Here is a 144,179-nt window from a genome sequence, read left to right as displayed (position 1 = left end):
AATTAAATTAAATGAAACATAGAGTCAATTCGTCATTTTATCCTTTGTAAGTAGTAAGTGGTCACATCTGATCCATAACTATTGATAAATAACAATTTCATAAACAAAAAATACAAAAATTATATTTTCAGAGGTTTAGCTAATTTATCTGAATATTCCTGATTGAAGAGTTTTTGTTGCATAACAAAGAAACGTAAGCAGTAATGTGATAGGTAAATGTGATAGCGTGAACAAGAGGTTGGAATTGAATTTGAATTCCTTCTGTAATTTGCAAAGGAACAAACAAAAAACAATCTTGTGTAAGTGGTCACATTTTAACCACAGCTATTGATAAATAATAAATCCTAAACAAAATATAAATTACATTTTCAGAGGTCTAACTAATAGACTATTTGGTTGAAGAGTTTTTGTTTGCATAACAAAGAAACGTAAGCAGTAATGTGATGGATAAAATGTGAAATCATGAAGTGGAGGATGGAATTGGATTTGAATTCCTTCCAAAATTTGCAAAAAAAAAAAACAAAAAAAAGGAAAACAAAGAACAAAAATGAATTATAATCATACATTAATGATTTTAATTTGAACCCATTATTGATATTACTTTTTTACCCGCAATTAAAAACCAAAAACAATTTTTCACCTAAAATTTATTGTAAAAATGTTGTGAATATGTAAAAGTATGAAGTAGAAGTTTGAATTGAATTTAAATTCCTTCCGTAATTTGCAAAAAAAAAAAAAAAAATCAGAAGAACAAAAATGAATTGTAATCATACATTAATATTTTAATTTGAATCTATTAACCGTCAAAAATAATTTATTATTTAAAATTTGTTCTAAAAATATTATGGAGAATATAATATTTATCGAAAGATAAATGTGAAAGCATGAAGTTGGGGTTGGAATTGAGTTTGAATTCCTTCCAAAAATGAATCGTATATTAATTAATAGAAGTTATGTTACATGGCTGCTTGGCTGGTAATGAAAACGTGGAGTGTGACAAAACCAATCCTAGCAGCCACACACAAAAGGGAAACCGGACCATACCCAGAATATTCTCAATGCTGGTGTTAAGTGGGTTTCATAGGTGGCTGTAAAGTGAATTCAATTCCCTTCGAATATTCGCTTATTCCCGCTTGTTTCCCTCATCGATGCACCTAATTTTTTGCAAACAAATTCACACCCCTCTTCGCCATTTGATTCCCCAAAACCTGTTAAAGTCATCTAGGTCGACGTGTAAAACATTATGTGCCACTGTTTTAATAGTGGGGTCTTGGAAATAGACATATTCTTAGAAGAAAAAAAAAAAAGAAACCATATGGACCTCTATGCCTATAGCCTCTCCAACTTACCAGAATCTCTAATAATATTCACGTAATATTCCTTTGGAATCCAAATCTACATGGTTTCACATTCGCACCGTTCTTTTTCACTATAAATACCCTCTTCCATAGGTTTCAGTTCTCACACAAACATTTGCATTTGGTACTAGGAAGAACCCAAACAGTTCTACAAGAGTGTTCCTGTTCTGGGTCATTGAGTTTTTTCTGCATTCCGTTTTAGCAAAACAATGGCAGGAATAGTTGTGGTTTTCGACTTTGACAAGACTATCATCGATTGTGATAGTGACAATTGGGTTGTGGACGAGTTGGGTGCCACAGACTTGTTCAATCAGCTTCTTCCTACCATGCCATGGAACTCTCTTATGGTATGTCCTTCATTTCTTTTTTATTTTTACATGTTTTCTTTTAAGAATAATGATTAAATTCACAATTCTTATTTATGTTTGATTTGTATGTCATCGTGCTTACGTAAATTAACGTTTTTTATTTTTGGTCAAGAGCCTTGTAGTCAGTGCTTTTCCTGATTTTTTTGAGGATTCGGGTTCAAATTTCTTTTCTAAAAAATGTTGATTTTGATGGACATGGATGTGACTTTGTTTTGAGGATTTTCTTTTTTTTTTTTTGGATGAGAAAAGAAAATTGATTTCTTGTTTTGGTAAAAAAAAAAAATACAGGATAGGATGATGAAGGAGCTCCATGCACAAGGAAAAACCATTGAGGATGTTGTAGAGATTCTTAAAAGGACACCTATACATCCCAGAATTGTCCCTGCCATTAAAGCAGCTCATGCTTTAGGGTACATATAAATATCTCCCTCTTTCTTTGCTCTTTTCCATATATTGTAAAGTTTTTCTTTTTAGCAGAGTGAAATAACATGGTGGCATGGAATTCATTTTCAGGTGTGAATTGAGGGTTGTAAGCGATGCAAACCTGTTTTTCATTGAGACCATTTTGAATCATCTTGGTTTGAGAGACTACTTTTCAGAGATCAACACAAACCCAGGCTTTGTGGATGAAGAAGGAAAGCTAAGGATCTTCCCCTACCATGATTTCCACACATCTCCCCATGGTTGCAGTAACTGCCCTCCAAACATGTGCAAGGTATATTAACTTATTATTCCCTTTCATTCTTGATTGTTGCAAAAGTAAGTAGGATAATATATTTTTTTTATAGAGAATATGTAACTTTGGGGAAGTACAATTTTAATCTTTTGATTTAGGATTAAATAAGATTGTATTATATAATTTGTGACTAAAAGACCAATTTTTTGACCAAGATGAGAAAGTTGTTGAAATTAAACCATGTCACGCCGTCACGATTCTAAACTTCTCTAGAATAATCTAATATTATAATACATAATGGTATAGGGAGCCTCTAATTTTCTGAAAGTGTTATCATTGTTGATATCCACGTGGTTTGTGCTAGGGAAAAAGCTACTGCATAAATTCCTATAGTATTGGAACTGGTTTTAGTTTTTTTTTGTGACCCCACTAATAGTATTATGATGTAAAAATTTCTCTAGCCATTGACTGTGGTTGTCTATGTTTGTGAGTTATAAATTTATATTTTTCTGAATTTTGGCTAATTGGGTTTTATGTGACACTAGGGGCTAGTAATTGAAAGAATCCAAGCTGAGCCTGTGGAGGGTAAGAGAAAGTTCATCTATCTTGGGGATGGTAAAGGAGATTACTGCCCGAGCTTGAAACTTGGAGATGGAGACTATGTGATGCCAAGGAAGAATTACCCATTGTGGGATCTAATTTGTGAAAGCAGGTTGTTTGTTAAGGCAGAAATCCATGAGTGGATAGATGGGAAAGACCTTGAGGAAATTCTGCTAGGCCTTATCAACAAAATCTCCATTGAAGAAAATGCTCAATTTATTTCCCCTGATTGCAAATTGCAGACCATTGCTGTTTCTGCTCATGAGGCCATGCCTCAAGCTCTCCGAGTTCAGCAATAGTAGCTATAGCTAGAAGTAGTTTGAATGTTGGCAAATGCCAAATCTTAAAAGTATCTGACAAAAACTTTGACAGGAATGTTTTGTCTGTCTTGCATTAAAAAAAAAAAAAAAAAAAGCTTGTAACTTTGTGATGTTCTCTTTTATGTAGATTGGACAAGTACTGTTAAATATACATAAATTCCAATTTGCATCAACTTGTGCACACATACATGTATGAGACATGTAGTAGCATCATGTTAATATGCATACAACTTGATGTTCCAAAAACATTGTATGAGACATATTGCAGCATCATGGCATCTTGGTACATTAAGAAAAGAAAGAAAAAAAAAAAAACGACAAGTTGGGTAGAGCATATTTTGGGAAGGATCGCTAAAGATGGCACAAGGAATGTTGGAATCTGATGCCATTGCCCAGCAAGAACTTTCCAATTTGGGGTTTCATCTACAAAAGCCTTAAGCTTATAGAGGTCATGGACCTAATTGAAACTTTACTTTTAGACCCTTAGAACAGCTTGCTATCAATTTGAATCCAAATTAACTTGAGCCCAAATGATTGATTAATCCAAATTAAATAGCAAACTCAAAGAGCAACACTAAGAGATAAAAACTCTTAAATGGAATCCATATTGACTTACTAGACCTCCAGTTAAGCAATGTACATATACTTGAGCCTCCAGATCTTGTTAGCAACAGAATGCACAAATCGTCTCTTTCAGAGTCTCCAAACACCAGTCAAGTACGCAGACCACAAGTCCGATCTCTCGAACACTCCAAGGCCATTCGAAGATTTTTGAAGTCTTTTTGGTTTTCCAGCAATCCAAATCACTCAAGGCTACGCTCAATGCTCTGGTGAAGTTCTCCTCGCAAAGATGGTCAGGGAGAGGGTGAAGGTATGGGTCTGCAAGGAATTCTTTCAAATGGTACAACAGCCTCCTACCTTCATTCTCTATAAATTTGGGTTCTATTTTCGTTCAAAAATGGTATAAAACCAACAGTTGGATGGTTGCACTCAAAATTGAAAATATGATATAGAAATTTTCTTTGGGCAAGTTCCGTCAACCCAAGTACCCAACCCAACTGTCAGACGAGGGTCAAGCGAACTACACAATTCGGTTGACCAAACCCTTCAGATCAACAATTTCGACTTTCATCTTTTTTCTTCTTCTTGTAAACCCAACTACACTCAAATGAGTCAAATACACGAAAAACTTTTTGCAATTACAACAAAATCATTGACACGGAATTTGCCAACACTTAAAATATATGATCCTAGTACTAATGGTTGTTAAGCTATATATCAAGACTTTACACCACTTAATTTTCAGTAGATTGCAAGTTACAGATGGTTCTAGGTGTGCTACTCATTATATCTTAAGACAACCTCAATCTATCAGATATTTGGTTAAAGTATTCGCTCTGCTGACAAAATTGCAATTTTCTTGTACCCTTGTTGCTGTGCATATATAGCTTGTACAAGCTAGTACCAAGGTTCTAGGTGTTAACCAAAGGTATCAAAAATAAAACATAGATATTGTCTTGCTTTAATTCGCATAATATTTCTTGATTCTCGCTGGTGTTTGCGGAAATAAATTGACTGTTTCAGACGCACTAAGGAAATACATAATTGGAGGGATCAGCATCAATCTTATCTTAGAATCTATAAGTCACCTTCAACTGTCTATCAAAAAAAAAAAGCCACCTTCAAGAATAAATGGGGGAAAAGGTTGATGGGAATAATAGCAAGGGGAAAAAGACAAAAAACAAAGGGGAAAAATGAAAAATTTAGAGTGATGGAAACCTTTATTTTAAGATTTTTTTTTAAAATTTTTTTTATAGAGTTTCAAACTATACCGTTTGCTCTTAATGATAAATCTTTATCATCAAACTAAGACACCAATCTGTTTCTGGTGTAAACAGGGATTGAACATCAAATCTCTTATTTAACCATTAAAAACTTTACCAGTTAAGCAAACTGGAACCCACGAGTGATGGTAACTAGGGTGGCAAATTTTACCCAAATCCATTAACTCACTCATTAGCCACTTAATTTGGATAAGTTTTGACCCAACCCAATTAAACATTTGGGTTAAATGGGTAAAGACCCATTAAGTAATATAACTTTGTTTTTGAGAAACATTTAGGTAATATAATTAAATGAGTCATAAATGGATAATGGGTGTTTATGTTTCCAACTCATTTATGTTCAAACTCAAAAGGTATCTAACCCGCCCAATTGCCATCCCCTAATAGTAACTACTCCCTGTATTAGAGCACCCACAGTAGATGTGGGATATGTGCCAAATGCTAAATATTTGGCACATATCCCACACCAAACCAAAAAAACAGCACCCCATCAGATATGGTAAACGTGGTAAAATTATACCACTTATGTCCGTACCGTTGCAAATTTGCAACGGTACGGACAAATGTTGTAAACCAAAAATTAATATTTTATTCGAATTTTCTCTCTCCTCTCTTTTTTTTTATTTGATTTTATCTCTTCCTTTCTCAGAATCTGTCTCTCTCTCTCTCTCCCAAGTTCCCAAGAATCCCAACCCATTCTTCCTCTTCTCACAATCGGACGCGAGCAAGAAGAAGGCGACGCAGAAGGCGGCGGCGGCGGCGGCCAAGAGAGGAGGAAAGGCAGCCGCGACTTCGTCAAAATCGGCAGCGGTGGCGGCGGCGGCGTCGGATTCGCAGAACGGAGCGGATTTGATTTTTGATTTCTGATCTCTCTCTTTAGCTTGATTTGTTGGGTTGTGGGTTCACAGTTGTATGATAATGGTGACTAATTAGCTTGATTTGTTGGGTTTGCCATGGTGGTGAACGGCTAAGATTGTGGTGGTGCCGTGGTGGCAGTTGGTGAGCTTATGGTGGCTGTTGAAATCAGAAGCGTGAAGGCTAATTAGTTTGATTTCTGATCTCACTCTTTCTTATTGTGTTTGGTTATTGGTTGATTTGGGTTTCGGTTTGTCCGATGGGTGGGTTTCGGTTTGTCCGATGGGTGGGTTTCGGTTTGTGTCGTTTGTGGTGGCTTGGGTTTCGGTTTATGCAGTAGGTGCGTTTCGGTTTGTGTCGTGTGTGGTGGCTTGCGTTTCAGTTTGTGTGGCTTTTGTGGTTTTCAATTTGTGTCGTGTGTGGGTTTTGGTTTGTGTAGTGGGTGGGCTTCAGTTTTTCTGGGATGTGCAGTGGGTGGTGGCTCTGGCTAATTCGGCGGAGCTGTGGCCGTGGCTAGTTCGGTGAGGCTGTGACTGGGTTGGATAGGTGGTTGTGCCGTCGCTGATGATGATATATATTATTTTAATGGGTAATAAATATTATTTTAATGTATAGAATTGGATTATAAAACATCTGATAAATGAGGAATTGTAAAATGATGTGGTAAAATAATAAAGTAGGTGTTTAATGTGGTAAAATGACATTTTTTTTGCCACATCTGCTGTGGATGCTCTTACAAAAAGAAAAATGTAATTTGTATGCTTTCAATTCCATCCTCCAGTCACCTATCCATCACTTTGAAAGGAAAATTTTCAATTCTTTTTTATATTTAGTACTTTCCTTCAATAAAGCATATGGTTTCAGTTTCACCTCATTCTTCATAAGAGTTGAGCCTTCAAAGTTCAAACCTCTAGGACTCCACTGTTAATTTGTCATCTTCTTTTCTTTTCCTTTAACATTATTGAACCTTTTTTTCCCCCGTTGATTAGACTTGTTTATTGTTCCATTTTGTTGTATCTTTTGTACAAGAAAATGGGGATAAGGTACTTTATTAGACCGCATATATACATGTCAGAGGAAAGTAACTCCTCTATAGCTAACACCATTTTCTAATCCATTCCATGAATAGGCTTGGTTAGTGGTTCTGCTTGATCTGCAACTCACATTCCTTCATTGTGAGTGGTGAGTGGTGAGTGCTGACTATGATCCCTCCTTCAAGTAATGCAAGGCAAAAAAATTATGACAAATGCAATTCTTCACCTAATCTTCATCTTGAATGAAACATAAATTGAATGTGTGTAGCATTGCTTAAACATTTATTACCATAACTTTTTGGACTGCTCTTGTACAAAACACCTAACGTTACCATGACCTTACCCAAAAAGGATTTTAAGTCACAGATTTATATGTAAAAAAATACTCATATGAATGGGTCTCACACTTGGCATAGAAAAAATCTTACCTTATGAAAGCTGCACTCTTTGAAAACACATTGAATTTAGAAATCAATCTATAGATTTTATATATACACCATTGCTATTTTAGCATAATATGATTAGTGCTAATAATAACGACATTAATAATAGATTCACGTAAAAGTGATATTATAAATCTTTAATAATAACGGTGTTAGGCCAAAATTTGTGAAGTGAAATGTAGTGGAGTCAGCCATTTTCATTAATCTTTGATTTCTTTTGTTGCATCTCGTCGACCTTGTTACATGATAGTCACGTGATCTCTCACTCATGAAAGTGCTTTACAAATGTGATATGACAACAACAGTGTACAGCTATTATTAGGACCCAGCATCTTTGATTAAAAATGCTATATAATATCTATTGCCGTTGGAAGATTTTTTCACCTTTTGCTTTTGTTGCATCCTGTCTTAAAGGACTGTGGGCGTTGTTGGAGATGTACGCACGTGACAATTAACCTTTTAGTGCTAATAATCGAAACTTTTTGCACTTATATGGCCCAGAAATAACTCGCATGCGACATTTGTTGAATAACAGCAATATCTTCAGCCAAAAGACAAAAAATAATAATAATAGCAATATCAAAATTCAAAAGCAGAATCCACCAATATTTTGGTTTCTACTCTCTAGTATGTTTCGATTGACTAAATGGCATATTGGTAAGGGTGAGAGATAGGTTCAGTGCATGTAGTACTGCACTGGACCTATTAAAATAGTAATATGTGTTTAAAAGTAAACACTTGTTATAATCTCAACGGGTCTAATGCAACTAGACACTAGACCCAAACTTCATCCTATTGGTAATCAGAATGCCTTGAAGGGAGAAAAGCCTGGGTTTCTAGTTGAAAACATCATCATACATGCACATTGCCATTATTCAATGTGTAATTGAATACTATCCAATTTTGATGTACCAATATAAGAAGCCTAGTTCCAATTACATGCGCAATGGATCCTTGGAGAAAATGGGCTTTTGCCCTTTCTTTTTAAAATATCCAACAAAATGCCCTATGTCTAAAACTAATTAGGAAAATGCTCCTGTTTTGAAATTCAATTTTCTAAAAATCAAGTTTCAAATATATAACTCAATTTTTGGAACATTGAGTTATAGCGAACGTGGACTTAGGAAATTTTTTTTTCTTGGAACTCGAGTTCCATGTAAAGTACTCGAGTTCATGGAACTCGAGTTCCACTTGAATTTTTTCAAGGAACTCTAGTTCCATGAGCTCAAGTACTTCACATGGAACTCGAGTCGTGAACTCGAGTTCCAGAAAAAAAAAATTTTTATTTTTTATTTTTTAGTTCACTATAACTCGATTGTTCAAAAATAGAGTTTTAAATTGAAATTTGATTTTTAGAAAATCGAGTTTCAAAACAATGGCATCTCCCTAAATAGTTTCAGATATAGGGCATTTTGCTGGATATTTTTTTTAAAAATGGCAAAAGCCCATTTTCACCTGGATCCTTTTATCTATACCTTGGGAATCTAATAATGATAGACTATATATAGAGACACGATATTTTTCATAATTTTGTCAGCTAATTTTCTAAGGTTGTAGGTTGTATTTTGAAGCAACCTTGCTTTCATATAAACTTACACTTGATATCACTTTTATTTTCACATCAATAACTTTGGAAAAATAGTGTCACTAGACTTATTTGAAAAACGATGGCTTAATGAATATGGTATTTTTTGTATCTAATATATGCAATCACTCTTTAACACTAGGATGAGTGCCAACTGTCCTATATGATAGATTGTGATTAGCTATATGTCACTATCATATAAATCCACCATTTTTTCTCTACCACTCATAGAATCATAAAAAAATTTGCATCAGTTTGTCTAAAACTTTCCGTCTATTTTAGCATAAGAAGTTACTTTTCTATTTTACACAATCATTTTTCAAAAACACCCATATCAATCTATCTATTATACACATCATTTTAGTTAAATAATCAACTTTATTCATTTATTATTTTTATTATTACCACAGTTGCTTTGAGTTTGATGATTCATAGGGATTTGTATATGGGTTTCTGAGTTTGAGATCTATATTTGAGGATTTGTAAATGGGTGTGATGATTTTGAGATCTATATTTGATGAATTTTATGATTTGTATGGATTTGATGAATTTGTTGATAAATTTGCAAAATTTTGCTAGGATTAAAGTTGAGATAGAGACGGAAGAGAATAAGAGGGAAGAGAGAATTTGATGGGTGATGGGAGAAGTGAGAGAAAAATAATAATAATAATAAATCCTTTTTTAGGAGACTTTTTGTTAAAAATAATTTTAAAAAAAATCTATTCTATTAGCTTTAAGTCTAACATTGATCATAGTGTAGTTTCTTATTTATTTATTTATGTATGCTAAAAAGCCCTAGAAATATCCCTAAACTCTAAAATCCAGGAAATTTTCAAACTCTTACATAACCATAGTATTTTTAATAGCACAAAATGTCCAATTAAAAATGTACTACTTTTTTTTTTTAATAGAGTATTAACCTATGGTGTTCACTTCTAATGATTGTGCTCTTTATTATTAGACCAAGATACCAATCAATTTTTGGATCTTAAAATGTACTACTTAAAAATAGTAAATATGATTGTATAGTTCTTAAAATGTTATTTAAAATTGAAAAGAAAATACCTTAAATGGAACCTTCAAATGTTGGATCCATTTATTTATATTTTTGTCACGTAAGTTTATGTGAGGTCCCTTCTCTTTCTTAGGTTATGCCCTAGACACATGTTATAGTTGGTTTGGACAACCATTGGTTTGGGCCTTTCAAAAGGGGGACTCAAATTTAGTACTCCTACAAAATGGGCCATTGATCTTATTCTGCCACCACTAGCCTGCACATAAACTGATAAACATCAAAGCTCAAAATACAAGTAACAACATATTATAATAAATGACACGATGGAGTTAATCAATAGTTAGCAAGAAAGCAAGTATGAAAGAACCATTTCGTATTTAGCTATCAACAACTTTGACCCTAACTCTTACATACTTGCAACCTATTTTTAAGTCATTCAAATCTATAAGGTTTGGGATCCCTTCCTGTTAGCACCCAAGAAATCCTAAAAAGAAGAGAAAGCCCAAATTCAGGAAGCCAATAGACACAGGCCTTCTTACAGTTATGGGGTACTCACAACGAGGCCCCTACCAAAAGGAAAAAGGGAATGAAATAGAAAAAGAAGCCCAAATTGGAGAAGGGGGGAAATGTGGCCCGACCCAATGAATAGACAAGCCCAAAAGGGATCTTGCCCCTTGGGAAAAAAGAAGAGGCCGGAAAGAAAGGGAAAATGAAGAAATTAAAAAGCCTAAGGTCCCTGGGTATAAGGAAAGGACAGGGATCCACGTTAGCATTGAGGACCTAAGGTTGGATGCTGAACTGTCTGAGAAAGGAGTGAGACTGAGGGGCCTCGAAAAAGGAAGGAAGACTAAAAGCATGACAAGATCAGAGAACCTTTACAAGAAGCATTCATTCTGACGAAAGATCAACACCATTTCAAAAAAAGACATGCCGCAACTGGTCACCATCGAAATGGAGGAACGTTCGAAATGTCCACCCCTCCAGGTTTGGAAAAAGACCCATCCTCGTTGACCTTGAAAGGGATCTAAAACAGTTGGGAAGAAAGCATCTTCTATAAAGGGAAGTTTATAAGAAGGGCTTTCAAGGGTTACTCCAAGGAAAAGAGAAAGAGAAGGGAAGGAAATCTTGAGATACTCATTCCAAAATAAGATTGGAAGAGCCAAGGACCTGGGGAGAAAATGGTAAATTCATGCCCTTCAAGTTTCACTATAAAAGGAAGCCACCTTGAACGTGTGGAAGGCAAAGAAACAAGAAAGAGCAAAAGTGTGGATAGAAAAAAAATTGAGAATTTTTCCTGCGCTAAACCTAGGGTTCAAATTTTACAAGTCTTAGGTTTGCTTGGCACCTTTCTCTCAAGACTGTAAACTTAGAGGTCCGGGGAGCTTTGCAGCCTTGAGATCATTCTTGCTTATTGAAAAGCTTGTTTTCTTTTGTATAATAAGAACACTAACTTCATTAATAAAAAGTTTATTGATGATTTGCACTTATTGATATCTTCGACCTTCTTTATTATAAAACTCTAACAGTTCCCTCTTTTCTTCACTAAAGTATAGGCCTTCCTAGTGCTTTTTTTTGTTTCCTGTCTTATTTGCAGCTTGCGTACAGCTCGGTTCAATAGCCCAATTTTATAGATTCTTATCTTGGTGAACCGATTCCAGCTCGCCCAAAGATCCCTATCCTCTCAACAAGCCCATGACACCCTGTTAGGCTTGGGTTTAAGGACCTGTCACAAAGAGGGACCTCACACTTCCAAAAATAGCCCTCTTGTTGTACTTGTATCCCACTAAATGGTGGTAGGTTTCAAGTGAGAACCCATGGGTGAGTGAGGTTAGAGTGAGAGAGGAAATGTTGAATGGTGCATGTCAAAGGGCTCTAAGGAATTCGAGATGTTGCTAAGCTTTTTGTTTGAGGGAGTGATTTTGATAAATTTGCAAAGGGATCATCTTTGATCTAAGTCAAGCTCTTTTTGGTGGGTTCTTATTGTGTTCTAGAGAGGTAGCTAGAATCCCAAGGTCATTAGGCTATGAACTTTTGATTAGTCCTGGTAGATAAATGGTTGAGTGTAATAAATGGTGATGGGGCCAATTTAGTGAGCAATCAGTCCAAGGGTGTGGGAATGGACATGGCATGCACCTTGTGGTAGATTTGCTTTCATTCTTTTGGAGTGTATGTATGTCCCTACAAACGCAACACCTAAAAGTTGCAGTAGAAAATTCAACATTTGTTAATTTCCCTCCCTTTTTTTCCCTGAAGCTTACCACCCTAGAATTTTGAAGAGAAACTCTACAAACTCTTCCTATATATTTTTATTAGATGTGAATTTTGAAAATTTTAGAGGCTGTTTGGATGCAAAATTTTCGTCACTCAATTTCCATCACTCATCACTTAATTTTTCACATCCGTTTGGCACCATCACTCACTTTCTATCACTCAATATTTTTCACACTATTTGTGGGCCTCATACCTGTCACTCGGTGCAGCTTTTTTTTTTTTTTTTAGTACCCAAACTCACCGAACCTAGTAAAAAAAAAAAGAAAAAAAAAAGAAAGAAAGAACTAAACCTAGAAAAACCCAACCAAAAAAAGAACCCAAAAAAAAAAAACCCTAGAAATCGCACGCAGTGAAGGAAGAAGAAGAAGCCACCTAGTGTGAAAGGAAAAAGAAAAAAAAAGAAACATGAAGAAACACACGCACCAAAGCTAGTGAAAAAATAAAAAATAAAAAATATGGTCAAAAGTTGCAACTGTGACTGACAATAGGTCCCTCCATGTAGTGTTAGTTACTGAAATGCCATTGAGTTATGAGTTATGGAAACTGAAAACAGCTAAAATGTGTTTTCAGTTTCCATAACTCATAACTCAAAAATCAGATAATTGAGTGATGGAAACAAAGTTATGGAAACAGAGTTATCGTGCAGCCAAACGGATATTGAGCTATGGGTTCCACCATTTTTGAGTTATGAGTTATGGAAACAAAGAATTGAGTTATAGAAACAAGTCATCCAAATAGCCTCTTAATCGTTGGAGTGCATGTTTTTATGTTATTAACAAGCATGTCGAATTTAGTTCAAATCAAATATTATTTACTTTTTTATTAATAAATTTATTTTTTATGCATAACTCTATATTACAAAAAACTTGAAATTTAAATATTTAATTGACGACATAATTATCGATCTTTGATCTTAATTTTGCAAGTATATAAACAATATAATAAGAATATATAATCTTACAGTTAAAATTTTAAAATCCACGTACAATAAAAAGTTAAAAAGATATAAAAGTAGTTTGAAAGGCTCTCTTAATCTTTTCCAAACTAGGCTCCTTTGCAGGTTGGGCTACTGATCGGGTCACTTAACACTCTCTTTGAGGCTGACTTGAAGCCATTGGGTACTTTGTTGGGCTTCTTTTTGTTTTGTCCAATTAAGTTCTTTCCCAGGCTTTAATCATTTTTTGCGAAAGCCCTCATGGTTTTCCCTCTTGGTACTGTGGCTGTGTTGGCTCGTGTCTTGGTTCAGGTTTTTCTCCCTTCAAGGCCCATGTAGTTTGGGCTTTTCTTGGGTTTGGATTCATTGTAGCCCGTAAAAAGAAATGGTCAAAAGACACAAATCAATTTCTTATAGATTTGCTTTCTTATTTTCTACTCTCTTTTTTTCTTGTGGATCTCAAAATTTTACAAAAATTTAATAATTATCTCAAAAGATTGACTAAGCACAATTTTATGCCTTTCATAATTTTGTTTTAAAAAGTCAGATCTTTTTTTTTTTTTTTTTTTTTTTTGCTTTAAAAAAATTTGATATATTTCTACACATGTGACTTTGTTTTTTATTTTCATTTTTATTTAGCTAAAATAGAAGTCCCTAAAAATGAATAAAACTTAAAATAACAAGTGCTAAATCCCTAATTAACTCTAATATAGTCAAGAGTCCTGAAAGTAGTGACATAATCTACTCTCCTTTATAACAAAGATAAAAGAGAACTATGATTCAAATTCTTTCTCCCTACTATTTTACCTATCAGATTATTCAAAAATAAAAAATAAAAATTAACCGGTCATAATTAATTAGATAGCACCAAATATTTTCATGTACTATTCTAAAAGGTATAATTGGAACTCAACCCGCCCCACCGCTCAATGGTAGAGCCAAAATCTCAACAAAAAGAAAAATAAACAGGGATTGAAAAGTAACTAACAAAATACTATGATTTGGCATATATTTTTCTTTTATTTGGATTTGGCAAACATCAACTCAGGGGGGAAAATGTGAGTAAATAAAGATGTGGGGAAGTCGGACAATCAATCATGTAGATATATAAAAATGTAGCAAAGCAGCTAAGTCTTGAGCTGCCGGTAATGTGTGATCCCCCAAAGAAAAAGTCGAAAAATAATAATAAGAAACAGTCAGTCATGTCTGTATAAGTTAAAAATTAAATATATGGACTTGATCGTACTTTGAACCTATCATAATGTTTGTAATTTATGAATGCTATACAGTATAGAATAAAATGCCAAAATGGGCATTTGTCCATTTTGCCAAAAAGATGTAGCAAAATGCTCTTATTTTAAAACTATCTAGTAAAATGCCCCTATTATGAAACTCGATTTGATAAAAATCGAGTTATTTGGAAAAATTCACATGGAACTTGAGTTCCATATTTATTTTATTTTATTTATTTTATTTTTAAAGTTTGATTGTTTATAACTTGATTTTCTAAAAATTGAGTTTCAAAATAGGGGTATTTTGCTAAATAATTTCAGAGCAGGGACATTTTGCTACATCTTTTGGGCGAAAGGGGCACAAGCCCATTTTTGCCTAGAATAAAATGAGAGTAATCATGCATATCGATTTCTCTTTTCTCCGATTTGATGTGAGTTTAAATTAGTTTTTTGTTGAAATGTCTATTTACTTATTTATTGAAAGCTAGTACAAGTACAATTATACTTTTTTTTTTTTTTTTAAAAAAATTCCAAAAATTATACATAAATAAAGAAGTTAGTACTTAATGTCTATTTGGCTAGCTTATTTTTTGCCAACTTATTTTATTATTAAATTTATTTTTGCTACTATTCATGGGTCTCACTGTACTTTTTGGTATTATTCATGGGCTCTACTGTACTATTTCAACTAACATTTACATTTATCTATATTATTTTCAGCAAAAAGTTTTCAGTTTCAGCAAAATAAACGGATTCCAAACAGACCCTTAGTATTATAATAACAGGAAAAAAAAATCCAAATGTTGGCCTAATCTTTTTTATTTATAGAAAACGAACACTTAGGGTTTGTTTGGATATTGCTTATTTTACTGAAATTGAAAACTTATTGCTGAAAGTATCGTAGATAAAGGTAAAAGTTAGCTGAAATAGTACAGTGAGACCTATAAATAATACCAAAAAGTACAATAAAACTTATAAATAATAACAAAAATAATCTGAATAATGAAATAATTTTCATTTTTCATTTATATTCAAACGGAGGCTTAATTTGTCTTCAGTACTTTATACCGATAGCCAATCGAATGAAATGCAATAGACTATAAGGATATGGTCAGATAATGAAATAATATAATAGAAATCAAGATAGTACGGCTCGAGTAATTTAAATAAGATAAATTATCCTGGAAAGGCTGACTTTCATGCATTACGATTCTAGAAACTAGAAAGATATTAATATAATTGCACTTAGCAAAAGAAAAGATATCAATAATTAATATACTTGCTATTTGTGTTTGGTCGAATCCCATAAATTAGAGCATCTTTTTATTTTTTGAAAATAGAAAAAAAAAAACATTTAAGGATTTCTTTAAATTCATATATATATATATATATATATATTCAAATGCATTAATTTCATCCCCCTCTAAATCAAAATGTATATACAAGCCAGTCCAACTTGAAAATTTGAAATATATATATGACCCAACAACAAAAAAAGAAAAAAAAAATTATGTATTCCAACTTGCAAAATAAAATAAACAAGTATTAGCAACGTAACCACGCTACGCTACAAGAATAAGTCCATCATAATGAACCTACTCGAGAGTTGAGCCATGTGCACCACATTGCCATCACTGTTGATCATCATATCTTTGCTGATGAGGAGGGTCTTTCATGATGTTCCAAGAAACCATAGCTAAATCCTTAAGCTTTTGAAGGTTCAATTTCACAACTGTGTCAGCAAACAGCTTAGTATCCTCAGCAGTGTTCCCCGCAGGTATTTCCACAGTATAAGACTCCAAAACTATTGTATAAACCTTGCCTTCCTTGTTAATAATCTCATTCACCGATGTAACAGACCGATAATTATGTAACCTATGTTCACCCCCAACAACACTAAAGCTCAAAATAAGCTTCTCATCATCTAGAACTTCTAATCTCTCTGTGCTTGTTGAAGCTGGTAGACCTGAAATAACCCTAACATCTCTTATACTTCCTACTTCTCCATCACCAACCATAGTACAACTTTTGATGAAGTGCTTGTACTTTTGGGGGTTCCCAAAATCACGTACAAAAGGCCATGTTATGCTAGCTGGGGCTTCTATGTGTTGTGTTAAGAGAGAAGTACATGTGTTAGGGCAAGGTTCAAATGTGTGATGGGTCTTGATGATGGGTTGGAGCTTTGAGAATTCTTCATCTGTGAGGCTATGTGGGGAAGTTTGATTAAGATTCATGGGTGTAATTGCTGTTGTATGCTTAGCTAGGAGAGAAGTGAAGTGCAAGTGGAAAGGTTTATAATTGGTTTTGGGAAAAGGAGGAAAGAATGGAAAAGAATGGAGGAGGTGATAAGGGAATTATTCTCTTATTTTGAGTGTTGGAAACTTGGAAATTCACATTTTATACTTGGTGGGGGCTTAAGCTTATTATTATTATTATTATTAATTTCTAATTTTTTAATAACAAATTAATAAAAAAATTAATGTATATTCAACTATTATATATAAGGATTAAGGAGTGTATAGTCCTCTATTCTCCAAAACCTTTGCTTTTCAAGCATAAATTTTCGACCTCTCTCATCCTTTGAAGGGACGGAATGAAATATTACTTGGTGAGAATAATATTAATTATTACTTAGAGGAATGATTTGTATTTTCAAAAATTTCTCAGACCTTCCTTATGTTCGAGATGTAGCAAATATTTCATTCTAAGCAATCTCAAAAAGATATGAAAGCTTTAAATATGGATTAAAGTAAGCCTGAAATTGTTATTTTAAATCCTGTAGTCCCATTTTGGCATTTTCTAATGCAAAACTCTCAAACTCATATCCTCTTTGTCCCCTTGACATGTTATATTTTAATTATTTTCCTCAAAACAAATCATATAACTAGCTATATCATCTTAACAATTATGAAAGAAGGCCCTAGGTCCGTATATTTTTTACTCAATTATACACTTAACAATTAAATTGTTATAATTAATGCCATTTGGTAACCCAAATTTTCCTTTTGCTTTATCTTCCAAGAATCTCATACGCACAATTGGGACAGCAATTATGCATTTAATTCATTCAAGTTGTATTGGTGAGCGATAGTGTTTTGCTGATGCAACAAACTTGTATTTTCCTGAAATCAGTAAAACTTATTTATGGATTGGTGAGAAAAAGTGACACTTTAGTGCTAAATTGTCCATTATGCTTTACTGCCTCTAAAAGCATTTGGGAAATTTTAGGCAACACATTTAAAGATTTACTATTTAGTAATAATGAACTCTCAAGTAAAGAGGATATGGTATTTAGGTGAACTCTCAAGTAATTTCCGTAGCTCATATACAACTAACTCTACCAAATCATTTTCATCATTTTCTTGGAAAGGAAGTTTATAATTTAACAACGATGTAGACATGAAGCAAAATTGAGGTTTGAATTCACTCAACAAGAAAAATCATATGCTTAATTATTTTATAAAAACCAAACTTATAAATTATTTTTCTTCTTGCAAGATGAAGATTCTCTAGTGAAAGGCATTGAAAGAAATGCGTAAACGCTAGAACATGCAAGTTGACATATTAAAAAAAAAAAAAAAAAAAAAGCTTCCATTATATATGCTAGTGGTTTATAAGAGATTAAAGTTTAAACGTAATCAAGACGTACAAACCTTTAATTAATTTATTTTAATCAACCTCTATGTTGACTTTTTGCATTTTACATTATTTTTTCTTCACAGTCCATTACGTACAATTCTATGAACAACTTGTGTTATTTAACACTAATTGGTAGACTGCTAGTGCCTTCACCCCCACCCCCTTTTTTTCTCAGTTTAGTGGAATGCAAATTTGTATATCATTTCTATTAACAAATTAATATGAACATAACCAATATTAATCTAATTTTTTTTTCTTTCGCTAAGTCCAATAATCTTCATTTTAATTTAATGGTTACCTTATTCTATCATTTATTGTTTTTGGCATTAAAAAAATCATACAAAATATGTCAAAAATTTTGTAACTCAGCAACAACACTCAATCTCTTTTACAAAGAGAACTAGGGTTCAAATTCTTTCCCAACATATTTTAACAATTGAATTATAAGAAGAAAAAAAAAAATCATACAAAATGTTTATAAAAGTGAATGTGGCAGCCACCACCAGTTGCAATTGCAAGAGGATAGTTTCTTCCTATGATCGGTTTATGTAAAAATATATACACATATATATATATTTCACCAATCTTTTTCGTTCTGTTTAGTCAAGTGTTTTATGCTCCCAAAAGTCTGGGATTTGTAGTTTCTCACAGCCATTAGCCTCCCACCTAAGAGGGTCTCTTGCTTTTTAACAATTTTTTCAATTAATATTTTAATTACTTTGAGCACACCAGCGTTTTAAATTGTGAACTTGTTAGAATTAATGTTAAACATATCCCCGATTCGACCTAGAATATATATATATATATATATATATATATATATTTATATATATATTCTATCTGCAAGATTGTTGTTTGGTCTTTGGCTTTTTGCTGAAGTGAGTAAATCATACCCAGTGAACATATATTCCATTATTGTAACTCTTTTATATTATTGTGGAGCTCCTTAATTTATTGGCGACTTCTAAAAGTTGCACCAATATATTATCTTTCACCTGTCTGACTAGTTCCCAGTCTACACAACAGTGCTTATTTGTTAAACTATAATGGATCAATGTGTAGATTCTGATATGGAAGTTGAAGGAAGTGGGTTTTTTAAAACCAAAAAAAAAAGTCAGGTACGTCCATGTAAAAAGTTTACAAAGATATCAACAGGTACATAAAATAATACGCACATTTTAAAAAAACTCTATGAATATGTGGCACTAGAACATGGGCGAATGCGGCACTTGGACACATGGCACATACACGACTGATGCAAGATTGTGATTTTTGAAAGCTCAATATTACAAACTACTAGAGCTTGTTTACACTCTCAATTTTAATTATGGCTTGATTAATTTTATGCTTAACACACTTAATGTGGAATATATGTGATTAACAAATTAATCAATCAAAACATTCAACAATTACATGGATGAACAAATAAGTGCAATGCTAAAATGGAAAGAGCAGTGGGTAAAAGAGTAGCAAACCCAAGATAACACAGTGATGTGTTATCGAAGAGGAAATCGAAAAACTCGGCGAAAAACCTCTTCGCGGCTCTCTAAGCCGAAATGATCCACTAGTGAATAAGTTAGAGTACAAGGATATCTAAAAGACTCTTCAAGCCTAATTTACCCAAAGTACTTGAACTCTCGAAGCTCTAGCTACCAACGGACTTCTCGGAGTCTTGTTTTCACTAGCTTCCCGAATCCCGCAATACTGTCCAATCGCACTGCCAAGCCTCACCGGCTTATTTTGGTAAGTACCCAATACTTCCCAAGTTCCAAAACACTCTTTACACTCTGAATAAGTGTGGATTGTGTTTGGGTACAAATCTCCTCTTAAAGTATAAGAATGGGAGAGGGGAGAAGAAGAGACTATAAGGATTTCTCTTTTGAGGATGAGTAGCTCTCTCTAAAATGGTAGGTACTATAGAAACCTATCTAGGATTTTCTTCTAAACAATTTTGTGGGTAATGAGGGTGCATATAGTATGGGTGAAGAGTATAAAAGTCACACTTAAATCTCAGCTGTCAGTGCATCTCACAGTCATCTCACGAGTTGGCCAAGTCGCAAGTTACTTGCGAGATATGTTGACTCTTGAACTTCCATATGTGTTCCTCACATGGCCTTTTGCAGGTGTTGAGTCCCTAGCCAAGTCGCGAGATCAATTGTCTTGAACAATTTTTACTAACTTAATACTAAACATATTACAATTAAATCCCACAAAATTAAAAAAAAAAAATGAAATTAAAAAATTTTTTGTCATGAAATAAAGCCAACATAAATGTTATGTGAAAAACCATAACTTATATATTTATTTTATTTAAATAAGTTAAGATTATAAGATTAATTGGATCATAATCCAGGTGCATTAAAGTTATTTTTTTAATTGTTGTTTTTAACTAGTGACTTCTTTTTTTTCTTCTTTCTTTTTGACAAAATTGGTGACTTTAATTATTGTATTCTGAAAAAAAAAAAAAAAAAAAAAAAAAAAAAAAAAAAAAACAAGTTTTTGGCCCAACAATAAATTCTTTTGAGTAAGATCAATTATCACCTTAAATATATATAGGATTTAGTACTCATCATTTCCCTCAACATCTATACCATCTTTAAGAGTAAGTATTGCTTTACCATCCCTACTAACCCTTGTGGAAAGGTGCTAAAATTGGATCATGGACCATTGTAAGAGCAATCGCATCAGTAGGTGTAAAAGTTTCCTTCTATTTTACAAGAAAAGCATACATTTTTTCTATTTTACACAATCAATTTGCAAAAACACTCGCATTAGATTATCTATAATACACTCTCTTTTATTAAAATTATACTTTTTCACATTTTTTTAACATTTCCCTTACCCATACACGGCCCCACTACCTTACCACACATCACTTCTCTGAACACTTTCTCTCTTTCTTTTTCTCCTTCTTCTTTCTACTTTCTTCTTTCTTCTTGTCCTTCTTTCTTCTTCAGCATCTTCTTTCTTTCTTCTTCTTCTTTTTCTTTTGCTATTCTTTCTTTCTTCTTCTTCTTTTTCATTTCTTAAAAAAAAAAAAATCTTTCTCTTTCTCCCCCTCTCTTTCTCTATCAAATCAGTGCTCTCTTCAAATCTAAAAAAAATCTCTCTACCAAGCCTCCATGGCTCAATACACTCACTCTCTATCTCTCATGGTGGTGGCAAGCTTGGGTTTTGGGTTGATTTGTATTTTGCCAAATGGGTTTTCTATTGTGTTTTATTTTGAGTTGATTTTGCTTTGAGTTGATTTTAAGTTGGGTTTGTGATGATTTTCATTAATTTTGGGTTGATTGTGTTTGGATTAAATTGATGTTGTAATGGGTTGGTTGTGGTGGTGGTTGGTTAGTTGTGGTGGTGGATGGATGTTGGTGGCCAGCTTCTTCTTCTTATCATTGAAGAGTGGGTGAGAGAGAGTCTGACAAGACAATGGAGAGGAGAGAAAAAAAAAATCATACAGAAAGCCGGTGAGGCTTGGCAATTTTGCATATAAACAGTGTTTTAGACACACTGATGTGGATAGTTTTTGAGCAAAAATGTGTAAAATTTGCAACTTTTTCTATTTTGCATTGACTGGTGAGATTGCTCTTAGAACATGGCAATGTCTTAGAGACCCTTGTCAAAAAAAAAATACGTTAATATGACTATAAGAATATAAAAAAGGATGATTATATCATATATATTATATTAAAAGGAAACATAATCAAAATTCAAATTTGTAAAGTTGTAATTTATAACTATGTTTTATGTTGGCTTTATTCTATGACAAAAAGTGTTGTAATTGCATTAATTTTGTTCCTTATATTATGTGGGATTTTTTAATTTTTTTAATTTTTTTTTGTATTGGGTTTAGTATTAAGTTAGTGAAGAATCGGGCATGAATTGAAGATTAGTGCAATTTCGCAACTAGCTCGCAAGAAGTTTACGAGAAGGGTTCCGTGAAAAGGGCATGTGAGAAGTACATATTGGAAGCTGAAGAGTCAAGTGTCAAGCTGCATTTTGTGAGTACTTCGTGAGACATACCATCTTACAAGATACCCACGAAACATTCTTCCTTCACTCATACTATATTCTTCGCTAGGATTTTAAGTGTGACTTTCTTACCCTTCACTCATATTATATTGTAAGGACTCAATTTATATCGATCCCAAATTGGTGTTGGGTTTGAAAATTAAAGGCCCAAACAATAAATTTGTAGAGAGTGGGCTAAAAGGCTAGGCCTTAGTGAACGGACAGTTGTTAGTTATGGTGTTTATTATGATCGCACAGGAGTGAATTGAGCGTATCCAAGAAGACGCTCTCCTCGGCACGGCCTGAGTGACTCCGGTCCTTGGACCTCATCCGAGGAGTTTAATGTTCTTATTACCCCTTTTGTGCCAGCCTCCCTTGGCGATACATCATCCTTCTTTTATACTAGCTTTTCCCCACCCTCGAACGTCCACGTGTAGGTTCAGTTTTATAGGGCTGATACTTGTCTTATCAGCCTATACCCAAAGTGGTTGGAGGTGGTTGTAAAAGCTGAAGAGCATGGCTCTGTCTAGCGCAGAGTACTTAATTGCAATAAGGGCAGCCTTTCCCTGGCTCTTTTGTCACCACACTGTTCAAGGGTCCTTTCCCCATTAATGCGGTCAGGACGTTTGTTGGCGCATTCAATGCAGATGTGACAACTTTTCCTTAAACTGCTCCTACACTATACTTGCCATTTCTTCTGGGAGCGCTCTGGGGGCTGCCTTTGATGGCGTGCCGTTCCTTCCTTCTAGATTTTGGGTTGCCGAGGACAGGATCGTCCTTGGCTATATTTCTAGGCCATTTGAACTTTCCTTGCATGTCCTCGGCAACACCTCTCCTTGGCGCGGGCCTTGGGCCTTAATGAAAAGTGGGCCGGGATCACAAATTCTCTGGCCCCACATATATATACCCTTATTACCCACAAAAATAAAAAAGGCTAGTATTCAAAGAAAGACCCTAAATAGGTTTCTACAACACAACACACCTATCTTTTAGAGAGAGAGCTACTCATCCTTTTGTGAGAAATCATTGTATTCTCTTCTCCTTCCCTCTCCCATTGTCATACCTTGAGAGAAGATTTGTATTCAAACACAACCCACGCCTATTTAGAGTGTAGAGAGTGTTTTGGAACTTGGGAAGTTTTGGGGATTTGCCAAAAAAGGTTGGTGAGGCTTGGCAGATGCAATCGGGCGCATTGCAGGATCCAGAAAGCTAGTGAAGACAAAACTCTGAGAAGTCCGTTGGTAGTAGGAGTTTGGAGGGCTCAAGTACATTGGGTAAACTAGACTTGGAGGGCTTTTTGTTATTTGTATACTCCAACTTATTAACTAGTGGATCAATTTCGACTTGGAGGGTTGCAAAGAGGTTTTTCGTTGAGTTCTTCGGTTTCTTCTTCGATAACATGTCTTGGTGTTATCTTATGTTTGCATCTCTCTTCCCCTACTTTTGTGCTTTACTTTTATTGTTTATTGTTCATGTGTATGCACTAGAGTAGATCTGATGATTACACTTCATTTACTCTTGTTCCACACTTAGATAAGTTAGAGTAAAAGCAATTAAATCGTAATTTAAAATTGAGGGTCTAAACAAGCTCGTGTGTTTTAGCATAAATCCGAGCTTTTTCAAATTTGAATCCAAATTTCACTACTATTGAATGTTTCCATGCATAGGCATGGGTTATAATGTAGTTTTATTATTATTGTTAACTTACGCTAGCTCTATTTATTTAGATTAAAAAAAAAAAAAAACCTTATGTAAAGATTGTTTTCTAATGTTTGGTAGCACTAAAAAAATGGGTTAATGAAAAACTATCTTTGGTAAACAGAAAAATTTATATAAAATAAGACATTTTTTAAAGGTCATTTTCCACTAATTTTTTTTTGGGAAAACAACTCTATCTCATTGCAATATGAAATAAATGAATAAAATAATATCTTTTTGCTGCTTGAAACACGCTCAGTTTTTGTTTGTTCTCATTCTTGCCTCATTTTTTTTTTTTTTTTTTAATACCAATGTTATTATAAGTTTAATACACATGGCTAGAACTTTCTCTCTCTCACTTACTTAGGCTACTAAAATAAAAAATTTATAATTGATAGATGTTTATTCTTCATTATTAATAGAATACCAAATGTATTGTGTGTTTAATTTGTTTTGAAATATCTCAATATTTTCTTTTGTGCCATATGAAGATGTGATTTTGTTTTTTTTTTTTTTTTTTGGGGGAGAAAAAAGTATGAAGATGTGATCCAAATATTCAAGCCAGCGGTTTACATTAGATTTGTAGTAACAAAAGAAAATTAATATGATTTAGCCTTGGGAAACGTAATTATAGTGTCTTTTTTTTAACCAGAACGTAATTATGGTGCCTAAATCCTAATAGAAGTTTTTGATATGTCAAATAAATGCTTAATATGAGAAATCTAAAGCAAACCCAACATAGCTTTAATCCCAACAAAATTTATATATGGTTTTTAAATTTATTTTGATTATATTAGCTGATTTATAAAATATATAAAAAAAAATTTATGACATATATGTAACCTTATTGAGGTAGGGCTCTTTGAACTCACCCTTGAAAAGTAAACCACGGATTCATATTTTGAAATTTTCAAAAATATTAATAATTTTTTTGTGTATACCAAACACTAGAAAATATTTTTTTAGTTTATTTTCAAGTTCACTACCAAACATAGAAAAATGAAATAGTATTCTAAAAAATACTCTTTAAAAAATGACACATTTTTAGAAAATTTTAACCTTGAGACAGGTAGAGCATTACTAATTCATTTTACCATTTGAATCTAGGATCATCTAAATTACAAGGTGAAGTACCATTAGTTAAAGAGTCATTAATATTATAATATTGGTAAATACAATGTCTCCATTGGATACGGCAAGGGGTGATGCTTAAGTTACAACTTACAAAGTTCTTAGCATCCATTATTCCTCTTTTTTTCTTTTCTTTTTAAAAATTTTTTTTTTTTAACAATCCATTATTCCATTTTGTTTCCTTTTAACATCGCTTTGATAGATTGGATAAGCAATTTTAATTTTATAAGGCCCACATTTTCCTCCCAAAATGGACCTGGAATGTGACAGTTGCGTGTTCTAGTTGTCTATATACGTGTATATTGACAAACATGTCCTGTTGTATATTAAATTGTACATACACAGGACGTTTTTTATTTTTTATTATTTTTTTTAAAGCTTATTTATATAGACACACAATATGTGTGCAATATAAGAAATAGAAGTGTTGGGTAAATAAAATAAAGTCTAAACCTAAGAACTTATGGTCCATTTGGATTGAGAGGGAGTAGAGTAAAGTAAAATTGGCCCGAAATTAGTCTATTTTTAGCCAACTCTACTCTATTTCCCTTCACTTTTTCTCCTTCCCCTTTCAATCCAAACAGGCCATTAAAGTTGCCGAGCCCTGACATTGACCTATGATCAGAGTTTAACTTAGAGTAAATATATTTATTATTTGACATTCTAGATAACAAGATGACTAGAAATTCTTTAATTGTTCAACCCATTGCTCTTTAGATTTTAGAATATATATATATATACTACTTTTCTATACATTCTCTCCAGTCTCCACACAACAATGAACAGGAACAACAAAACAACAGGTCAACAAACAAGTGAACCTCAACCATCAAGTCCAAAGCTTAGTCCATTTAGAAACCCACAAACAACACCCAAGACTAAAGCTCACATGCAATTTAGCCCAAATCTTTCTTTAAAGCCCAGCTAAAAAAATTAACACTAACGGTATGTTTGTTTGGAGGGATTTTAGTGGGGATGAAAAATTGAGGAGAGAAAAGTTGAGAGAAAACTTTTTTAGTTAGTATTTGGTTGGAAGGGGAGAGTAAAAAATGTGGTAGGGCCCGGGTGTTTTCTCCCCAGGTCCACCAAAATGTTTTCTCCTACACATGAGTTTTGTCTAGTTGCTTTTTTTTTTTTTTTCCATCTAGTTGCATTTCCGTTTTTTCTTTTTGTTTTCTTTTTTCCTTTATTTTTTTTTCTACTTCTTTGTTAATTTTTTTTTCCTGTCTTCTCTTGTAATTCTCAATAGAGTTTTTTTTTTGCTCATCTTTCTTTGGCTTGTACTATTTAACCAGAAAAAAAAAAAAATTTAAAGTGTCCATACATAATTGTTTTAATAAAAAAATGTATTACCTTTTTGTTTTATTTAATAGGGACATAATTGTAATTTTATATCAATTTCATTTTCAACCTATCATTTTTCTTCTGAATTAAAAAAATAATTTTTCTATCTTTCCACTTTTCCATCCTCCCAACCAAATACAAATGGGAGAAAAATAAATTTCTTCTATCATCTCACTTTTCTATCCCTTCCCCATTTTCTATCCTCTCACTTTTCCACTTCCCCATCCAAACGAGCCCTAAGAAAGTGAGGCTTCAAAGCCCGAAGTCATTATCATTGTCCAAGCTACCCAATAACCATCCCAAGCCTAAATTACCCACTAGTCATTATCTTGTTAGCTAAACAAGAAAAGAAACCATGTCAAGCCTATTTATAAAAGCCACATTTTCTTAAGTGCTCTTTTGAGTTTGAGCAGATTCCTTGCAAATGACCAGTATTTTTTTTTCTTTTTTATGATCCAATAGTCGAGAGTGAGAGAATTTAAACCTTAGATATCTTTGATACAAATACATGTATTTATTAATTAATTTTTGAAAATACATTTTTATAAATAAAAATTTTCAAATAACCTTGTTTTCAATTAAAAAAAAAAAAGTGAATAAGTTTTACCAAATAACTTTAGAGATTGTATTAAAATATTTGATTATAATTGAAAACTCATAAGAATATAAAAGTAAATTTGTATAAAAAGTATTATATTCCTTATTCTTTCCACCCAAATATCAAGTTAGCCCAACTGCTAAAGTCTCTGAGGGTTGAATAAGAGATCTAGGGTTCAATCTCTGCCTACACCAAAAAACCGTTTTGGTGTCTTGGTTTGATGATAAAGAGCTATCATCTGGAACAGACGTTATAAGTTGAAACTCTCTAAAAAAAAAAAAAAAAAAATCAAGCATAGCATTAACATAACATAATTTTTTTCTTTCATTTTTTGTTGTTGTCCATTAGAGGTCAATGACAAGATTGTACGCAGTGGTAACATTCTCTCCTTATCTAAAGAACAAATTATAAACTAGATTCATCAATAACCTTGTATATTTTCTAGTATTTTCAATGAAGGCTGTGTTTGGTTCATGTAAAATATTTTCCGAAAATGTTATTTTTAGGAAAGGAAAATATTTTCAAGTGTTTGGCTGCATTATGAAAATTGTTCTAGAAAATGTTTTTATGTGTTTGGTTGCATTTTGAAAATGTTATTTTCCTACTGTTTCTCACATTTTCTCAGTTACCAAACAATTTTTATAATAGAAAATTTCAATATATAAACTTAAAACAAACAAAAATCCAAACAAAACCAAAAAAAAATCAAAACAAAACATTTCCACAATTCAAAAACTTGGTCAAACGGAGAGAAGGAGGAAGAGAGAGTGATCGAAAAGTGAGGGAAAGGGAGAGGTAGATTGAGAAAGAGAGAGATCGGGCATGGGTGGGTCATGGGTGCGATCTCGCCGATGCTGGGGTGCGTTCTCGGTTGTGCTTTAGGCAGCGCGAGATCGGGTGGGTGTGGATTGGGCAAGGTGGGTGTGGGTTTGCCAAAATGGGGATTGGGTTATGTTACTCTGGGTAGCTTGGATGTGGATCGGAGCTCATGGTGGTGTGCAATCTCGCCGGTGCTGGGGTGCGACGAGCCAGTGTTGGTGTGCGATCTCGCCGATGCTGGGGTGTGACGAGTTTGTGCTAGTGTGCGATCTTACTGGTGCTAGGGTGTGACGAGCCGGTGCTGGTGTGTGATCTCCGTGGTGCTTCAGGTGGCGCGAGCTCGCCGGTGCTGGTGTGCGATCTCTCTTCCTTGCTGTTTCTCTTTCTCTTCTGTTTTCCTGTGGCGGAATTGATTTGAAGGTAAAATACAAACGGAAATGGTTTTACAGGGTCAGAGGGCATATTTTACGGTCAACGGAAATGATTTTCTGTTTGACCCAATTTTCCTTGCACACCCAAACACCCGCAATTACGGAAAAGCATTTCCGGAAGTGATTTGAAGCCAAAACAAACACAGCCGAAATCATTTTGAATTTTCTCCTTCTTAACTATTGAATTATATATATATATATATATATATATATATAAAGTATGAACAAGACTATATTATGTTTTTTATTTACTTTATCAATTATGAGTTAATTGACATTTGATAGGCCAAAAATGAATTGACCCATTGTGATAAATTAACCAATTAATTTAGCCAAGTGAATTAATTAAGTTAATTAACATGTAAATGCGTGGTAGCACAAACAAATCACCAATAAACTAATTATATAGTGGACAATAAATAACATGGTGATTTGTTTATGAATGGGGAAAACCTAACAGCAAAAACCCCACCGAGTGACTTTCAGGTCACCACTCCCGAAATTCCACTATTATCAAAACAAGTGGTTACAAGTAAAGGAATCCCAGTACCTTATACCAACCTATAGTTGAACCCTTACCCCAATACCCAATTGGCAAGGGAGTCAATCTCGTACCGGAGGCCGTATCGGTTTGGTTAGTGGTACGATATATTTCGGTATCGATCAATACCGGTGTACCATTTCGAGTTAACCGCTATTTTATATAATATATATATATATATATATATATATAAACTAAATATTTTTTAGAAAATAATAACATCCTGAAATTTAAAATTTATTGTGAAAATGTTGTAAAAATATCATGAATATAACATTTTTATTTTTGTTTTGGTACACATGTCTCAATTTTCAACTACATTGTTAATAACTCACCTTTTTTTCACCTCCACTCATCCTCTTTTACTTTTGCAATTTATCTTTCTTTATTTTTATCTTGATTTTATCCCCTCCACATGTTAACCTTCACTGAGTCTTATCTCATTTCAAATTTCAAAAAGTAAGTCATCTCCTTACTTTGGTCAGTCATCACGTGGGCACCCAAAGGAAAACTCAAAATCTTTGAGAAATAGTAGAGATAAAAAAAAACGAAGAGGAAGAAGAACATCAGAGGAACACAGACGTTGTAGAGACCACGAAGAAAAATGGAAAGCTAAGCAGAAAAGAGACTGAGATACGTGAAAGATGCATCAGATCATGAAATTTGTTGAGAAATTATCTTAGGTGAGTGAAAAATTACAAAGAAAACTGCATTTCTGTTTCGGGCTGGTATCCATTTTCCGGTCGAAATCCAGTATTTCGGCCGGTACAGCCGGAACGCTCCCGATACTGCCGGTATTTAAACCGGTACGGAATAAGGTCGTTTCTGTACCGTTCCAAGCACCGGTAAGAAAAATATTGGTCGTACCGGCCGATACAGTACGAAACTGACTACATTGCCAATTGGACTTATTCTGTAGTGACAATTTCCCCTTTCGATGCACGACTTCCAAGTACGTGACTAACCAATGCACGAATCCCAGTACGCGACTTCAATCACCAACTGGAGAAGGTTGTTGGTTGTAAAGTTCTTCAGTTCATCCCAACGATGAAGATCAAGAAGATGCTTGGTCACAAAACCCTACGGTGCACATACACAGCAACTTCTTCACAAGAATGATGAACTAGGGCAAAACTTTGTCTCCGGTTACAAATTGCTTGAACAAACTTTGCTCAATACTTGTGCAACTTGTATATCCTTCGACGGCCCTTAAAATAATCTTTTTATATGTCTAGGGTTAAAAGAAAAGAAAGCCCAAACACATAATCCCATATTAGAGTCAAAACAGATCTAGAATCCTATTTTTCATAAAGTTTGACAGATACTTGTCTGTCGAGATGTTGTCGAGCAGCTGTCGAGCCATGGGGTTGGAACAGTTTTTTAAGCTCGATGGATAGCTAGCTGTCGAGCTTTAATGAATAGTACTTCTTCAGCTTGAATCTTGGACAGACTTGTATGTCTTCAACACTTGATCTTGAAACACAGTTTCTTGAAGTATTAAACACATCCTAGATCTACCAAATATAAGTAAAGTGCGTTTTGTTAAAAAATAAGTCAATTACATAAAATAGTAACATATATTTTTAACAAGTGAATCACATATGTCTTAACAACATTCATAATAAAGAGGAAATTACATCTTTATGTTATCTTTTGGCTATCCAACTAACATTATCAAAAAATTCAATAGTCTTAAAGAAACTTACAGTGGTGTATATCCCAAAGGGTCTAATTCTTGAATATATAACACAGACTTTAAACCTTTGTAAGTTACACTCATTTTCCAATGTGGGATTAACCTACTAATTTTTCTTTTGAGAATACTAAATATTTTTAACATACTCTCCCTTCTTCCCGTGTGTATGTTAAAAATATTTAGTATTTTTAAATAAATAAATAAAAAATTCAATAGTCTGTACAGAGTAATTTAAAAAAAAAAAAAAACCATGACCTAGATAATTAGTAAAATATCAAGCATAGTGTTAACATAACATAATCTTTTTCTTTCATTTTGTTGTTGTTGTCCATTAGAGGTCAATAACAAGATTGTACGCATTGGTAACTTTTTCTCCTTATCTAAAGACCAAATTATAATTTTTTTTTTTTTTTGAGATAACGACCAAATTATAAACTAGTTCATCAATAACCTTGTATATTTTCTAGTATTTTCAATGAAATCAGTTAGAATTTTCTCCTTCCAAACTATTGAATTATATATATATATATATATATATATATAAAGTATGAACAAGACTATATTATGTTTTTTATTTACTTTATCAATTGTGAGTTAATTGACATTCATAATGAAGAGGAAATTACATATTTATGTTATCTTTTGACTATCCAACTAATGTTATAAAAATAAATTCAATAGTCTGTAGAGTAAAATTATTAAAAAAAAACCATGACCTAAATAATTAGTAAAATAAGGTACATGTAATGTATGATATTCGGTATCTTTAAGAAAAGTTCGTTTAAAAAATTCGGCACAGAAATGCGGAAACAAACAAACAAAAAAAAATCGTATATGTATGATATGTGTATAGGACGTTTGTTTTTTAAAACTTCGCGTTTCAGGGAATGTGGTTACTGTTTATGCACTATTTCATGAACAGTAACTGCAAATGTTTACTTTTCCACGGTGAACAGTGCATCCGTGCACTGTTCACGAACCCACAGATTCCACTTTTCAGCAACTTTTTCATTAAAAATGGGTCTCACGACATTATTCACACATTTAAAAATTATTTTGCTACAATGTTTTCAGTTTTCAGTTTTCAGTTTTAGCAAAATAAGTTCTATCCAAACAGACCCTATAACTCAAAGGAATCTAATTAACAACTCCCCTCTAATAATCCCGTTAGTGTCATGTGCAACAAACAAGATTCCATCTTCCTCACTTTCCATCATCACAACATCATTATTTCAAATGAATATTCTCACTTATTACTTTACAACTCATAGACAGTTCATTGAAGCATTTCATTAAGTGCGATTGAGCGGCAGTGGTGTGTTCGCCAAAGTGCAACAAGAAGGATGACTCAAAGTGGGAGGGAAGATGTATAGTTCATATGTTTCACAAATGTATTAGTATCTTTGTGTAATTATGTTTATGAACTAAAATTAAATTATTGATAATGTGTCAAACGAGTTAAACATTGTGTAAGATAAATGAGGACGTAAAGATAAGAGATTGGTTGACCCAATATATTTCACATATAAACCAAAACCGTTACCAATTTGGATTTGATATGAGACCGGATGTTCTTTACTTGTGTGTTTAAATTTGCTATATTAAGTGGTGAGTGGTGCTATGGTTGGTGGGAGATGTGTTTGGGGAAGATGAATTGGTGGTGGTGGTAGAGGCAAATGAAAAAAATAAACATATTGTAAAAAAGAAATAGGTCAATTATTAGCTATGATACTATGAGCAAAATGAAAAATATTGAAAAAAAAATAAATATTTGAGATATTGTTATGCCTTGCCAGAATCAAGGTCAAGTCGTCGAGGCTTCTTAATTTATATCCACAATATTTTTGACATAAAATAACAAATGTATAAACACGATATAGATTAACTAGATAAATGAAAGTGATTTCTCTCCAGAAAATTTTATTGAGGAAGATAGATACAGCTTCCATTAGTATATTGGAATTTAAAGCATACTTACAACTCGAACAATGGTAGTGATAGCCCAAGACTCTAGGCTAATCACTTTATAACTTAGATACTGAAGAAATAATTGCCCCAAAATAGAAAAATACAAAACCTCGCGAAACTACATCTTTCCCATGTGATAAATACCTGCTCTGGTTTATCCACTGGTAGCCTTGTACTGGCATTATACTCATAGATTTTACTTTTTTAAGGTACAATTTTTCGGTCATACTATAAACTCTATGATAAAATGTTGGATTTTTTTTTTTTTTTTTTTTTGTGGAGAGAATAAAATGTCAGATCGTAGTTAACCTAATTTTGGATTTACTAACTTCTTAATATGATTTTTAATGAGAGATAAAAAGAATATAGGGCTTGAAATAGTATTTGATATATCAAAATAGGAATTAGGAATTTAACCATTTCATTTAAATATATTAAAAAAAATACTTAATCCACTGTCAATTTTAATACCAAAATACTTACAAAGAAAGCAGTCGCGGCTCCACTAAATTTTTACAGAATGGTCATTAAGAAACTTAAATTAAAAAAATTAATAAAAAGAAAACTTGAATGTAACAAGTTATCGACAAAAAATAAAAAATAAAAAATTACACAAATACATGAAATTTTACAATTTTCTTCTACTAGTTTTCATATTTTAAGATCATTACATGATAGTTCATTATTAGTTGTCATTATCTATTATCAATGTGACTAGGTGTGACTATTTTATTTTGTTAAATTTTTATAAAATTTTTATTTTTATGCAATTGTCATTATCTATTTGTCATTATTTTTATAAAAATATTTATAAAAAAATGACAAAATGTAACTCACACTATACAATATTATTTATTGACTCACACAACCACACTCATCCATACATAAAAATTATATTAAATGTCTACTTAGTGCCTGTTTGTTTCCACGTTTTGAGCTCAAAAAGGGCTTTTTGAAAAAAGCCAGGCCTAAAATTGCGTTTGGTTAAGCCCAAAAACGCGGACTAAACGCGGAAAATTTATGGTCCTCTGAGGGTCCATAAATGAAAACGCGCATTGCGTGTTTGATGGGTTACCGTTGTTGATGATGGAATTACGGAAATACCCATGAAATTAATCAGTTCTCTCAACGCCTAACCTCACGCCTCCCATCTCTTCTCTTTGCTCTGCCCTCTCCGTGAGAAATCAACCCAAAAAACAGAGAAATCATAACCAACTCATACCCATGAGAAATCAACCCAAAGAACACATAGAAAAATCATTACCCAAAACATAAACCACAATCCAAAACTACAGAAATCAAATAGCACAAACCTACGGCCAAACAACCATAAACACGTAGAAAGACAGAAAGAAAGAAGAAGAAGAGGAAGAAGAAGAGGAAGACGAAGAAAGACAGAGCAGAGAGACTTACCACGAGTTTTCTCATGGGTATGGTTTGTTTTGATTTCTCTGTTCTTTGGTTGATTCAAGTAATTGAGAGAGCTGGAGAGCTTCTGGAAAGCTTCTGGAATCAAGTAAAAAAAAAAAAAAAAAGGAAGAAATTGAGAGAGCCGGAGAGCTTCTGGAATCATCAAGTGGAAGTAAAGGAAAAATAAAAGAGGAAAGAATGAAAGAATGAGGAGCTTCTGGAAAGTGGAGCTGTGGAAGTAAAGAAAAAGAAAAAGGAGAGGATGTGGACAAAATAATGTATACGTGTGTGGTGGACAAAATACAAGAGAAAAAAAAAAAAAAAAAAGAGGAAAAGGAAACGTATAGAGGAAAAAAAGGCAAAGAATTAGAAATCACAATTTAAAAATATTACCACAATATTTTCACAATAAATTTTAAGTAATTAGCTAATATTAATGAGTAAAAATATAATTTTAGTAATGAGTTCAAATTAGAACTAGTAACAACTTTTCATATAAGATTTTGTTATGATTCTTGTGAAAGTATTGCAAAAAATATTGTGAATGTAACACTTTTTGTTGAAAAATATAATTGTTGAGAATGAATAGAAAAAGAAAAAATAAATATTAAAAAAGAATAAATTTGATTACAAAATAAAAATTAAAAAAGTAGATAGGCAAAAGATAAATGTCACTGTTGATTGTCCAAACAGCATAAAAATTTGTCTAACCTGCTGAAGATGCTATTATATATACATTGTCCTTTTTGGTAATTTATCCCTCAAATTGCCATTTTTATAAGTGCTAGCCAAACACTCAGCTTTTTCAAAAAGTACTTTTTAACAGCTTTTACTAAATACTCAGCTTTTTAAAAATGCACTTTTTCAATTATGCACTTTTTGAAAACTCCACTTTTTCATTATGCACTTTTACAAAAAGCTGAACCAAACTCACCTTAATCAATCAAATACTTTAACATTACCAACTTTACTATTTATTTTGAATCACTAACATAAATAATATACTAGGCATCTAGTTATTGCTTGGTTTTGGGCAAGATGGTATCAAGGTGTGCAAAAATAATTTTAAGGATAAAATAAACTAAGAAAAAAAAATTATATATATACATACATACATATATATATATATATATATTTTTTTTTTTTTTTTTTAATTCAGGGGTTCATTTTAACCCCCTAAACAACAAGTGCCACCGCCCCTAGTTGGAAAAGGAAATTAAGAGAGAGAGAGAGAGAGAGAGAGAGAGATAAAAAAATAAAAAAAAAAAAAGAAGGAAAATGGGTGAATTAATTAATCGTAGTTTGCAGATGCTTCTATATTATATATCGTATAGATAATTTCAATTTATTTATGATTGTAAAAAATTTTATCAATTTTTTTGTGACCCTGTAGGCTTATTCTTAAAAAAAAAAAAAAAAAAAAAAAAAAAAAAAAAAAAAAAAAAAAAAAAAAAAAAAAAAATTTGAACTTACATGTGTGAAGAGCCCAACCCAAATTTGTTATTCATAAATTTTATATGCTTCGTTTGAGCATGAAACTTGTTCTTTGGTTCAAAATTTTCAACGTTTTTGTGTGTGAAAAGCTCTTTGAATTCACACAATCAGAGTGAAATTAAAATCAAATCTACACAAGCTCAAACATTAAAAAATAAAAATAAAATAAGGCGCATACACTGTTTACTGCATCCAATTTTTTTCTTAATATAATATAAAATAAAATAAAATAATTTGGGTTGGGGCGGATCCAAGTTTTGTTATCCATGGGTAAAAAATCCAATAGGAATCAAGGACTAGCATTTATTGGGTTTTGGAGTTGGATATATCCACGGAAAAAAATTTTAGGTCGAGTTTAAATATACCCTACCCAAACTCAAATCCGGTCCATCGCCATCCGTGTCCAATAATACCCGAAAATTTATAAATTTAAAAAAATAAATAAATAAAAAAGAAGAAGAAGGCATTACTAGATATTCGACAGTTCAAAGTTGAAACAACAAGATTAAAGTCAACCTGCCACTGAAGAATTCAATCTTAGTCGAGATTTTGCCAGGTAATTAAGCCCATTTTAATTTTTCTTTGGTCGTAATTCTTTTCTGAATCTACTTAGTATTTCTGAATCAGCTTAGGAAAGTTTGGTTTTAAAAGTGTGTGATATCTTTCTAAACCTTTAGAATACAATCTCTCAGCCTTGACTCTCTAGCTACAAACCTGAACCTCCTGAGTCTCACAGAAATTTTTTACAAGGAATGGATTCTAAGAGAAAAAAGTTCACAGTTGATGATGATGATGATGTAGTAGTAGTTGATCGTATATCTGAGTTGCCAGAAGACGTTTTGCAACACATTCTATCCTTCCTTCCTACCAAACAAGTATTTCAATCTACTCTTTTGTCTACACGATGGAAACATGTGTGGACTACATTCCCCATTCTAAACTTCGATAAAACCTCCATGTTGTGGAGTTCAGAAAAGAAGAATGATCCGGAAGTCAAGATAAAGAGACGTAACTTTTACAAGTTCTTGAATAAATGTTTACGATTACGAAGCCGCCAAAGTCAGAGACCACATATAAAGAATTTTACATTAGAGGTTAGCGTGCAGAATCACAAATCCAAGTCTCGTGTTGACCGCTGGATAAGGTTTGTGGTTAAGAGTAATGTTGAAGAGCTGATTCTTTTCTTTGGTGGGTCTCGTATACGTTATCCCTTGCCTCATTGTGTTTTGGTTGCAAAATCTTTAACTGTGTTGACACTACATTATCTTAAGTTGGATTCATTCGTAGTGATATAAACTTACCATCTTTGAAAAGATTGTCTTTATTAGGCGTTTATGCAGATAATCAAATTATTCAGAATCTGATTTTTGGGTGTCCTATGATAAAAGACATGGGAATTTCGTGCTGTCGGGGCATTAAGTGTTAAAAGATTTTTGGTCTCCCTAAAGTCATGAAAATTCTGGTACAGAACAATCACCTTGACAGGCTTGAGTTGGAAGCATCAAATCTTCATGATCTATGTATAAACGAGGGTCGGCTATCTGAGCTCAACTTGCTTCCTTTAAGAAATCTAAAATAGTTATTTATAAACACACCAATTGTAACAGAAAAGTGGCTTGATCATAATCTTTCTGGACTTCCACTCCTTGAGAACTTAGAGCTAGTTTTTTGTTATATGCTGGAAAGAATAAAGCTTTCAAGTCATCATCATCTTAAATCATTGGGATTGATGAGATGCAAAAATCTGGTTGAAGTCATGATTCATATTCTGGTAATACTGCAATATCTTTTTCGTTGAATGCTTCGGGTCTGTTAGATGCTGAGTACACAATGTGGAGTTCCTATGGTCCTTGGGACGCTGCAAAGATTGAATTCCTCTCAAAGATGGGAAAATCAAAAGTATTCAAATTGAGTATTATTGTAATTCAGGTACTTCTGGTTTTATCTTTATTTCTTTCTTTGATTATCTTGTTCATAAATTTATTTCATTTCACTTTTTATCTTGGATTTGCTTTTTTGTATATAAAATCTAATCAGATTTTTTTGTTTAATTTCTTTGTAAAGGATGTGATTATACCAAAAGAATTGAGTGAAACCTTACCATCACCATTATATAATGTCAAACATTTAAAGTTATCAATACCTCCGCCACTTACAAGATACAAAATCAAGGAACTACTAGATGGTTTGCTTTGGATTTCTCCTCTTCCAGACATGTTAGTAATTGAATCACGCAGGGAGTCAGATCCTGATTTTAACAAAGTAGCCTTTGAGGTAATACACTTATTTATTTTTTAGTATCCTCAAACTTGCTCATCATGTTTTCATTAATGCTAAGGAGTGTGCTAAATAGCGCTTTTGTTTTTCAAACAAACTTATTATCTTAGAAATCATTCTTGTTACATTTTATGTTTCATTGTCGTGCTACTTGAGGGTTGCTTTTGATGTGATTGATATTTTTGTTATTACTTGTTAGTAATTTAGTAATAAGACTGGGAATTCCTTATCTTTTTACTTTTTAGTATCTGGTGCCCATTGTGTTTACTACATGCCCTCTTTATTTTATTTTTTTTAAAGAAGAATCAATTACTTGAACATTTTGGTTTTTATTGGCTTTTCAATCTATTGATTAAATCGAAATGTTGCCACTATGTACAATGATTCGGAGTAATAAATAACTATGTTCATAGTATTATGCAAGAAGCTGATAAATTTGAATTATGTTTTAGCTAGCTATAGACAAACAAATGATATTGGTATGTATAATCTTTCAAACTCTCTTCTTTTGATTTTAGACATATTATTAGATATATGTTTTTTGTTTTTTATGGTTTATTTATATTGGCCTTTTCTTATTTTGTACTAAATTAACTTGACACAAAAATTAAATGTTTAGATGAGACACATGACATAAAATTAGACTCCAATAGAAATTCAATTTTGATTCTAATTAGAGCATCTCCAACAGCTTCTCCAAATTTTTGTACTGTTTGGAGAATAAATAGTGACATTTAGCTTTTACCTACCCACTTTTTCAAATACACTTTCCAACAGATTTTTTATCACATTCTCTATCTCATTTAAATATTATTTCTTCATTCATTGTTTTTTTTTTTTTAATCAGCATTTATTCTTTTTTTAACAACTATATTTTTCAATGAGAAGTGTTATATTCACAACATTTTACGCAATAATTTCACAACAAACTTTATATGGAAAGTTGTTACTAATTATAATTTGAACTCACTACTGAAATTATTTTTTTACTCGCCAATATTATCTAATAACAATCTGTTACTTAAAATTTATTGTGAAAATATTGTGATAGCATTTCTTAATTGCAATTTCTTATTTTTTATATTATTTTTCCCTTCACACCATCTGGACACGTTTCTTCTTCTTCTTCTTCTTCTTTTTTTTTTTTTTTTTTTTCTTGGTTTTTTCTCCACTACCCACGTATCCCACTCCTTTCCTCTATCTACCTTCTTTTTCTTTTTCTTCTAGTTCATTCCGGATCATTTCTTCAGCTCTCTCTCTCTCTCTCTCTCTCTTTCTCTAGCTCTCTCTTTTTTTACTTTTTCTATTTCTACCTTCTATTTTCTTTCCTCTTCAGCTCACTTAACACACACACACACACACACACACACACTCCTTTTTTTTCCTCTTGGTTTTTTCTCCACTACCCACGTATCCCACTCCTTTCCTCTATCTACCTTCTTTTTCTTTTTCTTCTAGTTCATTCCGGATCATTTCTTCAGCTCTCTCTCTCTCTCTCTCTTTCTCTAGCTCTCTCTTTTTTTACTTTTTCTATTTCTACCTTCTATTTTCTTTCCTCTTCAGCTCACTTCACACACACACACACACACACAGCTGACATGGCCTTCGTCTATCTTTTTTTTTTTTTTTTTTTAATTTTTTTTGTATCTTGTTCTGATTCAATTGTTGTTACAATGGAGCTTAGATAGGCTTTCATGCTCTTGATCTGTTGTTTTTGTTTTGATTTTAGATTTTTTGTTCTAATTAAATTTGTATTTTTCCCTATTCTTGATCTGTTATTGTGTTTGTGTTTTGATTGTGTTACCGTTTGAGTGAGAGACCGATGAACAAGGAAGAGAGGAGGAAAGAGAGAGAATATTTTTTTATTCAACCGGGTATTTTTTTAAGATAAAATAATGGTTTGGAGTTGCTACAGTGTTCTCTAAATTAAGAGAATTACTGTAGCAACTCCAAAAAAAAATTTGGAGAATTTGTGTGTTTAGAGAAGCCGTTGGAGCGTGAACGGTAGTTGTTGGTGGTCCAAAAATAGCTTTACAGTGACTGTTGGAGATGCTCTTAGATTTTCTCTTTTATATATATATATATATATATATATATATGAATATTGCTGATGCGAATTTTCTTGCTCTTTCTTTATTTACACTGTTCAAAATGATATATGAATATTGCTGATGCGAATTTTCTTGCTCTTTCTTTATTTACACTGTTCAAAATGAAAGGAGTCCTATATAGATCATAAATTCTATAGCAAATCCATTCTTTTAGTGATCTGCCTTCTGGGTAGGATAGAATTAAATGCAATTGCAGCCATGTCATGGACAATTGCACTAAGGAAAAGGTTCCTGTACTGAATTCTCCATGATCCTAAAGCCAATCAGGAATGCTTTGTGAGAGTTATTGCCTCCCTCTATTGCCTTGTCTCTAGCATTTTTCTTTATTCCATTAAGCACTTAGAATTACCCCCGAAAGTCATAGGTCTCGGATTATCAAACTTTTTTATCACCACCTAAGTTGGTGAAAACTGGAAAGGTCTAACCAGTGGACTCCTAATATTTTGATGAGATCCTCAACTGAATTTTTCAGAGTCATAGGTTTCTGTAGAAGGAAAGAATTGCTTAATTTAATTTCCAAAAAACTTTGGTACTAGGATACTTACCAATGGAGTCATCATAATCTTCTCGTTGTTCCATAGGAGTAAATCCATCTCTTCATCAGCTTAGGGATGTCCTTAAGAGATTTTTTTCCCTTGCAAAATCCCATATTGGAGGATTGTTCAGAAAGCAAGAAAGATGGATATTGATAGCAAATACTAGAAATCTAAGTGCACCGTAAATGGAAAGTAATAATAGTTTCATGTTTCATATTATAGGAAGTATGAAGTGTTGGTTTTTAGACCCCTTCAAACAATTGATTAAACCTAGTTAATTAGCTAAGTTGTTACTTAGTCAGATTAACAAGTCTAGGTTATCACAATAATGAAGATCAAATCATGCAAAGCAACGGAAAATAAATAAGACAATGAAATGATCACCTAGGAAACCAAACCGGTAAAAACCTGGGGAGGATTTAACCTAGCTATCCTCAAGGTAAAAAGCAAATCCACTAGAAAGAATCGAAGTCCATACAAAAGGACTTACAAGCACCCCCGCTCGACTTCCTAATGCTACCAACCAGTAGAACTTACTGACACGACCACGTGCAAGCTCCGAATCCACGGACTCCTTCTTTCTTTGGCCTTTGCAAAACACAAACACCCCCGTTTGTGACTTTGAGATCCCACTCAAAGGTTTAGCAACACAAACACTCTTGTTTGTGACTCCAAGACCACCCTTGAAGGTTTAGATCATCAACACCTTTGATGACAAGAGAAGGTAGCAACTTCTACAATACCGGATCTTGAGATTCTTCAAGGAATAGCACCAGTAGAAAACATAAGAGAGATTTTTAGGAACAAAACCCTAAATACAAAAGAGGCACACTATTTTCTCTCTGAAAAGACACACAAAAACGTGCTTAGGGTTTCCTTTATATACTGGGAGAAGTAGATTAGAAACCCTAATCCTAAATGGGCTTGGACTACTATTTGGGTTTAATTAAAATTCTGCAGATACGACTTTCGATCGGTCGAGCCTGTCTTTCGATCGATCGAGCCAGACAGATTATGAAATCTTCTTCCTGCAACTTGTATGTTCTTGAATCTTGACTTGAATCACATTGAGCATTGTCTAATAAAACCTATAGACTCTAAGATCTATATCTAGACAAGTTTGTGTTCACGATTTGCCAATTGTTCTAAACATTTAGAACCTAACATGAAGTTCTTGGTTTTTTCTTTTTTTGGTCCACCAATTGTCATTTTGCAGTGGAGAAAACTTGTTAATATGAGTTATTTAATAAACTTTATGCGTCTGGTTCTTTGTTTAGTCAAAGGATCGACTATATCAATTAAGAAGTTTCTGCATTTTATTATTGTAAAGAAAAAAAAAAAAATGTAATTTGGTTTACAAACTTTATGCTCGTTTATATCTGAAGCAAATATGATTGTAGGAATGAAAAATTCCTTCTACTTTCTTTGGTCTTTGTTGAAAATTCTCACATTTTAATAATATCTAATTTATAGTTATTGTTATTTGATCATTGGTGGTTCCATGTCAAGTGTGTACACTAAGGTGTGTTCAACAATATTTATTCTACTATAATTTTAGTACATTAATTAGTGAAATAAATCACATTTGATTTTGATTAAAAACCTTTTTTTTTTTTTTTTTTTTTTGGAATTCAAGTAATAGCTTAGTGGTAGTGGCATCTTTTGTGGTGTATGATGTAGTTTGAACTCTACCACCCCCTTCCCCTACTATCTACCTACTAAAAACATTATTGTTGTGGGTCTATATTAGACTTATTCAAAACCATTGAAACCTTTATGGTGCATTTGGATTTGGATTTGGGTGATTAAAATCAAAAAATTTTGTTTGGACAATCTAAAATAGGTTAAGGATTTGGATTTGACAAATCCACCAAAAATTTTAAAGATTTAAAATTTTTAGATTTGAAATAACACCTAAAATCAATAGATTTGAAATCAAGGTATTTCAAATCTGTTCATTTAAAATCCATATCCAAATTGAAATCCAAGTTTCCAAATGCAATCTTAAGTTTTGATTCTTACTTTCTAGTTGGATGATAGGAACTAGGGAGGCTAAGATGCATGCTTACTGGAGTTTTTATGTTGTTAAATGCTCATAAACAAACAAAATTTTCTATGTCGCTAATGGATTGCTTGTATTTCAGTTCTCATATCGAAAGCCTATTTATAAAGAGGAGAATCCTAGTTGTGGCAAGTTCCTACCTTTTCCATGTTGGCGACATTGCTTGAAGACTGTCAAGATTGAAAGCCTTAAAGGACATGTAGATAGAGAGATTTTGTACAAGTATTTTTCTGGAAATGCAAAAACTTTGGAGAACTTCCAGTTTCATGTTGGTGGCATTGCTTGAAGAGTATTTAAATTGTGACCTTGAGAGGATATGCATGCATACACAATGATCTCTCTTAGCTATGTTTTAGAGAAGTAGAACTCTTGGAAATAGCCCCTTAGATGTGACTGTTAACTTGTGGAATCTTTAGTCAAAATGAATTTCGTAAAAGTGAATAATTTATATGATTACTTTAGACATCTTAAATTATTTTTAAGGAACGGATTGTCTCGTATTTGGCACTAAAGCTAGTATGATAGAGATAAATTATTTGATATTCTTAATGTAACAGTCTACTGCTTGCATGTGAGAATGAAGTATGCCCTTCTACCAAACGAGCATGAAAGAAAAAATAATAATATTTTCTTTATTTATACTTTTATCCCCCCTACGTTCTCATTCTCACATTTTTCCTTCCAGTGAAAGAGCACTCAAAAGTCTCAAACTACAAGTGTGCTCTACATTCCAGAGACTTTTTTTGTAGAATACACAATTTGAATGATGAACTATGTAACCCAATGCAACATTCTTTCTAAATTGCCTAATTTGTTCCTCATTACTAGCCAACACAAGAATGAATTTCTTGAGAGAGTTTGAGAGACCTAAATGATTTTCCACCATCCTACTATTGTGAGCCTTGCTTTGATGTACTAGCCAACACAAGAATGAATTTCTTGAGACAGTTTGAGAGAACTAAATGGTTTTTCCACCATCTTACTGTTGAGAGCCTAGCTTTGATGTACTCCCATGTTTCTGCATTTGAATTGGTACCAGCCTTGTAAGGAATCCATAATTAATGCTCTATTTGTTATGGGAATTTTCTGAAATAAGGATCTTATATCACGTACTATTCAATCAATTTTGATAAATAGCTGGTCATTTTCAGATACTTAAAACTCCCGTAACAAGCTCTTTAAATCTACTGCTTCTTCTTTCATTCTTTATTTTGTGTTTTCGTCATCTGAAACAATGTGCATCTTAGTTTTATGTGATATTAAAATAATGACATTATTACACTAGAACAAGCCACTTCATGCTAGTGTTGTACGTGTCCTTTAGGTGTTAACTGATTGACCATTAGCCACCATCAAGCCATACAGATAGAGTGCAGGTTCAATACCCGAGTTCTGATATAAGTAATACCCTTTCCATTGTGTAGAATAGTGGAGCTGCTTTTCCTCCTCTCTCTCTCTCTCTCTTTTTTTTTTTTTTTTTTTTCTTCCTTCGAATGTGTTTTTCAATGTTGATCAGAAGTGTCAAATCATTTTACCTTCCTTTGTATAGTTCATAGGCATAATGAACCTTTAATGGACAAGAAGAAAAATATTTATGTAAAAGAGTATGTTGGTAATAAGGTGAAACACACTTCAGTACTCGCACACTTGTAAACAATAATGATGGTACCCAAATGGTAAAATATGGCATTGCATCTTTTCCCATAGCCCATAGGCAAATCCGCTTAGAAAATACAAGACGGCCCAGGATTCTACATGCTAATAAGATATTCCAATAATTTCATAGAGTCCTATTTTGTGATGGCACCATAGGATAACATGTATTACATGTAATCACCTTAGTGTGTTATAAAGTCACATAAAAATCTCTCATTTTCATGCTAAATGTGTGCTTTATTTATCATTATCTACATTATTATTGATATTTGTTGAAATCCTAGTAGGAGTTCCTCCTACAGCTGGACCAGTATTCAGCTACAAGCTTAGCAAAGGAGGAGTTAGTCTCAAGAAGCTTCGAAGGCTTATCTTATTCTATAAGTTTCCCTGCAAGACCAAACCAACTCAGATTAGCATAAGCTGCCTCAAGATCAATACAACTTTGTGAACCAGTTTGGATGGAGACTCTTGGGCATTTTGGACTCAAAACTAGCTTTCACATATATCCCAAGGTACTTACAATTGATCTTATTGTAATTTCTTTTTCATTCACTATATTTCCACTTATGATAAGCTTATTTTTCAATTTATTGACTTATCTACAGTTCTTTAAAACCTCACTCTTTCAAGATACAACTTAATTCACCTATCTTATTCTTTAAGTAAAACAAACCATTGAAAATTTGTGTGATCCGTTACTGAATCACACAAAAACCCATAAATTGCCAAGGAAGCCCTTAAGCTAAGCAATTCTTTTAGCATTTTATAAGATAGTACTCAGATACAATTGCCATCATGTTTATAAATAATTTAAAATTATACTTCCCCTTGCATTTATTTAACCATTTTAACTGTTTCTCAAGAATCTTGTTTATATACATATTTATCTACATGGCTAAAAGAAAAAGGAAAGGGGAAAAAATTGAATTGGATTCCATCTGTATGTATAAAAAGAAAGTTGGAAAGTAAAAGTACATACCATAAGAGAGCACCATGACCATATCACTATCAATAACAGTAGGAACTCTATGAGCTACTGTTATCACCGTGCATTCTGAGAATTCCTGCCTGATAATTCTTTGTAGAATGGCATCTGTTGCAGAATCAATGGAAGCAGTAGCTTCATCAAGAACTAGAATTTTATTCCTTTTAAGGACTCTACCAAGGCAGAAGAGTTGGCGTTGCCCGGCACTCCAATTTTCTCCTTCATCACTCACTGTTGAATATACCAGAGTTAATGAATATTATTATCCATATTGCTTTAAAATCACTTGAGAGAAATTGGCATGTTTAATTCTTATAGTTAGTTATAAAAAGAATCCTAAACTGACCTGAAGAGTCTAGCAGATTGGGTAGGCTATTGATTGTTGCCTTAAGCTGACACTTCTCAAGAGCCTATAAATGAAAATGTTAGTTGGGTTGCTCCAAACTTGCAAAGAAAAGAAGACAAAACAATACAGAAGAATTTGTTCAAGATGAGAATCAGTAGGCTTACCTTCCATATTTCATCATCAGAGTAAAGACCTAGAGGATCCAAGTTTGTTCGCAAACTACCCTTGAAAAGAGTTGGCTCTTGAGGGATGATGCTGAGTTTCATCCTTAAATCCTTCAAACCAATGGAGCATATGTCAAGCCCATCTACAAGAATTTTACCACTTGCAGGCTCTACCAAACGAAATAAAGCACTAATTAGTGTAGTTTTTCCACTTCCTGTTCTTCCCACAACTCCTACTTTAGTCCCTTCTTCGAAAGCGCAAGTGATTTCCTTGAGAACTAATGGAGCATTTGGACGATATCTTATCTGAAAACCGACCAAAAGAATGAATAGTTGCAGTCAATTTCATCAGTTACAAGTCAAAATGATGGAGGTAGCCGTGTGAAGAACATTAAGAAACTTATGTCTGACATGCTTCCTTACCTTCAAAGCTTGCAACTCTATCCTACCCATTGAAGGCCATGAAGATGGTGGCCTGTTGTCCTCCACAATAGCAGGAGGCTCTGATGGTATGTGCATGAATTGTTTGATCCGTTCAACTGAGATGAGGTAGTTTGATAAGTAGCAATACCATCGAGTAAAAAAAATTTGGGTGCCTGTTAGTGATAGAGCATAAGAAAGAGAGAGTCCCACAAGTCCTGCAAACCACCCAAGAATGGAGGAACTATTGAGTAATGTTTTTTAAAGGTCTGAAAATTCCTAGCTACAGAAATGGACAGTTCTAATGAAGTAATGAACCTGGAGCTATAAAACTCTTGGGAAGCAACACAAGAAGAAAAGCTGCAGTGAAGAGGGTCAAATTCTGAAGTACTTCAATCCTTAAAACTAACCACTCCATGGCTGCATTTGAATAGAAGAAAAGCCGAGCATCAGTATCAATGAGCTTTAGATAGTCCTCAAAAAACTTGTCCACCATGTTAAAAGCTCTAATTGTGACCACTCCAAGTGAAGTCTCAGCTGCATAATTCATAACCGGTGCTTTTGTAGTTCCATTTATCCTTATTAGTTCCCTCGCAGAGGGTTGATAATACCCCTTTGATCAAAAGCAAAAGAGAGAGCTTTGTCATTCTGTTATTGATGAAATAGATTAAAGAAATCAAGACTAAACATGAATCATTAGATCTACCTGAACATATTTTGCAGCTACCATAGCAAGAATGGCTACAATAAGAACTTCCCATGTGACAGAAGCCATAATCCCTATTGTAGTCAGAAGTTCAATAGTTGCTGCCACTACAAATATAGTGGAGAAAGGTATGTTGAAATCCAGAATACTCAAATCTGATGAAGCCTGCACGAGAAACAAAAAGATGAAAGTGCAAAATGAGAAGTGGCTCTGAATATAAAATACCCTTTCAAGGATACAAAATACAGTATAGTTTTTTTTTTTTTAGTTTTAATTTATTTATTTATGGTCGAGAAATAAATAATCTTACTCAGGTCAAAATCTGCCCAGCAGGGGTTGAGTCGAAGAATAACATGGGAGCTTTAAAGACAGCATTGGTAAATCCAGTAAAAAAAGCTTTGGAAGCTTTTAATCCAAGATGGGCTGCAAAGAAAGACCTTAGGTATACAAAGACAGCGCTGAGTGTTGAAATTGCAGTGTAGACTCCAATCAAAATGCCGCTAGTGATTTTAGGAATTTGAATCCCCAGAGCTAGCCAGTAAGTTGCAGCAGCCTGAAGAGCAACAAAACCAGACTGAGTTACTATGCCTAAGAAAAGAAGAGGCAATCCTTTTGAGACAATGATATAATCCCAGAATGGCTTCCATCCAACATCATTAATCTCTGTTTCTTCTTCTTCTGTTAGCTGTACTCCTGGTAGACCATTCACAGCAATCTCCCCCTCACTGTTTTCCTTAGTGAAGCTAGACCCTTGAGACATCTCTAGCTGAACCGTATCTGACTTCTGAGTTTCTTCTTGAGTTTCATCAGTTGAAGGACCCAGTCCTGTTATTACATCTCTATGAGCATTCACAAGCTGTTCAAATGCTGTTCCAGCTGTCAAGAGCTCCTCATAGCTTCCTGGTTGAGTAATTTGTCCATCCTTTATAACCTATAAAGTTAAGAAACAGAATAATTTGACTTGCAATAAAAAGTACATAGATATGGGTAACAAATTTATGCATACAAAATTTAAAATTAAGCTGACTTATTAGAACTTAGTTTTTGGTAAATACTTACCAGAATTTTATCGACTTCTGAGAGAAACTCCACTTGATGAGTCACTAGAATGACAGTTTTCTTTTCAAGAGCAGCCCTGACACAATCCTGCAAATTCCAATTTTAACTTGGCTAAGTGAACTACATCAAAGCTGAGAATTCTTGCTTGATCCTAGGTTTCACACGCATGAAGAAACTTAAAGCAAGTTTATTATACATTAAATAAAATTGCAGCTGTATGAGCATCTACTGCACTAAATGGATCATCAAGGAGATAGATATTGGCATCATTATATACAGCTCGAGCTAGTTGAATCCTTTGTTTCTGTCCTCCACTCATGTTAAGCCCTCTCTGACCTATTTCTGTGAGATCACCATGGTTGAAATTATTGATGTCCTTGTCCAAAGCACATGCTTTTATGGCCTTCTCATATTTAGTCTTGTCCATAGGCTTTCCATATAATATGTTATTGCGAATAGGCAATGGATCCAAATGCATTAACCTGTTAGTGAGCAATAAAGACCAAAATCAGTGAAAAAAAATTCAGTTGCAAAATTATAAGCAATCAGTCAGTTTTTTACTCACTGTCCCAGAAATTTTTGGTATCTCCCCTAGTACAGCATAGAGAAGTGATGATTTCCCAGCCCCAACTGGACCACAAATAGCAAATTTCTGCCCACATCTCATTTCCAAGTTCACATCTCTCAGAGTTGGAATCATTATTTCAGGATCCCAACTGAAATTGCCTGATTGTATCTTTACACTCTTATCCGACTTCTGAAAGGGGATTCTAAATAATTCATCATTTTTCAGCTCATCATCAAGCAAAAAAGCATTGAGACGATTGAAAGATACCTTCACTTGGACCAAAGAAGAAAGAGCTTCTGGTATCATTCTCACAGGATCTCCCATACTCTTCAATGATGCAAGAACTGTGAAGATGGTGCTAGCATTTAGAGGGGCACTTCCAAAAATAATACATCCCAAGAAGACCACTGAAGAAATGATGGTTGGAGACATCCAATACAACAATGTGCCATAAGCCTTTGCAAACTGAGTTTCAGCCAACCATTTGAACTCATTTTCGCGGAGGGATTCAATCAAATTCTTAAATTTGTCTTCCAATGATTGCAACTTTATGATCTTCATACTGTTTAGGATCTCGGAAGTGGATCTCAATCGTTTGTCTTGGGCAATCATAAACTGAGTTTGACACTTCTGTAGCATATTTGCAAAAGGCACGTTAAGGAGTCCACATATGAGAAGAGGAACTAGACCTATAAGTGCACCAAGACCCACAACCCATAAAAGAATGCCAATGGCTGGGAATTGATTTTTTTTTTCTCCTTTATCTACTCTTTATTACTTTGTATTGGTGTTTTTCTATATCATCTCTCTCTCTCTCTCTCTCTCTCTCTCTCTCTCTCTCTCTCTCCATTGGCATCCTATCATTTTCCAAAATTTGATTATGATTCTATGACATTAAATATGAATTATTATTATTATTATTATTTTAATTCAGTGTTTCTAACTTGATTTTTTTTGTATTTCATTCTTCCTTTGATGCATTGGGTGTGAGAATGAGTGTTTCCCTAGCATTACTCCACTTAATGTGAACAATTTTATTTATTTAATTTAGGCAAAATATTATATTTTAAATTTTTTAAAATGAAAAAGGAGTGGAAATATAAATAATTTAATGATATATATGGGGGATGTGGCTAAATTTAAATGTTAAATAAAATTATATGAGAAAAAAATAAAAATAAAATACACAACAATAAACACTAACTTATCCAAATAATTCTATGTAATATAATAATAGTACATTCTTATTTACTATTTTTAATTATTTATAATGCAATATGATAATATTTAACAATCAAAATAAAAATAAAAATAAAACTAAGTCCCATCAACCAAAATAGAGTTCTAAAGAATAAAAAACTTTATCAAGCTAAAATAGAGATGCAAGAAAAATAAAAATAAAAATCCACCAAAAAATTGTGGGAGAAAGAGTGGGTAATAACCACTTTTTTTGTGAGAGAAAATTATGTAAAGAATGGAAGAGTGAATGAGAAATTTATACTAAGAGGATGATAACAAAAAGAAACAAAATAAAGGAAGATAAAAGGAAAAAGGAAGAGTGATATCAAGGTTGAATGTTTGGGGAGATGAAAAGGTAAAGAGAAGGAGAAAGGTTGGAGAAAATGTAAATTTAAAAAAAAAATTAGTACAATTTGATGAGCACAATTTTCTTTTATTTGAATTTAAGTAAAATATTACATTTTTTATTTTTTAAAACAAAAAAGAGAGAGAAAATATAAATAATTTAATGATAAGGAGGATGTGGTTGAATTTCAATATTGAGTAAATAGAAGAGAAGAAAAAAAAAATTAAAAGATATAACAATAAACACTAAATTGTCCAAATTATGCTATATAATGGAATACTATTTTATTTTTATCTACTATCTTTAATTTTTTATAATGTAATCGGATAAAATTTAACAATCAAATAGCAAAATAATAATAATAATAATAATAACTTAAAACACAAAACTAAATCATATCAACCTAAATTAGAGTTCTTAAAAACACAAAAATTTATCAACCTAAAGTGAAGATGCAATAAAAAATAAAAATCCACCAAAACATTGAGAGAGAGAGAGAGAGAGAGAGAGAGAGAGAGAGAGAGAGAGAGAGAGAGAAAACCTTTTTGTAAGAGAAAACTATGCAAAGAATGGAAAATAGTGACAAATTTATAATAAGATGGAAGGGATAAGAAGAGACAAATAAAGGAAGATGAAGAGAAAGATGAATAGTAATATTAAAGTAGAGGGTAGTGAGGAGATGAAAATGTAAAGGAAGAAGAAATGTTGAAAAAAATGTAAATATTTAAAAAATAAGTGAATGTAAAAAAATTATAGGAAAATTGTAAATAAAAAAGAAATACATATAGATGTTAAAACCGACAAAGATGAATATATAAAGTCAATAATATATATATATATATATATATATATATATTTGTAAAAAAATAGGAATAAATAATAAATAATAATTATGTGGCGAATGACGTGGCAATAAGGTGGCACAACAGGAACTCAGCAGCAATAAATGTCATGTTTCAACTTTTAATAATATATAGATTAGTTTAAAATATTATTGATTGATGATTGGGAAAGGGGGTTTTTATTTTTACTTTGTTTTATGCTTTGTCAATGGGTATCATGACAACAATCTATAATCGACTTACCTTTGCAAGTAGAAAATTTGAATGGAAAAACATTTGCTTTCCAAATATAATTAAATGAATATAATCTCAAGTTTGGATGGGAATTCTACATAGTTAAGAAAGTTTTTGACTCTGTTATAGAAACTGACAAAAAAATTTAGCTTGAGAAGTGCATTTTTTTTTAATATAGCAAAATTATAAATTTGATATCTTACTCCTGCGTGTCATAATACATTTCTCAACGTGCTTTATTAACAAGCTTATATTAGTGATACTTCAAATGAATGTAAGAACAACAAAGGAAGAAGATACAAAAAGTATTTAAAGTTGTCTTTCAATTTATTGGAAATTGATATTTTAGCATTTATTGGATATTTGAGGATATAAAGGATTGAAATCCTATTTTTAATTTTAATTTAAGTTTGATTTATATTTTCCATTTTGTAATTTAATGTTTCATATCAAGGAAAGGAATCCTAATGTGAAATCAAAGATGAAGAAATAAAGAATTGTTTAAATCTTTGTACACAATAGTTGTCCCGTGCATCGCACGGGTTAGCAACTAATATTCTATAAGTTTCCTGCAAGACTAAACCAACTCAGATTAGCGTAAGCTGCCTCAACATCATTACAATTTAGTGAAATAGTTTGGATGGGGACTCTTTCGGGCCTTTTGGACACAAAACTAGCTTTCACATATATCCCTAGGTACTCACAATTGTTCTAACTGTAAATTCTCTTTTCTTCAGGATATTTCCACTTATGATGAGCTTATTTTTCAGTTTATTGATTTATCTGAAGTTTTAAAACCTCTCTGTGTCTATATACAGCTTATTTTCCAAGTAAAATTGGCCATTGAATTTGCTCGTCCAAGCACATAATTAATTACCTTTGATCCATTACCGATTCACACAAACCCATAAAGCCAAGGGAGCCCATAAGCAAAGCAATTCTTTTAGCATTATAAGATAATTGTCAGGTATAATTGCCATCATGTTTAGACATATTCCAAAACGATACTTTCCCTTGCATTTATTTTGTTGAAGGAGATGATGATCTAGGTGCTATGTCCACGGACCTGGTGCTAAGTCCAAGACTTGAGTCTTGCTTCACAGATATGAAGAGAAGAGAGATTGGTTCTTCAACACATCATTTCATTAAAGCAATGCGCACCGTTTCACTCAATGTTATTAAGCAATGCGCACCGTTTCTTTTAAGCGTTGTTACCACAGACAACCAAACGATGTCGTCTAGCAGAGAGAAATTCAAATGACAGCTATGCATTACTGGTGTTCTTCCTAATCTTACGGAGCTAGATACGCATAATTTGGATCTTAATCTATTCTGTTAGAGTAGAGATTTGTACTATATATATATATAGAGGACAATCACATAGATTTCCTTTCAATCTCTCTTTCTCTTCCTTCCCTTGCTCCTACATTTTCTCCTTCTGATTCTTATTTTCTCATCGTGTCTCATTGATTTTCTTGGTTCACAATCTTGTTTCATTACAAAGATTACAAAGATATAATTTCTTCATATTTAACCATTATAACTGTTTCTCAAGAATCTTGTTTACGTACATATTTATCTATATGGCGAAAAAGAAAAGGGAAAGAGGAAAATCTTTTGAACTGGATTCCATCTGTATGTATAAAAGAAAGTTGGAAAGTGAATAAACACACCATAAGAGAGGACCATGACCATATCACTATCAATAACAGTAGGAACTCTATGTGCTACTGTTATCACCGTGCATTTTGAGAATTCCTGCCAGATAATTCTTTGTAGAATGGCATCTGTTGCAGAATCAATGGAAGCAGTAGCTTCATCAAGAACTAGAATTTTATTCCTTTTAAGGAGGACTCTGCCGAGGCAGAAGAGTTTGCGTTGCCCAGCACTCCAATTTTCACCTTCATCACTCACTGTTGAATACATCAAAGTTAATGAGCAATATTATCCATATTGCTTTAATACCACTCTATAGAAAATGACATGCTTCATTCTTCTAGTTAGTTCTAAAACAGAATCATAAACTGACCTGAAGAGTCAAGCAGACTAGGTAGGCTGCTGATTGTTGCCTTAAGCTGACACTTCTCAAGAGCCTATAAATGAAAAATGTGAGTTGGGTTGCTCCAAACTTGTAAAGAAAAGAAGACAAAATATTACAAAAGAATTTGTTCAAGATGAGAATCAGCAGGCTTACCTTCCATATATCATCATCAGAGTAAAGACCTAGAGGATCCAAGTTAGTCCGCACGCTACCCTTGAAAAGAGTTGGCTCTTGAGGGATGATGCTGAATTTCATCCTTAAATCCTTCAAACCAATGGAGCATATGTCAAGCCCATGCCCATCTACAAGAACTTTCCCGCTTGCAGGCTCTACTAAACGAAATAAAGCACTAATAAGTGTAGTTTTCCCACATCCTGTTCTTCCCACAACTCTGACTCTAGCCCCTTCTTTGAAAGTGCAGGTGATATCCTTGAGAAATAATGGAGAACTTGGACAATATCTTATCTGAAACCCAACAAAAATGATAATTGGAGTCAATTTGATCAATTAGAAGTTGAAATGATTGAGCTAGCGATGTGAAGAACACTATGAAACTTAAGTAGATAAAGCTAAATGGGGGTATGTATGACATGCTTCCTTACCTTAAAGCTTGCAACTCTATCCTACCCTTTGAAGGCCATGAAGACGGTGGCCTCATGTCCTCCACAATAGCAGGAGGCTCTGATGGTATGTGCATGAATTGTTTGATCCGTTCAACTGAGATGATGTAGTTTGATAAGCTGCTATACCATCGAGTCAGAAAAATTTGGGTTCCTGTTAGTAATAGAGCATAAGAAAGAGAGAGTCCCACAAGTCCTGCAGACCACCCAAGAAAGGAGGATTTATGAGTAATATTTTTTGACTGTCTGAAAACTCCTCGCTACAACAAATGGACAGTTATGTTACCTGGAGCTATAAAACCCTTGGGAAGCAACACAAGAAGGAAAGCTGCAGTGAAGAGGGTCAAATTCTGAAGTACTTCTATTCTTAAAACTAACCACTCCATGGCTGCATTTGAATAGAAGAAAAGCCGAGCATCAGAATCAATGAGCTTTAGATAGTTCTCAAAAAACTTGTCCGCCATGTTAAAAGCTCTAATTGTGACCACTCCAAGTGAAGTCTCAGCTGCATAATTCATAACCGGTGCTTTTGCAGTTCCATTTATCCTTATTAGTTCCCTTGCAGAGGGTTGATAATACCCCTTTGAGCAAAAGCAAAAGAGAGCACTTTGTCAGTCCGTTATTGATGAAAGAGGTTAAAAAAATCAAGACTAAATATGAATCATTAGATCTACCAGAACATATTTTGCAGCTACCATAGCGAGAATGGCTACAATAAGAACTTCCCATGTGACAGAAGCCATAATTCCTATTGTAGTCAGAAGTTCAATACTTGCCGCCACTACAAATATTGTGGAGAAAGGTACGTCGTAATCCAAAATACTCAAATCTGATGAAGCCTGCAAGAGAAACAATAAGATGAATGTACAAATTGAGTACAGGCTCTGATTATAAAATACTCTTTCAAGATACATAATACAGTATAGATTTTTTATTTTTTATTCGTGGTCGAGAAATACTTAATCTTACTCGAGTCAAAATCTGGCCAACTGGGGTTGAGTCAAAGAATAACATGGGAGCTTTAAAGCCAGCAATGGTAAACCCGGAGAAAAAGGCTCTGGAAGCTTTTAATCCAAGATAGGCTGCAAGGAAAGACCTTACATATACAAAGAGAGCACTGAGTGTTGAAATTGCAGTGTAGACTCCATTCAAAATGACACTAGTGATTTTTCGGAATTTGAATGCCCAGAGCTAGCCAATATGTCGCAGCAGCCTGAAGACCAACAAAACCAACCTGAGTTACTATGCCTAAGAAAAAAGGAAGCAATCCCTTTGAGTCAATGATATAATCCCAGAATGGCTTCCATCCAACATCATTAATCTCTGTTTCTTCTTCTTCTGTTAGTTGTACTCCTGGTAGATCCTTCACAGCAATCTCACCCTCACTGTTTTCCTTAGTGAGGTTAGACCCTTGAGACACCTCTGGCTGAACCGTATCTAACTTCTGAGATTCTTCTTTAGTTTCGTTATTTGAAGGACCCAGTCCTGTCATTGCATCTCTATGAGCATTCACAAGCTGTGCTGTAACAGCTGTCAAGAGCTCCTCATAGCTTCCAGATTTAGTAATTTGACCACCATTCATAACCTGGAAAGTTAAGAAACAGAATACTATTAGATATGAGTAACAAAAATTTATGCATACAAAATTTAAAACTAAGCTTAACTTTTAGAACTTCTTAAAAATTTGCCAAAAATTTATCAACTTCTGAGAGGAACTCCACTTGGTGAGTCACTAGAATGACCGTTTTGTTTTCAAGAGCAGCCATGACACAATCCTGCAATTTCATATTTTTTTACTTGGTTAAAAAACTACATCAAAGATGAGGATTCTTTCTTGATCCTAGATTTCACATTCATGAAAAAACTTGAAGCAAGTTTCTCTTACATTAAATAAAATTGCAGCTGTATGAGCATCTACTGCACTGAATGGATCCCCAAGGAGATAGATATCCGCATCGTTATAGACAGCTCGAGCTCGTTGAATCCTTTGTTTCTGTCCTCCACTCATGTTAAGCCCTCTCTGACCTATTTCTGTGAGATCACCATTGTTGAAATTATTGATGTCCTTGTCCAAAGCACATGCTTTTATGGCCTTCTCATATTTGGTCTTGTCCATAGGCTTTCCATATAATATGTTATCGCAAATGGTCCCACCTTGGATCCAAGATGTTTGAGAAACATAGGCAATGGATCCAAATGCATTAACCTGTTAGTGAGCAATAAGGACCAAAATCAGTGACAAAAAATTCAGTTGCAAAATTATAAGCAATCAGTCAGTTTTTAACTCACTGTTCCAGAAATTTTTGGCATCTCCATTAGTACAGCATAGGGAAGTGATGATTTCCCAGCCCCAACTGGACCACAAACAGCAACTTTCTGCCCACATCTTATTTCCAAGTTCACATCTCTTAGAGTGGGAATCATTATTTCAGGATCCCAACTGAAATTGCCTGATTGTATCTTTACACTCTTATCCGACTTCTGAAAGGGGATTCTCCTTAATTCTTCATTTTTCAGCTCATCATCAAGCAGAAAAGCATTGAGACGATCGAAAGATACCTTCACTTGGACCAAAGAAGAAAGAGCTTCTGGTATCATTCTCACAGGATCTCCCATACTCCTCAATGATGCAAGGACTGTGAAGATGGTGCTAGCATTTAGAGGGGCACTTCCAAAAATAATACATCCCAAGAAGACCACTGAAGAAATGATGGTTGGAGACATCCAATACAACAATGTGCCATAAGTCTTTGCAAACTGAGTTTCAGCCAACCATTTGAACTCATTTTTGCAGACAGATTCAATCAAATTCTTAAATTTATCTTCCCATGATTGCAACTTTATGATCTTCATACTGTTTAGGATCTCGGAAGTGGATCTCAATCTTTCATCTTGGGCAATCATAAACTGAGTTTGACACTTCTGTAGCATAATTGCGAAAGGCACGTTAAGGAGTCCACATACGAGAAGAGGAACTAGACCTATAAGTGCACCAAGACCCACAACCCATAAAAGAATGCCAATGGCTAGGAAAAGTTGCAGTACAAAGCTCCATGATGAATGGAACCACCATGGAAATTCACCCATTCTATAAGCATCAACTGCAATATAATTCACTATCTCCACAGTTGAGTGCCTTCTCCTTCCTAAGCTAGAAAGCTTTAACTGCTTTTGGCAGACTGCCACTAAATTTCAATGCTATATGTTCTTAGTAGAATTTGAACATTCAGAATTGAAATCAATACAAAAGAGAATGCCCACCAAAAAGAGTTTAGAAGACTGATCAATTTGGACCATTGAGAGAGCAAGGAAAGTGTAAAACAGATTTAAAACAGTCCTCTAACAAAGTAAACCAACCAGCTCATATGATTGAATTCATCATTTTTGGCCATTAGATTCCATAAACCCATAAATAAATAACCAATGCTACGAAGAGCACAACACAGTGAAACTACCACCAAGACGCAATCTTTTCTACTACTTCTTGTAGAACATTTTCCTATGATAGCTATGGTCAAAAATAGGTAGAAAGCACATAGGAAGAATAGGTTTACACCATCTACAATTGTTCTTTAAAGGCAGTAAGAACCCAAATAAAGTTCTTAACAAATCCATGAGATGCCCCCTGCATATACATCAAAAGAGAAACCGTAAGAACAGCAAAGACTCATGCTAGAAACACAAAAAAGTTGGAAAAGTCAAAACAAATAAAATAGTGATGCAAAAGTAAAAGCCAATGAGTTTGCCAAGAACACATTAACTGCAATTCATTGATAACAAAGCAAGAGACCAAACAATTGAAGAAAAAAAAAAAAAATTTAAGCAAGAGAACAAACTACTGAAGAAAAAAATTGAAAAGAATATTCAAAATGGTAATTCATTTATTGCTTGAAAAATTATTGTACATGCCATAATAGGCAACCGTTTTTTTTTTTTTTAAACAAATGAGAGTGTCCAAACCTCTTCGTATTTCTAACTATTCCCTCGAGTGTATTCAATCCCCTCATCCCACATGCACCAGGTTATTGCAAGGAGGAATCCTATGAAGGTGACCACAAGATGCAAGTATGAGATTTCGAACCCAAGATCTCATGGATATCATGAGATCTTAGGAACTACTAGCGGTTATCATCAATTTGAAATGAACAATATAAATTCTTTACTTAATTGTAGAAGAACAAAATCTATAACCCAACTTTTCCATCTTTTATAAAGAAGAAAAAAAAAAAACTTCTATAACCCAACTCACTGCAACACATGCTTACTTAATGGTTATTAAGGGGGAAGGAAACAAGAAAACCATTCACACAGAGAAGGAAGACTGCATGTACCAAGTGAGCTCCCCAAGGAAATCATTGCCGGAAGAACTTCTATGGTTCACTTGGCACCTCTAGTAGCGCACCAGCCTACTTAGCTTCCTTGTAGCATATTCCCATCAAATAAATGCTGTCAGAATCATCAAAGCTCAACCAGTCACTCCCTTGTCATCATTTTTTTTTCATGTTTGGCACATTATTTCTTTGTCTGATTGTGTGTCATTTCCTTGCATTAATTTGCTTTAATTAATTTGACCATAACATCAAACTCCATATAGTTACTACTTCAAACATAAGCATGTATATCAAAATAATTGGGTAAAAAACTCATTCAAGAGGCTAATAAAAACCAATCAAATGGTCTACACTACTGATATGGTCCCTATCTTTGCACATTAATACAAACAACATCCTTAGTGAAATTGGCTAGTACCAATAGGCAATAGCCACATATAGTTCGTATGCAGAGGTAACAAACAAGATAATTCAGACGACAAAGTTATAGTTACACTGACCTGTCATATAGAAACAATATATTTATGTCTGCTTCAACTTGTAAATGTCTTGGATTGCAATAGTTTTCACAGCCTGTGAATATCGTTTGCGAAAGAGCAAAAGGGTCATACAAAAGCACCAAAAAAAAAAATAAAGAAGAAGAAGATAAGAAAACATTGCATAAATGAAAGGAAGTTTTAAACTTTATGATTAATATTGTTATCAAAAACCCAATTCAATTCAGTAACGGTCATAGATTTGGCTCAATTGAGGGCCTCTTGGAGTTTGTGGAATTGAAAAGTCATTGCGAAATAAATCAATGAGTCCAGGAAGCACAATTTTTTGTTTAGTGACCAGAACTTTGAATTAATGCTGATGGAGAAATAATTCTTCCTTAAATGAATTGCAATTTTCAATAATAGTGATGTGAGTATAATAATTCTTCTTTAACCTCAATTCAAAATACATCATGTTGAAATTCTAAGAATTCATGTTAAGTCCACCTCTTTGATATTCTACTAGTAAATCCTCCAATTGAATTGAAGCTTACAGCATATGAGGTTATAACTCATGCTTTGCATCCTATTTATAATAATAATTATAAATAAATAAATAAAATTCTACACTACATATTTGATGTATTATGTATATGAGTCTGTCATAGTACCACTTTGTTCCTATTTTGGGTATTTCAATGAGTTCCCTCTTTATCCGCTTCAAATGTCTCTAAACAAAGTTTAGTGGTAGCCCAACAGTAATGGTATCTATTGCAGTACTCTATGTCTACAGCTCAAGCCACACCTCCCCCTCCCCTACTATCTACCTCTTAAAAGAAAAATGTCTTTAAACGAAATATAAACCAAGGCTAAAGTTATGTCATATTAGTGAAATAAAATCCAAATGACCATCACATTTAGCTATGAATTAAATTGTATATTCAAAGTAGTTGACTACAACATCAACATGAAAAAAACAATATTAAGGACATATAACTTGAAGCAATACCTTTTGGCTAGATAACGATGCCTCACTTACTAAGGTGGACTCTTAGCTTTTCCAATAAATTCATCTTTCTCATTGCAGTCACATAAATCCAATCTTTTATTTCATCGGCAAATCTAAAATAAGCATGCCTCCAAGTCCTATTAAAGAAGAGAGCTCCGCAAATTGCCCAAAAGCCAGTTGCAAATCCAACTCCCATACCAATGTAGAAGCTGGAGTTTTTAGAATCATCTTCAACATTGCCAATTGGTGATCTATTCAAAGATTGTTCCTCAATTGTGCAGCTTTTTGGAAGAGGATCACCACATAACTGAGGATTTCCAATGTAACTCTGGGCATCAAATGATTGAAGCTGAGTACTTGAAGGAATTCTACCCGAGAGGTTGTTGAATGACAAATCCAAGAGACTAAGAAATGTCATATCAGACATGCTTGGAGGAATTTCACCAGATAAATGATTTCGTGAGAGATCAATTGACTCTAACTCTTTCATACTCCCAATTTTTTCTGGTATCTTTCCCATCAAATGATTTCGAGACAAATTCAAAAAACGTAATTTGGAAAGATCAGAAATTTCAGCAAGGATTGATCCAGACAAGTTGTTACTTGAAAGGTCTATGAGCCTAACTAATTTAAGGTTCTCTTTGTATTCCATTTCTTTCCCTTTGGGAGCCAACTGAACATGCTCAATATAGCATAAATGTATATATGAGCATGTATAAGGCATATAATAAAATGAAATAACATCGGAAGAAATAACATCGGGATCTGGTAATGCCATGGCACTAATATTTTTCAAGCAGTTTGGTATAGATCCTGATAGGCTATTATTGGCAAGATCCAATACTCTAAGAGAAGAAAGTTGGCATATTTGTTGAGGTATATAACCCTTGAATTCACTTGATCTTAGACGGAGAACTGCAAGATTTGTCATTTCGCCAATCCATAGTGGTATGATGGACAAATGATTTTCACCCATATCAATGAGACTCAGAGTTGAGCACTTTTTCAATGATGAAGGAATATCTCCATAGATGCTATTGTTTTGTAAACGCAATGATTGGAGGTTAACTAAAGCCCCCATGGAGTAGGGAATTCTACCTACTAGATTATTGCTCCCTAAGTTTAAATGGATCAAAGACTGCCAATACTTCCAGCAGTGAGAAAGTTCTCCTGATAAGAGATTGTTTGATGCGTCTAAAATCTCTAATTTATTCTTTCTAATTTTCTTTTGGCATAAGAAAGTAGAAATGGGTCCATAAAATGAGTTGTTAGCTATATTGAGCACTTTGACAGTAGAACTCAAAAAAATGTCTGATACATCACATTCTATGTGGTTGTTAGAGAGATTGATAACTGTAATGTTTGAAGTCCAATTCCAGAACCAACCCGGAGCTTTGCCTGAAATTCCTGACATGGACATATCTAAAAAACTGAGGGATCTTTGTGATTGTAGCCATGAAGGAAATTTAGGACCTATCTTGATTGAGCTGATGGAGGCATAGTCAAGTTGGAAGGGGGGGTCCCAATTGGAATTGAAATTAAAGAACAAACGTGTTTTAGACATATAGAGATGCTTTAATTTTGAGAGTCTTTGGAAATGCCCTTCATCTACGGTACCTATTAAAGAATTTTTTCCGACATACAACATCTCTAACTCAGAGAGAAGCCAAAGACTGTTTGGAATGGTGCCATTCAACTGATTTTGGTTGAGGCATAATATTCTCATACGAGATAAATTCCCAAAGGAAGAAGGTATAGGACCATTTAAAGAATTAATTCCGAGATCAAGATACGTTAGATGCTTAAGTTGGCCTAACGGCTCTGGAATTTGTTCAGTTAGCTTATTGAGACACAAGGATAGATATTCTAATTTCTCTAAATTGAAAATGCTAGGCGGTATATTGCCTTTGAAAGAATTGTTGAACAGAGCAAGCCCTAAGAGGCTTGTACTGAGATTAGAGAACCAATTAGGTATCTCATGATTGAAATGATTTCCAGAAAGATGAAGGAATCGAAGAGACGTGAAATTGACAAATCCAAGAGATGGATTCAGGCTATCAAGCTGACAATTTTCCAAGTATAGCTGTGAAAGAGATGGGAACTTACTCATTATTTGAAGCCAATCAACTTCTTTGTGAAGGTCAGCATCACTTAGTTCAAGGTATTGAATGGCAGAGAGACCAGACATCCAACGAAGGTTATCTACATGAAGGTCAGAATTATTTCCAAGAGACAGATAGCGAAGGCTTGAAAGGTTCCCAAGTTGATGAGGAATGATTCCACAGAAGTTAGCGCCTGAGAGATCAAGATGTGTGAGAGTGTACATTGAACCAAGGAAAGATGGGATCGGAGTACAATTAAAGTCATTGTAACTCAAATTCAAGTAATTCAAATGTTCTAATTGGAGCAACGAACCACTAATCTCACCGCCTAACCTCATTGGATAATTGAGGTGGAGCTTAGAGACTCGGCCAGTTTTATTGTCACAGAAAACTCTGTCCCACATACAGTAATCTTTATGGTCAGACCAGGATGACAGGACGCGTCCATGATCAGTGAGACCACGTTTGAGCGTTAGAAGGGCTTGCTTGTCTTTTTCATTGCAAGAGACACTTGAGATTGACTCTGCTTTGAAGAAGAAGAAGCTTAAACTGAAGGTAACGGAAAGGAACCATACTAAGAAAAGCACATGATGAGTTGCAAAAGAGGCAGCCATTGTAACAAAGGAAGAGAAGTTTGAAGGAAGAAAATCTGAAGTGTGAGTATATTGTAACTAACTCATCATAATATATATAGTGATTCTCGGCTTCTGTCCAATGCTACTAGACATATTGGATTACATACATGTGTTTTGGACACATGTTCGTATCCTGACGGTCCAGTGACAGCCACTGGATAGAAGTAGGATCCATTCTTGAAACCCATTCTCAGTTTTCTTATTATTATATTATAATCAAGATACTAGTGCTTTTATATTATTTTAAGCCAAGACCCACAAGCATCAACGCTAACCACTCAAGGTTATGAGATGTAGAGTCCATTTGGGAAGATATTTATTTAACTTTGTAGATTCTTTTTGGTATTATTTATAAGTCTCATTGTACTATTAGTATTATTCATGTGTCCTATTGTACTATTCAATTACCTTTTAACTCTTATTTTTCTACACTTTCAACAAATTTTTTTTAATTTTAACTAAATAAATTATTCCCAAATGGACTCGTAGTGTTAGGTTTATTTCAGAACCGTCTTTCACATAACAATGTAGAGATTTCCCATCAATATCATAATCATCATGAATTTGAACTATTGAAATTTTTTTTTATTGGGTGACTTGTTAACCATTAATCTATTATGCAATATTTTCCACCGTCTGACATAATTTTCATGTAGGCCCAAAAATTCAAGTTGACGAAATTGTTTTGGAACTTAAGGCTCATTATTGAGTACAATCTCAAGTCATGTGTATATGCTCTTAATGACATGATTAAATTAGTGATAATATATACTTTTTGCCAAACCCCTAGAGATCAATGCTCAGCACACATAAGTGAAGAGATGTAGTGTTAGGTTCATTTGACGATCATCTTTCATGTAACCGCGTAGAGATTTTTCATCAATATCAAAATCATTAAGAATTTGTCTTATTGACATCTTTTTTTCTTTTTCTTTTTTTTAGTTGGGTGACTTGTTGACCATTAATCCATTATGCAATATTTTCCACCTTGTGACATAATTTCATGTAAGGCTAGAAATTCATGAACTTAAGCCTCATAATTGAGTAGAATATCATGTGAATGTGCTCTTAATGACATGAATAAATTAGTGATAATATTGGCTTTAAGCCAAACCCCCAAAGATCAATGCTCACCACACACAATTGATGAGAGTGGTGTTAGGTTCATTTGACGACTGCATAGAGATTTTTCATCAATATCTAAATCATCAAAATTTTGATTTATTGACATCTTTTGTTTTTTGGTTGTGTGACTTATTGACCATTAATTTTCATCTAAGACCATAAATTCATGTTGAGTACATTTGTTTGGAACCTAAGGCTCATGATGGAGTAAAATATCTTGTGTATGTGCTCTTAATGACATGATTAAATTAGTGATAATATAAGCTTTAAGCAAAATCCCCAGAGATCAATGCTCACCACACATAAGTGATGAGATGTTGCATTAGGTTCATTTGACATCCATCTTTCAAGTAACCACGTAAAGATTATTCATCAATGTCAAAATCATCTAGAATCTGGCTCTCTTTTTTTGACTTGTCGACCATTGATCCATTATGCAATATTTTCCATTGTTAGGAGCGGCTCTACTTGTTAATCAGGGTGGTGACTGCCTTGAGTTGATTTTTTTTTTTTTATATATAATACCTTAAAAAATTAAATTTTAAATTAATATGTGTTGCTGACCACCCTAGAAATAATTCTTGACCACTCTAAAAAAATCTTGAACACCCTAAATAAAAATTTGAGCCATAAAATAAAATTTTGATGCAATGAAGATTGAAACAAAAAATTGTGAGAAGTGCTATGTTCAAAACATTTTCACAAATAAATCCTACGTGGCATATTGTTACTAGCTAATACTAGTGAACAAAAAGATTCTTTCATTGGTAAGTTCAAATTAGAACCAATAACAACTTACCAATTAGGGATTGTTATGAAAGTATTATAAAAATGTTGTGGATATAGCACTTTTCAAAAATTGCCCAAACACATACAAATTAGCCCAAAAGCCCAAATCAAATGTTTAATTGTGATTTTTTAAATTTTGATTTTAAAAGGTATATTTTAAAATCATTATATTTTTTTTCCTAAAAAACACACATTTTCAAATAATCAGTCACTTAGTCTATTAGTGTTTGCTTTAGCCTTTAGCTAAATTTGTTGAATTTATTTGATACATTTTCTACACACACATATGCACTAAAGTAATACTTGAATACTTTGTAGAACATGATTGATGTAACAGTTGAATGCCTAAGTTGAATATATTGAATGAACTTATAGTTTACTCTTTACTCTTTTGCTAGCACTATGAACAAAATTCTTATAAGGAATTCACTTGTATTGCAAGATTCATTTTCTAAGAAAATTCGTATTGACTTGAATAATTTTCTTTTAGATCCTAGGATATGGGAAAATGTTTCATCTTAATCCTAATTAGTTTAAAGAATACAAAAATTAGTTGGAACATATCATAAAAAAGGATGATGCATTTTGTTTATATTTTTACTTATTTTGGTTGTGTACATTGACAAAGATAATGTAGCTAATAGCATCGATAATGAAGCTATCATACAACGATTTCAAAATATGAAAACTCATAGAAGAAAATTTTAAAACTTTATATTTTTTTTCTTTTTTTGTGATGTTTATATATTTAAGTTTCATTTTTATTAAATTTTGTGTAATTTACGTTTTTTAACAACTATTCTAAAAAAAAATTTCTAAAGCCGCCACTATCCAATGTGCGGCATAATTTTCATGTAAGGTTAGAAATTTATGTTGAGGACATTTGTCTAACACTCAAGGCTCATGGTTGAGTGAAATTTCATGTGTATGTGCAGCATAATTTTCATGTAAGGTCAGAAATTCATGTTGAAGACATTTGTCTGGCACTCAAGGCTCATGATTGAGTGAAATTTCATGTGTATGTGCTCTTAATGATATAATTCCATTAGTGATAATATAGGCTTTGAGCCAAACTCCCAAAGCTCAATAGATCACCACTTCATTTGATGAAATAGAAATCCCAAGTTCCACTTCATTCTTTACTAATTTCAACTTCCAATGTGTCATTTCTTTTTTTCTTTTTTCTTTTTTTGATGAGTCCAATGTGTCATTTCTTCCTAATAAAGTAATCAAAATTTAAATTTATACCAGAAAGATGATAAGAGTTTAGTTGATTCACTTAAATCAATGTAGCTACTGTTGTGTTGTTGTTCAAGTCATTGTTGTGCTGTCAATTAATGACTTGCACGTTCATTTCTTCCTCAAATTGGATTAATTTATCTTTTGAATGAGGCATAATGAGCTCCTGGGCCTATGCTCCTACAATGTCAATTCTGAAATTAAAGAAAAGCTATTTTGAATGACATAAAAATTATAAGTGTTGAAATAGTGGAGATAGAGACTTTAGTGGCATAAGAAATGTAGAAATTAACACCATAGAATCTATATATAAAGCATAAATCATACAAGAAAAACACCTAGGAATCAACAAGTTTGTAGGTGACAAGGTTAACTTTGAGTTTATGACTAACCTTAATGGTATTCATGAAATCAATAGGTCATAAATAATTTTTTATAAAATTTATTAAAATGCACCGCGCATTGCGCGGGATATTGACTAGTTTGATTAAAATAAAATGGTTGATTTGTTTTTTTTATGGAACTTCGTAGAATTTAACAAATCTATCTTCTTTTCCACTTATTTCAAACCACGCACTGCTCAATTTCAATAGGAAAGAACCAACTCATTCCACACGTAATTTCCAATAACCACAAAAATTCAAGAACGGAGGCTAGCATGAATCCAAAATGTATAGTAACTAGACTGATGGCCATATTGACTATAGTCATCAGTCTATGCAAATGAACCCATACAATGGAAAATTAGCTTGCTTTGATCGGTACGTAGATGATAACACAATGAAAAATCCAAAAAGTATAGTAACTAGACTGATGGCCATATTGACTATAGTCATCAGTCTATGCAAATGAACCCATACAATGGAAAATTAGCTTGCTTTGATCGGTACGTAGATGATAACACAATGAAAAATCCAAAAATCTTCCAGAGAAGCAATATTTGTTTGATAGTAATAATAGGATCTTGACTTGAAGTTTATACGAGCTAATTAGCTAGCCCATGATTGGGGCTAGGTGAGTTTGGTCCACATTGCATTTGCATGGGTGGTTCCCCTTCCTTGACAGGTCACCGACGGTAATCAATTTGTCTTCACAGAAAAATCGAAGGATCACGACTTTTACAAGTAGCAACTAAAGCTTTCTCGGCCGCTATCAAATTTTTAATACTCAACCGAATTTTAATTTTCAGCTATATCTTCTCTAATATATAAGGATAATACTAAATCTAAAAGTTTAAACCTATGAATTTTAACCCAATTATATTTTCTAATTGACTCAATTTTGTGGTAATTATCCAATGTGGGTTTTTTAAAATTTAACTAACCATATTACTCCCACATGAATTTTCCAACAAAATGTGCTAGATGTTGCTGCATTGGGAGGAAAAGCCAATTAAAAAAAAAAAAAAAAAATCCAAGATGCTTATATACTGTACTAATCTTCTTCAGCTTTTTAATAAAATTCTTTACGTTGTTCATCAAAAAAAATGAGGGTCTTCTTCTACTTACACATGACATCAATCATGGACCCAAAAATCCGACATGCATGCGTTCCAAGCTCATTTGCGAGATTCTTGAGCAAGTCCAAGTGGATGAAGAATGACCCTTTTGCCCTCCATTTTGCTGCTCCAAGTTTTCTCCTACCCTTTGCTAGTTGCTTCCCTCCTCCTCAATCAGCTTGGTCCGAATGTGATGGAAGCAAAAAAAGTACTTCAATTTGAGTTTGGACTTGTTCTAGCCATGCCCATGAGCCTTAATTAATTAGCTCATATCAATTTTGTGGGCTTTAATTGGCCAATTTCCCCAAATGGCCTTGAGGTTCTCTTGTGTATACGGATGGGCCTTGGTGTTGCTTTCATGGGGCTTATTTGGTTATCTACACTTGCTGTTTTTAGCAAGCACGTGGGCACATTAATGGCCTTTTGAGTTAAATTTTCGAACCCAATTTAAATTTGTTCCTAGTGCTTATTTAGTTAGTAACATGGGCTGGATTTATGAGCTAAACTAATGGATTTCGGATTTGTCTATTTTTGAGAAAGGCAATTTCATAGAGTAAGTAATAATGTCACATAATAACTATATCACATTCATTGCCATGCCCCAAATCTTTTTTTTTTTTTTTTGAGAATTGTCATGCCCCAAATATTGATTGGTCCAAAGTAAGAGAAAATAAACCATTAAGAGAAACTGTTAGAATTTTTTTTTTCCCCACTCCCATAAATGAAGCAAAATATTCACATGATAAAATACTAATGTGCTAAAATCTCCACAATATAAGTCAAAGTTTTATAACACATTTACAAAACTATAAAATCATATGCCTCCAAAATATACAAAAATAATATATATTCCAAAACACCAAAAGGTTCAACACAAGGTCATGATTCTCCCTAGAATATGCAACCTCAACAGCAATATCTAGGTCTAAATCCAATACACCTAGGGCTTACAAACTCCAAGAAACCAACGACCAAAAATAATTTTTAATTTTCTTTCCTTCTTTTATTTTGATGATAGGATGGAATCCATCCTACAAGGAAATGGAATCCATCCAACATGCCCTGCTCCTTTGCTCCCACGCCAAAGAAACCTGGGTTTATTGGTCTAACTGCCCAGTGAACTTATCAACTACAAATGTTGACTTTTATGGACCATGCTTCCAAGTTCATTGGCTTTGGCATGCTAAGGGAGTTGGACTTATTCTTCATGGTCTTATGGTCAATCTGGGGGAATAGAAATCAAGCCATGGTCAATCTGGGGGAACAGAAATCAAGCCATTCACAATGACTCTGCAATCGTGCCAGCCCAGGTTTGGTATTCTGCCAAAAGAGCTTTCTTGGATTTTAATGATGCTCAGCTCACCTCTCTCCCATCCCACCCCCCCTGCCCGTAACTATTGGACTGCACCACCAACTGGCTTCTTTAAGGTCAATGTGGACGGCGCAACTGAAGCAGGGGGTGATAAGTCCTGCATCGAAGTCGTTATTAGGGACTCCTCGGGTTTTCCCATTGGTGCTCTTAGTTTGGTCCTCCCCTCTTGTTTCCCTGCTGAAACTACAGAAGCATATGCGCTACTTCATGGAGTCCTTTTTGCCTCGGAGATGCAGATTGACCAGGTCTTTTTTGAGTCCGATGCACTATCCATCATCCTTGGCTTATCTGTTGGGGTTGCTGGCAACGATTTCGGCCATATCCTTGAGGACATTAGGGTAGTGTCTAGCACTTTCAGCCACTATTCCTTCCATCACCTGAAAAGAGACGGCAACAAAGCAACTCACACTCTGGCAAAAGAAGCTAAATCTTCAGGCCAATCCAAAATTTGGAAAGGAATCCCTCCCCCTTGTATTTTGAATATTCTTAGAGATGATTTGATGTAATCTCTTCCTTCTTGGCTCTGTTGTATTTCAATTTCAGTGTGGAATGATATTTCTTCCAAGATTCCCATAAAAAAAGAAAAAAAAAAGATAGGATGGGCTAGTGTTGGGATGATATCAGTGTGGAATGATATTTCTTCCAAGATTCCACTCACTATTCTCATTCTTTTTAGTTTACTACTATACTTGGTCCAAAAATGTAGTTACTCCGACTTAAACTTCTTGGACCTCAAATCCACTCAAGTAAATGGGACAGGGACTACTTAAAATACTAATCCTCTTTTAATCTATAATTATTCAATAAAATTTTGAATATCTCTTTATGATTTGCATAAGAATTATTATTATCACATTAAGATTAAAGGGTGTCACATTTGTGGCAACCTTTTTATTATTATTATTATTTTTATATAATTACATTGTTTGTTTTGAATTTTTGCATGCTTGGAAGCATAATAATAATAATAATAATGTATAATTCAATAGTAGGCTTTCCAAAATGCACATCCTAGCAATATAAGGTTATTGACTAATTGGTTTATTAGTCACATTCCTACTTAGATTTCAAGAATGTAACATTCTATCTTAGCAATAATTACAATTTCAGTACTAAATTAACCTAAAATAGTCCCAAAGGCGGGACCTTAATGTCGCAAAAGGCCTTAAATGCCTTGCTTCAAATATAAAAGGACATCATTTTGTATTTTTGTTTTTTAAAAGAAAGACAGAACACTCTAGGAAATTAATCAAATATTTAGCCAAGCAAGATTATTACCTTCCTTCCAAGTATAACAGTAAAGTAATTGAGTGAAAAATCTAAAGAATAGATCGGCATCTTGAATGAGAGTAGCAAAAGAGGTCGGAAACTGCCAACCCTCCTCCAAGGTCTGAATCTCCTTCCAACACAGCTTGGGCAATACCTATATCAAAACCAAGCTCAAGTGTTGGAACAACAACTACAACTTCAGTCTCCTCAACCTGGAAAGCTTGGGGGAATTGCTTGCGTCAATATCAGGAATCTCCTTTGGGATGTCATCATAGCCCTATAAATAGTAATACACAACAAAAACCCCAAAAATCCAAATCTTTTTAGCAACAAAAACTGTAATGAAGCTCAAGTAAACCAATTCCAAAAAGAGAGAAAACAGAGCTGGAGAGAAAGAGAATAGCAGCTCACTGTCAGTGTGGCCGTCGCATTGGACTTGATTTGAAGCCGTCGACGATGGAGCTGGTTTCGGTTCACAATTGGTTTGTACGTGTTTAGGGAGCTTGGTTCGTAGGTTTTGATTTGGGAATTGAGTTGATGTTTTGTGAAACGGTGTCGTAAATTCGTAATGACAGTTTCACTAAGTTAAGTTTTGTGTTTTTATTTTGTGTTAAACGGGGTTGTTTGGAGAAGCCAGCTCTTGAATTTTATTTTATTTTTTTAGTGGTTTAAGGACTGATTTGGCCCAAAAAAAAAAAAAAAAGAGACATGTCAGCAATCCTTTTGTTACTTGAAAGCAAAAACTAACTAAAGGGAGGGAAATGCTAACAAAACCAAATTTTAGAGTGTAAAATTAAATTTCTGAAATTTTGGGATATAAAATCCAAACAATCCCAAACTTGTAGAGTGTATTTTGTAATTTACCCTATTGTTATTAATGGAAGGATTAATGTGTGATTATCTTTAAATCTCAAGAAAGGGATGTGTCTTTTCTCTTAAATTTTAGGGTAAAGTGACATTCCCTAAAACCTCAAGAGAAACTTTTGTAATTTAACATGTTTTTATTAATTATCCAATTTGAGAGAAATTTATCTCAATATTAGTGTTTATTTAGAAGCAATTTTTTGTTGATTGCTTATTAAATTATTTGTTAAAAATTAGATAAGCTAAAAAGTTTGAGGCAAACAACATTTTACATATATAAAAAAAATAGCTTTTCATTTCTTCTCTAAATTAATTTCGTATATAAAGAAGTAAAGATGATACTATCATCCGTGATGAATAATGAGATGAAAAATGTGATGATGATGATAACGATGATATATATGTGTGTAAAAAAAAATAAAAATAAAAATAAAAAAAAGAGTGTGTATATGTATATATGTATATTATCCGTAATAAAGATAAATAACAAATTTTTGCCAAAATTAAAAAATAATAATAAAGGAGAGGACTGGATCATGTTGCTATTCTTCCATGTAAGAATATATATTTCTTTTATGGGCACAATATTTTCATAATTGAGATGTAAATTCATTATAGGGCCCCTTTTGTGGGGGTCAATGGCCACGATTCAGAAGATACTTTCAGAAATTGTGGGGGTCAATGGCCATGATTTAGGAGATACTTTCAAAAATTGAAGCTTCTGTTAGGTTCTTTTTTAGTGGAAAAAAAAAATTAAAGAATGTAAAATTTAATTTCTTGTATTCAGGAAAGGGTTGGTGGAAGTGGGATCAGAAGGAGAGGGTATAGCAAAGAGAGAGCTTCTGAATTATGATCCATGATATGGTGTTGAAATTTCATTGGGTATATATTTCATATCCAAATCAAGACATTGGTATATGATGGAATTTTAAATAGTGGGATGCAAAATCCCATCATTTGTGAATTTATGTGAAATTATCAATTCCTTCACACAAACACAAGACATCAAATTGGTCAAAACATGGGATCCACGTACAACCAAAAAAGGATTGTGACCAAGAAAATATGTAGGCTTCGAGTAGGTCATGTAGGTTACTTCAACTATTTTTATTTTGGTTAAACGGTATGTGTCAAAATGAGTGAACTTGTCTTGATACAATTAATAATTTGAGCCATTTTTAAGTTGATAGCAGGTCTAAAGGTCAACAGAAAATTGAGTTATTTATTAATCGTGTCAAAGTGAGATCCGCTTTAACATGAATCTATTTGTGCTAAATAGTAACCTGAAAAAAAAAAAAAAAAAAAAAAAAAAAAAAAAAAAAAAAAAAAAAAAAAGAGTATTTCATTTATATCCTGCTGTCTTGATTATATCATGTTCAAGGCTTATATCAAACATCAACGTGCTTACTAAATACTTTGAGTATGAAAGATGAAGTACTTTGATTCTCTACATTGTAAATACATTGTATTAATATCTTAATTATATATATTCCTATTTTCCTATATTTGTTTATTTGTTTATTTACTTTTACAATATTTTATATTTGAAAATTGAAAAAATAAGTCTTGATCATAAGCCAGCTCAAATTGGTGAGTGCCCTTGAAAAAAAAAACAAAATTAATTTAACACATCACCACTCATTCCATTTAGTTTACCATACATAGTCGTTTTAATTTCCTTATTTTAGAGCACACAAAACCAAACACAAGTGAATTTCGAGTACAACACAGAGATGTTTTAAACCTAAAAAAATTCAGAAGAAAATAAAATACACTAGGTCTTGAGGTATCATCAAAGGAACAAATTACAAACTAAACATTAGTACCAATGAAGAATAGCCATGAAAGCAGGCCCTAACGAGTCACGCCTGGTGAAGGAACTGGAGGTACTATGGTTCTGCCCTTCAATTTCTTAGCATTGGCTGCTGCCCAACCTTTATCACATCCATCACCAAGAAAAAAAAGGAGCAAATTAAAATAATTAAAATAATGAATAATAGATCATGTTTATTCTTAGTGGATCATTGTAATAACTATAGTCGATATCCAGCGTATATACCCTATAAGTTAATTTTACAAATTTAATAAAAAAACTATATTTAAGAATCTTGTATAATACTCCTTACATGTTATAATATTTAAGAAAATAGTTCTAATTATATTACAAGTCATTGTAAAGAAGGAAATATAAATAAATATGATTATTATAATAAAAAATATAAAGCTATTTCTCAAGTGACTAAACCAAGGGAGTCAATACTGATGATGCTAGAAAACGTACTCCAGATTTGTCCATAAGGGTCCTCCTGATTGAGATTAGCGAGCGACATGAGAAGCTCGTCCTGGTCAAGCTCATCCGACCTTTAACACATAGGACGAGTGATATGTACACCCAATTCTATGTAGTTTTGGAATGGATACTATACCTCTATTCCAGAGTTGAAGTAAAAGATCGAAGTTCATTACTACGAACCGTTGCCAAATGACGGTTAGGGAAAATAAGGCCAAACAACCATGGCAATTATGTTAGTTACTTTCAAGCTTTCTGGACTCCTCAACAATAGGAGAAGTTACTAAAATAAAATAACTGCTTCATGTGCACTATATAAGCATTTATCTACAAAAAGGTGATCCATTCAGACATTTTTCGGAGAATACTCCCTTTTTACTTGGAATCACAAATCCACTGACTTTACCATCGGAGGACTTTTGGCCGGTAGGCAATGTCCAAGTTCATTGCTGCGTCCAGGTAGGCAACTGATTTAGACAAGACAAGGATCAAGATTTGGTTAAAACCAAACAAATACATATTTCTGCATCGTTGACAAAGACGAGACATTTTTCAAAGAATACTTCCTTTTTACTTGGAATCACAAATCCACTGACTTTACCATCGAAGGACTTTTGGCCGATCTCCACCGGTCTCCTCTGACTTAGTATTTGTTTTTTCAGGATCAAGCCCTAAGATCATCAGCGCCTGAGACTTTCAGCCTACTGATTTCCAAGGAATTATCAGTTGGCGTCGTCTGTGGGGAAGAGATTGTTTTGCAGTTTTCTTTTTCGTGACAAAAGGTTGAATGGTTCGGACCAAATTGAGGGCTACTAGCCCAGGCCATCAGGGAAGCAGAGACGCTTCAAGCAACCCCCATCACGATCGCCAATCTGCACCGGTCATGCAGACATCATCTGTCCAACATGTGCAATCTATGGTGGCTGCAATGGCGGAGTTAACTCGCCAAAACCAAGAATTAAGAAGGGAGATTAATCTGAGAAGGCAGACATATGAAGAGCGTGAAGGAGGAGGACAAACACAGAGTCAAGATGATAGAGAAAATGCTGAAATTGGAAGTCAGTTAAGAGGTACCACTTCATGAACAGTGCCACACTTGAAAGAGGAGATAGACCAAATGAAGAAAGTCATGGAAGAAATGAAAGAGAACATGAGAAGGGCGAATTCTGTAGAAGATTTGGTCCACAGAAATGATTCCCCCTTTACGGCTTCCATCAACGGTCACCCTCTACCATCAAAGTTCAAGTTGCCCTCTCTGGATTCATATGATGGAACGCGTGATCCATTTGATCACATTGCTACTTTTAAGACTACAATGCACCTTCAAGGGGTCCCTGATGAAATTATGTGTAGAGCCTTCCCTACCACCCTTAAAGGTCCGGCACAAGTCTGGTTCAGCAAAATAACTCCGAATTCGGTAAGTTCTTTCGAAGAGTTAAGCAAGTTGTTTGTCAATAACTTCATTGGGGGACAAAGATACAAGCGTTCCTCGTCCAGCTTGTTAACCATAGAACAAGGAGAGAATGAGAACCTGCGGTCATTCATCACTCGTTTCAACAGAGAAGCCCTGAGCGTGGACGAGGTAGATGACAAGCTTTTATTGGCGGCCTTCCATAACGGGGTTAATTCTGACTTAGTCATACATAAGCTCTATGAAAAAGAGCCTCAGTCCATGGCCGAACTTGTCCATTCGGCCCAAAATTTTATGAATGTAGAAGACGCAATCATAGCTAAGAAGAGGAAGCGATCTTAGAGAATAGAAGCAAACCCCAATCATCATTCCGAGCAAGGCTCTCATCCAAAGAAGGGACGGATGGAAGAAAAGAAAAACCAAGATAATAAGAAGCCTGGCTCTTCAGCACGGAGTCAACAATATACCCCTTTGAATATGCCGCTTGAGCAGGTTCTTATGCAGATCAAGGATGATCCTTCCTTGAAATGGCCAGAGAAAATGAAGGGAGATCCCAATAAGCGCAATAGGAATAAGTATTGTCGCTTCCATAGAGATCATGGGCATGATACAGACGAGTGTTTTAATTTAAAGCAGCAAATTGAGAATCTCATAAGGCAAGGGAAATTGAGGAATTTCCTTAGACGAGACCACAAGGACAAGAAATTGAAAGGGAAGATAGAAGAATCATCACGACCACCGCTCGAAGAAATAAGGATTATCATAGGGGGAAGTTCAACAGGTTAGTCGTCCAAGTCAAAGAAAGCTACCTGAAGGTGGTGCAGAGCATCCAACTTTCTGGACAATCACCAAGGGAAAGGTCCACAGACGAGCAAGCGATCACTTTCACGGACGAGGACGCCGAGAGAATTCACCACCCTCACAATGATGCAATCATCATCACCTTACTTATTGCTAACTACACAACCAGAAGAGTGCTAGTGGACAACGGAAGCTAGGCGAACATTTTATATTATCCAGCTTTTCAGCAAATGAGGTTAGGATGAGACCAGCTCTGTTTAGTAAACTCCCCCCGGTAGGTTTTGGTGGAATAAAGGTACAGCCTGTGGGCACTATTTCATTATCAGTGGTAGTGGGGGCATACCCGCAACAAATCACCAAAGATGTGAACTTCCTTGTGGTAGATTGTTCATCCTCCTACAACGCCATAATTGGAAGGTCAACTTTAAATAGTTGGAAGGCTGTTACATCTACCTACCACCTGTTAGTCAAGTTTCTAACAGAGTACTGAGTAGGACAAGTACAAGGAGACCAACTAGCAGCAAGAAAATGTTATCTGGCCATGTTGGCCATGGACGAACAAGTTCAGGCCATGAATATTGAAGAAAAGAGAGTTATAGTAGAGCCCACTGAAGCATTGGAAGAAATTTCCTTAGATGAAAATAACCCTGAGAGGTGTATTAGGGTTGAAGCAGATCTAAAAGAGAAGATTAAGAAGGACCTCATCCAGTTTTTGAAGAAAAATATTGATGTGTTTGCCTGGAGTCATGAGGACATGCCGGGTATAGATCCTAGTGTCATTACCCATCGTCTGAATGTCTGTCCTTCCTCCAAGCCAGTGCGACAAAAGAAGAGGGTGTTTTCCCCTGAGAGAGATAATGTTATCAAAGACGAAGTTCGAAAGTTAATTGTGGCGAAGTTTATTCGAGAAGTGTATTATCCAAATTGGTTGGCCAATGTAGTAATGGTCAAGAAGGCAAACGGCAAGTGGAAAATGTGTGTAGATTTCACTGACTTAAACAAGGCTTGCCCCAAGGATAGCTACTCGTTGCCAAACATTGACCAGTTGGTAGATTCCACTATGGGCCACAAGTTGCTTAGCTTCATGGATGCTTTCTCTAGATACAATCAGATAAGGATAGACAAGGTAGACCAAGAGAAGACATCCTTTGTTACCAGTCAAGGCTTGTTCTGTTATAAGGTGATGTCCTTCGGTTTAAAGAACGCGTGGGCAACATATCAAAGATTGGTTAACCACATGTTTCGTCTGCAAATCGAGCGGAATATGGAAGTCTATGTAGATGACATGCTGGTGAAGAGTCAGGATAAGGGAAGGCATCTAGACGACCTGCAGGAAACATTTGACACACTTAGGCAGTACCACATAAGTTGAACCCTAGCAAATGTGCTTTTGAAGTATCATCAGGAAAATTCCTTGGATTTATGGTCTCCCATAGGCAAATTGAAGCGAATCCTAACAAAATTCAAGTAATACTGGACATGAAGCCTCCGTAAAATACTAAAGAAATCCAGTCCCTCACCGGACGAGTTGCTGCACTTAACAGGTTTGTCTCTAAAGCTACTGATAAATGTTTGCCATTTTTTAAGGTTCTTAAAAAAGCATTTGAATGGAATAATGAGTGTCAGATTGCTTTCGAAGATTTGAAGGCGTGTCTCACCATGGCTCCTTTGCTAAGTCTGTCCGTGTTGGGAGAAGAGTTGTATTTGTACTTGGCAGTCACCCCGCATGCCGTAAGTTCAACATTGATAAGAAAAGAAGACAAAGTGCAAAGACCTGTGTACTATACAAGTAAGGCATTGAGGGGAGCGAAAGGACGATATCCACAAATGGAGAAATTGGCTTTCGCATTGATAACAACTTCCAGGAAGCTAAGGCATTATTTCTAAGCTCATGTCATTAATGTCATGACAGATCATCCGCTCAAGAAGGCAATGAACAGACTGGAAGCTGCAAGATGATTGATCCAATAGGCTGTCGAGCTCAGTGAGTTTGACATTAGATATCAACCAAGGCATGCCATAAAAGCTCAAGCCCTGGCAGATTTCATTGCGGAGTTTACCCCAAATTATGATGATTTAGATGAGACGGAAAACAGTAAGAGATGGGTCGTCCATGTGGATGGTTCGTCTACACGACACGCAAGAGGAATTGGTGTGGTTCTACAATCCCCGGAAGGAGATAAACTGAAACACAAGGTTCATTTGCAGTACCAAACAACTAATAATGAAGTCGAATATGAAGCCCTCCTCAAATGGCTAGAATTGGCTAAGTCTGTGGAAGCCAAGTCCATACTCGTCTTGGGAGATTCTCAGTTGATTATGGGCCAAGTGAATGGGATATATGAGGCTAAGGAAGAATGGATGAGGAAGTACCTTAATATGGTGATGCGCCTTATAAAAAGATTTGAGGAAGCTAACTTCATTCAAATCCCAAGGGAGGAGAACGTGGAAGCTAATACCATAGCGAAAGAAGCCTTAGCAAATGAATCCATGGAAAAATTTGATGAGATTCAGTATATGCCAAGTATAGATATCCCAAAAGTACAATAGGTAGAGAGCAGAAGAAATTGGATGACCCCGATTGTATCATACCTGAAAGATAGACGACTTCCAGAAGAGAAAGACGAGGCCAAGAAGCTGAGGGTAAGATCGACTAGGTACGTTCTTATGGATGAGATACTATACAAAAGAGGTTTTTCTCAGCCTTATCTTAGATGCTTGGCTCCGGACGAGGTGAACTACGTATTGAGAGAAGTTCATGAAGGAGCGTGTGGCAATCACTCGGGAGCCAGGTCACTCGTCCACAAGGTCGTCCGTACGGGGTACTATTGGCCAAATATGCAAGCTGATGCTAAGGCATATGTCAAGGTCTAGGACCAATGCCAACGGTTTAGCAACATCCCCAGGCAACCATCAGAGTACCTCACCCCGATGATGGCCCCGTGGCACTTTGGACAATGGGGACTAGACATTTTAGGTCCCTTTCCATTGGGCACAAGGCAGATGAAGTTTCTAGTGGTGGGCATTGATTATTTCACCAAATGGGTGGAAGCGGAACCATTAGCAAATATCACACAACAAAATGTTAAAAATTTCGTGTGGAAAAACATTGTGTGCAGGTTTGGAGTGCCCAGAGTACTAATATCTGACAACAGATGATAGTTTGATAATACACTTTTTAAAGACTTCTGTGAGCACTTTGGAATTCAAAATCACTACTCTTTACCCGCCCACCCACAAGCAAACGGTCAAGCTGAAGTTGCTAACCGATCCTTGTTGAAGATCATCAAGACTCGGCTTGAGGGGGCAAAGGGAGTATGGCCTGACAAGCTACCAGGTGTTTTGTGGGCATACCGGACGATGGTAAGAACCCCTACAGGGGAAACCCCTTTCAGGCTAGCGTACGAAAGTGAAGCAGTCATATCTGTAGAAGTGCATATGGCCAATCACAGGGTGATGATGTATCAAGATAAGGATAATGAAGAGCAACTCCGCCTGAACCTTGATCTAATAGACGAGGTAAGGACAGATGCAGAGCACAGGACAGCAAAGTACAAAAACCTCATGGCTAGGTAATATGATGCAATGGTAAAACCAAGGCAGTTCAACATAGGAGATCTCGTCTTAAAGAGGGTTTCCTTAGCAACCAAGAACTCGGCTCATGGGAAACTAGGACCTAATTGGGAAGACCCCTACAAAGTTATCAACTGTAAGAGACAAGGATCCTACTACTTTAAGGCCCTAGACAGGAGGAAATTGGAGCATCCTTGGAATGTTGAGCACCTGAAAAGGTACTACCAGTAAAATGCCAACCTGGACGAACATAATTCTGAAAAAGCTTGGAGACCATTTATTTACTTGTCTATCTACATAAAGAGCTTGTTTATATACATATTTTTAGTATTGCTTTGTTATTATTATGTTGAAGTTATGGACGAAGTTATGGTTTGGCTTGTATTTATTTCCCTATAAGGCATTAGCTTCTAAAGCGCATGCCTTGTCTATGAACAATATTTATGTTATGTACATAATGTTGTGTGAATTCCTGATTTCCATACTACTTTTGTTCAATTTAACCCATAAAAAGGTTGAAAAGCCCAAGACGAGAAAATTCTCTGGATGCGGAGATGCAATCTCAATAAGCTTTCCTAAGGGTAAAGCAAAGGCATGTTCTTCCAAGTAAAGGACGAGGTAAAACCTTAGCTTCCTTGAGCAAAACAACAAGTTCAAAGGATTTTCGTCTGTATAACGGATGAGGTAAAGCATAATGCATGTCCAACCCATAGACGAGGAAATGCATAAGCAGGTGTTTAACTTATTGATTAAGACGCCTACTAGAACAATCCAATCTATGGACGAGTGAAAAGTTGCGTCTTATCTTAATTAAAGGTGAAAATCAGCTAAGTTTAAGGACAAGTAATGCTGATAACCGCCATTTCACAAAGACGAGTTATACTTGTGAAATTCAAAGTATGACAAGAAAATGTATGTACAACAAGAAGGAATTACTTCTATGGATGAGTAAAAATTTGAAGCTAAAATCAAAAAGAGCTCTCGTCCATGCAATAGTAAAAAAGAAAATCAAGTAATTGTTTAAGGGCGGACAACCAACGTCCAAACACCCTAACAAAAATAATTGTTCAGTAGCTCATCCTAAAACCATGGACAAGCTTAATGTACTTGAATTACATTTAAAAAAAAAAAAAAAAAAAAAGGAAAGTTGTAAAGTACAAGAAACTTCAACACTTAAATTTCGTCTCTAGGCAGGAGGGGCATTATCCTTAGGTTTGTCCTGAGGAGGAAGAGTACTAGCATCATCTTCAATATTAATGTCCTCTGAGCTTGTCTAGATGAGGGAACTTGTAGCTGCACCAAGGTTAACCTTTATAGAGCTGAAGTCAAGGTTAAGGAAGTTCTCAATGGCGTCTAGCCTAAAGTCCTCAAACCCAACTGCATAGTTCTTGTCCAGCAGATCAGTGAATTGCTTGGACGCTTGAAACTCTGCAATTGCGTCTCCGTTGGCCTTTTCAAGAAGGGCGCTCATCTCGTCGTTCCTCTTTTGGAGATGGTCAAGACCAGTGTCCTTCTTGAGGGCGTCGGTCCTTAGCTCTTCATTAAGGTTTCGTAGCTCTTTTACCTCGTCCTTAGCCTTAGCAGCCACTTCAGCCCACTTCTTGCTCTCGTCCTTCACCTCCTTGATCCTCTTCTCCAGCAGGATCCTTGTTTTGTCTAAATCAGTTGTCTGCCTGGACGCAGCAATGAACTTGGACATTGCCTACAAGGATCAAGATTTGGTTAAAACCAAACAAATACATATTTCTGCATCGTTGACAAAGACGAGACATATATATTAAAAAAAAAAATTAACTTACCTTGAAGAGATCATGAACACCAGAGTGCTCAAAATCCTTCAAGGACATGTTGTAGCAAGCTGTCACATCCGCGTCTGTCACCGCCGTTGTGAACCTCTCCCAAGCCAAGTCCTCATTCCCAAGAAGGTGTTGAGGAACTTCTTTAGAAGGCTGAGACGAGGTGGGTGCATAGACTGTGGACGGGATCTTCTTAGATGAAGGGTCCTTAGGCTCCGAGTCAAGTATTTGCATTGGGGGCTCTTGATCAAGGACGAGAGGAATGGATTGGACGTCTTGAGGCTTGGATGACCTGTGTTTTTTCTCCCTACCACGCCTACTTGGGAGATCACCCAAGTCAACCTTTAATGATATATTTTTTCGTTTTTTGCCTACTAGTGGACGAGGCTGGGATTGCACCCCCTGCTTAACTACCTCGTCCATCACCTCCTTCTCCTTGTTTTCCTTCATCGTCGCCATTCCTAAAAGGATGTCAGTTATAATAATAAACAAATAGATAAATAAAAGGGAGGAGGGAAAGAGAAAACTTACGTCTACAGACGGTGATCTCGTGTGCAAGAGCTTCAACAGAAGGTTCAGGGCCTAAACCCCAGGTGGCAAGACGCTAAAGACTCACTAAAGAATGAAACGTCCTGTCAGTGTATAGACGAGCTTTTTGAACACGTTCAATATGAAATCTACTCAAATGAGGTCGTCTAACACCTATAACAAAAAGAGAGACGAAGGAGAAAAGGTTAGAATTTTTAAACAACTACAAATGAGAATAAAGACAATAAATGGCAAAGTTAGGATGAGCATACCTTCAGGACGAAGGTTCCCTAACTCCCCTGTGTAAGGAGGAAATGGGTCCCTATCAACCTCAATAAGGCGTCCAGCCTAGAAACTTGAGACGAAGAAGAACTTCATCTTCCAGTTCCTATCTGAGGTGACTAAAGACTTGTTTAATCTATAATCTCTCCCCCTGGCTATGAACTGATAAAAGCAATTTTGGAGGGCTTATAACAATAAAGGAACTAGTCCACGGTAAGAGGACAATCCCCCTTGAACACCTCCCTCCACAAAACTTGCATGGAGACGACTAATCTCCATGTGTTGGGATTAAACTGACAAATTCCTAAACCTAGCCTAGTCAACAATTCTCTAGCAAAAGAGTTTAAAGGTAACCTAAGCCCCCCTAGAAGATAGGCCTCATAAATACCTATCCCAAAACGAGGCTGACAACACCATTCTCCATGGACGGCTAACCTAGGGTTAAGCTCGTCAGGGATTTGATACCATTTCCTGAGTAAACCTAACCTCCTATTGTCCATCTTTGAGGCTACTCCTATGGCACAACTATAAACCACTTTAACCTCATCTTGGCCAGTGGACGAGGGAGCACTCGTACCAGCCTTAGAGCCAGACTTAGATCTCGTCCTGAGCCCCTCCTGAATAACTTCTAAAGGAAGCCCAGGGATGCCAGACTCATACTCGTCCATAGTGTTCCCCTCGCTACTGCTATCATTATCACTATCACTACCATTGCTATTGCTAGAACCACTAAAACTACTAGGATCATTGTACTCGTCTATAGCCTTATCCATACTATTGCTAGACGAGGACAACACAATCTCAGACATTTTTAAGAAAGCTTAAAAACTAAAGACGAGGATAAAGAAAATACCTGGATCTAGAACGAAGGAAGGCTATAGACGCAGGAAACTTCTAGACGAAGATCTAGGACAAGGGAAGATGAGGAAGGAAATTTTAGAAATGAGAAGGGTAACAGGGGAATTCTACTATTTATAGACAGTGAACCCTGACACCTGAAACGACACAACAAATCAACGGAAGACGCGTGGCACGCTCCTCGGTCAACTAAATCGACGTAATTTTCCACCAATGAGATCACAACGTGTCATACCAATTCACTAACAATATACATGTCCAGAGAAAGGTCAAGCCACACATTTCCCTAGACGACCTATGGACAAGGGGGCAACTGATGGTGCTAGAAAATGTACTCCAAATTCGTCCATAAGGGTCGTCCTGATTGAGATTAGCAAGCGACATGAGAAGCTCAACCTGGTCAAGCTCGTCCGTCCTTTAACACGTAGGACGAGTGATATGTACACCCAATTCTATGCAGTTTTGGAATGGATACTATACCTCTATTCCAGAGTTGAAGTAAAAGATCAAAGTTCATTACTACGAACCGTTGCCAAACGACGGTTAGGGAAAATAAGGCCAAACAACCATGGCAGTTATGTTAGTTACTTTCAAGCTTTTCGGACTCCTCAACAATAGGAGAAGTTACTAAAATAAAATAACTACTTCATGTGCACTATATAAGCATTTATCTACAAAAAGGTGATTCATTCAAACATTTTTCAGAGAATACTCCCTTTTTACTTGGAATCACAAATCCACTGACTTTACCATCGGAGGACTTTTGGCTGGTCTCCACCGATCTCCTCTGACTTAGTATTTGTTTTTTCAGGATCAAGCCCTAAGATCATCAGCGCCCGAGACTTTCAACCTACTAATTTCCAAGGAATTATCAAATACCTTACTAGAAGTCATTTGATGGTTTTTTTTTTTTTTTTAAATCAGAAAATGAAATATTTCAATACTAGTTAATATCGGTGAACCATTTTGAGATTATTTATTATTTAATATATTAATTAATATATATAAATAGATATATTTGTTTATATGTGTTCAGTACTCAAATTTTATATAATTCGTTAAAATAATTATAAATCTATATCTCATTTAATAGATTAACCCAGGGACGGAACTAGGACTTGGAGTTAGGGGGGGCAAAAGTATATACAAAAAAAAAAAAAATTGAAACCCCAAATAAATAAACATTCATTTAATAAACCATCAACGAAGAAAAATACACAAAATTATTATTTTTTAAGATATTACAATACAATTATTTATGAAAATGGAACTCGCCGTCTTAAAATATTATATGTGTGAGGTCTATTAGACACTAACTAATAGACAAAAACACTAAAGATAAAACTACAAAAAAATATCACAAAACATCACAGGCTATTGCTAAAAACGAAACTAAAAAAAAAAAATTACAAAACATCAATGACAATAAGAGTTGATTGTTGTTTGTGGTGTTGTGTTTGTCAAATGAAAACTTTTTCATTTATAAAAGAATATAAATTATGGGCTAAAGACAAAGATGGGTCAGTCAAATTTTTATCTCTCTTTAACCCTTTCTTTCTACTCTAGTTTATTCTGCTTTGAGTCTCTCCATCCCAGGCTCCCAACATCCCTGACTCCCTGCTCTTGCTTAGGTGCTCTATGCTATGAGAGGATACTTTTGCTTCTATCGCTGGCTGCCAAATTCCTCTCCTTTGTGTTCAACCGTAAGTTAGTTAGGTTTTCCTTCTCCTTTTTTTTTTTTTTTTTTAATGGCTTAGAAATCCCCTTCTTTTTTCCCTTTTATTATATGTGTGAGGTAAGTTGGGTGTTTCCTACTCCTAGGCTAGGCTAATTAGAACCAGCTTAGATTTTTTTTTTTTTTTTTTTTTTTTCCTTGTGTTTGTTTTGGGGTGTTGTTTGGTCTTAATTTTTGTTGTTGGGCTAATATTTTTTTTATAGAATTTAAAAATATAAATAATATTGTTAAGGGGGCAAAATGCAATTTTATTAAAACAAATTGCTAAAAATAATATATTATATATATACTAAAATTTAAAAAAAAAAAAAATCTGGGGCCACTGCCCCGAGGTCCAACAATAGCTCCATCCCTGGGTTAACCTCTAGTTTAAATGTAATCTATCTCATTAATATAATAATAATAATAATAATAATATGAAACACAAGAAGTTTGATGGCATATGACAGATCGTTAATTATATATCTATTGCTAGATTTGTCCAATTAACAAAAAAAGGCGGTTTGAATTTGTCCAAGCAACCTTATTTCAAGTGGGGTGGCTGTCAAGGTACACTGCCCACTCAACAAAAGGCTAAAGGGTTTGAAGTTGTGGTGAAAAATATAGAATGAGTACTCATTATCATGACTTAAAAGTTAAAACCTAAAAGCCAGAGTCTTGAAACGAAATTAAGACGGAAAAGAAAAGGACGTTTGGGCGAAAGAAGACGAAGACGAAATTATGAGGTGGAATGGGTCCTAATGGAAAATGGTTGCGTTTACCGTAATATATTTTACTGCTTACTTCGCCTTTTTCTTTTTCATTCTGTATTTTTTTACGGACTAGTTTTTATTTTTCCACTGAAATCCAATTTATTTTCCCGTATGTTTGGTACATGACCAGGTAAGGCCAGTATTTAAATCGGAATGAAACATCAGTAATTTTGTACTTTGTGTATATATTGGTACGATTAATACTATAACTGGTATGGTACGAAATCTTCTTCTTGGACTAAAATAATTATATATTACAAGTCATCCTTTTACCTGATTCTGTTTCCATTATTAAACTCAAGCAAGAATACCATATTCTTAATCAATAAATTTTCATCTAAATTTTGGAAAAATAACTTTTAAATTTGTTCGACCTACAAATAACTTGTGCACAACATATAATTAAAAAGTGAAAATAAATACATTTCGCCCATTAAACTCTTCTTAATGACATAAAAGAAATTTAGACTTGAAAAAAAAATTATTATATAAAATTTATAAATAAATAAAAAAAAAAAACCATATAATTTTTTCTTACATAAAGAGGGTCTCAAGAAATGTTTCACATTTCATAATTTTTTTTTTTTTAATTTTTTAGAAACACTATAAACTTAGACCAACACTATAAATTTTTTTTTTTTAATGTATTTTCTAGTTGGGTTGAGCCCTTAGTTCTTTATTATGAAATCAAATGTTTTATTACAATAATCCATTAGTGTAGTTTATAGGGGGAAAAAAAAAAAAAAATTCCCTTCTGCTTGCAAGCTTATTAGGATTGTAATTTCAATTCTACTAAATTTTTCATTGAACCTACCAATCTTGATGCTAGCAATAAGCCTGAGATGAGTTTTTTGTCTTTTTTTTTAGTTTGTTTGGGTGTCTTGAACAAAATCTGAGTTGGTTGTTGGTGTGTCTGTATGTTTAGGTGTTGGGACATTAGTCAATTGCCAATGATTTGATCATTTTAGGGCTATGGGTGGTGGTTTGGGTGTATCCTAGCTTATCAAAAAAAATGTCTTATAAACCTCAAGTGTTCAATTACATAATACACAAGCAGCATAATCTCATAAGTTTAAAAATAGTCTATGAGGGCAACCATGCAGTCTTAGGGAAGATAAGAATCCAAAAAAGCAGGTAGCCATATCAGCAAGAATATAAAGGTTGGTTTTTCTCTAAATTTGTAATTAATTGAGTCTTCTTCTTTTTTACTTCCTTTATGTGACTAATTTTCTTTTGGCAGTGGACCTACTCTTTGCCTTTGATGCCTCCTTGTGGTCCTTCCACTACTAGTGTGGGAAGTCCTTATCTATAAAAGTATGAATCTCTCTTCCTTGTGTTCTATTCCATCTTTGAAGATGGAGTATTGGAGATATGATGTCACCATCCAGGTAGAAATTGTTCCTTCACCCATCTATTGACCTCAGTAATATTGTTACAAATGTAACTCAGCATTTCTTTTATCATTGCAGATGATGAATTGCATATATTTGTGTAATTTTGTAGTTTTCCACTTAATAATTGATTTGTTAGCTCTAAAGATGCCAAAACATGATTAAAATTGTAATAGTAGATCAACTCAATGATTCATTTTATAACCCTGTTTGTGGATAACAGCGATGGGTCATAGACTGTCCGTTTCTGGCAAAGATTTTGCCATTTACAAGAAGGGTGGGTTTATCTTTGACAGAGAATATGATCAGTATCCCTTGAAGGGGAATGCTCTGAAGAGAGAATCGAAAAAGCTTATGCTGGATCTGATTAATGTGTTGATTAACACAAGAATAATGGAGAACGAGATCCAAACTTGTCTTTAGTATTTCTAGTTGGCAAATTCCTTCAAGTTTCAATGCTATAATAGCTTGGATAATTCAAGGTCATCTTATATAGTTCTTGTCTTCATTCGTCATCATTTGCCTACACACTTCCAAATATTGTATTGTTAGTAGGATTTACAGCTAGCTTGGTCATTGTCTTGTGGTATACCCACAATGTTGAAATCAATCTTAATAGGGGCAGAACCTACAAGAATTCACAATGGTAGAGAATAAACTAAATGGGATGGTTCTTGGATGCCAATAGAAACCATGGGATTTGTAAATAATAATGCTATATGCTGCACTTATTTATGTAAAGACCCTTTCTTCCTCCCTTTTGTTTTCTTCCCAATTACTTGTATTCAATTGAACTTCTTCATGTAATGGCTTCCTATACCATGCTATCTTGTGGGTCACTAATCTAGACATTAGTAGACACAGACTTATCATTAGCCATGGCAATTCTAATTTTGGGACTGAGTGTTGGTTTAATCTGAATTTGAGCCTTTATTTTATTTTTGCACCAATAATTATAGTCTTTGAGAGATGGAGTAAGGTTAAGGAACCAATTGGCATTCATTTGGAGTAAAGCCAACAACATATGATTATACTAAAAAACTTACACTTGCTTGTACCTAAGTTACCAAGCTTTAGGGTGTGGTTTTCAAGTGATGCATTTGTACAAATTTTGAATTTCATTCTGCCACATTATTTTAATTTCCTTTTGGTCATATTTTAATTTATTTTCCCTCTTTTTGGGTTACAATCTCTTCCTTTTTTCTTGAATGTGCTGATGTGGATAATCTTTTATTTTCCATTGGGGTTCATTGACAATATTTTAATATATTGGATGAAATTTGGAAAAGCAATGCTTTCAACATCTTATTCTAAGGTACCTTCATTCTTACACACTTACATTCTTTAGAAAATCTCTTTTATTTGTTATTTATTTATTTTTAAGTTTTGAGAGTTTTTCACTTTTTCAAGTTAAATCTCTATAGTGTGTGTGTGTTTTTTTTTTTTTTGGTTTATTTTCTTGCATATACACAATCAGTACAAGTTCAACTTCTTAATGCTATTGTTATAGCTTAGGCACAGAGCAATCATTAAAATTTAATCTGAACATATTCTTGTCATAAATATGTAGATCTTTTTCTACGAAGATCAAAAACCCAATTGCTATAAAGATCTATATTGTGGTTTGGATCAACCAGTTATTCCAATGTGAAGGAGGGAATGTGTCTTGCTCTCATGGTACACAGTAGTAATTGTAATAACTTCAATTTGCCTGCAAAGGATAAGTATTAAAATGTCCAAGCATTTATTCTTCTTCTTGTTCTCTCAATTATGGGCTTGCAATCATGACACCTCAGGTTATCAAAGACTAGAGGCATACCCAGATTTCTAACCAGGAGATTACCATCCTTAAAGTGAAGAGCATCCAAATTTCTGGTTCCTTTGACCAGCAGATACCCTTGCACAAAATACTTACTTTTAGAGTATTAATCTACAAGCCAAAAATCACTTTAAAGTTTTCCCCACACTTTTCACTAACTGGACTGGGAGTTGATAGCTCTTGTGAAAATCATTCAGTCGTCTACAAAATAAAGATTAATAATCTGCATATTCTCACATCTGGGATGGAATTTGAAGTCCTTGCAACAAAGAATCCTTTTTTTTTTTTAGCATCTGAGTTAGGAATTCCATTGCTAGCAAACAAATAAGGGGACAAATGATCCCTTTTTCTCATCCACTTGGCACCTCGGAAGAAAAAACCAACTAGTCCTCCATTTACAGCTACAAGGTACATAGGAGTGGTAATACACTCCCTCACCCAATTAGCATATCTTAAGGGAAAAGCCACAACCTAAAGGCACTAAAAAATAAGCCACCATTCCACTGACCCATAAGATTTCCTAATTTCCACCTCTATGGTAGTTCTTAACAATTTCATGAGCTACTAGCACAGTTTCTGCTCTATTCCTGCCAGGCACAAAGGCAGTTTGGTTGGGGCTAATAATATCATTCAAGCCTGATTTAAGTCTGTTAATCAAGTTTTGTGTGATGCACTTATAAATTATATTTCAACAAGAATTGGTTTATGATTCCCCAGCTTGAAGGATTGCTCACTTTTGGGACAAGAGTAATAATTGTTGCATTCACCTCTCCAAGTAACCTACCCAAATTGAGAAACGATTGGATGGCATGGGCTACATCTGAATGGATAATAACAGGGCAAGCTTTTTCAAAAAAATAAGATGTGAACCCATCAGGACCTGGGGCCTTCTATCCATCCAAGAAAACATAGTCTGCTCTCTGCTGGATCTCCATACTTGAAACTAGAGAACCTGTTGAAATTCTACCCAAATTTCTTAAGGCAGATGCTCCTTAGAGTTATCTAACAGATTCTAATTGTTTAATTTGTTGAGGATCCATTATCCTATTCCCTTGATCATCCTTTAGAAAAAGTATTGAGTTTCTAGCATTTCCTATTTTAACAACTCGATGAAAGGATGCAGTACTATTATCCCCAATTGAGGCAACTGTTATAATATGTTTGTTTCATAAGTGCCTCATCTCCTCTGCTAATATTCTCAGGGAATTCTCCAACATAGGATTGTGGAATCTGTGGGTTGGGTTGCAAAATTCACAGTATTGTCTTTGGGTCTCACTCCTCCAACTCATAATTGACGGTTATGTTGTCACCCACGTGCTTAACTTTACCTGCCAACAACAATGATTTATGTGGCAAAACAACTTTTGCAAATTGATTAGTATATCTTACATTCTTGTTAGCTTATTTTCATCCAAATTCATCACTATTCTGGGTCCGCAATAAAACAAATGTATACTAAAAGTATAAAGATATCTTCCAAGTTGCAACTGTGTCATTGAGTTATATTATACCTTTGTGTTTTAAAGTTGCATGTGGTGGTATGAAATTGTCACCAAGAATGGTGTTGTAGAAATTGACAGCCTTATTATGACAACCTTAAAAGTATAAAGATATGTTCCAAGTTGCAACTGTGCCATTGAGTTATATTATACCTTTGTGTTTTAAAGTTGCATAGATTTATCTTAGGCTAAAATGCAAAACTATCCCTCTAATTTTACTTTCGTTCATTTTTGTCCTTTAAGTTTTAGATTTATTCAATTAAGGCCTTTCCGTTAACTTTTGTTAAATTTTTTTGAAAAAAAAAATCTGGAAAATATTTTTCAATCATTAATTTAATTTTTTTAATTTAAAAAATTAAATGAAAAATTAACCACAACATATAACAAAAATTGATGGAAAATCCTTAATTGAATAAACTTGAAAGTTAGAGAAATGAAATGAATAAAAGCAAAGTTAAAAGACTGAAATGAAATCTAAAGAAACTTAAAGGGTCAGTTTTGCATTTCTTTATCTTATTATACAGAGACTCATACATATTATTTTATTTACTTTAAGTGAATAAGATATTTGTAAAGCACATTCATAATATACTCTATGTTGTTTCTCTTTAAAAAATATAATGTATTTTTATAAATTCACTTTGCAAACATAATTATTTTCTTTGATATATATAATAGGTTAAAATACTATTTTGGCCCCTAAATTTTACTAAAAGTTTGGTTTTTATCCTTAAACTTTAAGAAGTTCATTTTTCATCCCTAAACTTTTAAAACAAAAAGTTTATCTTTTGTCTCTAAACTATTGAAAATATTTTATTTATGTCTTTAAATTTTATCAAAAATTTATTTTTATCCTTAAACTATTGAAAAAAGTTCTTCTTTTTTTCATTCCTATTTTTGTTTCTAAACTATTGAAAAAATTCTTTACAAAGTTAAGGATGAAAAAGGAAATTTTTAAAGTTTAGCAATGAAAAACAAACTTTTGACAAAATTTAGGGATCAAAATAGTATTTTACCCTATATAATAATAATAATAATTTAAAAGTAAGTTTTGTATACACAGTAGGCAGGGGCATATACAAATTATACAATACCGAAAAGAAAAAGAAAGGAGGAAACATTGGTTGGGCCAAACGACATACATGCGGTATTACTACTACTACTGGGGTAACAAAACAAAACAAGAACGTCATGTCGTTTATTTGCAGCCAAAGTCAAAGTGAATGAAGAAGAAGAAGAAGAAGAAGAAGAAGAAAAAGATTCTTTACTCACAGCTATAATCAGAAAGCGAAGATGAAGATGAAGATGAAAATGGAAAGTAGCAGCAACGATAAAAGAGAGCTATGGATTCTGATAGTCTACGCCATCGCCTTCTACTCCTTCGTCATCCATCGATCCCTTCGTCTCTCCACTCGTACGCTACCTATTCTCTCCTTACTTCCTTCCTAATTTCTCTATTTCTTTCCTCATTCTTTAAATTAAATTAAAATTCTTGACCACTCTAAAAAAAATTTGAACACACTAAATAAAAATTTGAGCCCATTAAAAATAAAATTTGATCTCTCCAATCAATCAATATATATATATATATATATAAGCAGAGACCTTATGTGGGAAAGCATGAGGTTTTGCCATGTGACACACTCTATGAAGATAATTGAAATATTCTCAAGCCACATTAGAGATAAGAACAAATTTAAAAATCAAGACTCTTTATTTCCTTTGGTTCAATGTTTCAAGACTTCTTTTTGTTACATTTTTTATTCAATCAATCAATATATATATATATATATATATATAAAAGCAGAGACCTTATGTGGAAAAGTATGAGATTTTGCCATGTGGCACACTCTATGAAGATAATTGAAATATTCTCAAGCCACATTAGAGATAAGAACAAATTTAAAAATCAAGACTCTTAATTTCCTTTGGTTCAATGTTTCAAGACTTCTTTTTGTTACATTTTTTATTCAATGTTTTAAGACTACTATTTCTTTTATTTGGTTCAATGTTTCAAGATTTTTCCTCTCTCTCACACATAAAAAACTCTTTGCATTTATATTCCCCCACTTCACTTCTACTCCTTTATATACACATGCCTACAACCCTTCATGTCATTTCATCTCAAATACACTCATACAAAAACGATGTCATTTACCTTTAGCCTTTCAAAGACACGTACATAACTTCAACATTGTGGTACCATTTGATTCTAACTCGTGTGAGTACGTAGACTATGACCAAGGAAGAGGGATTGCATTTTTTTTTTTATTCAAATGATGGAAGCTTACGGTTTTGATGTTGAAGTTGTGTTGTGGATTTTGCGAAGGTTGTGATTCGCTTTAAATCTTTGGGTGTTTGAGATTTTAGTTTGGGAAAGTCATAAATATATTTTATTTGGGAACTAAAGAAAAAGAAAAAGAAACATTCTAATTGATTATATATGAAGTTAACTATTTTTTTTATTTTGTGTTATAACTCATAATTTGTAGGTTTCTTTGTAGGATTTTTTACTATTGTTTTGTGCGGTATGAGACATAGTAATAAAAATAAAAATTGATGATAATTTCAAAGTATTTTTTGCTTTTTTAAAAATGACACAAATTAAAAACAATTAAATTTTGATAAATTGAAGTGTTTTTAGCCAATTTCTCTTTGTTTAATTACATTCTTTTTATGTTGATACTTAAAAATGATTTATTTAATTTCATTGAGATAGTGACTTGGGTGTTTGCGATTGAGATCTTCATATTTGGTTGTGAGAATAGAGTGGTTGAGGAAGTGTTTGGTAGGTTGCTTAAATTTATGTAATTTTATAATATAAAAATATTTTATGCTTTAAATTCTTATTTTTAGATTTCAAAATCATTTAATTAGTTTTAAAAATAAAGTTTACTTAATTTTAACAGCAAATATTATAATATTTTATAGTCTTATAGTGTTATACAAATTTTTTTAATAAAATATGAATTAAGAAAATCAAGTTTCAAAGTATTCAACTATATTGTGGAATATTATATAACAAAATAAGTACATATGTAGGTCTTAATATATATAAAAATGATTTCAAAAGAAATTGTAAAATAGTCCATGCATTGCATGGGACATCATCTAGTTAGAACCAATAACAACTTACCATTTAGGATTTGTTATAAAAGTATTAAGAAAATGTCGTGGATATAGCACTTCTCAAAAATTGCCCAAACAAATGCAAATTAGTCCAAAAGCCTAAATCAAATGTGTAATTGTGATTTTTTAAATTGTGTTTTCAAAAGGCATATTGTAAAATCTTTTTTTTTTTTTTCTAAAAAACACACATTTTCAAATAGTCAGTCTATTGGTGTTTTTTTTAGTCTTTAGCTGAATTTGTTGAATTTATTTGATACATTTTCTACACACGCATATGCACCAGAGTAATACCTAAATACTTTGTAAAACATAATTGATGTAACGGTTGAATACCTAAGTTGAATATATTGAATAAACTTATAGTTTACTCTTTATTCTTTTGCTAGCACCGCGAACAAATTTCTTATAATGAAATCACTTGTATTGCAAGATTCATTTTCTAAAAAAAATCATATTGACTTAAATAATCTTCTTTCTTATCCTAAGCTATGGGAACATGTTTCATTTTTTCATCTTAATGATCGAGATGAAATAAGAAGAGCATATTTACAAAGAGGTTCTTGTCAACCCCTTGGCCATAATTTCCCTGAAAAAAGAAATTAGTTGAGCATTGTGTCTGTTTAATCCTAATTAATTCAAAGAATACAAAAATTACTTGAACATATCAAAAAAAAAAAAGGATGATGCATTTTGTTTATATTGTTACTTATTTTGGTCAGGTATTAGTAATTGAATGGGAGATCAATAGTTTTATGATTTCTTGGTTGTGTATATTGACAAAGATGATGTAGCTAATAGCATTAATAATGAAACTATCATACAACGATTTCATAATATGAAAACTTGTAAAAGAAAATTTTAAAACTTTATATATTTGTGTGTATGTGTGTGTGTGTTTTTTTTTTTTTTTTTTTTTTTTTTTTTTTTTTTTGGTGATATCGATATATGCAAGTTTTATTTTTATTAAATTTTGTTAAATTTAAATTTTTTAATGACAATCTTGAAAAAAATTCCTGGATCCGCCACTATCTATTGTGAGGCAAAATTTTCATGTAAGGCCAGAAATTTATGTTGAGGACATTTGTTTAACACTTAAAGACTCATGATTGAGTCAAATCTCGTGTGTATGTGCTCTTAATGACATGATTCCATTAGTTGTCCAGCAAGTAGGGTGCCCTCAAGTAACTTTTTCTATTTGCGTAAACTTGTTCACTAATACAAGCCATCTCATTTGAGGATTCCCCAGAACAAGTGCATTTGTGTAGGGTTTCTTTTCTCACAACCCTAGACATATATAAAGATTATTTTAAGGGCCGTCAAAGGTGATGCAAGGTTATGCAACTTGATGCAAAGTCATTGTGCATGCAAATTGTGACCAAAGACAATTGCCCCAGTTCATCATTTTCCTTGTAGAAGCTACTGCGTCTTTGCGCTAAGGGTTTTGTAACCAAGGAGCTTCTTGATCTTTATCGTTGGATGAACTGAAGAACTCTGCAGCCAACATCTTCCTCAAGTTGGTGAGTTAGTCGCGTACTTGAATCCATGCATCAATTGGTTAGTCACATACTTGGAGCCGTGCATTGAAATGAGAGATTGTCACTACATTGTAAGTCCAATTGGGTATTGGAGTAAGGGTTCAAGTGTAAGTTGGTATTAGGTACTAGGATTCATTTTACTTGTAACCTCTTGTTTTGATAATAGTGGATTCTCGAGAGTAATGGCCTTAAATTCACTTTGTGGGGTTTTGCCTCGATGGTTTTCCCCATTCGTAAACAAATCACCCGTGTCAAATTTATTTTCCACTGCATTTAGTTTAATTGGTGATTTGTTTGTGCTACCAAACTTATTGCATGTAATTGAATATAATTAATTTCACTTGGCTAAATTAATTAACTAAGTTACCAAAAGGGTCAATACATTTGTGGCCTATCAAGAATAATGAGTAGGGAAAGGATGGTAGAAGATTAATTTTGAGTCTTTGTGTTTGCTTGGACTCTTATAATATTTATTCTTTGCTAGCTAAATGATACACATTACTAATAAAACACATATGTACTTTTGGTTTGAGACAAACGTGCCCATTTTCGTATAATTGGAAAGGAAATGTGGGACAAGAATTTTATTGAATTTTACAAACGTACATGTACAATTCGCGTAGCTTATGCCTACTTACTATATGAATATTATTAAATTGTCGAAGAAATATCTAATTTTTCAAAGTGATCAAAAGTTAAAACTCCCTCTCATTTCTAATTGCAATGATTCTCTTCCTATTAATCTCACTAGTTCACAATTCTATACACTCTTTCCCATATCACAAATCCTTACACTCCATCTAATTGCAATGATTCTTTTGTTGACTAATCCTATCCCTTTTTGTGTGGCTTCTCCAACCTTAATGTCCTAAATCCCAATCCTATATTATAAGACCACACCTTTGAGTACACCCACTCACAAAACTTTAAAGCTTGCTAAGTTAGGATTGAAGTTTGTTTTAGATAATGGGGAGAGGCGGGAGGGGGTAAGATTTGAACCATAAATGTTGGACACTCATTATCACTGTTGTTTGAACACCATAGTGAGTTGGTACCTCCCCAAATACAAGCTAGGGGGAGGGTGTGGGTTCGAGCGGCAAGAATGACATATTTAGTACGTAGAGTTTTTAATCACCTTTTTTTTTCTTTTTTCTTTTTTAAATCTTGCTTGAGCGAGAAATTAAGCCAACGTGGGCTAGCCCATCAGATTTCATTCGTTGAACTAAAAGAGTGTCAAGAAAACACAGCTAGAAAGGAAAAAAGTTTAGGGAATAGTGCAGTTTAAAGCAGAGCTTCATTGCTGTAGAGCCAAGCAGAAAATATCAGAGAGGAGCTTTTATTGCTTTGTAAAGCTTGAGTTCTTTTGGGGGACTGGAGAAGCAAGGTGTGGCTTTGTGAGTAAGCACTCCAGCCATTTATTTTTGGGCAATCAGATTGAGACTGAATGATAGAGTTTCATTAGTACCCCCATGTCATTGCCAAGATCATTAAAAAAAACTCATGCTAAGTGCTTGATAAAATGCCCCTTTTATTATCGCACTCCACATAACTTTTTTCCAATGAGATTCAAGAAGTTCTAGCTTTTTCAAGCAGGGAATTCGTGAAGGAAATCACTATTGAAAGATTGCAAAGGTTATGGACTAATGTGGTAGGAAGGCAAGCAATGTCATTTTATTCTATTTGAAGTCATACTCTTTATTACTTCCTTAATCGACATATCTTTTTTTTACTACTACTTATGCTATTTTGTCTTTTTCTACCTCTTGTTGTCCCCTCGACTTAAATTGACTTACTCTTTCGTATCCATGCATTTAAAAATTCCTCAATCAAAGCATTAAGATAGTGACGCAAAGTGGAAAGTAGAAAACCAAAAGTGATTCTCCAATGGAAAAACCACGATGAGACACAAACATATTCCAATACTTTCACAAAGAGTCCTATTTTGTGATGACACCATAGGATAACATGTGTTACATTTAATCACTCATTTTCATGCCAAATTTGTGCTTTATTTATCGTTATCTACATTATTATTGATATTTGTTGAAATCCTGATAGGAGTTCCTCCGGCAGCTGGACCAGTATTCAGCTACAAGCTTAGCAAAGGAGGAGTTAGTCTCAAGAAGCTTCGAAGGCTTATCATATTCTATAAGTTTCCCTGCAAGACAAAACCAACTCAGATTAGCATAAGCTGCCTCAACATCAATACAACTTTGTCAACCAGTTCGGATGGAGACTCTTGGGCATTTTGGACTCAAAACTAGCTTTCCCATGTATCCCTAAGTACTTACAATTGATCTTATTGTAATTTCTTTTTCATTCAGTATATTTCCACTTATGATAAACTTATTATTCAGTTTATTAATTTATCTACAGTTCTTTAAAACCTCACTCTTTCTAGATACAACTTATTTTACCTATCTTATTTTTTAAGTAAAATAAGCCATTGAAAATTTTCTCATCCAAGCACATTATTAGTTTTGATCAGTTACTGATTCACACAAACCCACCAAAGAGCCAAGGTAACCCTTAAGCTAAAGCAATTCTTTCAAAATCTATATATATCTAAAAGCTGAAGCGTAGCATTTATTGTTACTATCTTCCAGTTAAGCCACATCAGTGCCATGTCATCATTTATTTTCTTTCTTTTTTTTATTTTTTGTTTTACTAATTGCCATTTATTGAGTCTCTTCTTAATTTCAGGTGTTACTTTATCTCCATATCTATTGCGTGTCTCTCTATTAACCTAGACTCTTGAGATGCTACTATTATATAGAGACTCTTAAGATGCCGCTATTATATAGAATTCTTATAGTCACTGATACTTTATTTCCAAATATGTTGTGTGTCTTTCCATTAATCTAGACTCTTGAGATACCGCTATTATTTGGAATTCTTATAGTCACCGATAGATCACAACCTCCTCACCCCCTCACCTCTCATTTTTTTTTCTATAAATTTTCAATTGTTCTCTTTTTATAAATTGATTGGTATGGCCTTCAATGCGATAGTTTCTTGAGTGTTTTTTCCGTTCTTTTGGTCATGACTCAAGTTCATCTACCAAAGCCCAATCAAATGAGTGCAAGAGACAGACAATGACTCTAGAGCTCGCAAACAAAATTGAAGCAAATGAGAGGTGAACATTGGTAGCCCAGGTCCAAAGAGTATAAACTCAAAATGAGTTATGCTATTTGTATTATTCTTATTCTTTTTATTTATTTATTCCCATCTCATTACTAGGAAGAAAAAAACGTGGTTCAATTTTGGGATTTCATTATGAACAAGATTGAGTTTTCATGGTCTCAAAACTATTAAAATATATATTTTTTTCTTTTTTAAAATTGATTTGAGTTGGGCATTTGATCATGTTTGTTATAAAATGTTTTATGGTTGCCTTTCTCTGGACTGTAAAAATGTTACTCTCAATATGTTTGCTACAATGTATGATAATTAATTTCAATGTGATGTTTTTATTTTGGTCTTTGTTTTATAGTAAAAGTGTTTTTCATTTTCATCAAAGAGAAATTGCTATTGTTCTCTTTTTCCAGTCGTCTTATATGCTGAACTAAATTTCATTTTTATCTCTGTTTCGTTTGTCAATTCCTCGACAGATGTCAATGACCAAGACTCACAACCACTGGAGGCTTTTTAATCTATTGAAGGTCATACTAATCAATTGGTAACCATTCTTTTCTTAGAACCTTTTGAAGGAAAGATGAATAAATTTGTTGCTTTTCTTGGGTGGTTCTTGATAATTTGCTTTTTATGGTTCAATAAACATCAGCTATATTAGATTTTCATTTCCTTATACTAATAATTTGTTGTTTATTGTTTAATTTGACTATTTGGTGTCCCAGAAATTGTGGGAAAATGGAAGAGAAAAGAGAGTAGAGTTTGAACCTTAATTTTTTTTTGTGTATGGAACTTGGGATGTAACAATTTAAATTTTTTTATCTTAATTTTTTTAAAGAAAACTCTAATTCTTCAAATTACATTAGCTTAAGTAGATTGTTGTGTTGTGGCTAAAATTTTTGTGTTTAGGACCTTAGTTGGCCAGTTTGGTTGACGAATAACTTTGGGGATTGTTTAGCTTAGGAGAAATTTTTTGGTATTTTAAGAGTGACAAAATTCAAAAAACTGAATTATTTTTAAATTTCATTAGTACCTAGCTTTATGCTAATTGTTGTGTGGATAGAAAAACTAATTGGTTCTTGATTTTTGAATACCTATCTATAATACTGTGTACATGAACAATAATTGGGTTTTTAGTTTTAAATTTTGAATTATGCTATTTTTTCAACAACTTGATTTTCTTTTTAGAATTTTCACTTCTTGAATATCTAGAAATGTACATGAGTTTTAGACAAAACTTAACAATACTATTTCTTTTGGATTTTACTATTTCTTTCCTTATTAAACACAATATGATATAGCTAATGTGTTCCAATGAAGGCAGAAGCAATTGCTATTCTTAGGGCATAGCAAATAATACAAACTAATAACTTTTTGTAGCCATTAGAAATTCATAACCTAGAATGTTAATAAACATCTTCTACGAGGTAAGAACAATTGGCCAAGTTTGGCAAGTTTGCCACCAACTTTGACCATGTTATGGCAATACAAGTGACCGACTTACAATTCATACACGCACTATTTTGATTTTCTCTGAGAATTCAAAACAATGACAATTGAGTGATTTATATATGGACACATCGATAAATGTCTGTAGTGGACATGGGTGAAATCAATGGCACATTACTATTTGACAATTTGGTCTTTGATGGAAATTGATATAAGTGATGGTCTATTAAATTTGATCGTTTTGCTAAAGTAACGTTTGTTTAGTATGTATTTTATTTATTTACCTTATTGTAAATAAGTTTTTGTACATGATGATTCTAACCTATAAAACTTCACTTTATTTTTATTTTGTGGTCTTATTCTTTTCTGTTGGCAACCAACTAGACATTACTTTTAGGAATTAAGAATTAAGCAACTGGTAGGAAGGTCGCTCCTCAAAATTTAGTAGAATTAAAATATGATACAATCTCATCATGGGAAGAAAAATAGGAAATCTAATGTTGTGTTGGCATGTCCCTCCATTATTGGGTTACAAATATCATATCTAAATAATAATAATAATAATAATAATATAATGATATATTTGTAGAGATAGAGAGTTGGAAAATAATTTTAGAAATAGTTCAATTTTTTAGGAGAAAACTATCTTAAGTAAATTTTAGAGAATAAATTATGAATAAGTATATTCTCACGCATCGTGTGAGTCTACGACTAGTTATAAGATAATTGTCAGATATAATTGCCGGCCACCATGTTGAGACATATTCCAAAATGACACTTTCCCTTACATTTATTAATAATTTCAACTGTTTCTCAAGAATCTAGTTTATATTCATATTTATCTATTTGGCTAAAATAAAAAGGAAAAGGGGAAATTTTTTAAACTGGATTCCTTCTTTGTATAAAAGAAATTTGTGAAGTAAAAAAACATACCATAAGAGAGGACCATGACCGTATCACTATCAATAATAGTTTATATGCATATTTATCTATTTGGTTACTTTTATCACCGTGCATTCTGAGAATTCCTGCCCGATAATTCTTTGTAGAATTGCATCTGTTGCAGAATCAATGGTAGCAGTAGCTTCATCAAGAACTAGAATTTTATTCCTTTTAAGGAGGACTCTACCAAGGCAGAAGAGTTGGCGTTGCCCAGCACTCCAATTTTCACCTTCATCACTCACTGTTGAGTATACCAGAGTTAATGAATATTCCATATTGCTTTAAAACCGCTTTAGAGAAATTGACATGTTTAATTCTTGTAGTTAGTTCTAAAAAGAATCATAAACTGACCTGAAGAGTCTAGCAGATTGGGTAGGCTACTGATTGTTGCCTTAAGCTGACACTTCTTAAGAGCCTATAAATGAAAATGTTAGTTGCGTTGCTCCAAACTTGCAAAGAAAAGAAGACAAAACAATACAGAAGAATTTGTAGAAGATGAGAATCAGTAGGCTTACCTTCCATATTTCATCATCAGAGTAATGACCTAGAGGATCCAAGTTGGTTCGCACACTACCCTTGAAAAGAGTTGGCTCTTGAGGGATGACGCTGAGTTTCATCCTTAAGTCCTTCAAACCAGTGGAGCATATGTTGAGCCCATCTACAAGAATTTTCCCACTTGCAGGCTCCACCAAACGAAATAAAGCACTTATTAGTGTAGTTTTTCCACTTCCTGTTCTTCCCACAACTCCTACTTTAGTCCCTTCTTTGAAAGTGCAAGTGATTTCCTTGATAACTAATGGAGCATTTGGACGATATCTTATCTTGAACCCAACCAAAAGAATGACTAGTTGGAGTCAATTTCATCAGTTACAAGTCAAAATGATTGAGGTAGCCATGTGAAGAACATTAAGAAACTTATGTCTGACTTGCTTCCTTACCTTCAAAGCTTGCAACTCTATCCTACCCACTGAAGGCCATGAAGATGGTGGCCTGTTGTCCTCCACAATAGCAGTGTTTGATCCTTTCAACTGAGATGAGGTAGTTTGATAAGTAGCAATACCATTGAGTGAAAAAAATTTGGGTGCCTGTTAGTGATAGAGCATAAGAAAGAGAGAGTCCCACAAGTCCAAAGAAACCATGAAAGAAGGAACAATGAGTAACAATTTTTGACAGTCTGAAAACTCCTGGCTACAAGAATGGAAACTGCAAATGAAGTTATGTTACCTGGAGCTACAAATCCCTTAGGAAGCAAAAGAAGAAGAAAAGCTGCAGTGAAAAGGGTCAAATTCTGAAGTGCTTCTATTCTTAAAACTAACCACTCCATGGCTGCATTTGAATAGAAGAAAAGCCGAGCATCAGAATCAATGAGCTTTACATAGTTCTCAAAAAACTTGTCCGCTACGTTAAAAGCTCTAATTGTGACCACTCCAAGTGATGTCTCAGCTGCATAATTCATAACCGGTGCTGATGTCTCAGCTGCATAATTCATAACCGGTGCTTTTGTAGTTCCATTTATCCTTATTAGTTCCCTCGCAGAGGGTTGATAATACCCCTTTGAGCGGAAGTAAAAGAGAAAGCTTTGTCATTCCGTTATTGATGAAAGAGGTTTAAGAAATGAAGACTAAAAATAATACTTAGATCTACCTACCTGAACATATTTTGTAGCTACCATAGCAAGAATGGCGACAATAAGAACTTGCCATGTGACAGAAGCCATAATTCCTATTGTTGTGAGATTTTCAATAGTAGCAGCCACTACAAATATAGTGGAGAAAGGTATGTTGAAATCCAAAATACTCAAATCTGATGAAGCCTGCACGAGAAACAAAAAGATTAAAGTGCAAAATGAGAACTGGCTCTGAATATAAAATACCCTTTCAAGGATACACAATACAATATAGTTCTTTTTATATTATTTATGGTCGAGAAATAAATAATCTTACTCGAGTCAAAATCCGCCCAACAGGGGTTGAGTCAAAGAATAACAAGGGAGCTTTAAAGACAGCATGGAAGCTTTTAATCCAAGATGGGCTGCAAAGAAAAACCTTAAATATACAAAGACAGCACTGAGTGTTGAAATTGCAGTGTAGACTCCAATCAAAATGCCACTACTGATTTTAGGAATTTGAATCCCCAGAGCTAGCCAATAAGTTGCAGCAGCCTGAAGAGCAACAAAACCAGACTGAGTTACTATGCCTAAGAAGAGAAGAGGCAATCCTTCTGAGACAATGATATAATCCCAGAATGGCTTCCATCCAACATCATTAATCTCAGTTTCTTCTTCTTCAGTTAGTTGTACTCCTGGTAGACCACTCACGGCAATCTCCCCCTCACTGTTTTCCTCAGTGAAGCTAGACCCTTGAGACATCTCTGGCTGAACTGTATCTAACTTCTGAGTTTCTTCTTGAGTTTCATCATTTGAAGGACCCAATCCTGTTAATACATCTCTATGAGCATTCACAAGCTGTTCAAATGCTGTCCCAGCTGTCAAGAGCTCCTCATAGCTTCCTGATTGAGTAATTTGTCCATCCTTCATAACCTATGAAGTTAAGAAACAGAATAATTTGACTTACAGGAAAAGTACATAGATATGGGTAACAAATTTATGCATACAAAAATTAAAATTAAGCTGATTTATTAGAACTTAGTTTTGGTAAATACTTACCAGAATTTTATCAACTTCTGAGAGAGACTCCACTTGATGAGTCACTAGAATGACAGTTTTCTTTTCAAGAGCAGCCATGACACAATCCTGCAAATTCAAATTTTTACTTGGTTAAGTGAACTACATCAAAGCTGAGAATTCTTGCTTGATCCTAGATTTCACACGCATGAAGAAACTTAAAGCAAGTTTATATTACATTAAATAAAACTGCAGCTGTATGAGCATCTACTGCACTAAATGGATCATCAAGGAGATAGATATCGGCATCATTATATACAGCTCGAGCTAGTTGAATCCTTTGTTTCTGTCCTCTACTCATGTTAAGCCCTCTCTGACCTATTTCTGTGAGATCACCATGGTTGAAATTATTGATGTCCTTGTCCAAAGCAAAGACCCAATCAATCTCATTCAATCATGCCCAGATAAAAAACAAAAAAAGTGAATCAACAAAAAATTTATAATTACAAAAAAAAAAAAAAAAAATTATGCTTGGTTAATATAAAAAATAAATAAAACAAAATCAAAGGTAGCACCTAACTCAATGGAGCTTGAAGAAACTTGACATAGGCATTTTTGTCTAAATATTTTTCAATAATTTTCTCTCAAATTTGGGTATATTGTGTTTTGGTGGGCCCAAGGAGAAAACTCCTAGGCCTCACCAAATCCTTTTCATTTTCCACCGTCAACCAAACAATCACAAACCTCATTTTTCTCCCAACTTTTTTCTCATTTATTTTTCATTCCTCCAATAACCACTTCAACCACATAGGGTTTAAAGTCAACCCAAGCGAGGATTAAAATGTTCTTTATTTTATTTTATTTTTTTTCAAAAAACAAACACACACACAAGAGAGAGAAAGAGGTTTAAAGTTTCTTTAGATAGCGAGGAGAGGAGGGAAAATCTAATAACACAACAAAAATGTTTTAGTTACGAAAGGTTTTACTATAACATTTTATTTTATTTTATTTGACCTATAATAAGATAACACCTCAACTCTTGTAAAAATGTGAGACATTAACAAATCAAAAGTAGTAAGTTATTATTAATTCTAATTTGAACCTACCACTGAAATTACTTTTTTTGCACCTACAACTTAAGATTTATTGTGAAAATGTTGTGCAAATGTTATGGATGCAACATTTCTCTTTATTATAACCATAAAACAAATAAGTGGAGTTCAAGGTTAGAACCACATACATGAGACATTGATTTATTATTTAAACACCCCGAGGGAAAAATCTTGAATGCGACAATCTTATGAGATCTATGTCTCACTGGCACGTGTGGTTCCACATGTGCAGGAGATACTTGACATTAATTTCACTCTCATATGTTTCTCAATATTCAAGCAAGAATCTCGCTCCAGCGAGAAATTAAGCCCATGAACCCGTAAGAAGAACTCGTTTTATAAAACAAAGAGTATCAAGGAAGTGCTGTTGAAGTGTGTGCTATTAGAGCCATTACAGTAGAGCTTGGTAGTTGTAGAGCAAAGCAGAAAATATGAGAGAGGAAGAGGCAAGGTGTGGCTTTGTGAGTAAGCAGTCTAGCTGATTTTGGGCAAGCAAATTTGAGATTTGAATGATAGAGCTTCATTAGTATCCCCATGTCATAGTCAAAAAGATCATTAAAAAAACTCATGCCAAATGCTGGATAAAAAATACCCATTTTTATTATCACTTTAATTTCAATACCACATACTGTATTTGAGAGATTAAAACCAGGTAACATTTTTTTCCAATCATGGAGGATCTTTGGATCTTCTAGAAGTTCTGGCTTTTGCGAGCAGGGAATTCGCAGATTAAATCACTATTGAAAGATTGCAGAGATTTTGGACACACAAAATCCATTAAATCAGAAACAATTACAATAGTCAATGACTCACAAAACTTCTAGCCCTCCGAGGATAGTTTGTAACTTTGTATATATGTGAATAATATTGGACCAAATTAGGAATTGGCATATTGGAACATGAATTTCTATTTCTTTATTCTAAATTAAGCTCACTGGTGTTAGGGAATGCGAGCAGGGAATTCGCGGATTAAATCACTATTGAAAGATTGCAGAGATTTTGGACACACAAAATCCATTAAATCAGAAACAATTACAATAGTCAATGACTCACAAAACTTCTAGCCCTCCGAGTATAGTTTGTAACTTTGTATATATGTGAATAATATTGGATCAAATTAGGAATTGGCATATTGGAACATGAATTTCTGTTTCTTTATTCTAAATTAAGCTCACTGGTGTTAGGGAATGGGAGGAACAAGTAGAACTTATTGTATGATGACAATAATATACTAGAACAAGCCACTTCATGTTAGTGCTGTACTTATCATGATGTTAATATATATCTTTATATTAAGTGTTAACTAATTGACTATTACCTACCCGTCGAGCCATACAGATTGAGTGGTACCTCTGTCTCTCTCCCCAATTGGAGAGAGTGCAGGTTCAATACCAAAGTTCTAATTTCCTTGAAACTATTTATAGCAGAACTATAACTGTTACCATTTCCATTGTGTAGATTAGTGAAACTATTTTTCCTCCTTCTTCTTTTTTTTAAATGTGTTTTTCAATGTTGATCAAAAGTGTCAAATTATTTTACCTTCCTTTGTATAGTTTATAGGCATAATGAGCCTACAATGGACAAGAAGAAAAATATTTATGTAAAAGAGTATGTTGGTAATAAGGTGAAACACGCTATAGTACTCACACACCTATAAACAATAACGATGATACCCAAATGGAAAAATATGGCATTGCATCTTTTCCAATAGCCCATAGGCAAATCCGCTTAGAAAATACAAGATAGCCCAGGATTCTACATGCTAATGAAATATTCCAATACTTTCACAGAGTCCTTTTTTGTGATGGCGCCTTAGGATAACATGTATTACATGTAATCACCTTAGTGTGTTATAAAGTCACATAAAAATCTCTCATTTTCATGCTAAATGTGTGCTTTATTTATCATTATCTACATTATTATTGATACTTGTTGAAATCCTGGTAGGAGTTCCTCCTACAGCTGGACCAGTATTCAGCTACAAGCTTGGCAAAGGAGGAGTTAGTCTCAAGAAGCTTCAAAGGCTTATCATATTCTATAAGTTTCCCTGCAAGACCAAACCAACTCAGATTAGCATAAGTTGCCTCAAGATCAATACAACTTTGTGAACCAGCTTGGATGGAGACTCTTGGGCATTTTGGACTCAAAACTAGCTTTCACATATATCCCTAGGTACTTACAATTGATCTTATTGTAATTTCTTTTTCATTCAGTATATTTCCACTTATGATAAGCTTATTTTTCAATTTATTGACTTATCTACAGTTCTTTAAACCTCGAACTCTTTCTAGATACAACTTAATTTACCTATCTCATTTTTTAAGTAAAACTTACCATTGAAAATTTGCTCATCCAAGCACATTATTAGCTTTGATCCGTTACTGAATCACACAAACCCATAAATTGCCAAGGAAGCCGTTAAGCTAAGCAATTCTTTTAGCATTTTATAAGATAGTTCTCAGATACAACTGCCATCATGTTTATGCATAATCCAAAATTATACTTCCCCTTGCATTTATTTAACCATTTTAACTGTTTCTCAAGAATCTTGTTTATATACATATTTATCTATATGCTAAAAGGAAAAAGGAAAGGGGAAAAAATTGAATTGGATTCCATCTGTATGTATAAAAAGAAAGTTGGAAAGTAAAAAAAAACATACCATAAGAGAGGACCATGACCATATCACTATCAATAACGGTAGGAACTCTATGAGCTACTGTTATCACCGTGCATTCTGAGAATTCCTGCCTGATAATTCTTTGTAGAATGGCATCTGTTGCAGAATCAATGGAAGCAGTAGCTTCATCAAGAACTAGAATTTTATTCCTTTTAAGGAGGACTCTACCAAGGCAGAAGAGTTGGCGCTGCCCGGCACTCCAATTTTCTCCTTCATCACTCACTGTTGAATGTACCAGAGTAAATGAAAATTATTATCCATATTGCTTTAAAATCACTTTAGAGAAATTGGGTGTTTAATTCTTATAGTTAGTTCTAAAAAGAATCATAAACTGACCTGAAGAGTCTAGCAGATTGGGTAGGCTACTGATTGTTGCCTTAAGCTGACACTTCTCAAGAGCCTATAAATGAAAATGTTAGTTGGGTTGCTCCAAACTTACAAAGAAAAGAAGACAAAACAATACAGAAGAATTTATTCAAGATGAGAATCAGTAGGCTTACCTTCCATATTTCATCATCAGAGTAAAGACCTAGAGGATCCAAGTTTGTTCGCACACTACCCTTGAAAAGAGTTGGCTCTTGAGGGATGATGCTGAGTTTCATCCTTAAATCCTTCAAACCAATGGAGCATATGTCAAGCCCATCTACAAGAATTTTACCACTTGCAGGCTCTACCAAACGAAATAAAGCACTAATTAGTGTAGTTTTTCCACTTCCTGTTCTTCCCACAACTCCTACTTTAGTCCCTTCTTTGAAAGTGCAAGTGATTTCCTTGATAACTAATGGAGCATTTGGACGATATCTTATCTGAAAACCGACCAAAAGAATGAATAGTTGGAGTCAATTTCATCAGTTACAAGTCAAAATGATTGGGGTAGCCGTGTGAAGAACATTAAGAAACTTATGTCTGACATGCTTCCTTACCTTCAAAGCTTGCAACTCTATCCTACCCATTGAAGGCCAAGAAGATGGTGGCCTGTTGTCCTCCACAATAGCAGGAGGCTCTGATGGTATGTGCATGAATTGTTTGATCCGTTCAACTGAGATGAGGTAGTTTGATAAGTAGCAATACCATCGAGTGAAAAAAATTTGGATGTTTGTTAGTGATAGAGCATAAGAAAGAGAGAGTCCCACAAGTCCTGCAAACCACCCAAGAAAGGAGGAACTATTGAGTAATATTTTTTGATGGTCTGAAAATTCCTAGCTACAGAAATGGACAGTTCTAATGAATTTATGAACCTGGAGATATAAAACTCTTGGGATGCAACACAAGAAGAAAAGCTGCAGTGAAGAGGGTCAAATTCTGAAGTACTTCTATCCTTAAAACTAACCACTCCATGGCTGCATTTGAATAGAAGAAAAGCCGAGCATCAGTATCAATGAGCTTTAGATAGTTCTCAAAAAACTTGACCGCCACGTTAAAAGCTCTAATAGTGACCACTCCAAGTGATGTCTCAGCTGCATAATTCATAACCGGTGCTTTTGTAGTTCCATTTATCCTTATTAGTTCCCTCGCAGAGGGTTGATAATATCCCTTGAGCAAAATCAAAAGAGAGAGCTTTTTCATTATGTTGTTGATGAAAGAGGTTTAACAAATCAAGACTAAAAATGAATACTTATATCTACCTACCTGAACATATTTTGCAGCTACCAAAGCAAGAATGGCGACGATAAGAACTTGCCATGTGACAGAAGCCATAATTCCTATTGTTGTGAGAATTTCAATAGTAGCTGCCACTACAAATATAGTGGAGAAAGGTATGTCGAAATCCAAAATACTCAAATCTGATGAAGCCTGCACGAGAAACAATAAGATGAAAGTGCAAAATGAGAACTGGCTCTGAATAGAAATACCCTTTCAAGCATACAAAATACAGTATAGTTTTTTTTTTTAGTTTTTTTTTTTTTATTTATGGTCGAGAAATAAATAATCTTACTCGGGTCAAAATCCGCCCAACAGGGGTTGAGTCGAAGAATAACATGGGAGCTTTAAAGACAGCATTGGTAAATCCGGTAAAAAAAGCTCTGGAAGCTTTTAATCCAAGATGGGCTGCAAAGAAAGACCTTAGGTAGACAAAGACAGCGCTGAGTGTTGAAATTCCAGTGTAGACTCCAATCAAAATGCCAATAGTGATTTTAGGAATTTGAATCCCCAGAGCTAGCCAGTAAGTTGCAGCAGCCTGAAGAGCAACAAAACCAGACTGAGTTACTATGCCTAAGAAAAGAAGAGGCAATCCTTTTGAGACAATGATATAATCCCAGAATGGCTTCCATCCAACATCATTAATCTCTGTTTCTTCTTCTTCAGTTAGTTGTGCTCCTGGTAGACCATTCACAGCAATCTCCCCCTCACTGTTTTCCTTAGTGAAGCTTGACCCTTGAGACATCTCTGGCTGAACCGTATCTAACTTCTGAGTTTCTTCTTGAGTTTCATCATTTGAAGGACCCAGTCCTGTTATTACATCTCTATGAGCATTCACAAGCTGTTCAAATGCTGTCCCAGCTGTCAAGAGCTCCTCATAGCTTCCTGATTGAGTAATTTGTCCACCCTTCATAACCTATAAAGTTAAGAAACTGAAAATTTTGACTTACAATAAAATGTACATAGATATGGCTAACAAATTTATGCATACAAAAATTAAAATTAAGCTGACTTATTAGAACTTTGTTTTTGGTAAATACTTACCAGAATTTTATCAACTTTTGAGAGAAACTCCACTTGATGAGTCACTAGAATGACAGTTTTCTTTTCAAGAGCAGCCGTGACACAATCCTGCAAATTCAAATTTTTACTTGGTTATGTAAACTTCATCAAAGCTGAGAATTCTTGCTTGTTCCTAGATTTCACACGCATGAAGAAACTTAAGGCAAGTTTATTTTACATTATATAAAATTGCAGCTGTATGAGCATCTACTGCACTAAATGGATCATCAAGGAGATAGATATCGGCATCATTATATACAGCTCGAGCTAGTTGAATCCTTTGTTTCTGTCCTCCACTCATGTTAAGCCCTCTCTGACCTATTTCTGTGAGATCACCATGGTTGAAATTATTGATGTCCTTGTCCAAAGCACATGCTTTTATGGCCTTCTCATATTTAGTCTTGTCCATAGGCTTTCCATATAATATGTTATTGCGAATAGTCCCACCTTGGATCCAAGAAGTTTGAGAAACATAGGCAATGGATCCAAATGCATTAACCTGTTAGTGAGCAATAAAGACCAAAATCAGTGACAAAAAATTCAGTTGCAAAATTATAAGCAATCAGTCAGTTTTTTACTCACTGTCCCAGAAATTTTTGGTATCTCTCCTAGTACAGCATAGAGAAGTGATGATTTCCCAGCCCCAACTGGACCACAAACAGCAACTTTCTGCCCACATCTTATTTCCAAGTTCACATCTCTCAGAGTTGGAATCATTAGTTCAGGATCCCAACTGAAATTGCCTGATTGTATCTTTACACTCTTATCCGACTTCAGAAAGGGGATTCTAAATAATTCGACATTTTTTAGCTCATCATCAAGCAGAAAAGCATTGAGACGATCAAAAGATACCTTCACTTGGATCAAAGAAGAAAGAGCTTCTGGTATCATTCTCACAGGATCTCCCATAGTCCTCAATGATGCAAGAACTGTGAAGATGGTGCTAGCATTTAGAGGGGCACTTCCAAAAATAATACATCCCAAGAAGACCACTGAAGAAATGATGGTTGGAGACATCCAATACAACAATGTGCCATAAGCCTTTGCAAACTGAGTTTCAGCCAACCATTTGAACTCATTTTCGCGGACGGATTCAATCAAATTCTTAAATTTATCTTCCCATGATTGCAACTTTATGATCTTCATACTGTTTAGGATCTCGGAAGTGGATCTCAATCTTTCATCTTGGGCAATCATAAACTGAGTTTGACACTTCTGTAGCATAATTGCGAAAGGCACGTTAAGGAGTCCACATACGAGAAGAGGAACTAGACCTATAAGTGCACCAAGACCCACAACCCATAAAAGAATGCCAATGGCTAGGAAAAGTTGCAGTACAAAGCTCCATGATGAATAGAACCACCAGGGAAATTCACCCATTCTATAAGCATCAACTGCAATATAATTCACTATCTCCCCAGTTGAGTGCCTTCTCCTTCCTAAACTAGAAAGCTTTAACTGCTTTTGGTAGACTGCCACCATTAAGGCTGATCTCATTCTCATTCCTGACCTCCTTGAATCAAAGAACCAGTGCCTTTGAGACAAAGACTCAACTAACTTGGTAACAACTAGACATCCCACAATAGAGAGACCTTCATCCAGGTTCCTCTCATTGCCATTTGCATAATTTACAAAAGCATAGAGTATTAGAGGAGAAACTACTACAGCAATTGTCCTAAGAAATGCACAAATGCCTATGAATATATTCTCTTTCAGGTAAACTTTTGCAATGGCCCGAAGAACCAAGTTCCTGGTATTGTTCGAGTTTGTTTCCCTTAAAAGAGAATCCCATGCATGAGCAAACTTTTTGTAGGCAAATTTGGCTTCATCTTCAGGAACTACGGGGGGGATGTCATCAAGAGCCAATCGTTTTGAGTAGCCCAAGCTAAGTAAACTATTAATCCAAGAAAATGTCAATTTTCCCAGAAAACTAGCCTGGTCTAATTCTATTTGCTTTTTTTCAGCCTTTTTGGCTAATAGAGGTTCAGATAGATTATTTTCTAGATTATGTTGAGAAACGAAGTGAATTAGGTTCCCAAGGGCACAGAGGAAAAGTAGAAAGTTAATAGACCAAGGCACTATGTCCAAAATTTCAATTCTATGTGTTCGTAGTAGAATTTGGACATTCAGAATTGAAATCAATACAAAAGAGAAGGCCCACCAAAAAGAGTTTAGAAGACTGATCCATTTGGACCATTGAGAAAGCAGGGAAACTGTAAAAGAGATCCAAACTATTCCTCTAACAAAGTAAACCAACCAGCTCATATGAATGAATTCGTCATTTTTGGCCATTAGATTCCATAAACCCACACTAAAATAACAAATGCTACAAAGAGCACAACACAGTGAAACTACCACCAAGACCCAATCTTTTCTACTACTTCTTGTAGAACATTTTCCTATGATAGCTATGATCAAAAATAGGTAGAAAGCACATAGGAAGAATAGGTCTACACCATCTACAATTGTTCGTTGAAGGCAGTAAGAACCCAAATAAAGTTCTTCACAAATCCATGAGATGCCCCCTGCATAAACATCAAAAGAGAAACCGTAAGAACAGCGAAGATTCATGCTAGAAACACAGGAAAGTTGGAAAAATCAAAACAAATAAAATAGTGATGCAAAAGTAAAAGCTAATGAGTTTGCCAAGAACACGTTAAGCAATTCATTGACAACAAAGCAAGAGAGAACAAACAATTGAAGAAAAAAAAAATTAATGCAATAGGACAAAGAACTGAAGAAAAAATTTTAAAAGAATATTTAAAATGGTAACTCATTTATTGCTTGAAAAATTATTGTACATGCCATAATAGGAAACCTTTTTTTTTTTTTTTTTTAACAGACGAGCATGTCCAGACCTTTTGGCCTTTCTAATTATTCCCTAGGATGTATGTAATTCCCTCATCTCACATGCACCAAGTTATTAAAATGAAGAATCCCATAGGGGTGGCCCTAATATGCTAGTATGATGTTTCAAACCCAAGATCTCATAGATATCATGAGACCTTAGGAACTACTAGCGGTTTGCATCAATCTAAAATGTCTTACAACGAACAACATAAATTCTTTACTTAATTGTAGAAGAATAAAATCTATAACCCAACTTTTCCATCTTTTATAAAGAAAAGAAAAAAAAAACTTCTATAACGCAACTCACTGCAACACATGCTTACTTAATGGTTAGTAAGGGGAAAGGAAACAAAAAAACATTCACACAGAGAAGGAAGATTGCATGTACCAAGTGAGCTCCCCAAGGAAATCATTGCTGGAAGAATTTCTATGGTTCACTTGGCACCTCTAGTAGCGCACCAGCCCACTTATTATGTATGAAGTCAAGAATAAGAAGTGCCCCCACGTAGCTTCCTCGTAGCATATTCCCATCTAATTAAAGCTGTCAGAATCATCAAAGCTCAACCAGTCACTCCCTTGTCATCATTTTTTTTTCATGTTTGGCACATTTATTTCTTTGTCTGATTGTGTGTCATTTCCTTTCATTAATCATTCTAATAAAACGTGGAGGATGAGATTATTCATGACCAGTTCAATACGTCTATAACTTCAATAAATAAATTTAAATATATATATATATATAGAGAAATGCTATGTCTACAACATTTCTACAACATTTTTACAACAAATCCTAAGTGGCAAGTTATTACTGGTTGTTTTTGTTGGGGCAAAAAAGTAATCTTAGTGTTAGTTTTAAATTTGAACCAATAACAACTAACCACCCATGATTTGTTGTAAAAATATTGTAGACGTAGCATCTCTCATATATATAAGTCCATACAAATCTCCAACTCTTCGTTTTCTTTTTCTGTTTGGGTAGTAAGAGAAATCTTTAACCAAATAATTGGAACTGTCTAAGGTACTTTAAGCCTTCTTATTGAACAAAAAACGTTTATGAAAAGTTATTTAATACTTCAAGCTTTTTTGGGTAGAAAGGGAAATCATTAAACAAACAATCAGAACTGTGAAAGGATTGAAGTCTTCTTTTTGAACATAACCACATCTTTGGGAAATTATTTCAAAGACAACAAAGTTCCTTTTGACTATATTAGGGAATAAATTCAACACATTATTGCACTGACTAATAAAGCATAAACAAGATTATCGTTTGTAAAACAATTGAATTCAATACAACTATCTTTGAATTTAATCCGAGAATCTAACGTATTGCACCTAAAAAATTCATACCTAAGTCTTAACTTAAATTCAATACTTGAAGAGCAATGCTTTATCCTCTTGCTTGAACCTTAAAATATTTTATAATATTTTCAATGAAAATATCTAGAGTTCTCTCTTTCCCCAATATATATTTTTTAAAAAATTATAAACAAGACTCAATACTATGTTTTTCATTTAATTTATCAATTGTGACTTGTGAGTTAATTTTTTTAATGAGAAAAAAGACTTTATAAACGACAAACCAGATTACACAGATCAGACTCCTTAACCAAAGCAGCCTCTAAGCAGGGAGGGCAGCAACCAACACCAAAGGACCCCACAAAATTATAATTCAAAAGACCATTTTGCAAAACAATGAGCTGCACCGTTCTCAGCTCTAGAGACCCAACTGAAGGAAACTCCTTGAAAGCGAGAGATGATGACAACTATATTCTTTTCTTTTTCTTTTTGATAACCGAAAAATGGGTAGAGGGGGACGATCCGTGTGGTTTCCCTACCTGGGCGTGACCATAGTAGTACCCAACCCGCTCCTAGGCGAGACCCCATACTCCTGGTCCATGAAAAACTCACTTATTATTCTTTAGACCATTTTGGATAAAGATGGGATATAAAGAGCACCAATACACAGCTAGTTGTTTGAGGCTCGAACTCCAGTCCTGAGACTTGAACTCAAGTCCTAAGCCTTGATGGCCCAGTATCCTACCAACTAGGCCACCCGAATGTTGGTTATAACAACTATATCCTGAACCATAATGGATACTGTGGGGTCCGACAACAGATGGGCCAGATCCACCTATTCACAGGAATACTTAAGGCCCAAGCCGAAGAGGATAATAGTCCCAGCCCAATAAACGCAAAGCACCAATGGGCCATAGAAACCGCCGAGGAAGGTACAGTCCTCGGCTAGCCCAGAGCTACACTAAGCAAAGGGGTAAAAGCGGCATAGGGATAATCTTGTAAGAAATCTAAAATATCTAGGAAAGGCTGCCCAAACTACCTGCCCTAGACGGAGCTTTGCCTCTCACAGAGTCGTGTCTCTTAGGCCTACTCAACCACTCCCAACAACTCAGGTCTTAAACTGATGGGACAAGTGTCAGGCTAGGAAAGTTCGACCCTACACGTGGACGAAGGAAATTGAATGCATTCTAATATAAAAGGAAAATTTGCAACCTAAAGGGAGTCCGGAGGAAAAAGGACCAAAAAAAGGGGTGAACACCTCTAGATCATGCATGAACAACTTAATAAAACCACAGCCGAGTAAACATGACTTAGCCTTTCGATCCCACTCTCTACAAATGATATTGTACGGGTCCATTTACGTGCGAACCCAACCCTACTGTGGTCCAACGCAAATCGTGTCCTTACAATTGGCGCCGTCTGTGGGGAGGCTTGCATGTTAGCTCGAGCGGTGGCGAAGTTGAGCTTCTGTCGAACAAGGGGCTATGAAGGTGCCTATATCACCGGCGACATATTGCTGATATTCCAACATAAGCTCTTACTAGGGGCTACGTTCCACGTTGTCAACGACAGGGACAAGCCTAGGGGCTTCAAACACCAGGCCAGCTCCCCCCACCTTATTCGAGGAGCTAAACCTTCAGAAAACGAGCAAATAAAAAGAATCATACAAGTTTTGGACAGAACCAAGGCCTTGCATGGTCCTCGGACTCAAGCCTCTGGGGAAACCAACTACTTAAAAAGGAGAATACAAGTTTTGGACAGAACCAAGGCCTTGCATGGTCCTCGGACTCAAGCCTCTGGGGAAACCAACTACTTAAAAAGAATCATACAAGTTTTGGACAGAACCAAGGCCTTGCATGGTCCTCGGACCCAAGCCTCTGGGGAAACCAACTACTTAAAAAGAATCATACAAGTTTTGGACAGAACCAAGGCCTTGCATGGTCCTCGGACTCAAGCCTCTGGGGAAACCAACTACTTAAAAAGAATCATACAAGTTTTGGACAGAACCAAGGCCTTGCATGGTCCTCGGACCCAAGCCTCTGGGGAAACCAACTACTTAAAAAGGAAAATACAAGTTTTGGACAGAACCAAGGCCTTGCATGGTCCTCGGACTCAAGCCTCTGGGGAAACCAACTACTTAAAAAGAATCATACAAGTTTTGGACAGAACCAAGGCCTTGCATGGTCCTCGGACCCAAGCCTCTGGGGAAACCAACTACTTAAAAAGGAGAATACAAGTTTTGGACAGAACCAAGGCCTTGCATGGTCCTCGGACTCAAGCCTCTGGGGAAACCAACTACTTAAAAAGAATCATACAAGTTTTGGACAGAACCAAGGCCTTGCATGGTCCTCGGACTCAAGCCTCTGGGGAAACCAACTACTTAAAAAGAATCATACAAGTTTTGGACAGAACCAAGGCCTTGCATGGTCCTCGGACTCAAGCCTCTGGGGAAACCAACTACTTAAAAAGAATCATACAAGTTTTGGACAGAACCAAGGCCTTGTATGGTCCTCGGACTCAAGCCTCTGGGGAAACCAACTACTTAAAAAGAATAATACAAGTTTTGGACAGAACCAAGGCCTTGTATGGTCCTCGGACCCAAGCCTCTGGGGAAACCAAGTACACAAAAGCGCCATCGGAGCTCCCTAACTCCCAGTCGACTGCTCGGATAGATTGTTTATAAATCATCAGCCTTGGACGACATTCACGCGCTTATCACAGAATGTCCAACTGATATCCCGGTTAGTTTCGTAACTTTGATTTATTACAAATTATCGATATAATGCCTGATAGTGATGACAAATGAGATTTGATTAGATTATGCTTCAAAGTAGCTTTATCACAAATACTCTCTAAGCAACACATACATAGAGCACATTCGTTCACAGAGTTGTGTTGCCCACTAGATCAACGTTTAAAACATGTAAATCAATTTCCATTTTTATTACGATAAAGAAATAGTACAGTGTACAAATGAAAAGCTGGAATCAGCCCACGTCCAAGTTTACTACATAAGCAAGAAAAGAAAATACAAGAAAGCTGGAGAAAGCCGAGGAGGTATGTCGGAGGAAAGGTTGGCTACAGCTCCGAGACCTTATTCTTCCCCCGCACCCTTACATGCCCATAACTCAGGCAGCCAAAAAGACCCAACTTGAACCTGACACCGTTGAAGAAAAGGTGCAGGGAGTTGAAGGTGATGGGGCTTTCTCTAAATATACACCTGCCGCAAAGCAGAGGCGCTGATGGAGGAAAACCCTTCTTCTGCCATACCAAAGTGCTGGCATGAACAGAGCCTGCTTCGGATTTTGGCTAAAAGAGGGAGAGACGCCATTCTCCCTCGGTGGAGATGGAATACTCTCCTGAACTTATGCTTCCTGTGCCCATACCTTACTGTTATGAGCCTCATGAAGACACGGCGCTTCTGCGGCGGAGACACTTCTTTCTTCCTAACCCTCACTTTTAACATGTTATGCCAAGAAGGGAGAACTCCGGATATGGAAGCTGTGATGTGGGAGAAAATCTGAAGGATTTGTGCGTATATAAAGCAACTTTCTCTGCTTCCCATTTATTGGAAAAGACAAGGTGATGGCAGTCAACTCATGTGGCGTCCCGAGAAACGCTATAGACAAAACAGTCTTGGCTCAACTTCCAACATCAACTGCAACCACAAGATTAAAGAACCTCGTAAAGGCGCACTTCGGTCATCGTGACATCAAAGGGTACCACGTGGCCAGAAGTTGAAGAAATATCTCTTAATTCATGGGCTAGGTGGATTCGTGGCCCCGGGGCCACTTTGTTTAAGGGCCCAGGTACTTTGGCCGACGCCGAGCAGCGGCCATGGCCGAGGACAATCACTGTTGGGCACCTCGGGAAATGCTCAAAGATAGGGGAAACCAAGTACTAGTGCAGACATTAGTCCTGGACAGAACCTAAGGCTTGCATGGTCCTCGGACTCAAGCTAAAAGGGAAAACCACGTACTAATGCAAACATTGGTCTCGGACAGAACCTAAGGCTTGCATGGTCCTCGGACTCAAACTAAAAGGAAAAATCAAGTACATAGGATAAAACGCGTAAGTCCTGGACAGAACCCAGGTTTTGCAAAGCCCTCGGACTCAGGTTGCTTAGGAAATCAACTGCCTAAATGAAGAAACTTCTCGGCTTAAATACTGGAAAAGGTTAAGGCTCGCGTGTCATGGAGATGGCAGAACAACCTAATGATCGTCAACCTAAAGAGGCCATTCATCCGGTGGGTAACACGTCCTCGGATAGCTACTTCTTACATCTAATCGGAGCATTTAATACCCATCACGGCTAATTTTAAGATAAGTCTCATTCCACATTGGTCGGATTGCCATGTTGAATAATAATTTTGTTAAAGTTATCGTGACATCTTTTTAGGAACGATTACCCTGGCCTTAGTTACCATTAATTCAAATACCATATTATTGTGCCGAGCAGCGTGAATAAACTTATAAAACATGAAAATAGAACATGTAAAGTAAATGAATAGTAACTTTTATTAATATGGAAAATTGTTACAACGTACAAAGAAGGGCTTAAACAAGCCTATACAAGAGTGAACTGTCAAAATAACACTAGCATCCGCAGTACAGATAAGTAGATAATCAGCTGCCCTTTAAACTCGCCTTCAAAGCTTTTTCGATTTCTGCCTCAGTGCTGTTCATATCAGGAGAAGATCCTTATACAAAAATAATGAAGGAGAGGGAAGAAGAATTGGAAGACATGGAAGCACTTCAACAAGCTCTTGTTGCTGAAGAAAGCAAGGGGAAAAGAAGATGGAGGACATGAGTAGGAAGGAGGAGAAGAAGAGGGAAGCAATGAAAAGAAAGTAAAAGGAGCAAAAGAGGGAAAAGGGGAGCCATATTAGGTATGCTCATGAAAGAGCGAATGGAGATGACAAGGGAGGTTTTTGACTCAGTCACACCGGAAGTGGAGTGTGACGAGTCCCTGCTTCGGATTTTGACTAAAAGAAGGGGGAGGCACATCTTTAGTCTTTGCCATCCTTGCCCCGACCGAGCCATCTCGAGTTTCGTTAAGGTATGGTGTTTCTGGGAAAGGAGGGATTCATTCATGGTTGATCACTATGGGGGACGTGTTATCGAATGAGGAATAACCAGATGGAAGAAGTAGATTCTGAGAAGAGTCTAAGGGATTCGCATATGAGAGAATCACCTTCTTGTCTTCTCTCATTATATAGGGGAAAAAGACAAGGGTACGTGACACGCTCCAATCCTCTAAGAAATCTACTAGTAAATGCAAAACCGTTTCGTTTCTCCAAGCTATCCGTAACCGCTAGAGTTAAGAGGCCTCGTAAAAGGAAGACATTAAAAGCGCACTACGGCTAACCAAACGAAATAAGCGCATCACGCGTAAGTCAAGGGAAATATCTCGTAGACCGGCGCATTCCTTGGGGAGGTGAAAAGTCGCCGACGTTGATCAAGGGCCGAACTTAATGAGCCGCAATAAAGTCTCGGTATTATCAAAACCCACCTTTCCAACCGAGGAGTTGGATAGCAGGGTTTTGAGGGGCTATTGTGGGGCCCGACAACAGATGGGCCAGATCCACCTATTCACAGGAATACTTAAGGCCCAAGCCGAAGAGGATAATAGTCCCAGCCCAATAAACGCAAAGCACCAATGGGCCATAGAAACCGCCGAGGAAGGTACAGTCCTCGGCTAGCCCAGAGCTACACTAAGGAAAGGGGTAAAAGCGGCATAGGGATAATCTTGTAAGAAATCTAAAATATCTAGGAAAGGCTGCCCAAACTACCTGCCCTAGACGGAGCTTTGCCTCTCACAGAGTCGTGTCTCTTAGGCCTACTCAACCACTCCCAACAACTCAGGTCTTAAACTGATGGGACAAGTGTCAGGCTAGGAAAGTTCGACCCTACACGTGGACGAAGGAAATTGAATGCATTCTAATATAAAAGGAAAATTTGCAACCTAAAGGGAGTCCGGAGGAAAAAGGACCAAAAAAAGGGGTGAACACCTCTAGATCATGCATGAACAACTTAATAAAACCACAGCCGAGTAAACATGACTTAGCCTTTCGATCCCACTCTCTACAAATGATATTGTACGGGTCCATTTACGTGCGAACCCAACCCTACTGTGGTCCAACGCAAATCGTGTCCTTACAGATACCATTTACATATTTATGTTGTCCTCTTACTAAAGACTATCCAATTAATGCTATCAAAAAAAAATTATTTTTGCTAAAAGGTTTGGCTTACCTCTAATACTTTTTTAACTGGACATTTCTTGTTGTTTTAAATATACAATGGCAACTGATAGTGGGTTTTAATCTCCACCTTTCATTTAGTTAGTGGGTGATGTAGCAGGTTCTCATTAAAATAAAATGAGATTCAAGTTAAAAAAAGTACCGGAAATAAGTCAAACTTTTTACTAAAATGCTATCAAAAGATTTAATAGTCTATATAAGGTAAGATTAAAAAAATAATAATAATAAATAAAGGATTACTTTCAAAACCTTCTCCAGTATTCCCGTGTGTATTAAAAATACTTAGTATTCTTCAAAATAAAAAACTTTTAATGAAAAAAGAAAAAATTTGAATTTTTTTAATTATTTTTTTTATATTTCTTATCAAAATTTTCCTAAAATTTTTTAGTAATAAATGTTCTAAAGGCACCTGTTAACTAGACCTATAAATAAATAATGCGACAAACCACTTATATGAATATTATTAAATTGAAAAGGTTAATGGATGCCCTAAGAGCATTGATTTAAGAAATTTTTTATGAAAAAAGTAATTAATTTTTTTTTTCAGCTTTTTATATTTTCCATAAAAGTTGTGTTTAAATTTTTCTAAGCTTATTAACAATTGCCCTAAAGCACTCATTAACATAACCCTTATTAAATTATCTAAGAAATATCTAATTTTTCAAAGTAATCAAAAGCTAAGACTCCTTCAAATTTCTGATTGCAATGATTCTTTTGCTAATTAATCTCATTTGTTTATAATTGGTTAATTCCTTACGCTCTTTCCAACATCACAAATCCTTATACTCTATCTAATTGCAATGATTCATTTGTTGACTAATCCCTATGCCTTTTTGTGTGGCATCTCCAACCCTAATTTGCCAATTCCAATCCTATTTTATAAGACCACACCTTTAAATACTCCCAATTAGGGGGGGGGGGGGGGAAGTGAATGAACAAAAAATTTATAATTAAAATACTCTGTTAATAATAATAAAAAAGAACAGAAAACCCAAAAAATAAATAAATAAGACAAAATCAAAGGTAGCACCTAACATAGTGGAGTTTGAAGAAACCTAACTTAGACATATTTGTCCAAATATTTTTCAATAATTTTCTCTCCAATTTGGGGATATTGTGCTTTGGTGGACCCAAGGTGAAAACTCTTAGATCCCACCAAATCCCTTCCATTTTTCACTGTCAACCAAATAACCACAAACCTCATTTTTCTCTCCTCTTTTTTCTCCTTTATTTTTCATCCCTCCAATAATCACTCCAACCAAATGGGGTTTAAAGTCTACTCAAGCGAGGATTAAAGTGTTCTTTATCATTATTATTATTATTTGAAAAACAAACACACACACAACAGAGAGAAAGAGGTTTAAAGTATTCTTTAGATAGTAAGGAGAGGAGGGAAAATCTAGTAATACAACAAAATGTTTTAGTTGTAAAGGGTTTTAGTATAATATTTTATTTTATTTTATTTGACCTATAATAAGCTAACACCTCAACTCTTGTAAAAATGTGAGATATTAACAAATCATAAGTAGTAAATTATTATTGATTCTAATTTGAACCTCTCACTAAAATTACTTTTTTTGCACATAAAACTTAAAATTTGTTGTGAAAGTGTTGTGGGAATGTTACGGACACAGTATATCTCTTTATTATAACCATAAAACAACTAAGTGGAGTTCAAGGTTAGAACCACAGACATGAGACATTGATTTATTTTTTAAACACCTTCGCGAGGGAAAAATCTTGTATGCAACGTTATGAGATCCACGTGGCATGTGGGGTTCCACATGCACAGGAGATACTTGACATTGATTTCACTCTCGTATGTTGTTCAATATTCAAGCAAGAATCTCGCTCGAGCAAGAAATTAAGCCCACAAACCCATAAGAAGAACTCATTTTATAAAAAAAAGAGTATCAAGGAAGTGTTGTTGAAGTGTGTGCTATTAAAGCCATTACAGTAGAGCTTGGTAGCTGTAGAGTCAAGCAGAGAATATGAGAGATGAAGAGGCAAGGTGTGGCTTTGTGAGTAAAGCAGTCCAGCCATTGTTTTTGGGCAAGCAGATTTGAGATTTGAATGATAGAGCTTCTTTAGTATCCTCATGTCATAGTCAAAAAGATCATTAAAAAAACTCATGCCAAGTGCTTGATAAAAAAAATATCCATTTTTATTATCACTCTAATTTCAATACCACATACTGTATTTGAGAGATTAAAACCAGGTAACATTTTTTCCAATCATGGAGGATCTTTAGATCTTCTAGAAATTCTGGCTTTTGCAAGCGGGGAATTCGTGGAGTAAATCACTATTGAAAGATTGCAGAGATTCTGGACACACAAAATCCATTAAATTAGAAACAATTACAATAGTCAATGACTCACAAAACTTCTAGCCCTCTGAGGACAGTTTGTAACTTTGTATATATGTGTATAATATTGGACCAAATTAGGAATTGGCATATTGGAACATGAATTTCTGTTTCTTTATTCTAAGTTAAATTCACTGGTATTAGGGAATGGGAGGAACAAGTAGAGCTTATTTCATGATGACAATATTATACTAGAACAAGCCACTTCATGCTAGTGTTGTACTTATCATGATGTTAATATATATCTTTATGTTAAGTGTTAACTAATTGACTATTACCTATCGTTGAGCCATACAGATCGAGGGGTACCTCTGTCTCTCTCCCCAATTGGAGAGAGTGCAGGTTCAATACCGGAGTTCTAATTTCCTTGAAACTATTTATAGTAGAACTATAACTATTACCCTTTCCATTGTGTAGATTAGTGAAGCCATTTTTCCTTTTTTTTTTCTTTTTTTTTTAAACGTTTTTTTCAATGTTGATCAAAAGTGTCAAATTATTTTACCTTCCTTTGTATAGTTTATAGGCATAATGAGCCTACAATGGACAAGAAGAAAAATATTTATGTATAAGAGTATATTGGTAACAAGGTGAAACACACTTCAAAAGTTGCACACCTATAAACAATAATGATGGTATATTATCCAAATATTAAAATATGGCATTGCATCTTTTCCCATAGCCCATAGGCAAATCCGCTTACAAAATAGAAAGTATCCCGGGATTCTATATACTAATCAAATATTGCAATAATTTCACAAAGAGTCTTATTTTGTGATGACACCTTAGGATAACATGTGTTACATGTAATCACCTAAGTGTGCTTTAAAGTCACATAAAAATCACTCATTTTCATGCCAAATGTGTGCTTTATTTACTTTATTTATCATTATCTACATTATTGTAGATATTTGTTGAAATCTTGGTAGGAGTTCCTCCTGCTGCTGGACCAGTATTCAGCTACAAGCTTAGCGAAGGAGGAGTTAGTCTCAAGAAGCTTCGAAGGCTCATCATATTCTATAAGTTTCCCTGCAAGACCAAACCAACTCAGATTAGCATAAATTGAACTGGATTCCTTCTGTATGTATAAAGGAAAGTTGGAAAGTGAAAAAACATACCATAGGAGAGGACCATGACCATATCACTATCAATAACAGTAGGAACTCTATGAGCTACTGTTATCACCGTGCATTCCAAGAATTCCTGCCTGATAATTCTCTGTAGAATGGCATCTGTTGCAGAATCAATGGAAGCAGTAGCTTCATCAAGAACTAGAATTTTATTCCTTTTAAGGAGGACTCTACCGAGGCAGAAGAGTTGGCGTTGCCCGGCACTCCAATTTTCACCTTCATCACTCACTGTTGAATATATCAAAGTTAATGAGCAATATTATCCATATTGCCTTAATAACACTCCATAGAAATTGACATGTTTCATTCTTCTAGTTAGTTCTAAAAAAGAATCATAAACTGACCTGAAGAGTCGAGCAGATTAGGTAGGCTGCTGATTGTTGCCTTAAGCTGACACTTCTCAAGAGCCTATAAATGAAAATGTGAGTTGGGTTGCTCCAAACTTGGAAAGAAAAGAAGATAAAATATTACAAAAGAATTTGTTCAAGATGAGAATCAGCAGGCTTACCTTCCATATATCGTCATCAGAGTAAAGACCTAGAGGATCCAAGTTAGTCCGCACACTACCCTTGAAAAGAGTTGGCTCTTGAGGGATGATGCTGAGTTTCAACCTTAAATCCTTCAAACCAATGGAGCATATGTCAAGCCCATCTACAAGAAGTTTCCCGCTTGCAGGCTCTACTAAACGAAATAAAGCACTAATAAGTGTAGTTTTTCCACTTCCTGTTCTTCCCACAACTCCTACTCTAGCCCCTTCTTTGAAAGTGCAGGTGATATCCTTGAGAACTAATGGAGAATTTGGACGATATCTTATCTGAAACCCAACAAAAATAATAATTGGTGTCAATTTGATCAATTTGAAGTTGAAATGATTGAGGTAGCGATGTGAAGAACACTAAGAAACTTATGTAGATAAAGCTAAATGGGGGTATGTATGACATGCTTCCTAACCTTCAAAGCTTGCAACTCTATCCTACCCTTTGAAGGCCATGAAGACGGTGGCCTCATGTCCTCCACAATAGCAGGAGGCTCTGATGGTATGTGCATGAATTGTTTGATCCGTTCAACTGAGATGATGTAGTTTGATAAGCTGCTATACCATCGAGTCAGAAATATTTGGGTTCCTGTCAGTGATAGAGCATAAGAAAGAGAGAGACCCACAAGTCCTGCAGACCACCAAAGAAAGGAGGAACTATGAGTAATATTTTTTGACGGTCTGAAAACTCCTTGCTACAAGAAATGGACAGTTCTAATGAAGTTATGTTACCTGGAGCTATAAAACCCTTGGGAAGCAACACAAGAAGGAAAGCTGCAGTGAAGAGGGTCAAATTCTGAAGTACTTCTATTCTTAAAACTAACCACTCCATGGCTGCATTTGAATAGAAGAAAAGCCGAGCATCAGAATCAATGAGCTTTAGATAGTTCTCAAAAAACTTGTCTGCCATGTTAAAAGCTCTAATTGTGACCACTCCAAGTGAAGTCTCAGCTGCATAATTCATAACCGGTGCTTTTGTAGTTCCATTTATCCTTATTAGTTCCCTCGCAGAGGGTTGATAATACCCCTTTGAGCAAAAGCAAAAGAGAGAGCTTTGTCATTCCGTTATTGATGAAAGAGGTTAAAGAAATCAAGACTAAATATGAATCATTAGATCTACCTGAACATATTTTGCAGCTACCATAGCAAGAATGGCTACAATAAGAACTTCCCATGTGACAGAAGCCATAATCCCTATTGTAGTCAGAAGTTCAATACTTGCTGCCACTACAAATATTGTGGAGAAAGGTATGTCGTAATCCAAAATACTCAAATCTGATGAAGCCTGCAAGAGAAACAATAAGATGAATGTACAAATTGAGTACTGGCTCTGATAAAAAAATACCCTTTCAAGATACATAATACAGTATAGATTTGTTATTTTTTATTCGTGGTCGAGAAATAAATAATCTTACTCTAGTCAAAATCCGGCCAACGGGGGTTGAGTCAAAGAATAACATGGGAGCTTTAAAAACAGCATTGGTAAAACCGGAGAAAAAGGCACTGGAAGCTTTTAATCCAAGATAGGCTGCAAGGAAAGACCTTGCATATACAAAGACAGCACTGAGTGTTGAAATTGCAGTGTAGACTCCAATCAAAATGACACTAGTGATTTTAGGAATTTGAATGCCCAGAGCTAGCCAATATGTTGCAGCAGCCTGAAGACCAATAAAACCAGCCTGAGTTACTATGCTTAAGAAAAAAAAAAGCAATCCCTTTGAAACAATGATATAATCCCAGAATGGCTTCCATCCAACATCATTAATCTCTGTTTCTTCTTCTTCTGTTAGCTGTACTCCTGGTAGACCCTTCACAGCAATCTCCCCCTCACTGTTTTCCTTAGTGAGGTAAGACCCTTGAGACACCTCTGGCTGAACCGTATCTAACCTCTGAGATACTTCTTTAGTTCCGTTATTTGAAGGACCCAGTCCTGTTATTGCATCTCTATGAGCATTCACAAGCTGTTCAAATGCTGTCCCAGCTGTCAAGAGCTCCTCATAGCTTCCTGATTGAGTAATTTGACCACCATTCATAACCTGGAAAGTTAAGGAACAGAATACTATTAGATATGGGAAACAAAAATTTATGCATACAAAATTTAAAAATAATCTTAACTTTTAGAATTTAGTAAATACTTGCCAAAATTTTATCAACTTCTGAGAGAAACTCCACTTGGTGAGTCACTAGAATGACAGTTTTGTTTTCAAGAGCAGCCATGACACAATCCTGCAATTTCATATTTTTTTTACTTGTTTAAAAAACTACATCAAAGATGAGGATTCTTTCTTGATCCTAGATTTCACATTCACGAAAAAACTTGAAGCAAGTTTCTCTTACATTAAATAAAATTGCAGCTGTATGAGCATCTACTGCACTGAATGGATCGTCAAGGAGATAGATATCAGCATCGTTATATACAGCTCGAGCTAGTTGAATCCTTTGTTTCTGTCCCCCACTCATGTTAAGCCCTCTCTGACCTATTTCTGTGAGATCACCATGGTTGAAATTATTGATGTCCTTGTCCAAAGCACTTGCTTTTATGGCCTTCTCATATCTAGTCTTGTCCATAGGCTTTCCATACAGTATGTTATCTCGAATAGTCCCACTTTGTATCCAAGAAGTTTGAGAAACATAGGCAATGGATCCAAATACATTAACCTGTTTGTAAGTATCAAAGACCAAAATTAGTGATTAAAAAAAAAAAAAAAAAAACAGCAAAACTATAAAATATCATTTAGTTTTTGACTCACTATTCCGGAAAGTTTTGGTATCTCCCCTAGTACAGCATATAGAAGTGATGATTTCCCAGCTCCAACTGGCCCACAGATGGCAACTTTCTGCCCCCATCTTATTTCCAAGTTCACTTCTTTAAGAGTCGGAATCATTATTTCAGGATCCCAACTGAAATTTCCTGATTGTATCCTTACACTCTTATCTGACTTCTGAAAGGGGATTCTCCTTATTTCATCATTTTTTAGCTCATCATCAAGCAGAAAAGCATTGAGACGAGCAAAAGATACCTTCACTTGGATCAAAGAAGAAAGAGCTTCTGGTATCATTCTCACAGGCTCTCCCATAGTCCTCATAGATGCAAGAACTGTGAAGATGGTGCTAGCATTTAGAGGGGCACTTCCAAAAATAATACATCCCAAGAAGACCACTGAAGAAATGATGGTTGGAGACATCCAATACAACAGTGTGCCATAAACCTTTGCAATCTGTGCTTTAGCCAACCATTTGAACTCATTTTCGCGGCGGGATTCAATCAAATTCTTGAATTTCTCTTCCCATGATTGCAACTTTATGATCTTCATATTGTTTAGGATCTCGGAAGTGGATCTCAATCGCTCATCTTGGGCAATCATAAACTGAGTTTGACACTTCTGTAGCATATTTGCGAAAGGCACATTAAGGATTCCACATATGAGAAGAGGAACTAGGCCTGTAAGTGCACCTAGACCCACAACCCAGAAAAGAATGCAAATGGCTAGGAAAAGTTGAAGTACAAAGCTCCATGATGAATGGAACCACCAAGGAAATTCACCCATTCTATAAGCATCAACTGCAATATAATTCACTATCTCCCCAGTTGAGTGCCTTCTCCTTCCCAAACTAGAAAGTTTTAACTGTTTCTGGTAGACTGCCACCATTAAGGCTGATCTCATCCTCATTCCCGACCTCCTTGAATCAAAGAACCAGTGCCTTTGAGACAAAGACTCAACTAACTTGGTAACAACTAGACACCCCACAATAGAGAGACCTTCATCCAGGTTCCTCTCATTGCCATTTGCGTAATTTACAAAAGCGTAGAGTATCAGAGGAGAAACTACTACAGCAATTGTCCTAAGAAATGCACAAATGCCTATGAATATATTCTCTTTCAGGTAAACTTTTGCAATGGCCCGAAGAACCAAGTTCTGGGTATTGTTTGAGTTTGTTTCCCTTAAAAGAGAATCCCATGCATCAGTAAACTTTTGGTATGCAAATTTGGCTTCATCTTCAGGAACCAGCGAGGGAATGTCTTCAAGAGCCAATCGTTTGGAGTAGCCCAAGCTAAGTAAACTATTAATCCAAGAAAATGTTAATTTTCCAAGAAAACTAGTCTGGCCTAATTCTTTTTGGCATTTATCAGCCTTTTTGGCTAATAGAGGTTCATTTAGATTGTTGTCTATATTATGCTGAGAAACAAAGTGAATTAGGTTCCTAAGAGCACAGAGGAAAAGCAAAAAGCTAATAGGCCAAGGTACCATGTCCAAAATTTCAATGCTATGTGTCTTTAGTAGAATTTGGACATTCAGAACTGAAATAAATATAAAAGAGGATGCCCACCAAAAAGAGTTTAGAATACTGATCCATTTGGACCGTTGAACATGCAAAGAAACTGTAAAAGAGATCCAAACCAGTCCTCTAACAAAGAAAACCAACCAGCTCATATGATTGAGTTCATCATTTTTGGCCATGAGATTCCATAAACCCACACTAAAATAAGCAATGCTAGAAAGAGCACAACATAGTGAAACTACCACCAAGACCCAATCTTTTCTAATACTTCTTGTAGAACATTTTCCTATGATAGCTATGAGCAAAAATAGGTAGAATGAACAGAGGAAGAATAGGTTTACACTGTCTACAATTGTTCTTTGAAGGCAGTAAGAACCCAAATAAAGTTCTTCACAAATCCATGAGAAACCCCCTGCGTGTACATCAAAAGAGAAACTGTAAGAACAACAAAGATTCATGCTAGAAACACAGGAGAGTTGGAAAAGTCAATGAAATAAAATAGTGACGCAAAAGTAAAAGCTAATGAGTTTGCCAAGAACACATTAACTGCAAATCATTTATAACAAAGCAAGAGAACAAACTGAAAAATAAAAATAAAAAAGTAGAAAGAATATTCAAAATGGAATTTCATTTATTGCTCTACAAATTATTGTACATGCCATAATAGGCAACAGTATGAAAAGTCTTACAACAAACAACATAAATTCTTTACTTAATAGTAGAAGAATAAAATCTATAAACCAACTTTTCTAAGAAAAAAAAAAAAAAAAACATTCACACAGAGAGGGAATGATTGCATGTACCAACTGAGCTCCCCAAGGAAATCATTGCTGGAAGAACTTTTATGAGCTCAACAATAAGAGGTGCCCCAAGTAACTTCCTCCTGGCTTATCCCCATAAAAGCTGTCAGAATTCTCAAAGCTCAACCATTCACTCCCTTCTCATAATCATTTTCATGTTTGGCACGTTTATGTCTTTGTCTGGTTGTGTATCATTTCCTTCTATTAATCTTTTTTTTTTTTGGTTCAAAGGAAATTGATTTTCAAAAAAATATTTTTAGTATTTACTGGTGTTTGGGGCAACTAAAAATATTGGTCAACGGAAATCAATTTTTGATTGGCCGTAAAATTATGACACTTGTGGCGGAAATTGGTTTACATTTTATATTCTGTAAACCATTTTCCACTTCACCCAAAGCTCATCAACCCAACCTCCATCCACCAGTCAGTCATCCAACCACTACCCCCGCTAATGTCCCAGGTCACCAGCCACCGTCAGTCACCAGCCACCACCACTGTTGTTGGCCAGTCTTCGCCATCACTATTCGCCTCTGGTCTTTGCCATTGCCAGTGGCCGTTGATCTCTGCCACCATCGGTCTAGCTGCTGCCAGTCTCAGTCACCACCAGTTTTTCATTGCATTTCCGAACGCAACCAAATACTTGAAATTATTTTCTAAAGTATTTTTTGGAATGCATCCAAATGCTTAAAAAAAAAAATTTATTTTACACACAAAACGTGACAGATTAGGTTGTTCAAGACCAATTCAATAAGTCTATAACTTAGCAATAAAAAAAATTATAAAAAAATACAAGTCCATATAAACCTACAACCCCTCGTTTTCTTTTTCTTGTTTGGGTAGGTAGGTAAATCATTAACCAAACAATTAGAACCGTCTAAGCAAATTAAAGCCTTCTTATTGAACAAAAAGGTTTATGAAAAATTATTTAATACTTCGAGGTTTTTGGGTAGAAAGGGAAATCATTAACCAAACAATTAGAACTGTACCAAAGGATTGAAGTCTTCTTGTTGAACACAACCACATCTATGGGAAATTATTTCAAAGACTTATCTGTACATTAAGTTCCTAATTAAATTCAACACACTGTTGCATTGACTAATAAAGCACAAATAATGTTATTTTTTCAAGGACAAATAAATTCAATACAAATTTGAATTTAATTGGAAAATCTAATACTATATCTAAGTTTTACCTTTAATTCAATACTTTTTTTTTTTTTGATAAACATTTAATTCAATACTTGAAGAGCAGTCTTTTCTCTTGTTGCATCAATAGTGGGTCTCACCTTAAAATTATTTAATGAAATCCTTTATTACTTAAGAAGAGGAAACATTACCTTGAATTACTAAATAATTAATCAAACATTTATTGGCCTTTTAAAAATTATAATAATAATTCTATAGTTGGGAGAGTGAAGATTGAAATCTTAAATGTTTATGTTGGAAATATTAAAATATGTCAGTGTCAATTTAACTACAAGATTTTTGGTATTTATTGGCCTCTTCATAAGCCAGTGCCGGCTCAACCATAGAAGCAATGGATGCAATGACTTAAGCCCCCAGATAAAAGAAGGCCCCAATGCAAATTAATTCCAGCTCCTTCACCTAGGAAAATAATTTAAGGCGCCACTAATAGAAATAAATTGATATGAAGGTAGAAAATTAGGCCCCTTTGTAACCGACGGTTTATAAAAAAAAAATTAAAGCCCCCTTTCCCAAAACATAGAAATGGAAGAGATAATGTTCCTATTTAAAATCTGAATTAATAGCTTTGTAAATAACTTCATTGATAGAAACTAACATTTATTACTTGAATCTATAGGAAAAAACAAACAGAAAAAAAAAAAAAAAAGCATTCTCTCTTCATCTTAAATCTCAAGAAATCAAATATAGTACCGATTAGTAATTTTTTTCCCTGCTCACCTTGCTTCTCTCTAGTCTCCATCTTCATTCTATTTTTATAGCATTCTTCGTTGTTGGCTAGCTACTCTTCTTTGATCTTCATTCAGGTTTGCTTCTATTTGCTCTTCCTTTCTTTTTATTCTTCTTGCTACAAGGTTTTTTTTTTTTTTACTTGTTGCCGAGTTTCACTGATTTGGGTTTCTCTCTTTTTTTTGTTAAGGAATTGGAATGAAACACTCTCTAGTCATAGTCAACACCCAGAACATTTTACTAGACTTTTAAAATTTTTAATATTTTTCTACAAAGTACAAGTTGTACATGTTTATTGTTTATAGCTGGAAAGCATTCCACCTTTTTCTATGCTATGAGTTATCATGTCAATCAGCAATAGTTATCCAAAGTCAGAATTCATGTGAATTGCAGAAATTTTTTTTTTTTTTTTTTTTTGAGAAACGTGAATTAAAATTTGCAGACTATAATTACATGTTTACATAAGCATTCAACTTTATTTTAGTGCTTCTATTTTCAACCTACATCGTCATCAAGTCTTTTTTTTTTTTGGTTTTTTTTTTTTCCCATCCATTTAGAAAGTCATTAATTTGTTATAGGTAGAGTGTTGTCTTAATTTAATAAAATTATAAGTTTAGGATAATATATTTTGTATTAAAATTAATTTGTTAAGCTATGTGATAAATAATTTTTTATTCCATAAAATTAATAATTTTTCTATTACAGATCATTTTTTATTTTAATTACAAATTATTACTAAAAGATTAAGTGATATTAAAAGAAAATGTTAATAAAACTTAAATGTAAAAATTTAATTAGTAATTTTGTATCTCAAAGAGAATGATAAATAGATACTAAATATTAAAAAAATTTAAATTAAGTAAAAATTGTCTAATTAATATTTAAATAATTAAAAAATTCTACTTAAAATTTTCGCCTAAAACCCCCAAATTTGTTGAGCCGGCCCTGCCATAAGCCGGAGGTAGCAAGTATCTTCTTAACTGTGAAACACAACTACGTGCATCAGCAAATATTTATTGGCCTGTCAAGCAATCATCTGTGAGTAGTGATCCAAGTTGGGCATACCAGAAGCTATGTTATCAGAGCATCAGCATATTTACCCATGATGTTAACAACTAAAGAAGTCGCAAGATGTAATGATTGTAATCTATCCCTTAAAGGCCCATAACTCAACTAGAACAATACCTTTTATTCTGGTAATAATGAACAAAATTAATTATCTTATGCAACAGATAAAATTGTATGTTACATTCTTATCACATGTGGCAACGGAGTTAGGATTTCAATTCAGGGAGAATAAGATTAAAATAGAAAACTAGATGCAAAATTATCTAAAGATATTAATCAATAATGATTAATAACAAAATAAAAAGGCAATTGTAAACAAATGTAACTACAAGTATAAATGTCATGTTATTAAAACAAAACAAAACAAAAATAATCAATCATAGTTACTAACAATCAAAGTAAGAAATTAATGTGAGTTTTAATTATCTCAACTAATAAAGTCTTTAATGATTGAATAAGAGATTTAGAGTTCAATCTCTACTTACACCAAAAAGTGATTAGTGTTTTAAATACATAAATTTAGACATCTAATTTAATTTCTTAAAATAAATCAATCTAAAACTGTTAATTAAAGATTGTTGAAATAGTTGACTTGATTTATGAAAAACAAAATGATGGGACCATGAATGTCGGTTGCATCAATCATTCATAATTAACTATTTTCGCAATCTGTGAAATTTATTATATAAAAAATAAAAAATAAAGTTATTTTCATAATAACATTATAATTACCATGAGAAAAGGGGAAAAATAAATTGAGGAAGAAAAGTACTGAAAGTAAGAATGGGTGGGACAAGATCAAAATTACGAATAAATAATCATGCATACACAAAAAAATGAGAAAAACTTTTTCCATTCTTTTTTATGGTGTTCTGTTTCATAATAGTGGGAGTCCCTTTTTTTCTTTTTTTCTCGGACACATGAATGTTAGGCTCATATAGCCATATATGTGGATCATGTTTGTTCATCAAAAAAAAAATTTGGATCACGTTTGTTCATCAAAAATGTCCATTTCCATCCTGATGGCTCTAAAAAAGCCACCAAACCATTTTCTTTTATCATTCTGAATTCAACCTTATGCGGAGTATTTGAAATTCGTTTCACATTAACTTATTTAATTAGCTCTTTATTGATTGCTTTTCATTAAAAGTGAATTATAATGTATTTGAAATAATAAGATTTTAAAAAATTGTACATAAACAAAGTAAACAACAATGTTTATGACAAATAGACTTTAAATAGTTTGAACCAACCCCATAGAAATGAACATATATGGTCCATTTCTTTCGAGATGTTAAGTGTCCGTTTGACATGATTAATTTTGCCAATTTATTTTACTATTCAGTTTATTTTTACTATTATTTCTGAGTTTTATTGTACTTTTTGATACTATTTATGAATCTCACTATACTATTTTAATTTATTTTTACTTTTATCTACATTACTTTCAACAAAAAAAAATTTAATTTTAATAAAATAAACTAATCTCAAATAAACCCTAATTAAAAAATCTTAATCCCCCAATCGAGCAAGGTTCTTGGACTATTTGAGTTATTTGACTGTTTTTGAAGTTTGAACCCATGCGTACGTTCATGCACATCTCAATCACAGCGGTACCCTTCTGTCCCTAAAATTCACTATTTTTTTTTTTTCTTCCATTTTCTAGTGGTTCAAAATCTCATTGCGTTTATGGACCACATGGGCGGCGGTAGATAAATGTTTGTATGATTGATTCTTCATCTTATTTTTAAGTAATAGCCTAATAGTAATAACACATTTGATGGTGTCTCATATTTATGGTTCAAACACCATGGGTTTTTCTTTTCTCTGCTATCTACCTATTTAAAAAAAAAAAAAATTGTCAGAAAGTAGTAAAAAGTCTCCTATAAATGCAAACTTGGAAAGAACAATTAAGATGAAGCTCACACATAGTTGTACTATTTTGATTCCATTTGGACTTTGTAACGTGATGTATTGCATGATATCAGTTTTCCCTCAGGAGAAAAAAAAATCTCAAGAGTGGAAAAAAGACAATACTGTCAATTTCAACTTTTTGTGTTAATCCCTTTACAGTTCTTATACATGTTCCAACTGGTAAGGCCATGTTTATTATACACTTTCTCTGTTAACAGTTAAAGCACGGTACTTGTTCTTCTTTATTTATTTTTTTAAAGAAAAAAAAAGTACACACGGCTCCTCACACATTATTTGGATAGAGAATTCATGAGCATCTGTTTGAAGATATGATTTTGTTTTTCACTAGAAGACAAAAGAAGGGTACAGATTTCCAGCTAGATGTTGTGCATGCGTAGGTTTAAATTTATTGGATAAAAATGAGGCAAATTACTTCAATTTTTTTCCTGTAGTTTAAAAGGAGTTCTAAATTAAATCTTAGATTTTAAAAAGTTTCAATCAAAACCTAAAAGTTTTATAAATTGTTTTAATTTGTCTACTTAAAGAGTCCTTGTTGAATAAAAGAAACAAATTAAAAATAAACAAAATTGCACATGAAACTTGTATCAAACAAAATAATTAATATTCACATGCTTATTAAATTGTATTTATCAGTGATAAATTCTTTAGTGCCAAAATGCTATATGTAATTCAAAGAAAAATAGACAATGCTGGACTACGATAACATTGTACTCGCTTCCTCTCCAATAAATAATGTTTCTCACTATTAATTTAATTAATTAATAGAACTTATTATTATGTAAGATGATGGAATATGAATCTATCATATTCTCGAAATATTAAAATAATTACTCGAGATTCACGTGGAAGGGTTTTTTTTTTTTTTTTTGGTTTAAAAGGTTCATTATTTAAATTTAAAAATAAAGAATAAAGCATAAAGTTTAGTTTGAGATCACACTATGACTAAACTAAAGGGTGATTTACATGATTTACTGTGATTTTTTGTTCGTTGTTGTGGCTCAATTAAAGTTCTAAAACAAGTGTAGTTGTCGACAAACATTATCATTGGTGGGTGATAGAGAATGAAGTCAATTTCTGTTGCTGCAATTAATATAGTAATCCCAAAAGTGTTTTAACTTTTAAGTTCAGAAAGTAATGTTTTCTATTCAAGATGTTTGATTGATATATTGAGTATTGTCCACTATGCTATTTTTTTGATAATCGCATAGTGGTTAATACTCAATATATCAATCAAACATCTTGAATATGAAAGTATCACTTTCTATGCTATTATTCTTTTAGTCACAAGCATCTGAATAAGGTACGTTGGTCACTATGAGACAAGCATTTCACATCAATAAGTTGGATTTTTCCTCAGATCACCAAACTTAGCAACTTTTTTGCGTTTTGATTTTTATTTTTGATGTGTGGAACAAGATCAAAATTATGAATAAATGGTCAGAATTGTTGATTAGTACATGATGAGTAAGTGACAAAAAAAAATGTTGTTTCAATTAATGCCTTGTCTTTCGTTTCGTGTCTTATATGAATTAATAGTATAAAGTTAAACCAAAATACAATATGGTTCAATCATCAATGCTAAAGATAAAAGGATATATTTGGCACGAAATGTGAACGTGAAGGTGAGCACCTGTGAACACGTGAAATAAAATCAAATTATTTATAATAAAAAAATTGTCAGCACGTGATAACGATATAGATATTGACTCACTACATAAAATGTGAAACAAATATTAATTAAGAATGAAATTAATAGAAAAACAACTAAAAAAAAAAAAATTACGATGACACAGACTCACTTTAGTGGTGTAAAAAATTCCGTAGGATTGCTCAAAAATTGTAATTTTTTGTTCTCTTGTATCATTGTTTTCTTGACATATCAATACAATTTCTATCTTTATCTCAAAAAAAAAAAAATTATTTTTAAGAATTTAAGATTATTTTCAATTTAACTTCTTATTTTTTTTAAATGAACGGTTTAAATTCCTTTTTTTTTTTTTTATTAGATTCTAAACAACTCACTTGACCATTATAGTAGGAGAGACCGAGAGCTTTTTTTTTTTTTTTTTTTCCTTTTTTTGTAGAGATAATAGGTGAGACACTCCGGTGGAAAATATTGTGTAAAAATAGTTTTCTGTGTTTTCCAGTGTTTGATAGCATTAGAAAAAATAAATTAAAGAAAAACTATTTTTGGTCAACATAAAATGTATGATTTATTTTTAAAGATTGATTTTCACTAATTTTTTTTGAAAAACAACTCTATCTTACAACAAGCTAAATAAAGAAAGTTAGAAGATTATTTTTCAACTCATTTAAGAATACTACCAATCATAGAAAAATGAGATAGGTATATAGAAAATACTTTTTTGTAAAAGATTCATTTTCAAGAAAACATTATTGTCGAAACAAACTTGATAAGAAAATTTAATTATAGTTTTAGGTAGGATTTGCTACAGTTCTAATCAATTAGATTAAGTGCAAATCGGGAGAGATTCAAATTCTAAACTTTTAGGTGAGACTTTTGGAAACGCATAAATTTTAGGAATTTAGATATCTAAAATTTTTTAAACTCTCACAATATTAATCAACCAAACATTCTTAATTTTAATAACTCCCAAAAATCTTAAATTCTCACATCAAATTCTTGCCAATGAAACACAAAATTTAAAGGGAACAAATTATTGACAAACAAAAAGACATGGATTGAAAAGACATGACATTATTGGTTGGGTTATTGTTTGTTGAGTGAAAACTAGTAGTGTTAGCATGAAACTCATTTCCATTTCTTTGTTCTCTTTAAATAAAAGTATAGTATTAATAAAATAAAAACAATTTTTTTAAAAAATGATGCTGTAAGGTGACGAATTTGGGGCTCAGGCCCAACAGGTGGGAGATTCTGGCCCAAAAGTCCCTCAACAATGAATTTGTAGAGAGCAGGTGATAGAACTAGGTCTTTGACAGGAGAAACGAAGTTACGACCAAGCCATGCAACCAGTTGGACATAGGGATGTTCCTTCGAGCTTTTGGAGTAACGGTCCCTGAGGCTGTTCCTGCTACTTCTCTCTCTTTTCTCCTTCTTTTTCCTTTCTTCTTTCTACTTGCGATCCCTTTTCCATGGGGATCTCCTTCCCTTATATAGCACCCTTCCTGAGATCATGTCCCTACACTTGTCAGTCATCCGATCCTCCACTCGAGTGCTTGTCCCGTAGGTCATCCTCCCTCCTTTCTGTGAGTTGCACTGGCCAAGGTCATTCTGCGTTCCTGTCCCTTCCACATTAATGCGGCTGGAAAAGTAGTTCCTTGGCATTTAATGTGGCAGTTGTGATTGTCCCCTCCTCCTTCCTGAGTGTCACGCATTGTTTCTTCGTATTGGGCGACCTTTCGCTAAGTATGGGGTGCAAATTGGATGCTTACTGGGTGAGTCCGAGGAGGTGTTCCTCCTCGGACGCCCCTTAGCAGGCCCGGCCCATCATAATTGAGACGGGATATCCTACGCCCATGCCTTTTCTTTTTTATCGCGGCTGGGCTTGGTACGTGAGTTACGGCCCAACATCAACTGACAGACTTTACCCACCACAGATGCTATAAAACACCATACATAAGTTAGATAATAGAAATATAAAGGGACATTTTAAGTTAATCTTTAACCCAAAAAACAGAAAAGATTATTCAAATTATAGTGTTTTTGTTGGATAGTCATAATTAACTGTGATTATGAAGCTTAAGCATAATAATAACTCAAAATTAAATTTTAGATGAACCCCTATTAAGATAGATTTTGTGAATCTTCTTGTGATTGACATAGAGCAAACTCGAAGATTTTACCTATGAAAGGAACATATCAACTAATTAATCATATTTTTTTCTAAACAATTCTACGGTTCCATCCACACATTGAATAGTTCCAACATCACATTTGACAATTTTTTATCACATTTGGTGGTTCCCCTTTTTTTTTTTCACATTTGACAATTTCATTCTCATATTATGTAATACCAACATAACATGTGATTTTTTTTTGTCACATTTTGTGGTTCTCTTTTTTTTCTCACATTTGATGGTTTCATCCTCACATTATACTGTTCTAATATCACATTTGATAGTTCTTTTGTCACATTTGGTAATTCCCTTTTTTTTCTCACATTTGACAGTTTTATTCTTACATTGTATAGTACCAACATCACATATAACTGTTCTTTTATCACATTTGGTGGCTTATTTTTTTTCCTCGCATTTGATGATTCCATCCTCACATTATGCAATTCTAACATCAGATTTAACAGTACTTTTGTCACATTTAGTAATTCCCTTATTTTTTTTTCTCACATTTGATGGTTCCATTGTCACATTTGGTAGTACCAACATCATATTTGACAGTATTTTTGTTACATTCGGTGGTTCATTTATTTTTTTCTCACATTTGATGGCTCCATCCTCACATTGTGCAGTTCCAACATCACATGTAACTATTCTTTTGTCACGTTTGGTGGTTTTCTTATTTTTTTTTCCCCCACATTTGATGGTTACATTGTCACATTCGGTAGTACCGACATAACATTTTATAATACTTTTGTCACATTTGATGGTTCCCTTTTTTTTTCCTCACATTCGACAGTTTCATCCTCACATTATGCAATTCTAACATCACATTTAACAGTACTTTTATCACATTTAGTAATTCCCTTATTTTTTTTCTTACATTTGATGGTTCCATTGTCACATTCGGTAGTACCGACATAACATTTTATAGTACTTTTGTCACATTTGATGGTTCCCTTTTTTTTCCTCGCATTTGATAATTCCATCCTCACATTATGCAATTCTAACATCACATTTAACAGTACTTTTGTCACATTTAGTAATTCCCTTATTTTTTTTCTCACATTTGATGGTTCCATTGTCACATTTGGTAGTACTAACATCATATTTGACAGTACTTTTGTTACATTCGGTGGTTCATTTATTTTTTTCTCACATTTGATGGCTCCATCCTCACATTAATTGTACAGTTCCAACATCACATGTGACTATTCTTTTATCACGTTTGGTGGTTTCCTTTTTTTTTTTTTCCCCACATTTGATGGTTACATTGTCACATTCGGTAGTACCGACATAACATTTTATAGTACTTTTGTCACATTTGATGGTTCCCTTTTTTTTCCTCACATTTAACAGTTTCATCCTCATATTGTACAGTACCAACATTAGATGTGACTGTATTCTTGTTACATTTGGTGGTTCCTTTATTTTTTTTCTCACATTTGATGGTTATGTTGTCACATTAGAAAGTACCAACATCACTTCTAACTATACTTTTGTCACATTCAGTGGTACTCTATTTTTTTCTCACATTTGACAGTTCCATTATCACATTGAGCAGTACCAACATCTCTTCTGACCATACTTTTATCACATTCGATGTACCCTATTTTTTTCCTCACATTTAATAATTTCATTGTCACATTAGGCAGTATCAACATCACTTCTGGCCATACTTTTGTCACATTGCGTAGTTCTCTTTTCTTTTCTTTTTTTACTCACATTTAATGGTTTCATTGTCACATTTGGTGATGCCCTAATTTTTTTGCTCACGTTTGACAGTTACATGGTCACATTGGGCAGTACCAACGTCACATATGATCGAACTTTTGTCATATTCTGTGGTTCCATTATTTTTTATTCACATTTGATAGTTCTATGATCACATTAGGTGATACCAACATCACATATAATCGTTCTTGTCACATTCAGTAATTCTCTTCTTTTTTTTCTCACATTTGACAATTTCATTATTCTATTGAATAGTACCAACATCACATATGACCGAACTTTTGTCACATTTGGTAGTTCCCTTATTTTTTTCACATTTGACGATTCCATCATCAAATTAGGCAATACCAACATTACAACATACTGCACTTTTGTCACATTCAATGGTTCTTTTTTTTTTTTTTTTTTTTTTGGTCACAAAAAGTCTAATACAAAAATAGCCCATGCCTATTGCCATATGAAATCTCTTGGCAACCATGTGTAGTGTGTAGAACATACGGCATTCCTATCTTTTAAAAATAAGTATTCAGGTTGTTTTGTTTTTGGCTCTACCCCTTTGGTTTTTTGTGATGTATTAGCTCTTGATCAAGTTAAGTTTTTGGCTTCTTGTATGTAGGGTTTGGTTCCTTTGTTAATAAAATTTGTTAATTAAAAAAAAAAAAAAAAAAAGAACAAATGGCTTTCCAAACCATCTAATGTATTAGCTGCTAGAAGACTGGATTTATTAGCTCTAATTGTGGACTTGAATAAAATTAAACACAAAGTATAGATACAAATTAACTAAAATAACAAGCCAAAAAGACCCCAAGACACACTGGGAATTCCAACTAAAATAGAACACGACTCTGTTAGCAAACCATTCAAATAAGACACGCAACTGACTATAACAACCCAAACTTTATTGATGAACGGGTTCATTCTCGAAGTGTCTTCTAGTAACAACAACGTGCACTGTTATAGCTGAAGATTGGAACATGTTGATTGGAATATAGTATTATAAAAGAAATTGCAAAATGCAGACTTTATTTTTATTTTTTTTTAATCTGTGGTTAGAAATTTACTTAATCTACCCCACTGGCCTGGCTAGTGGCTAGTGGCTAGTGGCTAGTGGCTTGAGAGTACACCATCCCACCTAGCTAACAGCCTAACAGGAGGATGTGTTTTATTTTTAATTTTTTTACCTTATACTGTAGAACAACCTTTTTTTTTTTTTTTTGTGTGTTTTATATCATATTTTATTTTTTTTAGAATTGATTTTGCTCAATTTTGCTTTTTTAACTTGTCCTCATACTAAAATTTTGGCTCCAACACTCTTAGCAACATTTTGAAGGTTGACTCTTCAATAGTGACCATTTGCTTTTTTAACAGTTCGGAATCATTTTGTTCTCTATTCTTTCGTGTCTTATATGAATGAAAAGTATAATGCTAGTGCATTGGCAGTTCCAAGATTATTTTTTAGCGGAGTAATAAGAAACAAAAATTATACAAAATTTAAAATAAAAGAGAACTTAAATATATTGACATCACAAAAAATATTTAGTAAAAAAAAAAAGACATCACCAAAAAAAAAAAATACATAAAGTTTTACAATTGTTTTCTATGATGTTTCATATACTGAAATTGTTAAATGATTTCTTTATTATCAATCCTCCAAGCTATATATTTTTCAATTTATACAGTTAAGCAATCATTCATCTATTGATCTCCCATTGATTCATTGGACTTATTAATTTTTTTCCCAAATTTTAAATCAAATTGGTTTGTAATTTCTTTTTTCTTTTTTTTGTTTAAAAATGCTAGGATATTGTTAATAGAATCATATTCAAACTTATTTTAGTTGGGTTTTAAAAAAATCCATGATGAAGGTGTTCAAAATTTTATTTAAGGGACGTCAAAATATATATATATATATATATATACATATATATTTTGGCCAGCAGGAGGTTCATTTGAACCCCTGAGCTCCAAGTGGAGCCGTCCATGTGCTAGGTGGGGAAGACTACAATAATGTAAGGTGAAGGATTATTTGGTCTGATGTGTGACTATCCGAGCAAGTGAAATGAAAATAAATAATTTATTTAAAAAAAAAACTGTAACTACGTGGAAGATTACTGGCTGCAAAAAAATTTGACATGGATATTAATTAAAAGTGAAAAGAATTTATTGAAAAACAAAAAACAAAAACAGCGAGAGAGAGAGAGGACATACATGAACTCTCCTAAAAGAGACAGAAGAGCTATTATTGCATGATTTGCATCGGTCTGGCTGCTACTTATAAAAAACCTGGAAATGGACACTAGTGGTTGACTGTTTGTAGATTTGTATGGAATATTTTCCGGTTTGTTTTGGTTAGATGGGAGAAAAATGTTATGTTAACGATATTTTTATAATCTTTTTCTAATAAATATATCTTCTATGATAAATATATATTAAATAGTAAATTTTTATTATTAAATAAAAAAATGATTAAAATGTTATCAACGTATCACTTCTTTAGATTAATTTAATGATTAAATTTTATCATTTCTCAAATGCTTAAGTTTAGGGGCAATTGATTAGTGATAAATTAAATTCTTATGACAATCAATAATAATGTATCAACTTAAGAATATAAATTAAATAAAAGTGTAGTTGTAGAATTAAAAAATAAATAAAATTTTATCAAAAATTAAAATAAAATAAAAAAATGAAATGTCCCGCCTTACTCTCAAAATCTAGTCTCGTTTGTACTTGACTTAAAAATAAAGATTTTAAAATGATAGCCATAGTTCTTATCCCTCCCCTAGATACATGGCCTATTAAATGCTATCCAATGCCGAACACATAAATCATCATATACACATTCCTTCTTTTGCGTCATTCTGTTATTAAACAATGTTAAGGATATAAAATCTTCACAATTTATTTAGAATCTTTAGATAGCAAAATATGATTAGGATAATGTCACTTTCAAATAAAACAATCTAGGGAGGAAAAGGGGATTTCATCTTTGGGGTGTCAAATTTGAACCAAAAAGTTGTCATCATTCAGGAATGCGGAACATACTATATTTCATAACTAAATTAATATATAAAATATTAAAATCCAGACGAGGATATATTCAAATTTAACAAAATATAAATAAAATAAAAGATACAAAATAATTGTTTTTAATACGATTCTATTAAATTATCTATCAAAAGTCAGAATTAGTCGTTATTTTAAATCTCAAAAATCATCTACAATTGATGTACAAAATTAAAGAGTCCATTAAAAAATCATTTTTCATTGTGATGTGAAACCTAATTTCGACAAGATTCATTAGTGAATAAGTCAAATATATATGTACGTGTGTGTATATCATACGTTATTTTCTTTTTCTTCTTTTTCTTTAACAAGTTGGTTGTAGCTAGGGACGGACCCAAGGGGGGCCCAAGTGCCCCCGGCCCAATAAAAAATTTATTATGTATATTTTGGGTTTTTTTTATAGTTGGGTCCCCCTCTTAAAAATTTGTAAGCCCCATTCCCTAAGATATTAGCCTATACAACCCAACTCAACCCAAAAAAATTAAAACACATTACCCATTTCAAGTTTATAACCTACAGTTCTATCCAAAAATATATATATATATATATATATATATATTGTGAGATGTGAGTTGTGATTTGTGAATAAAGTTATAATATTGACCGATTGGGTAATATGTTTAAGGTAGTAGGTAAGTGACAAAGATAAAGAGACAAAGACAAATACAAAATAAAATAAAAATATTACTTGCCCACGTTGCTAACTCATACTATAACTAACAATTTTAAATTAGATAAATTTATAATTGAAAACTAGTAAATCTATAAATTGAAAAGTATTAAATTTATAATTAATACTGTAGGGACACGATTCTCAAACGGCCCAACAATGACGTTGGGCTCGCACGTGAAGAATCCCTCACAATAAGATTTGTAGAGAGTGGGCTTAAAAGGCTGGCGTTTGGTCACAGGGCGTTGGGCCAGACCGGACTTTAGGGAAACTCAGATAAGAAAAGGTTTCAGCCTGGATATCCAAGCCCTACAGCTTTGTAACTTGAGGGATTGGACTCCTCGGATCATGTCCGAGGAGCACTAATGCCTTTCTCCGGTTACCCGGCGGTGGGTTTTTCGCGGTGGTGTACATATATTATTCGGGCATTCTCATCCCTGGAGCTTTTTCCAGGAAGTGAGATGGGCCTCCCCCCTTTTTCTGATTAGCTTACCTTTCCTTTTATACTAGCCTACGTTTGCTGTCCCTCGTCCACATGTAGGGTCAACTTTTCCAGGACTGATATTTGTCCCGTCAATCTAATCCCAGAATTGTTGGGGATGGTTAATAAAGCCTAAAAATCAGGTTCTGTTAGGTGCAGAGTCTTATCAGTGAAGGGTATTAAGGACAACTTCCCTGAAATATTTTCTGATCTTTAGAGTTTGCCCGTATGCCACTTTCATCAATGAGACTTTGGGTCTGCCGAGGACCAAGCTGTCCTCGGCTGTATCCCCGTGCCATTTTGAGCTTCTTATCTTTGAGCTTGGGCCATGGCCTTCTTCGGCTTGGGCCTGTGGACTCCCCATAAGCAAGCGGGCCGGGCCCATAAATTATTGGGCCCCACAATAGCCCCTCAAAACCCTGCTGTCCAACATCTTGGTTGGAAAGGTGGGTTTTGGTAATACCGAGCCTTTATTGTGGCTCATTTAATTCAGCCCTCGATCGACGTTGGCGACTCTTCAACTCCCCAGGGAATGCGCCGGTCTACAAGACGTTTCCCTCAATTTACGCGCGATGCGTTTATGCCGTTTGGTTATCTGAAGCATGCCTTTAATATCTTCCTTTTACGAGATCTCCCAGATTCAACGGTTTTTGATAGCATGGGGGAATGAAACGGGTGTATTGATGTTTGAAGATCTCCTTGGAGATCTGCACACATTAAGTAATCTCCTCTTCGTCCCCTATATAAAGAGAAGAAACAAGAGTTGTTTCTCCCACAGATGAATCCCTTTAATCCCCACAAAAATAGAAACCCTTAGATTCCTTCCGGAGTTTATTCTTGCTCTCCGGTTACATCTTAGCCTGAAATACACTCACCGTAGTATTAAGCAATGAAGGAACCATTCCCTTCCCAGAAACACTATGTTCTAGCGAAGCTCAAAATGGCTCGGTCAGGGCAAAGATGGCGGAGACTCAAGATTTGTCCCGCCGTCCTTTTAGCCAAAATCCGAAGCAGGGACTCGTCACGTCACACTTTTGGCGTGATTGAGCCGAGGAAGCACATCATCAGTACCACCCGCTCTTTCACGAGCATATCTAACATGGCGCCAGCGTGTTAGGAGTCAGGACTGGGGCAGGGACTAAGTGCCCCTGCTTCTTCCTCTCTTCGTTCACTGGCGCCCCCCTTTGCCTCTCTCTCTTCTTCTCCTCCTTCCTACTCATGTCCTCCATCTTCTTCATTCATCTCCTCCATCTTCTGCTCATGTCCTCCATCTTCTTCTTCCTTTGCGCTCCTTGATGACAAGAGCTTGCTGAGGTGCTTCCATGTGTTCCAATTCTTCTTCCTTCTCCTTCATTTTTTTTTAAAGAAGGTTCTTCTCCTGATATGAGCAGTACTGAGGCAGAGATTGGAGAGACTTTGAAGGCGAGTTTAAAAGACACCTGACTGTTTACTGATCTCAAAATTAGCCAAGATGAGGACTGAGTATTCGATGCGGTGTAAGAAGTAACTATCCGAGGACATGTCATCCGCAAAACGAATAGTTTCCTTAGGCTATTGAATAGGGGGTCATTTTGCCATCTTAACATACTGGCCTTAACATTTTACAGTACTTGAGCCGAGGACTTTCCCGTCCGAGTAGTTGACGTTCCCATAGGCTTGAGTCCGAGAACCATGCAAGGCCCAGGTTC

The 144,179-nt window shown here is 34.3% G+C and overlaps 6 protein-coding genes and 1 long non-coding RNA gene across 20 annotated transcripts; 3 read left to right on the top strand and 4 right to left on the bottom strand.

Annotated features, from left to right (window-relative positions):
- The first annotated feature begins 1,451 nt into the window (after positions 1-1,451).
- On the top strand, positions 1,452-3,495 carry LOC126725189 (inorganic pyrophosphatase 1-like). Its single transcript, XM_050429737.1, has 4 exons — positions 1,452-1,705; positions 2,015-2,136; positions 2,240-2,441; positions 2,948-3,495. Exons 1-4 carry the CDS (start codon positions 1,568-1,570, stop codon positions 3,299-3,301), a joined length of 816 nt encoding a protein of 271 aa, XP_050285694.1. The 5' UTR covers positions 1,452-1,567; the 3' UTR covers positions 3,302-3,495.
- A 12,483-nt stretch (positions 3,496-15,978) lies between these two features.
- On the bottom strand, positions 15,979-16,911 carry LOC126725188 (abscisic acid receptor PYL2-like). The gene has a single exon (XM_050429736.1). It carries the CDS (start codon positions 16,767-16,769, stop codon positions 16,167-16,169), a length of 603 nt encoding a protein of 200 aa, XP_050285693.1. The 5' UTR covers positions 16,770-16,911; the 3' UTR covers positions 15,979-16,166.
- A 19,153-nt stretch (positions 16,912-36,064) lies between these two features.
- On the top strand, positions 36,065-42,584 carry LOC126727820 (uncharacterized). Its single transcript, XM_050433731.1, has 4 exons — positions 36,065-36,456; positions 37,067-37,241; positions 37,377-37,586; positions 42,381-42,584. Exons 1-4 carry the CDS (start codon positions 36,065-36,067, stop codon positions 42,582-42,584), a joined length of 981 nt encoding a protein of 326 aa, XP_050289688.1.
- A 1,364-nt stretch (positions 42,585-43,948) lies between these two features.
- On the bottom strand, positions 43,949-111,617 carry LOC126725183 (ABC transporter C family member 8-like). 5 transcript variants are annotated; one of them, XM_050429730.1, is made up of 12 exons: positions 111,512-111,616; positions 108,856-110,798; positions 108,452-108,772; positions 108,256-108,342; positions 107,507-108,127; positions 107,200-107,364; positions 53,811-54,105; positions 45,873-46,087; positions 45,450-45,755; positions 45,286-45,349; positions 44,934-45,170; positions 43,949-44,341 (listed from the first exon to the last, which is right to left on the bottom strand). In XM_050429730.1, the coding sequence occupies exons 1-12, from the start codon at positions 111,534-111,536 to the stop codon at positions 44,325-44,327; spliced, it is 4,296 nt and encodes a 1,431-aa protein (XP_050285687.1). In that variant the 5' UTR covers positions 111,537-111,616; the 3' UTR covers positions 43,949-44,324. The 5 variants fall into 5 exon arrangements, 3 of the variants coding, with proteins under 3 accessions (XP_050285687.1, XP_050285686.1, XP_050285685.1); XM_050429728.1 differs by lacking the exons at positions 43,949-44,341; positions 44,934-45,170; positions 45,286-45,349; ... (1 more) ...; positions 45,873-46,087; positions 53,811-54,105 and adding exons at positions 104,569-104,937; positions 105,553-105,792; positions 105,907-105,970; ... (1 more) ...; positions 106,494-106,708; positions 106,809-107,103; XM_050429729.1 differs by lacking the exon at positions 43,949-44,341 and having other exon boundaries at positions 44,732-45,170.
- Positions 46,611-107,362, top strand: LOC126725187 (uncharacterized). Its single transcript, XR_007655343.1, has 2 exons — positions 46,611-46,703; positions 107,328-107,362. It is a non-coding gene; the product is annotated as an uncharacterized LOC126725187 (long non-coding RNA).
- LOC126725186 (receptor-like protein EIX2) lies at positions 56,865-62,217 on the bottom strand. 4 transcript variants are annotated; one of them, XM_050429733.1, is made up of 5 exons: positions 61,756-62,217; positions 59,341-61,635; positions 58,356-58,428; positions 57,856-57,970; positions 56,865-57,149 (listed from the first exon to the last, which is right to left on the bottom strand). In XM_050429733.1, the coding sequence occupies exons 1-2, from the start codon at positions 62,054-62,056 to the stop codon at positions 59,363-59,365; spliced, it is 2,574 nt and encodes an 857-aa protein (XP_050285690.1). In that variant the 5' UTR covers positions 62,057-62,217; the 3' UTR covers positions 56,865-57,149; positions 57,856-57,970; positions 58,356-58,428; positions 59,341-59,362. The 4 variants fall into 4 exon arrangements, with proteins under 4 accessions (XP_050285690.1, XP_050285691.1, XP_050285688.1 ...); XM_050429734.1 differs by having other exon boundaries at positions 61,768-62,217; XM_050429731.1 differs by having other exon boundaries at positions 59,341-62,216.
- LOC126725182 (ABC transporter C family member 8-like) lies at positions 106,139-129,922 on the bottom strand. Of its 7 annotated transcripts, none has more exons than XM_050429725.1 (12): positions 129,713-129,909; positions 125,460-127,402; positions 125,047-125,367; positions 124,849-124,935; positions 124,125-124,745; positions 123,830-123,994; positions 123,442-123,736; positions 123,126-123,340; positions 122,683-122,988; positions 122,519-122,582; positions 122,163-122,402; positions 121,667-122,073 (listed from the first exon to the last, which is right to left on the bottom strand). In XM_050429725.1, exons 1-12 carry the CDS (start codon positions 129,738-129,740, stop codon positions 121,943-121,945), a joined length of 4,416 nt encoding a protein of 1,471 aa, XP_050285682.1. In that variant the 5' UTR covers positions 129,741-129,909; the 3' UTR covers positions 121,667-121,942. The 7 variants fall into 7 exon arrangements, 4 of the variants coding, with proteins under 4 accessions (XP_050285682.1, XP_050285683.1, XP_050285681.1 ...); XM_050429726.1 differs by lacking the exon at positions 129,713-129,909 and adding an exon at positions 127,794-128,011; XM_050429724.1 differs by lacking the exon at positions 129,713-129,909 and having other exon boundaries at positions 125,460-127,463.
- Positions 129,923-144,179: the final 14,257 nt, after the last annotated feature.

This window comes from Quercus robur, chromosome 5 (assembly GCF_932294415.1).
Source record: "Quercus robur chromosome 5, dhQueRobu3.1, whole genome shotgun sequence".
Taxonomy (NCBI): Eukaryota; Viridiplantae; Streptophyta; class Magnoliopsida; order Fagales; family Fagaceae; genus Quercus; species Quercus robur.
The sequence above is the reverse complement of the archived record's forward strand: the minus strand, read 5'-3'. Positions and strand labels throughout refer to the sequence as shown.

Excerpts from the sequence above, each read along its gene's own strand:
- LOC126725188 (XM_050429736.1), bottom strand. The coding sequence starts at position 16,769 with ATGAATCTTAATCAAACTTCCCCACATAGCCTCACAGATGAAGAATTC.
- LOC126725182 (XM_050429724.1), bottom strand. The coding sequence starts at position 127,448 with ATGAATCTTTGTTGTTCTTACAGTTTCTCTTTTGATGTACACGCAGGG. Across the intron at positions 123,737-123,829 it reads TAGCTGCAAAATATGTTCAG|GGGTATTATCAACCCTCTGC; the intron begins GTAGATCTAATG and ends TTTTGCTCAAAG. Across the intron at positions 122,989-123,125 it reads TAGAGTTGCAAGCTTTGAAG|ATAAGATATCGTCCAAATTC; the intron begins GTTAGGAAGCAT and ends GTTGGGTTTCAG.
- LOC126727820 (XM_050433731.1), top strand. The coding sequence starts at position 36,065 with ATGGATTCTAAGAGAAAAAAGTTCACAGTTGATGATGATGATGATGTA. Across the intron at positions 36,457-37,066 it reads CGTGTTGACCGCTGGATAAG|TCATGATTCATATTCTGGTA; the intron begins GTTTGTGGTTAA and ends ATCTGGTTGAAG. Across the intron at positions 37,242-37,376 it reads TGAGTATTATTGTAATTCAG|GATGTGATTATACCAAAAGA; the intron begins GTACTTCTGGTT and ends TTCTTTGTAAAG.
- LOC126725189 (XM_050429737.1), top strand. The coding sequence starts at position 1,568 with ATGGCAGGAATAGTTGTGGTTTTCGACTTTGACAAGACTATCATCGAT. Across the intron at positions 2,137-2,239 it reads AAAGCAGCTCATGCTTTAGG|GTGTGAATTGAGGGTTGTAA; the intron begins GTACATATAAAT and ends ATTCATTTTCAG. Across the intron at positions 2,442-2,947 it reads GCCCTCCAAACATGTGCAAG|GGGCTAGTAATTGAAAGAAT; the intron begins GTATATTAACTT and ends ATGTGACACTAG.
- LOC126725186 (XM_050429731.1), bottom strand. The coding sequence starts at position 62,056 with ATGGCTGCCTCTTTTGCAACTCATCATGTGCTTTTCTTAGTATGGTTC.
- LOC126725183 (XM_050429728.1), bottom strand. The coding sequence starts at position 111,536 with ATGATTTCCTTGGGGAGCTCACTTG. Across the intron at positions 106,377-106,493 it reads TAGAGTTGCAAGCTTTGAAG|ATAAGATATCGTCCAAATGC; the intron begins GTAAGGAAGCAT and ends GTCGGTTTTCAG. Across the intron at positions 105,971-106,070 it reads CTGATGATGAAATATGGAAG|GCTCTTGAGAAGTGTCAGCT; the intron begins GTAAGCCTACTG and ends TTTCATTTATAG.